Here is a 144,179-nt window from a genome sequence, read left to right as displayed (position 1 = left end):
TTCCCTCTGTCGCTGGAAACTGATATAGGCACTTCCAAAGAGTCAAGTATCTATTATAGTGCCTCATTAATATGCATGTTTTTGGCACTCGGTTTGGTTCAGCTGGTATGCTTTCCAGTATCTCATTCTTTATTTATATGAGACTGGGAGGTGTGACCTATGGAGCCAGTTGGCTGTCATGAATTGGAATATTCATTAAGCCTCATGAATTATGCATTAGACTGCTTATAATACTAAGATCCACATTTGATCTAGCCAGAACTCTCAACTGCTTCCCATTTGATGGAATGATCCACATTCTGGTCAAACTATACATGTGCTCCATACCGTGCAGAAGGAGTGAGTGTACATTTGCTACCCAGAAAGGCTTGAGATTTTTGCAGCTCACATCTGACTAAGTGGGTTTCATATTTTTGCATGTTGAAAGGGCACAAAAGACATGGTTCTCTAACAAACTAGATTAGAATAGCATTCTTCTCTAGCCTGAATCCTACTTCCATCCATTACTGCCCTTGCCTATAAAAGTCACCAGTGACTGGTAAGCAGCCAGAATTATAAATGGCATATAGCTATCTCCTGGTGATCCACACATAAAAGCAACACCAAATACAAAGGACATGGAAAAGGCTCTTAAGAACTTAAGAATGTAACATCGAAATCAAGGAAACATTTTTACTGATAGCCTTATTTGTTTTGTTACTTATGTATGGGTAAGAATATCCAGGCTACTAAGAAACCTAATTTTCAGATTTTGCTGATATTATAAAAAAGTAAAAAACAGTGTTTAAGTTATAAATAATTTCATTTTGAAGTATATGTATCAATATAAAATTCATATGATGTTTAAGCCCATACTTCTTAGAATAGAAAAAAAAGGAACTAAAAAAAATGAATCAGTAAACACCAGCAAATTTAAGAGCTAAAGGCAGGTCACTTTTACATTCTTAGTATAAGTTGTTCAAGTCAAACTCCATCCTCCCAATCTATTCTTGTTTTTAAAAAACTATGGTTGTATATGACCTCAATCTTAAATCGTTAATCATTTTCCACTTTGGAATATGTCTATTGTTTTTCCCAATATAGACAGGCCTTAGAAGACACTCTTATTCACGAATGTAATTATTACCACAATTAAAGCCTAAAACACAGTTTGAATGTGGTGAATTCCCTTCGCTCTATTCTGGAAATGTGGCCTAAAGAATCTATAGCCAGCTCTGTAAGAGGTCATGGGTGAGTCCTGGGTGAAATGGCATTGTTTACAGATTTTTAGTGAAGAGATTAGCTGTCATTTATTTTCACATACCTAACCGAGGCGCCTTAGTGGTTCCCAGCAAGAATGTGTTCTCTTCTCTTTCTTAGCCTGTCACATCCTTGTCAGTTTCAATAAAATTACTTACCTGAATTATGCAAATGACGCTTTGTTATGTCCAGCTCCCATCATTGTTCATCTCCACTACAGCTGAAAATTCTAGCAGACCCCTTGCTTACACTGTCTGATTCCAGGACTCCTAAGGTCAAGACCTTTGAACCTCAGAGCTTGACTTATGCCACAACCATTTGACAAATCGCCCAGACCCTCACAAAAGCTGGTTGAGCCCCAGAGTGGCTTCTCTCTCTATACACCACTGTTTCTCTGTTTTGACATTTCCTTCTCACTTTTCCTCTCAGTAATTAGACAAAGGGAGAAAAAGACATTTGTGTTTAAAGAATGCTTTCATTTAGGACTGTGATAAATGGCTCCCCTTTCCAAGAAGTGCAATCCCACTACAGGACAGAGGTTTCCTTCACAAGGGCCTGGAAAGTGAAGGCCTCCCACCAAAGTCTTCTCAGACTTTAGTGTTGCCTCTAAAGAGCCCACAGAGAGTGTCTACTGATTTGTTCTGTTCTCAGTAACACTGAACAATGGGAAAATGTAGCATGAACTTCCATGGTAAAACTGTCGTGGATTATAAAAACAAAAATATTGAGTTTATAATCTAAATCTAGCCACGCTGGATGTTGAAAAACAGTACTGTGAGTTTTAAAGAAATTTTGCTACCATTAAATGTCTTTCTGTTCCAATAATAAATTATGGATTGAACCATACCTCACTCTTCGATGTTTCATATATTATATTAAAACAAAGGATTAACATGACTATCAGAGATGAGATAAATTTGAAATATTTTTTAGAAAAGTTTCAGCATATGTGTTTTAAAATAAAATATGGGTCGACATTGTTGCAAAAGGAAAACCTGTCATGATGAAGGAAAATTTTAATAGAGCAGAACTTATGTTAACCATGTTTTCATATGCTTCTTTTAGAGCAATGAGTTAATGTTCATTGTTCCATAGAGAGAGAAAGATTGCCAAACATGACAACAAATTGAAACTGCATGTGAACCCAAAGTCTCCAGTTTGGGCGAGGAATTAACGTGTTGCCATTCATGCTATGGTTAATCTGTTGCTTGCACTCACCGTGATGCATTAATCAGAGTACCGTTTCCCAAACCAGGCAAATTACCTCAAGTCAACACATTTTAATTTATTATTAAACAAGAAAATTCATAGGATATGACTTTATTCCCAAATTAAAGAATAAAAAATACAAGAAAATGTGGGATTCAAAACAAAAAATAAAATAAAATAAAGGGAATACTCACCCAAGTGGCATGTGGCATTTATGTGACTCCTAAAAACCTTCCCTACATTGAGACTGGTTAAGTCAATAATGTGAAACGACAATGCTTTACATGTTTTCAAAAGAGCATTACTTTTATTTTACTTACTTTAAATCATCAGGTCGCATAGTTCCTAAAGGATTTACAATAATATCATTTAATAAAAATAAAACTAGAAGCTAAAGCTGATTCCTATAAACTATCTGTGATCCCTTCCTCTCTCCTCTTTACGTTTAGTTGGAAGAGCTAAAACTGCACAAATGAATAAACATGTCAGAGTTTCTATCCCCAGATCCAGACAAAGCCAAAGGAGGAATCAATTTCATTTGGAATCTTTCTGAGGGAATAAGGTCTTTATACGATTCCCATGAAAAAGGCCCTAGACCCAGCAGCCTGATAAACTTGAAATAATGTGCCCCCCAGGCCCAAGGGCCAGGAAGCATTCCACTTCAGAGAATGTTTCTAGCATGCAGGCGTGCATTTACTGAGAAAAGCAAACCATGGGAACCCGCTTGGTAAACTTTAACGGGTACAGTGTGTGCTTAGCTTATGGTTCCATTCATTCTGTAAATTGAACAGAACAGAAGTGAGCCTGCTGATGCATAATTGAAATGAGTATCAGTAAAACCTTATAGCTCCCAGGTACAAAAGGGAGCAGAGCTTAATGTAAAAGGGAGCTGCTGATCTTTGGCAAACCCAAAGTTATATTAACATGCAAGTTTTCATTTTGTGTTTTTAAGCCTATAACTCTAAATGTGTATAGCTCTTACTGAATATGTTCATGTGATAATATATGACTTTGCAAGATTCATGCAAGTTTTTTCTTTACAAGCCCTTGTGGGCTCCTATATCAATACACTCAGGTCTTCACACATGCTACTCTCTTTCCTTGTTTTAAGTAACAGTACGCTTCTATTTGTCTTTAGTCAGCCAAATGTGTCTTTATTTTAAGAGAAAAATATACGCTTTCCTTAGTGGATCATGATCAGATGATAACTCTCTCATCTACTCTCAGACAGTAGGAATATTTACTTAATATGAACTCCCTCCAACACAGGTCTTTTCTATCTAGGAAAGTCACAGATGAAATTTATTTACTTACTGACTTGTCGTTCCCTCAAAACAAAGCACTCATTTCTCAAGCCCTTCATCAACACTTAGTTAATATTTGATACAAGATTATTTTTATTAGTCATATATTAAATGCAACTCAATCCTGCTCTTGTGAAGTTTAAGGTATAACAAAAAGAAAAATAGGTCTGAGGGATGGCTCAGCAGATAAAGTGATTTCTGCATACGCATGAAGATCAAAGTTTGCAGGTGTACAGCTATATCCCTAATGCTGGACTGGAGTGAGACCAGCAGATTCAGGGGGGCATGCTCATTAGCCAGCCAAACTGAAACATTGAGCTCCAAGTTCAACAAAATACCCTGTCTCTAAATATAAAGTATAAACCCAGTGAGGAAGACATCCAAAGTTGATCTATGATCTCCACACAACTATACAAACAAATAATAATATATAAAACAATCATGAAACAAAGAAAAAACTCAAATCCAAAACTAGAAATACTGTAATAATTCCAGAAAACTGTGATAATGAACAATGATGGCTATTGAGAATATTTGTGAGAAGGAATTATACTATCATTGATGATGAAATATTGCATTCAAGTCATTCATTAGAAAAATAATTTTCTAGTATTTAGTGAATAGATGCTTTGGTAGGGTTTTAACTCATGTTTTATTAATTTTAACATATAAATAATATGAAATTTTATACAAGTAAGAAATATTTTAACCTACTTTCAAGATTATCTTCAGAAATAAACAGAACTTTTAATCTGTGGTTATTTTAATTGCCTATGTTCTTATTTTTTTTAACCAGGTCTTTCTGGTTATTGTCCAAAGAAAGGAATTGTTAGAACTGTCCAAACTCAATATGACATACCCTCTATTCAACAGTATGGTCTGAAATAAAAAAAGACTATTTGATTTTTGCCATGTAGTTATGATAATGGCTTCTCCTTTATGCTCCAAGATAAAGAAACTATATAGTTTAATTTATCAACATGCTGTTAATAACATCTGTCTATATTTGTATTACCCTATAGAGGATTTTAGAATAGTTTTCTCAAGACTTACTTTACTCTTAAAATATTTAAATAGATTATCTTTGGTCTTCCCTTGTCACTTTTCAGACATGGCTTACTCTTTCTTCCATACTTTACTTCTCAGCATGTGGCATTATCATATCTTCCTACATGAGTTCTTATAAACTAAATTTCCATGATTAAATTGCTACACCTTTTCTTTTATAGTTCCCTCACAAATGCATTAAGTACATTTTAATACTCCACATACACCTTGCGACTGCCTCACTCCAAACCCTCCTAAATTCCCACCTTCAGAAGCTTCTGAGCCTGCCTGTCTGCTCCTCACTTCCAACAATAATCTTCAATCTAAAATTCAAAGCCTAGTACACTAAAGCTCAGCATCCTTCAGTGGTGGTGTCCTTACAGACTTTAGAATCAAATGTAACTATCTTAGCAAGGCTGATGCCCGTCACTGCAGCATACCTAGTATGTTCCTGTACTGAGCCCTCATGATCCTCTTCCCATTTCTCTAATTAAATTACAGTCTACAACCCACAAGCTCTGGTGTTCATACCATCGGTGTCACCAGAACTTTCATTCTACCTGGAGTCTGATTCAAATGAATTCCTGCATTCTTGGTGCCCTGTTGATTCATTTATCACAGAACTTATCTGTTATCTGTTTACACTGTAGAGCTGTGAGATCTCCTAAAGTAGGAAAATTACTTCATTCTCTTTCAATTGCCTAGAATTCATTTAGCTTTTGTTTAATAATCATAAAATTGAGAGTTAGCCAAAGCAGAGGAATTTGGTCTTATGAAGTCTCTAATGAGTAAGCATGTTCTCTCTAATCTGGGAAAGAGAGAAAGAAATAGAAAAAGTTATAGCAGTAGGTCCAGCAAGTGTTACTGAGGCTAAACATTACATATAGGAGGGGGAAAAACATTTTTTAAACACAGGATTCCAGTTTCAGCTCCAATATATAAAGAGCTTAGGAGTAATTGACATTGTAATTGACATTCATTGAACAGGAAAAAGCCAGCTTACCCAAAAATCCAAGACTTTTCTGGAAACTGACATGGTGAAAACTGCCATCTTAAGACCTGGGAAACATACAACAATTCAGATTTGGCTTATAAAGCAGAAGCTGCTGGGATTTAATCTGGTAGGAACATTTGTAGGACAACTTTGGTTAATGCAATATTAATTGCAGAAGACTAAAAACCTCCTAGGGATGCCAGTTTCCAGAAGCACAATTTCCTGATCTTTACTTCCAGAAAAAGACACCAGGTTCTCACTATGGAGATCTAGAGTATACCTACATAAGCAAGTATGGAAGAATAATCATTGTGAAACTCGGTCAGATTTTCCTGGGCCAGAAATGCCTGACTCAATGGGAGAAAGTCGATCAAAGGAGACACTTGGAAAACACAACCTTACCCAGGTTACAAATAAGATATGTATTATATTCTAGTGCCAGTTGACACCCTACTTTATTTGAGGGGTAGGGGAGAGGTATTCTAAAGAATCATGGCTTCCAAGAAACAGCCTTGAAATTCTGCTGTCTGGAAAAGAATATAGGAAGGAGGTATACTGACAGACATTCAGACCTTCTACAACAGCAAGGTTTTATCAGTAGACAACTGTAATTTTCATCTTCCCCAAATTTTATCACCATAGTATAACAGTGAACTGAAGCCGGGGTGCAAGATATAGACAGAGGGGTGTCACAAAGAGTCAAAGGCCAAAAGGAAGCAAGCAGGAAGGGAAGAAAAAAGGAAGAAAAGAAGGGAGGGAGGGAAAAAGGAAGGAAGGAAGGAAGGAAGGAAGGAAGGAAGGAAGGAAGGAAGGAAGGAAGGAAGGAAGGAAGGAAGGAAGGGAGGGGGAGGGAGAGAAAGAGACTCATCTCCCTTCAATTTTCTGAGAATAAGTGACTGTGAGGGTACATCCATAAATGGGACATCTATATCAACCCTTCACCTCCAAGGCTCAGGAAACATCTAGAAAGAAGAGACAAAGATTGTAAGAGAAAAAGGATGAGGAAAGTGCCATCCTTCAGACACTTATGCTGCACATCTAGACTCACAGGAGCTGTGGTTGTGTCCTTTATAAGACCTGGGCTAGATCGAGCCAGTTAAACCTCCAGCATGGAGTTTGGTAGGGGCTCCTAAAGCATGCTGCTACCTCGGGAGTCATCGGCAATTAATGGCTGAAAGTAAAGAAAGAGCCACTTTTGGGGGTGGCCACTCGTGGATTCATCATGCCACACTCATGAACATATGGGAAGCACTAATTGGATTCAGTGCATTAATTAATTACTTGGTTAATTAATTATAAAGGAGATGAGATAGGGAGCATGTGGGAGGAGTTGGAGGGGGAGAGTGAGGGATGGTAAAGATATATTGTATTTATCTATGAATTTTCAAATAATGCATATTAATATACAAAAAGATCTTTTTTCTTTTTTATTAAGAAATTTTCTATTCATTTTACATATCCACCACAGATCCCCTCCCCTCCTTCCTCCCCTCCCAGTCTTCCCCCCATCCCGACTCCCATTCCCACCTCCTCCAAGGCAAGGCCTCCACGGGGAGCCAGCAGAGCCTGATGTCACTCAGCTGAGGCAGGTCCAAGCCCCTCCTCCTAAACCAGGGCTGGATGAAGGATCTGTGATGACAGTTAGGGTACTCACTAATCTGATATCCGGGGTAGGCTAGTTCAGGCATCCTCTGTGATACAGCTAGTAGTCTGAGGTGGTATCAGACTTCTGGGTTTCCAGGAACTTCCCTGGCACCCAGTTTCTCCCTATCCCCATGGTGTCTCCTTTTCTCTTGGTATCTCTTTCATTGCTCTTCCATTCTGTCCCTGTTCTAGGTCAACCATCTTGTTCCCTTATGTCTCATTCCCCATCCCCTACCCGCCATTGGCCCCCTCACACCCAGTCTACTCATGGAGATTTCATCCATTTCCACTTCCCAGAGTGATCCATGCATCCCTCTTAGGGTCCTCCTTGTTAGCTAGCCTCTCTGGAGCTGTGGGTTGTAGTCTGGTTATCCTTTGCCTTTCATCTAGTATCCACTTATGAGTGAGTACATATCATGTTTGTCCTTCTGAGTCTGGGTTACCTGAAATAAATTAGAGAAAAAGATAACTTACTTATAGCAGAATAAGCATAAAATAAAATAAAACAAAAATAAATATAGGGATCTTCTCATAAGAAACCATGCAATCCAGAAAACATTAGAGGTACATTTGCAACTTTAAAAAGTCAAAATTATACAATCTATATCCACCATAAAAGAATTAATCAGCAGGGCTGTGGTGATGTATACCTTTAATCCCAGCACTCAGGAGACAGAGGCAGGTGGATCTCTGAGTTTGAGGCCAGCCTGATCTACAGAGTGAGTTCCAGGACAGGCACCAAAACTATGCAGAGAAACCCTGCCTTGAAAAATGAGAGAAAGAAAGAAAGAAAGAAAGAAAGAAAGAAAGAAAGAAAGAAAGAAAGAAAGAAAGGAAGGAAGGAAGGAAGGAAGGAAGGAAGGAAGGAAGGAAGGAAGGAAGGAAGGAAGGAAGAAAAGAAGGAGAGAGAAAAGGGGAGAGAGAGAAAGGGAGAGAGAAAGAAAAAAATTACTCAAACTGAAATAACAGAAATGCCAGAAAAATTAATGGAAATACCAATGTATCTGTGGAATTACAAAAAAAAAAACAACATATTTATTTAAATAACCAAAGTGTATCAAGAGAAATTTCGAGTCATTACCTGTGTATGTGCTTCCTCCTGTTTTCTTTTTCTTTTTTCATTTTTCTACTTCTGTTTGTTTTATTCTATTATGCTTTGTTTGGTTGTTTTAATTGGCCTGTTTTTTTTTTTCCTAAAAAGAGCGAGAAGGAAGGTTGGGAGTTGGAAATGTGGGGAGGTAGGGAGGATCTGGGAGGAGATGAGACAGGAAAAACTGAGATCAGAATATATTGTATGAAAAAAATCTATTTTAAAGTTAAAATAAAAGAAAAAGAAAAAAAGGGTACAATATTACGTATATACCCAGGAATCTACAAGGATAACCGCACCTAAGACTCCTAGCAATAGTGGAGAGGTTGCCTAAACTGGCCTGTAATCAGATTGGTGACTACCCTGTCATCATAGAACCTTCATCCAGCAAGTGGTGGAAGCAGATGCAGAGATCCACAGCCAAGCACTGGGTCAAGCTCTAGGAGTCCAGTAGAAGAGAGGGGAAGGGCACTATATAAGCAAGGGGGGGGGTCAAGATCATGATGGGGAAACCTACAGAGACAGATGAACCAAGCTCATGGGAGCTCACAAGCTCTGGACCAACAGCCAGGGAGCCTGCATGGGACTGACCTAGGCCCTCTGCATGTGGGTGACAGTTGTGTAGCTTGGTCTGTTTGTGGGGCCCCTAACAGTGGGACCAGGATCTGTCCCTGGTGCACAAGCTGGGTCTTTGGAACCCATTCCCTGTGGTGGGATGTCTTATTCAGTCTTGATGCAGTGGGGAAAAGCTTGGTCTTGCCTCAACTTACATGCTGTATTTTGTTGATTTCCATGGGAGGCCTTACCCTTTCTGAGGCATGGATGGGGGTAGATAGAAAGGAGGTTGTGGGAGGAAACAGGAGGAGAGGAAGGAAGGAAAATTGGTTGGTATGTAAAATAATTTTTAAAAATTAATAATAATACATAAATAAAACAAAAAACAACAAAAGTTTAAAAAAGAATAAAGTCTATATTACATGTGTAATTACATATACATCTATATGCATATTCTTGGGATATGTCTGTATTTGCTTTGATAAATATATATGTCTACGGTGGGATGTTCTGTATGCTCAGAATGTGTTGCTATGATTGGTTAATAAATAAAGTGCTGATTGGCCAGTAGCCAGGCAGGAAGTACAGGTGGGACAAAGAGAGAGGAGAGGTCTGGGAGGTGGAAAGCTGAGTCAGGAGTCACCAGACAGACACAGAGGAAGTGAGATGTAAAAGTACCAGTAAGCCACAAGCCATGTGGCAACTTATAGATTAATAGAAATGGGTTAATTTGAAATGTAAGAGCTAGTCAATAGTTAGCCTGAGCTAATGGCCAAGCAATTTTAATTAATATGAGCTTCTGAGTGATTATTTTATAAGTGGGCTATGGAACTGCAGGGGCCCTAGTGGGACTAGAGAAAACTCCAGCTACATATGTCTGCACTGTATATATTATATTATTGCTTTGAATATATATATATATATATATATATATATATATATATATATATATATATACAGAATTTTCCAGTGCCCTCTAAAGGAAGTAATTTAAAAAAAAATAATAAAAAGACCCCAAAGTACCAAAACTTACTCCAAAATAATTGCACTCTAAATAGCCTTAAACCTATTAATGAACAAGCATCATCTCCAGATTGATTCTCTGATGAATGCTACCAAATATTGAAGAAATAAAATCAAGTCTTATCATTCCTTCCTGGAAATAGAAGTAGAGCTGAAAGTTATTAACATATGTTATGATGTCATAACTACCCTAACCTTAAATCACACAAGATATTATCAAAGAAATTATGATACAACACATATCAGCTAGAAATGTGATAAACCAAATGATAATCCCTTGCTAATACTTAATCTTGTAATTGTGCTAACATATACGGTAAAAGAGATTGTGGATGATGTGACTAAGAATCTTGAGATAGGAATTTGTCTGTCCTTTATGATCCAGTAGACCCACTTTAACCACTGATGACCCTGCAAAACGAAAGTGTACATAAGCAACGACTTTCTGAGAAGGATACTAATAACTAAGGAAATAATACCAGTAATTAGCAAATGGGATTCCACAGAATAGAAATCTTTTGTACAACCAGGGCAACAATTATTTGTGTGGAGAGACATCCTATGGAATGTCTATAGAAATCCTATAGAAAACCTTTGGTAGCTATACATCTGGTTAAAGAGTAATATCTAAAATCTATAAAGAACTAAAAAAAATCTAGGTATCATAAAGATAAAAAATAAATTTAAAAAGCCGGGCGTGGTGGCGCATGCCTTTAATCCCAGCACTCGGGAGGCAGAGCCAGGCGGATCTTTGTGAGTTCGAGGCCAGCCTGGGCTACCAAGTGAGCTCCAGGAAAGGCGCAAAGCTACGCAGAGAAACCCTGTCTTGAAAAACCAAAAAAAAAAAAAAAAAAAAAAAAAAAAAAAAAAAAAAAAATTTAAAAAACCCCCCAAAAAAGTTCTAATGAAATAGACAGTCAGTTCTAAAAGATAAAGTACAAGTGACCAAGAATTCTGAAAACTACTATTTGACATCTTTACTCTGTAGTGTTAAGAAGGTCCCTCCCAGCCCCGCAGACCCACTGACACTTATAAAATAATCACTCAGAAGCTTATATTATGAACTGGCTCAAGCTTCTTGCTAACTAGCTCTTATAACTTAACCCATTTCTATTAATCTATAAGTTGTCATGTGGCTGTGGCATTACTGATCTGCTGGCATCTTGCTGCTCCTTGGGCAGTGGCTGGCATCTCTCTCTACTCTCCTTTCTTGTCACCATATTTCTGCTTGGATTTCCCACTTGCCTCTAAGCTGCCTTGCCAGAGGCCAAAACAGCTTTATTTATTAGCCAATGGGAGCAACACGTGTTCACAGCATACAGAAAGACATCCCATAGTGAAATTCAAACTAAAACTTCATTAGAATTCCATCTCACCACAGTTGTAGTAAACATCATTGAGGAACCAAATACAAATAACAACAAATGCTAGTGAGGATGTAGGAAAGCACCTGTCTTAGTTAACGTTACTATTGCTGTGATGAAATACCACGGCCAAAAGCAACTGTCTTGGTCATTGTTCTATCACTGTGAGGAGACACCATGACCACATCAACTCTTATAAAGAAAAACATTGAATTGGGCCTTGCTTACAGTTTCAGAGGTTCAGTCCATTATATCAGCATGGTGGGAAGCATCATGGCATGAAGGCAGACATGGGGGTAGAGAAGAGCTGAGAGTTATACATCTGGATCCACAGAAAGCAAAAAGAGATAGAATCACTAGGCCTAGCTGAGGCATTGAAACCTCAAAGCCCACTCCCAGGAACAAACTTGCTCCCACAAGGCTACACCCACTCCAACAGTGCCACACATCTTAATAATACCACTCCCTAGTTACCAAGCATTCAAACTGGTGAACCTATGGAAACTAATCTTATCCAAACCATCACAACAATCTAAAGAGGAAACTGTTTGTTTGGCTTACACATTCTGAGTCACAGTCTATTGAAGGAAGCTAACACAGGAACTCAAACCAGACAGGAACATAAGACAGGAGCCAGTGCATAGGCCATGGAGAGTGCTGCCCACTGGCTTGCTCCTTACTGCTTGTTGAACCCGCTTCTTTTATATAACAGAACCATCAACTCAGGTATGGCCCCACTCACAATGGTCTGGGCCCTCCCACAACAATCACTAATTTAAAAAGGAATAAAAAAAAGCTTTATAGGCTTACCTACCTACAGTTTAAACTTATGAAGACATTTTTTTTCAGCTGAGCTTCCCTCCTCAGTGAAATATATATAAATCTATTTAGTAGGAATTAGCTACCTAGTCTATAGTTTGAAGAGTAAGGGCTACATTTCTATAGTAAACATTGTAAAAATAAAGAGGAAGACAAAAGAAAAAGAGGAGGAGGACAAGAACAAAGAAGAAATGAAGATAAGGATGAGGAAAATAAAGTCTAAGGAGTTTTGATCTGGAAGTAGGATTTAACATATTTCTATAGAAATGAAAACTGAATGGTATTGGCAAAAAACTAGACACATGGGGTAGTAGAATAAACATAGCCCAGAAACAACGGCATGCAATATAGTCAACTGATCTTTGACAACTGTGAAATTTGCAGATAAGTACAGCTCTCACTCTTCATCAAAGATTTATTTTTGCTGCAGATAGGAGGTCCTATAGAGATTTGCAACTGGTCCAAATGCAGAAAATAAGTGACTACAAGGGCCCCACCCCAGCTGGTATATCTATGATTTAACCACCACATGCAATCATCAGGAACCACCACAGAAGAGGGAGCAGAAAGACTAGACGCTCCAGAGGATGGGAACCAGGATACCTGTGGCTAGAAAATGTCTTCTAGACATGGCAAGCATACTGCCCTCTTGAATTCTCAACAGCATGGCTGCCTAAACAAGATCTGCATAACAACACTAGCTGATATGTCAAAATAGATAAGGGATATTTCACAAGGCTCCACCCCTAGAGGAAGAGCTACAGGCAATCAATGATGCTAAGAGAAGGAGAATCATTCTTCTCCAGACATGAACTCTCTGGTAGGTTACCTAGTCCCAAATGATATACATGCATGTAAGAGTAGCACTAAATGGACTCAATAGGCAGTCTATTATTCTCTGTACTTTGGCCACTTGTGATTCTTTGTGTTAATCACTGTACACTGCAAATAGAAGCTTCTCAGATGAGGGAAGAGAGATGCACTGACCCATGGTTATAACAACAAGTCATTAGGAGGCAGTTTAATAATATATACATCTAGCAGAATGATGCCAAAAGGTTCTGTCCTGTGGCCATTGTCTGTTTAATAATAGGTTCTTGGCATGATAATGGTCCCAGGAATAGGAAACAGTTCACAGCATTTACAAAACCTATGTAGTCCAAGACAGACCAAATTGCAGCATTTAGAGGGGAGCTGGTCACACAATCCCACCCCTAGATATGGTGCAAATGGCAATGGCAATGTTAGCTTCTAGAAGGAGAGACAGTTTTCCTCTGATATGGTCACTAGGCTCTAGTAGAAGACCACACATCTATGAATATTTGAGCAGGAAAAAAACTGAGATTGAAGGGTTTTTTTAAAAGAAAATTTTGGATGGGTAGGAAAGAGGGTACATATGATCACAGCACATTATATAAACCTCAAATCTTTCAAATAACTAATAAAAATATAGTAGGAAAAAATAGAATACAATTTAAGTTCAGAAAGGACAGTCTTTCAGCAGATGGTATTTTAACAGGATTTTCTTCAGCATGTTAAGTTTTGAGAACGAGCCACATTTCTTACACTTTCACCATCATTGGCTCAGAGTGGATTACTGATTTAAGTGGAAAATACAGGCATAGCTATGAAGCAACAGGAAAATAGTGTAGAGGAATATCCAAGTTATCTAAAATTTGGTGGTAACATTTTGGGTACCACAAAATATAACCTATGAAGGAAAAGATTAATGAATTGATTTTATTAAAATTTTAAAAAATTGAAGGACACTATTGGGAATATGAGAAAAAAGTCACATCTTAAACAAATATTTGCAGAATATTTTCAATGGAAAAACTGTCGCAGAATTTGTTTAGAAGTCTTATGGTTCGAGGACTGGGAGAAAAGGTGCCCCACTGGAGGACAACAGATGCAATATATAAGTAGATGCCTCAAGAGAGAGGAGGGAACAGCCAAACAAGAATGCAAGGTTGGTCCACATCATGAGTTATTAGAAACATGCAAATCTCAATAGCAGGATACTACCACATGCAAATCATAATCACAGTGAAGTCTAGGAGAGCCAGAATACCTATTAAAGATGAGAATATTGAAAAAAAAAGAGCTCAGAGCCATCCTAGGGAAAAATTCAAAACTGTTCCTTTACAGGACAGTTTGACAGTTTCTCACAAAAGTAGCAGGGGCTGTGTATGCTATTGTGGCCTATAATGTTACACAGTGAATCTGAAAGCATGCACTCAAACAAAAGCTTGCACTTAGATGACTATCAGATTCATCATTATTGACTGAATAAGAGAGTCAGCTAAAAATCTTTCAATAAATGAATGGATAAGCAAATTTTAATGCATCTATTTGGTGAAGAATAAAAAAGAATGAGCTACAAAGACACAACAAGACATGAATGAATTTTAATTAAATATTGACAAGTTTGTGAGCTCAGTGTCAAAGACTACATTATGTGCAATTCCATCTCTATGATACCCTGGAAAAGAAAACATCAATGAGACAGTGTGATCAGAGCAGTGATTGAAGAGTTCAAAATGAAGAGGAAAATGTTTGAAGATGGAGACTAGATAGTTTTTAGAAGCTCAGAGTACAAACATTAATATATGCAATTCTTTAAAAACAGATTTAGGAGGGTTAGTGTACAAGGAGGAAATGAACAATAAGAGTAAAAAAATACAACATACAATCAGAATCACTGAAGAAGTTTAAGGAGAAAGAATGTGTGGTCTATGTAACTTTGGAAAGAGTTAATCTTTAAGTCCAGTGACATAAAACAAAACAAAAAGAAAATATGTCTGTGAAGAGTTATTCAGCTTGATGAAGTGACTCCTCTTGGAATCATGGGTCAATGACTCTTCTGTTCTTTCAGCATTGTGTCCTGGTCACACCCATTGCTTCCTTCCCCATTTCCCATCTTCCCCTGCTAGTTGCCTTTCCTATTTAAAATCACCCACTATATACTTGCTGTGTGTTTGTTTTAATATCCCATTAAATTTAACCAAGGCTGTCTGAGTGCTCATGAGTTTGTAAATAATTATGAAAGCCTAGTTATAGTGATATATAACTATATCACTATATTTTATTTGTACTGAAATGTGATTTGTATGTTAATAAATAAAGTTGCCTGGGGGTCAGAGCTAATAGCAAGCCATCGCAGAAGGCAGTAGTGGCTCATGCCTTTAATCCCAGCACTTGGTAGGCAGAGCTAGGTAGATCTCTGTGTGTTCAAGGATACAGCCAGCATTGGAGACACACGCCTTTAATCTCAATACCAACCATAGAAGACCTGGAGGTCTGTACAGACAGGCAGTGACGAGGCAGTCATGGGGTTGGGTTTACAACCAATGAGAAGGCAGAACAGAAAGTCTATAAAGACAGACACACAGGAAGTAGGTCTCTTTCAGAGAGGTAGGACCACTGTGACAGTGAAGGGTAAGGTTTTTAGCTCTTAGCTATTGCTCTGACCTCTTGGCTTTCATCTCTGCATTGGCTTTGTGTTTCTTATTTAATAAGATAGTTGGTTACATCTACATTTGATGCCCAACGTGGGGCAAGAGTTTCTACCTAAAACCTGAGTAAAAAGATTCTAAAACGGAGCTCAAAACAGTTCCTAGTTGTCTCTTTTAAGCTAGTGGCAGCCTGTGTGTTTGAGATACTATGGCAGGTTCATGGCGGGTTCCTGGCATGTGTGCTCCACCTGCCATATGGTGCCTCTGCAAGTGGCACATTAAGTTGTGTGGTGGATTTAGCCTTGGCTAGTACAAAACAAAAAGAGGTTTCTAGGCTACATGCTACTTTGATAGAAGCATAGACCCACTATTTCTGAGAGTTGATGGCTCCCAGAACTGGCAGAAAACAACCAAACGCCATGTTGGGAAGCTAAAGTAGGCAGAGCCAGCAGCCACAGCGCCAGCTCCATTTCAGGCTTAAAAGGCTGCAGTTTAAAGCAATAGGCTCAAGGTAATATAAAAAATAAGCCACATAAAGATGGCTACCACACAGAGAATCTAGATTATGTTCTCTTTGATATCTGTAACTGAAGAGAAACATTTGATTGCAAAAGCTGTTGACTTGTGCTAAAATGTTTATTTTATAGGTACCTTGACTTCAAAATTAGGATGTAAGGATATGTTGCTTTGGAAAGGAGGCTCTGCTTTTGTTTCCACAGAAAGCCAGAGGCTATGGATTTGTTCCAGATTAAGACACATCAGGTTTGATCAGCCAAGACCCCCTGAAAGGTCTCCAATGACACCATGGCCCAGATGATCCAATATCCAGAACCATTTCAAGGCAACTGGCTCAGACGATACACCCTCACGAACTACTCCCTAATCCTAAAATTTTCTTTGTGTCCCCATAAGATACAGTGCCCCCCTCCAGCAGGAAGCAGTAAGAGAAGCTACGCCCAAATTCCCAAATATACCAAGCTGGCTTTGGAGATAAGTAAAAGTTAAAACCTTCCTCTTTAAAAAAAGAAAAAGAAAGAAAGAAAGAAAAAGAAAAGGGGAAGTGCTGTGGGATGGTCTGTATGTCAAATTGCTCTGATTGGTCAATAAATAAAACACTGATTGGCCAGTAGCCAGGCAGGAAGTATAGGCGGGACTAACAGAGAGGAGAATAGAGAAAACAGGAAGGTGAAGGAAGTCACTGCCAGCCGCCACCATGACAAGCAGCATGTGAAGGCACCGGTAAGCCACGAGCCATGTAGCCAGGTTTAGATTTATGGAAATGGATTAATTTGAGCTATAAGAACAGTTAGCAAGAAGCCTGCCACAGCCATATATTTTGTAAGCAATATAAGTCTCTGTGTTTACTTGGTTGGGTCTGAGCGGCTATGGGACTGGCAGGTAACAGAGATTTGTCCTGACTGTGGGCAAGGCAGGAAAACTCTAGCTACAAATGGCACCCAATGTGGTTTTAGAAACTCCAGGCTTTAGAAGAGCTGGTAGAAGAACAGTTAAATGCTCAGCATATTTGAAGAATCAACCAGCCCTTGGAATTCTCCTGTATTTGTTATTAAAAAGAAATCTGGTAAATGGAGAATGATAACAGACCTTAGAGCAATTAACAAAGTAATTCAGCCAATGGGCTCTCTACAATCTGGAATTCCTTTGCCTACTCTGTTACCAAAAGGATGACCTCTCATAGTTATTGATTTAAAAGACTGTTTCTTTTCAATACCCTTACAAGAAAAAGACAGAGAAAGATTTGCTTTCACAGTTCCTACTTATAATAATTCTCAACCAGTTAAAAGATTTCAATGGAGGGTCCTCCCACAGGGAATGTTGAATAGCCCAACTCTGTGCCAATATTTTGTACAATGGCCATTGGAAGTGATACATAAAAAATTTTCTAAATCTATAATTTATCATTATATGGATGATATTTTACTAGCTGACTCAAATGCATATACTTTAGAAAGAATGTTTGAAGAAGTAAAAAAAAAATTGCCTTGCTGGGGATTACAAATTGCTCCTGAAAAGATACAAAGAGGAGATTCTATTAATTATTTAGAATATAAAATAGAGCTACAAAAATTAGACCCCAAAAGGTGCAAATTAGGAGAGATCAACTATAGACTCTTAATGACTTTCAAAGATTATTTGGAAACATTTCTCATCTAAGAACTACTGTTGGGGTTAAAAAAATGATGAACTGAATAATTTGTTCAAAACCTTAGAAAGTGACAAGGACTTAAATAGTCCAAGAGAATTATCATCTGAAGCTGAGAAAGAATTGGCCTTGGTAGAAAAGAAAGTACATGAAGGGCACGTGGAACGTATTGATCCAAAGCTGGATTGCATTTTGGTTATTTTAACTTATAGGCATTCTCCTACAGGAATATTAATGCAGAGGGAAGATATTATATTGGAATGGATATTTTTACCAAATAAACCAAATAAAAAATTAAAAACTTATGTGGAAAAAAAATCTCTGACTTGATTTGGAAAGGAAAATTGAGACTTCATCAATTAGCAGGAATAGACCCAGCAGAAATTGTCGTACCTTTAACTAAGGAGGACATTGAAAAATTATGGACAGAAAGTGAACCTTGGCAAAGAGCTTGCAGTAATTTTTAGGGAGAAATTAACAGCAAATATCCCAAAAGCTATAGAATTGATCTTATAAAGAGAGCTGATTGGATCTTGCCTTGAATTGTACGGAAAAAAAACCATATCTGGAGTTGGTACCTTTTATACAGATGCCAACAAACAAGGAAAGGCAGGTTACAAATCAGAAAATTTAAGTAAAGTGGTTCAAAGTCCTTATAATTAAGTTCAAAAATCAGAATTGTATGCTATTCTGTTGGTATTAATGGATTTTTCAGAACCTCTCAACATAGTAACTGACTCTCAGTATGCTGAAAGAGTGGTATTACATATTGAGACTGCAGAATTTATCCCTGATGCTTCAGAATTAACTTCACTATGTATCCAATTACAAGATACAATCAGGAAAAGGAGTCATCCTATATAACTCACATTCGATCCCATACTGGTCTGCCAGGCCCTCTAGCACAAGGCAATGATGAGACTGATAAATTATTGATAGGAAATGTGCTGGAGGCCTCAGAATTTCATAAAAAACATCATGTCAATAGTAAAGTTTTAAAAAAGGATTTTTCCATAACCTGGCAACAAGCCAAAGAAATAGTAAAGAAATGTCCTACTTGTTTCTTCTACAATTAAATGCCATTACCAGCAGGATATAACCCAAAGGGTACTCAGAGGAATTAAATCTGGCAGATGGATGTGTTTCACTTTGAAGAATTTGGAAAACTGAAATATGTACACCATACCATTGATACTTATTCAGGATTTCAATGGGCAACTGCTTTGAGTTCTGAAAAAGCTGATTCTGTAATCACTCATTTGCTAGAAGTTATGGCCATCATGGGTATACCTGCACAAATCAAAACTGACAATGCTCCATCATATGTCTCTGTTAAAATGAAACAGTTTTTTGCTTATTACAATATAAAGCATATTACAGGCATACCACATAATTCTACAGGTCAAGCAGTTATAGAAAGATCAAACAGAACTCTAAAGGATATGCTAAATAAACAGAAAGGGGTAACAAAAACCCCCAGAAATAGACTGCATAATGCTCTATTAACTTTGAATTTTCTGAATGCCAATGAGAAAGGAACAACAGCTGCAGAGAGACATTGGATAATAGAAAAAACTACAGAATTAAATCAGCCTATATACTTTAAGGATGTGCTGACCTCAGAATTGAAACCAGGATATGTGTTACATTCGGGATGAGGTTTTGCTTTTGTTTCTACAGGAGAAGATAAGGTGTGGGTACCATCAAAATTGATAAAAGTTCAATTTGAACAAGAGAGACCTCTTAATTAGAGGAGGTGATAGTTCATCAACCAGCATGAACATCCAAATTAAACTAACTTATACCAGTAACAAATGCCTTTTCATTTAATCAGATAATAACTTGCCAAAAAGGAACATCCCAAAATTAGTCTTGGGAAAAGGTTTTTGTTTTTGTCTTTTAGAAGAATGAAGGCTAAGGAACCTGAAGAACACTGGACAAATGAGACAACTGAAGAAAAGGGACAAATCATCTATCCCAGGAAACAGAGTGAAATAGCGTATGGGTATATCATCTATAAAATTTTATAAGTCTTCCTAAATGTTTGTTTCTGCTCTTCTCTAAAGAAATTTAACACTATTGGTCTTCTAATAGTCTCAGTTCAATTAAAATTTAAAGCTGACTTTGGAGTTGCAGAATGGCTCTCTCCTTCTTTAAACTCAAGCATGTAGTTAAAAGGAAAATGCAAACTCCCTGTATCATGCCAGAAGGAAAGAACCATCTTCTGCTATGGGACAGGAGAAAAACCAAATTAATTAAGGGACTATTCTGTTACTAATCTCAACTCTTTGATTCTATTCTGATTCTTTAAACTTCTTAAACTATGAATTTTATATCGAAATTTACAAGATTTATATATATTTTAAACTTTGTTAAGATATGAATGGTCATATAGAGTACTAACTAATTCTAGAAAAGAGGCTTTAATTAGCTGCATATATATGTCTTCGTGTTCGAGTCTCTTATCAATTTTCTGCAGGAAATCACGGCCAGGCCTAACATCAACTGAAGTCTCCAGGAAGAAGATGGGGCCCCACAACAACAATTCCATGTGGATAATAATAACATCATTAAGCTGACAAACATCATGTACAGTTCAGGTTTAGACTACAAAGTGCTCAGAGCAATTTTGAGAGGGCTAGCTGAAATGATCCAGTCTCAAAGACTACATGAATAAGAACTTGAGATAAACCCTGAACTTTGGCATTATACACAGACTGGATAACGAAGGACATAGTTACCTTTCCTAGAATTTGACAATTAACCTAAGATTTTTCTTTTCAGGATAAAGATACCTTCGCCCATACCCGGCAGGAGGCAATTTTAAGAAAAGGACGCCCACATTCCCAAAGAGGTGGTGTGGGGAGGGTGGTTTTGGGTCTTTTAATGGGTTTTGGGTCTGGGATAATTTTCATTGTTTAGGAGGGCTGGTTACAAGTTGTTGTCAAGGGTTATGAAAAGGGGTAAGCAAAGGAGGTTAGATTTAAGGTTCTTGTTAAAAAAGAAAGAAAAGAAAAAGAAAAAGGCAATTACTAGCTTTAAATACTTTACATTGGATTGGATTGTACAAATTATATATATTGAAATTGATATTGTTAGAAAATGCTATATGTATATTTTTAATTGTACTTATACCATTCATTTAACAATGTAATGCAATTTTCTGATCCTTTAATGTTATTATTACCAACTATTAGGATATAAAGAAATGAAAGTTAGTAGTTAGACATTATAATAGAACTTGTAGTAATATTAGTATGTTTTCAAAATTGAGCAGATATATTTTAGATAGACAGGTTATCTTCAAACCCTTCAGAGGTCTACAGAATATGGCATTTAAAATGTTTTAATAACTTAGAAATTTTTCTGTTTTGTTATGACTTTGAGACATGTCGGCTCCTGGCAATACCAATCTATTTCAGAGAAAATATGGGCATTGAAGAAACTGCATATGGAGTTAACTTTCATTGTGGCAAAAGTTAGCCACTGGACAACAAAGTATCCTCGAATCAACTGCTGACAAACTGGGCAGACAGGACATGAAACAAAGGACTACTGATTCTTGCCAAGACAAGTGTGGTTATGGCTTTATCAAAAGGAATTTCTGAGGCCAGGACAATATGGCACCATCCCTGAAGTGGCCTTCGCAATCCGGAAAAGGTACAGTGCCCTTTTCTTCGAAGGCAGCTGAACAGGCAGTGGGCAGAGATGGCTTCTGATGTGCAGTGGAACGACAGCTGAAACAATTATTATTGAAGAGTAACTAAACTCACACCTCTCAATAGTAGACTGGCACTTAGTAGAAGGATATGGAGAAGAACAGGATGCTGAGATGAAGCCACACAAATAGCCAAGAAGAATAGACAGCTGAACTAAAAAAAAAAAAAAAAAAAAAAACATTAACAATTTCCAGAATTTAAAATCCTGAATCATGACAGGACACTAGTGAAATTCAGGTGTTTCTGGTACATGGACTGCTCTCACCCAATGTGGTTGAACTGTTGACATTGTCTACATCCTACTTCACAAATGAGTCTGTCAGATATGCTAAGCCTATAGGCTGAAGATGATGCCCCAACACTTTGGAGAAACCTCAGGTGATTGTCCAGGCAGCTGGCTGTTTCTGTCAACTCACAATTTTTTGAAAGTTGCTTGCATGTACTTCCTGTTTTTATTTTTGTTAGCTAATATTATTTTCTTCTTGGGTCTCTGAGGGAGTTGAAGATTAATTAGTTATAGCTGAAGATTAGTTAGGATGAAAAGTGAATTAGGTACATTTTGGACTTAACAAAATAGGATAGATAATGGAATTTTTTTCTCTGAATTTGTCAAATAAAAATGGACTAGACATTGTTTAGGTATTTATTACTTGTATATATTGTATATAGTTATTGTACTTTTGTATATAGTTTTTCTTTTGTTAGTTATAACCTTTTGCCTTTTTTCTTTTTATTAAAATGGAAAAGGGGAAATATAGTGATATTTTATTTGTACTGAAATGTGATTTGTATATTAATAAATAAAGTTGCCTGTGGGTCAGAGCTAATAGCAAGCCATCGCAGAAACTGGGCAGTAGTGGTGCATGCCTTTAATCTCAGCACTTGGTAGGCAGAGCTAGTTAGATCTCTATGTGTTCAAGGATACAGCCAGCATGGAGACACATGCCTTTAATCTCAATACCAATCAATAGAAGACCTGGAGGTCTGTACAGACAGGCAGTGACGAGGCAGTCATGGGGTTGGGTTTACAACCAATGAGAAGGCAGAACAGAAAGTCTTTATAAAGACAGACACAAAGGAAGTAAGTCTCTTTCAGAGAGGTAGGACCACTGTGACAGTGAAGGGTAAGGTTTTTAGCTCTTAGCTATTGCTCTGACCTCTTGGCTTTCATCTCTGTATTGGCTTTGTGTTTCTTATTTAATAAGATGGTTGGTTACTTCTACACCTAGTCAGCTCACCAGTGAGTACATAACTGGGTACTATGCCCCCACTACTCCAAGAATCTATTGGTTGCTAACAGGTCAACAACAAGTTTTAGAGGTCTGGGAGTCCTATCCCTTATATGAGTTGGGCCAGAGTTCTCTAAAATGAGGGTCAGTATAGACAACTACTATGAGTTCATGGTTGATATATTTGTGTTGTGCTTAGAAGACTGTTTTACAATTCTTCTCATCCTTGAGCTCTTACATTCTTTCTGCCTTCCTTTCTGCAATGTTTTCTAAGCCTTCATGAGATAGTGTAGATGTCTTTCTGAATCCTCAACTACCCTTTATTCTCAACATCTTGTGTAATCATGGGTCTTTGAATTTACCTCCATTACATGCAAGGAGAACCTTCTCTCTTGGGGGCTGAGAGTAGCTTTTGTTTGTAAATATAAACATGGATGGTGGTGGCTTGATGATATGTCAGTTCAGCTAAGCAGCTATCTTAACTCTAAGGCCCACTCAGTCAAGGGATTTTGACCAGTTTCACAGTTTTAGGCATGGATTTCCTCTCATAAAGCAAGCCCCAAATCCAAGTGAGAATCATTTCTTTTTCCCCATAATAGCCATACCCTCTGTCTTAGTTAGGGTTTCTATTGCTATAATAAGACACCATGACCAAAAAGCAAGTTGTAGAAGAAAGCAATTTTTTTGGCTTATGCTTCCATATCCATAGTCTATTACTGAAGGGAGTTGGGATAGGAACTCATAGAGGGTGGGAACATGGAGGCAGGAACTGAAGCAGAGACTCATAACTTGCTCAGCCTGCTTTCTCATAGAACCCAGGACCACCATCCCACAGATGGTACCATTTACAATGGTCTGGGCCCTCCCCATGAACCACTGCTTAAGAAAATGTCCTCTAGCCAGATCTTATGGAGGCATTTTCTCAATTGAGCTTCTTTCCTTTTAGATAACTCTAGTTTGTGTCAAGTTGACATAAAACTAGCCAGTATACCCTCAGTGAACCACTGGGCATATCTTGCCTGTCACATTAATAATATTATCAGTTCATAACTGGTATGGACCATCAGTACCTTTACCTAGCAGCACCCTTCACAGCACTGCTGTGGATGATTGACAAATAAAATGCTGATGGGCCAGTAGCTAGGCAGGAAGTATAGGCGGGACAAAGAGAGATGAGAAGTCTGGGAAGTGGGATGCTGAGGAGAGAGACGCTTCCAGCCGCCGTGATGAGGAACAGGATGTAAAGTACCAGTAAGCCACAAGCCACGTGGCAAGATATAGATAAATGAAAATGGGTTAATTTAAGATTTAAAAAAACTAGATAGCAAGAAGCCTGAGCCATTAGGCCAAACAGTTTAAATAATAAAAGCGTCTGTGTGTTTATTTTATAAATGGGCTGCAGAACTGCCGGGGCTTGGCAGGACCCGGAGAGAAACTCACCAGGTACATAGCACTACTCAGCAACATGAGAGGAAGCCATGAGGGAGGAATCTTACAGGCCAGTTTCAGTTTGATTTCTCTATAGCTTACATCCAAGTTCTATGTGTCTACATCAGAAGGGTCTTTTAAACTTGTTTCTATGGGTAACTAGTAGAAATGGCACTGTTTGGTGGACATCAGAGACTCTTATGCTGTGTTTTGTGTTTGTTGTGTTTGTGTGTGTGTGTGTGTGTGTGTGTGTGTGTGTGAGTGTGCACATGTGCATGCATGTTAAACAACTAAATTAATAGTGAATGGAAAGAGTTGTGTGAAATAGTACATGTAGCAATGAATAATGTTAGTTGGAGACATCTATAGTAAATGTTTAGCTGTTGTATAAACAAATGATTACATGTAGCAATGTGTATAAACATACATTTAGTTTAGCCCCATGTATTTCATTGCTTTGTCAACTGAGAATGCTTAGGAATGATATTCAAATAGCATTAAGTATACTTCGTGTCCAGATTTTCGATCCTAGATACTAATGCTATTCACTAATAGAAGAATCCAGGTCTCCATAAAGAAATGTATAATTTTAGGCTTCAACATTTTGTGTCGCCAGAAAGCAGGAATTTTAAACAACTCATAGTGTTGGGTATATATCACAGAAGCCAAGTGAGAGATCTTCCAGTGCCCCAAACTGGAACAATTTGTGGAACAATGACCCGAAGTGTAATAGTCTATGGAACAAAGCACAGTACTATTTGGTTGTACCTCAAATTATAAATAACTATGTAGCTGTACTGATCTGCAAATGATCACTTAAACAAGTGGAAGAGAACAAAAGGGACTCTGAATAAATGGTGTAGCTAATCCAACCTCGGGAGCAGAAGCACATTTCTCTCCTGGAGCACTGGCTGTAACTTTCTTCCAAAATATACATGCATGATGGACAGAGCAAATGAGTCACTTCAGAGCCGGTAAGCCGGTGAAACACAACCTCAGTAACCGAGCTCAGCATCAACAGTGATTTGACTCATTTGGATGGTATTCACCTGGACGTAATGTAAGGAGACCTTAACTATGCCTGTGTACAATCTTCCTCCCCAAAGCCCATATTCTCAGCACAACACGAGACCATTAGAAAAAAATGTAATTGAGGAATATTTTGTAAAACATCCAACTGGCATGCCTCAAAATTGTCAATTCATCAAAAGCAAATAAAGCCTAAGAAACCATCACAGGAAGAAGAGCCCCAGGAGATCAGAATAAATGTCATGTGGTCTCCTGAATTGGTTCATGGAACAAAAGGAAGGAATTCTACATTTAAAAAATGAATCTGAATAAAATATCACCTTAGTTGATAATACTACAGTGTTGGTATATTACTTAATGACACTATCATGGTAATATACAATAATAATAGAAAAATTAAGTCTAGAGCATGTGACAACAAATTGTACTGGCTTTGCTATTCTCCAAGCAATCTGAAACTATCCTAAAATAAACTTTTTATTTTAAAAGTTTTGTGATGAATAGACATATGTGTGTACATGGACAAAGGGAACTTTCAAAGTCACTTTCACCCCTGTGTATGTGGCCTATTTTTAAACATAATCATTTTAACATATACTGTAATTCATGATTCAGTTAGCAAATGCTCCAAAGCTCCTCAACAATTCCTAGCATACAGCTTGACCTTTAAGATTTTCATACATTTTGCCATAAGAAAAAAATGTTCCCATGTAATGAGCTTGATCTTCTGCCATACAGTCTCTGAGTGTGCCTAACAAGGGCTGACAAAGAGGCTTTTTCTGTCTCTGCCTTGCCTCCCTCTTCCCAACACCTGTCCACCCCAGCCAGTTGACATATCTTACCCACTCCTCAATCTCCTGAGACTTGGGTTGATATAGTACATGTAAGCTCAGAAAGAAAAAAAAATCATGGTAGAAAGCCAGGGATAAGGATATTGTCCTAGAATCCTTGTATCTGTCCTGTGTTCTTGAGAAAACATGTCTGTAGCTGCCAGCATGGATAATTGTGACTTTAGGTTTCAGTAAGGAAACTCTTGGGAGAAAAAAATTAGATAAGTTATCACTGAATGTATCCAGTCCTCAGTTTTCCCATTTGTTAAATGATAAACTTGAAATCATGCTTCACTTCATCTCCTAATGAGAAAAAACCCTAAGGTAGGGCCCAGGTAGGGTGTTCATCACAGACCTCACTCAGCAAGGTCAGTGTGATCCAGGTGCTAAATGACTCCCGTGAGAGGCGGGTGCTGAACCACCCCCAGTGTGACAGGCTCCCGGAGCTAAATGTCCTAAGCCATATTCATACTCTCTCTTCTGTCTCTCAACAGGGACAAAGCGAGGTCAGAATAGGCCCCTGGAGGGCAACAGTGGGGGAAAGACGTGTGCAGCCTTTCTTTGGCAGACAAATATTCATTTTTATGAGTTGGAAGCCTCCGGCTCCCTCCCTTGCATCAGAAAATGCATCAGCTTGGGCTGCTGCAGGATGTATTTGTCTTGCCCTGCACATTATTATTTTATTGTTATTACTCTCATTCCATCCTAACTGTGAACCAATGAGCAGAATTATTTTTATTTACTCTGATTTTTTGGATGCTTGAATATATTACTTCAATATAGTTTATAATCCCTATAATAGCATATAATGGTTATACTTTAGACATTTAAAAGCAATTGGGCACATTCAATATGTTCACAACATATAACTTTGCAATATCCCTTCTTTCTGTATTAAACGTTTCATGTTAATAAATTCTAGCCTGTTTTGTATGTTTCATATTTGTATGCATAAACTCATAAAAATCATAATAAATGGCATGGATTTTTCTGGTAAACTTATATGTGAGAATGTAATTGAGAATAGCTGATTCCAGAGTTAAAGCTCTACTACTGTGGAAATCACACAGAGCATAAAGATGTCTTAACATCCAACTTCATTAAGATTCTGCCCGGATCCAAAAAGAACGTCTTGACAATCCATTTGAATAAAATCTTTCCTAGCATCAAGCGAGCAATACAGGCCACAACCAAGAGGGCTGCGTGGAGATGAATCATCTTTGTCTGACCCAGACTCCTGACAAAGAACAATTTTCATTGTAAACTAATTTTTATAATGTCCTGGTTTCAATGTCATCTGTGTCACTAACACATTTTTCCACAATGCTGGCTCTGGCTTATAAAAGCTCTGTAGCCCCTCTTTGACAAGTCGGAAGAGGGGGATTAATAACCAGATATGATGGAGCATGATGACATGACATCATCCTTAAAGGTGACCCAGGGCCAGACCAGAGTTTGCATCCCAGCTCCCATTTTTGTGGACTGTTGCAGCCACCCCTCTTGTCCTGTGAGACATAAGGGCAGGGTGACGGGGGGAACATGTGCTGGTGGCCACAAGAAGGGGCTAACCATCCTTGGGGGTGGAGAGGAGTAAGACAGGTTTCTGGGTTTTGTTGCTGTTGTTGTTGTTTGTTTGTTTATTTTTTGGGGGGTGTTCTTTTTCTTTTGAAGAGATGCATGTTTCACTGTACTCATGTAAGAAAAGCAAAGTGTGAAACTAAGGAGAAAGGAAGGCAACTTACAGCTGCCAGCAGGGTTTCAGGAATTTAATACGCATAATTCCAGTAGCTTTTGGTTTAATCCCTTGTGCCTGCACAGATCCTTTATTTCTGTGCTGGAAGATATTTAGCAGCTTTTATTTCTAGTCCCTCATTATTTATATCCTTTCCATAACAACTTTCCTCTGCTGTAAAGCTAGGCTGATTTATAAGGAAGAAAAAAAAATCTGCTACCAGCTTCCTCTGTAGGTAACAGCTACCTTTAGTCTAAAATGATGAACTCATTTCTTATTTTGTATGCTCTCTCTGGCAGAATAACTCTATTAGTTCTCATTTTTCACTTTTATTTATGTGTAAATTGTATAGTACCATGTTCAAGAAAATGTCCATCAATTGATATTATACCAATTGCTGATTTTGAAATAGTGATAAAAACACTAGTTAACTTTCATTTGCCCTTGAAAATGTCTATTTAGTTAACAGAAATTTAATTGTCGACAAGTGAATGTGATTTAGCTGGACTTCTCAAAGTACTATAGCTGAAGGCTTCTTGTTTAAAAAAGAAGCCAGAGTTAAACTCTTATTGAACTTTAATGGCAAATCTGCAGTGCATCATCAATTACTTTAATGAAACCCTAAAGATTCATGTTTACTTTTCTTTTCCTGATGAAATACAAGGCCAAAGTCCACTGCTTCGGAGGCATTCATGCCAAAGCTTAAATACAGGGGAATGCTGCTGAAGAAAGGCAGTCATTTTTAAACTAGGTTATTTTCAACTGAGTTTTAAACTTGGTTTGCACACTCCAAATAAATTAATTAAGAAATCATTGAAACTTTGAAGTCATGATGTGAAACAAGAAATAATTTGAAGATATATATTTCCCTCACAAATAATTTTATCATTTCAGAGAACAACCACTTACTTTTTATAATATCCACTTCTTTGTGATTTTAATAAATTTGGGAATTCTTTCTACTTAACACATTTCAATAAAATGTATACAATTACACATGTATAGATGCAAATTTTTGAAATTAGGAAATAAAAGCAATATTTTACAAACTTTAAAAATTTAAATTTAGGTGACATGGTATCACAGTAGAACAATACCAGATTTAATTCAAAATGCAAATGTAATCCTAACTCATTCCCTCTGTTTGCAATCTGGGGAGAGCTACTGAGTAACTTGGATTCAATTTAATTCTTATAATTAATCAAAACATCTAAATTCTCTTTTGCTCAGCAACATTCATTGGATTGTGTATTACTCTGTTGTGGCAGTGGTACCTTTTGCATCAAGTTGCCAATGAGAATGGCAGTCCTCATTGTCTGCAGTCTCCATCTCTCTGATTGCTCAGTGTCTATTTATAATAAATTGATGTCTAGACTATATTGGTAAACATTTTGTATGTTGACTTAAACATTAATCATGCACTTTTACTCAAATCTATATTTTTAAATATACCTAACCTCTGCAAGCTTTGCTAGTGACTTTCTGAATGGGACTTTAATAATTAGCAAGGGTTGACAACTAGATTACATCAAGTTAAGCAAACAACAACAACAAAAAAACTTGTGTAGCTCCATATCTGGTAGGGAATTAGTATCTAGATGTATAGCTATCTCAAAGGAATAAACAGCAATTAGGGAGATAGCTCCGTTGGTAAAGTGCTTGTCATGAAGCTTGGAAAATTGAGCTCAATCTGAGACTGAACAAAACAATGAGTTTATAATCCCAGCAGTGTGGAGGCAGAGACAGGAGAATCCATAGTTTGTTGTCAAGTAACCCTTGCCTTTTTGGCAAGCTCTGGGCCAGAGAGCCTATCTCACAAAACAAAATGGTACCTCAAGTGGTTCTTTTATTATTCAGGTTTTTGTTTTTGTTTTGTTACGAAATACAAGATTTTCTTTTCAATTTCTGTGTAGAATTGTGTTGGAATTTTGATGGAGATTACATTTAATCTGCAGATTCTTTGGAGTAGATTGGCAAATTTCACATTATTAATTGTACCAAATTATGAATATGGCAAGTCTTTCTGTTTTCTAGTTATCTTTGATTTGTTGCTTCAGAGCCTTAAACTTTTTATCAAACAAGTCCTTCACCTCCCTACTTAGCTTTATTCCAAGTTTTTTAAGCTATTATGAATGTAATTGTTTCTCAGATTACTTTCTCAGGATATTTGTTGTTTATCTATAGAAATGTCACTGATTTTTCTGTTAATTTTGTATCTTGTCACTTTGATAAATGTATTTATAAGCAACAGGGGGTTTCTGGTGGTGTCTTCAAGGTCTTTTGTATATTGAATCATATCATCAGCAAGTAAGGAATATTTTGACTTTTTCCTCTTCTATTTGGATCCCCTTCATTTCCTTCACTTGTCTTATTTCTATACCTGAGACGTCAGGTACTATATTGAACAGGAAGGAGGAGAGTGTATATCTTGTCCTACTAGTTCTACTGGAAATTTTTTTCTCCATTTTGTGTGATGTTGGCCATAGGCTTGTTGTATATTGCCATTATTGGGTTGTCATATGTACCCTTTACCCATAGATTCTATAAGAATTTATCATAAAGATATATTGGATTTTGTCAATGGCCTTTTCTGCATCTAATGAGATAATTATGTCGTTTCTGTCTTTGAGTCTGTTTATGTAGTGCATTACATTTACTGTTTTAAAAATTTAAAAATGATCAAACCATCTTTGCATCTCATAAATGAAGATGACTTGATCATGGTTGATAATCTTTTTTAGGTGTTCTTGAATTCATTTTGCAAAAATTTTATTGAGAAATTTTGGATCTATGTTTATCAGTGAGATTGGAGTAGAAATTTCTTTCTTTTTCTTTTTTTCTTTCTTTCTTTTTTTTTCTTTTTTGTTGGAATCTTTGTTGGGTTTTGGCATCAGCATCATACTGACTTAATAAAAGTCATTTGGAAACTTGTTCTTTCATTTTCTATTTTGTGAAATAATTTGAGGATAAAGGCAACCACCAATCTTATCCAGCTGTGAACCTTGTGAACTATAGTAATCATGGATCTGACAAGATAGTCACACTGGTGAGATAGTACACAAAGATTATGAGATTAACCAAACATTTTCTGATTGGATTTAAAGCTCACTCCATGAGAAAGAACCCATACCTGGCATTGTAAATGGAAATAAGAATTGGTCTTACTCCTGTAATTCTGCTAAATAGACCTAATATTAAAATAATCCCTAATAATTTGTTGCTATACCCTCTATGGAGTGTATACATTGCTATACTCTCAAGTCCCATCAGAGATGCTTCTTTCAGAAGATGATAATAAAGACAGAGACCCATAAGTAGTCAATATACAAAGAATAAGACACTGCAGAGTACTCAGCCATGAATGGGATATCTACAACCCACCGCTTACCCAAAGAGTCTGGGCTCTTTGTGAAAGAATGTGTAGAAAGATTTTAAGAGCTATTGGTGGTGGATAACTTCAAAGATAAATCATTTTCCTGCACAAAACAGTGCAATTACCTGTGCAAACAACAGTGGTTCAGACAACAAACACAAGATCTGTGCAAGCTCAAGCCAGACAAAATCTTAGTGTGAAATGTGTAGGTAGGCATGATGTCTCATCTCCAGTTGAGAGTCTCTTGACAAGTGAGAGCTGCTGGGAGAGGGAGAATCGGTTTTCTTTAATGATGTGGCCCTTATGTGGTTGATTGTATCCCAGAGCAGGCCACACACCCAAGAGTAATTGGGCAATACAAATTGTTTAAACAGAGAGAGAGAGAGAGAGAGAGAGAGAGAGAGAGAGAGAGAGAGAGAGAGGAGAGAGAGAGAGAAGGGAGGGAGGGAAGGGAGGGAGGGAAATCAGAAATTCAGGGAATAGGGAGGTAGAGGTAAATCTGAGAGGAATTCAAGGAGATTGGATGTGATCAAAATATATTGTAGGAAACATTGAAAGATTTAATAAAATATTACAATCAGGGTTCAGTATTGGAGTTAAGCCCTGACCTATCTAAGGGTAGTTGAAGAGGGGAGTGAGCAATTGAAAAATTCTACATAGAAATATAGATGAAGAAAAAGACAGAGGCACAGGACAGTTTCAGGAGGGCCCTGAGTCAATACCCAGTAGGCTTGAGTTTATTTCTAATGGACTTTTATACACTAGTAAGAGGTAATGAAGGATATAGTTACCTTTCCTAGAATTTGACAATTAACCTAAAATTTTTCTTTCAGGATAAAGATAACTTTGTCCATACCCAGCAGGAAGCAATTTTAAGAATATGACGCGCCACACCACCTCTTTGGGAATGTGGGGAGGTAGGAGCACTGCAGGAGGTAAGATTTTAGCTCTGAGCTCTGATCTCTCGGCTTTCTCTTTTACATTGGTTCTGTGTTTCTTATTTTAATAAGACGGTTGGTTACATCTACAAAGAGGAGAGGAAAAAAACTTTCCCCTTTCAAGATCAAAGCACAATGTACAACCAAGTGTAGTCCCTTCAAAACACCTGGTAACCATACCTTTTGCCAAATCATCATATTATGCAGCCCTGTTGAGTAAAGCAAGCTCAGACTTTGTGACCTTGAGTAAATCCTTACCAGGGAGCCTCTGTGGGCCACCACAAATTCCTCCATCTTAATATATTTTTAAAAGGTCCCCTGACCTCTCAGATAACTATGTACTACCTGGAAAATCTCAAGTGAAGGTGCAGAGCTTAGCTCCTTAGGGTTGCAATACCTCCTAATAAAAGAGTAGAGGATGACCTTTTAAAACTGGTCCAGGATGTCTACAGCAGTTTTAGCTGCATCAAGCTTTTTTAAAATCAGTCATTGTAAATAGAAGAGTCTATACATATCCAGTTATATTCATAATGGCATTTCAAATGAACTCCCATTTTTAACCAAGGAAATTAGGGCATGGCAATTATCAACCCAGTTATTTTGCAATGTCTACTCAAGGCCTTATGAATTACTTGGCAGAAATTTAACTTATCATCATACCATGGTTCATTAACATTAGCAGGTTAACAGCATAATTCTAGCATGAATATTAACAATAGACACAATTACAATTCTCACAAACTTACATCCAAAAGTAAACTCTTAATAGAACTATACATTTCTTAAACTTTAGCAAACACACACAAAACAGTTCCATAAACAGTTACATTACTACACAAAACAGTTCATGAGTCACCACAGTTGACACGTATATATGTGTAGGTGAAATCAAAATTGTCCCATTTCTGAAATCTGAAAAATTCAAAAGTCAGTTCTGATATCAGTCTTAATATTTCACTGAAAGCTCAAGATCAGGGCCTGGCTTGCCCATTGCCTCGAAGTCTTTTTATGGCTGTCCAAGTCATAATAAATCTGAAGCAAAAAGCTCCAAATTTTCTTGCATGCAACAACCCAGTTCAAACAAGAGTCTCAAACCTCACTCTCAGCTATAATGCTACTTTCTTGCCAGTAACCTTACCCTAGGAAATCTGCTCCAGGGCAAAGGCTGTTGTCACTGTATCTGACCTGGTGCAGACCTCTGGAACAAGCTCTCTGTGCAGTCAACATGAACGAGGAAGCTGTCTCTTAAAGAAGCCATGTATCTGTGTGCTACAACAAACGGAAGCTGTGCAGCTTTGGCTGCTGGCTCTGTCCCGTTTGGCTTTTACAGTCCTCGTCCATCTGCTAGAGATCCTGGTATCATACGGTCTGGGGCTCTCAACTACTTCCCCGCTCAAGGTGCCTCCCCACCCCCACTGCTATGAGTGGCAGCTTCTTTTTGGCATGCCTGGTCCCCGTTACCTGCTCTGCCAGTGGCCTTCCTCTGTGCAATGCATTGCTTGAACAGCCAAATGCCAACTTCAGGGCAGCTCCATGGCTCTGCCTCATCCTGCCACTGGGAGCTCAGGCTGGCCTGGGTTCCAGTGCATCTTCACTGTTCAGCCTGAAGCTGGGCTCTGCCTCACCTCAGCAGTTCCTGGGCTGCCACTGCACTCTCCACATTATCTCCACAAATCCTGGGGCACATTTTGCCTTGGTGTCCTGTCAACCAGCAGTCTTCTTCAGGTCCACAGCACTGCCTCTGCCACTGTTAACTCTTTGCCTCTCCTCCAGCATCTCTGCTTGGCTTATCAAGGTTGTGGAGCTTAGTCTCCAGACATGTCAGTCTGGTTCTGACAAGCACCCTGGCTGACTGTGTTCCCCTCACCTCGACTCCTATATAGAAAACTTCACAGTAGAAAACTTGAAGATCTTTACTGCTCACTCTGGCTTTCTCAGTGTCTGCTGCCTATGATGTGATGATGCCTCATGGATCTCAGTCACCAATGTCAAGCCTGGGCAGCCACTGCTCTGCTGCTGCCTGTTACTGCTGCTGCTGTTGGTGGCTTCTGGAGAGGCTTCTCATTCTCAGACTGCTGAGTTCCCAGTGGGTGCTCAGTCCCAGATGCTGCTTTCCTATTCTCCTCCGTGTGTGTGTGTCCAAGGTCCTGCACTCGGGAAAACCTGCTTTGACCCTAAGTTACTTTCCATTAAGCCTTCCCAATATCCCTATAACTAAAGCCTATACTTCTCAAACTTCACCAAAACTTTTATGACTTGTTTACAACTTTAGACCTAACTTAGTAGATAGATAGATGATAGATAGATAGATAGATAGATAGATAGATAGATAGATAGATGATAGATAGATAAATGGATAGATAGATAGAGATAGATAGATAGATAGATAGATAGATAGATAGATAGATAGATAGATGATAGACAAAGAGAGAGATACTTACTGCTGCCTAGCTTTAGCTCCTCTAGCTATATTTAAAATATCATTTTACTATTACTCTACTTCATATTTACATTTTACTCCTGAAAATAAATCACCACACCCACTTAATATCCAAGCATGCTCATGGCAACCTGAGGTGTTCCTTCATTTTATCCCCCATATTCAAGGTTGTCTGGGGTGCCCTTTGCTAGAGGACCTCCCATATTCAATGTCGCACATTGGGTGTCATATGTTGGGGTTCAGCCCTGACATATCTAAGGGTTCCTTGAAGAGGGGAATGAGAAATTAGAAATACTAGACAGAAATATAGATGAAGAAAAAGGCAGAGACACAGGATCGCTTTGGGAGGGCCCTGGGTCAACACCCAGAAGGCTTGTGTTTATTCTAACGGGCATTTTATACACTAGCAAGAGGAGAAGAAAAAGACCTTTCCCTTTCAATATCAAAGCACAATGTACAACCAAGTGTAGATCCTTCAAAACACCTGGTAACCAAAATCTTCCTCTTATGCAGCCCTGCTGAGTAAAGAAAGCACAGACTTTCTGACCTTGAGTAAGGCCTTGCTAGGGAGCCTCTGTGCGCCCCCACATGTTACTAAAAAAGGAAAACAAGGAGGATGGTACCTAAGGAATGATACTTGAGTTTGTCTTTTGGCCACCATGTGCCTACACATATATATGCATGTATACAGGTGATCATGTGAACAGTGGGTGTGTGCACACATACACACAAAAGAATAAACAAAACAAAAAAGTTAACAATGAATTCAATAAATAAGTGGGAAAATAAACTGACAATTTCCCAAAGAAGAAGTGTCAATGACAAATAAAAACATTTTTTAAAATGGTTTTTAACCATCAGGGAAATAAATTAAAACAACACTGAGATTCCAGTTTCTCCCAATCAGAATGGCAGCTATCAAGAACATAAACTCCAAGTTGGGCATGCTGCCTAATTTCTGCAATCCTAGAATTGAATATTGAGTGTACAAGTTATATACTAAACTGAACAGAACTTTTTAAAACATGAAAGCAAGAAAGGGCTGGGCGGTGGTGGCACACGCTTTTTTAATCCTAGCACTCGGGAGGCAGAGCCAGGCAGATCTCTCTGAGTGCGAGGCCAGCCTGGTCTACAGAGTGAGATCCAGGACAGGCACCAAAACTACACAGACCTACAGAAACCCTATCTCAGAAAAAAAAAAAAAAAGAAAGGAAAAAGGAAGGAAGGAGGAAACGAAGGAGGGAGAGAAGGAAAGGAAGAAAGGAAGGGAGGGAAGGAAGAATCAATGAAAGGGAGGGAGGGGGGAGGGAGGGAGGGAGAGAAAGATGCATAGTGATGAGAAGGGGGTAGGAACAATTGTATGCCATTGATAGAAAGATTAATGAATCTAGCCACAGCAGAAACTACAAAGTATCCTCAAAATCCTGATGCTAAGACTATACAATCCTACTATATTACCACTGAACTTATACACAAAGAAATCAAATACAACACAACAAAGACATCTAACATCCATAGATAGTTACTGCAGCACTATTCAAAATAGTAGTTTAGAATCAGTCTACATGCATGTTGCACATACACAGTGGTGTATTGTTCAACAATAAGAAGAAAATCATATAACATGACGGACAAATGGATGGAAGTAGAGATCATTATGAAAAGTAACACTGCCGAGCTCAGCATCACTCAGGGATTCACTGGACTAGGATGATGACGGAGTGAGGAAATGCCACACACAGAGACACATGTACAGAAAATTTGGGATCAGATGGTTTGGGCTCTTCAATAGAAGTTCAGCTTGTTTATTATATACACCTGAACAGAAAAGTCTGTTATTGTATACAGCTGAACAAGGAGACAGAAGCATTTTATACACCTGAACAAAGAGACAAGTTTAGCTGGCTCAGTAGAAGTAACCTCTGTAGGGTCTTCAAGCAGTGAAATTAGGGGCTGGGGAAGCAATAGTTCTGCACACACTGTCAGCATCCCATCCAGGGACCAAAGGAAGGCTTTGCCATCCCTCTAAGACGCACCTGACGAAGTCATTGCTATTCTTCTGGGGCTGAGGCTGTGCCTATGTCAAATAATGCACATTCACTCAGGAACCAACTCACTCCTTGTATAAAGCCCAAATCAGAAATATAGACACTGCATGTTTTCTAAATTGAAAGAATAAAGGATTGAACGTTGAATGAGTATTTGGGACATGGAAGAAGACTAGGAGGGATGGAATATGAAAACAAGGGAGGATAACAGGGTCAATATGATTAAAACATGTTATAAAATGTATGAAAATGTTATGATAAAGTTCATTGTTTTGAAAAATTAATTTATGCTACTAAAATGTGCATGCACATATATATATAAATCCTCCTGACAGAATTTATCCAGAAGTTTACAAACTGAATGTAATTATCTCCTTTCACTTTCACGTTAATATTTAGCACAAATAGGATTTTCTTTTGACATTATGGCCAATATACATTTGTTAGTTTTGTGTCAGTTCTACTTGTATAATTCCCACTCTTTATGTGGCTGATTTTTTTATTACTAAAATTGACTATTTTAAAATTTATCTAAAAGTTCTTGTTTATTAATACAGTCTCTCTTTCTGAAATTATCTTTATGCTATCCTTGCTGTGAGATTATAAAATGTAAAGCTTTTGGTTGCTTTAAATTGTGGGTAATATTTGTAAACTGATTAGCATTTAGAGGTATACAATTCTCTACAGAGCATAAAATAATAATAATTCTTTTCCTAAGGTTTTTAGAGACAGAAATTAATTTGCTTTTTACACACTTGTCACTCATTGCACTAATCTGTCTTCTCTATTTCCTTGTGAGATTTCTGCTTGTATTTTAGGTTGTGCAGTTTCAACACTCTAGATCTTCCTATGAACTTCCCTCTATTTACCATGACTCAGATTCACTGTATGGAGACATGGGCCATTATGAGTGTGAGTGTTCTTTCCATTAAGGGAAATTTTCAATAATTAATTTATTTTATTTTTATTGCTTTGAATTATATTTTATTAAGTATACAGAATGTTGTTTTATTTTTTACTGAATTATGTGTCCAAATTTACCTGTTACTACTCTTTCCATCCCTCGTAGCCTTCTCTTGCTGTTTCTATGTTCACCTCTTTCTTTCTGCTTTCAAGTCTCTCTCTCTCTGTCTCTCTGTCTCTCTCTCTCTCTCTCTCTCTCTCTCTCTCTCTCTCTCTCTCACACACACACACACACACACACACACATGCATGAGCTTGAACACACACATACATACACACGTGCTCCTGTGCATATATAGAAACACAGCATATAAAAAGAAATAAGCAATAATTTGTCTTTCTTCTCTCCATTATCATATTTGTTCCTCCTTTCCCTGCACTTCAGACTTCTTCCTCTTCCCTCTCAGTTATTGTAGTTTTGTGTTCTGTAGGTGTATAAATACATTTATATTCAAATATAGATTCTGCAGACAAGAGAAAATGTAACATGTAATAATTATCTTTTTGAGCCTGGCTTGATTCACTTAACCTAGTGATGCACAGTTTCATGAATTTTTCTGAAAATGGCCTAATTTCATTTGTATTTATAGTTCAACATAATTTCACAACTCCATTGCATTGATATATATTTTCTAAATATTTCCTTATCGATTCATCTGCTAATGGCCATCAAGGCTTTTTTATATATCTTAATGACTGTGAATAGTGAACATAGAAACATAAATGTGTAAATATCTCTGTGCTGTGTAATGCTGACTGTAAGTACCCAAATGTGGTGGGGTTTGATCATATGGAAGTTGCATTTTTAGGTTTTTGAGAAATTTTCATACTAATTTTATATTGTCTATACAAGGTTACATTCCCATCAACATGTGTATTGCTTCTCCCTTCTCCATCTCTTTTCCAGAATTCTTTCTCATTTGTTGTTTTTATCAGAGATGTTCTGACTGGCATGACATAGAATATCAAAAGTTTCAATCTGCATTTCCCTAATGGCTAAGAATCATGAGCATGTTCTCAAATATTTGTTGACCATTTATATTTAAGAGATTGTTGATCAGGTCATTTTCCCCATTGATGAAATTATAGTTTTGTTAGATGTTAATTATTTTTTTGTTCTTCATATATTCTGGAAACTTGGAGGAGGCAGTTTCTCTTATTTCTTTTTGTTCTCCTTTTCTTCCTATTTCTTCAGCTCCTCAGCTGGAGAAGTCCTCCCCATCACTGTCTACATCTCTTCATTCTGTTGGTTGTTTCCTTTGTTATCAAAAAAAAGCTTTAATTTGATTTACTTCACTTCTTGACTATTGGAATTAGTCACTGTGTTATTGGAGACATTTTCTGAAAATTTCCTAGCCTGTACTTATACCTTGAAGTATATTCCTATGTTTTGTTCCTGCAGTTTCAGACTCCAGGTCCTACATAAATATGTATTTCTTATCGATATCCCCCTCCTCTCTCACTCTCTCTTTCTCCTCTCTCCTCTCTCTCTCTCTCTCTCTCTCTCTCTCTCTCTCTCTCTCTCTCTCTCTCTCTCTCTCTCTCATTGTGTGCGTGGGTGTGGCAAACAATACCAATTTATACATTTTTCTTCTTCATGTGGACATACTCTTTCCTGAACACCATTTGTTGATGAGGCTTTCCTTCTACAATGCACATTTTTAACACTTTGACAAAAATCAGGAGCTTTATTTAGTTTATTTTTATTATTCTGTTAGTTTATTTTTCCCTCTATTATGCTCAATTAATCTGTTTGTCTGTTTTTGTGGCGGTATGCCTTGATGTTGTCATATCTCCGTGGGGTCATTTAATAGCAGTTTTGAAGTTTCCAGCATTGCCTTTTCTGCTTACAGTTATTTGGGATGCTAGGGTTTTTCTTGTTTGCTTTTATATGAATCTTAGTTGTATTAGTGTTTTGTTTTGTTTTTTCCTGTAAAAAGGGTCATTAGAATTTTAATAAAGATTCCATCAAATCTGTATATACCCTTCAGTAAAATCACTATTTTCAAAATATTAGTTCTGTCCATGTACGAGCATTTTAAAAGTCTTTCATTTCTTTAATTAGGTTTATTCCTAAGTATTCGTTTAGCATATATTATTGACAATTCTTCCTAATTTATTCATCAAAAAGTTTGCTGTTATTAAACAGAAAAGCTGAAGTAGAGTGTGCTATGAAATTTCAAATTGTTTAGGTTAAATATAAAAATGCTAATTGAGATAAAGGAAGAGGGCAGTTAAAGAGGAAAAAAGCAAAAAAGCAAAGTCATATAACAGAAAGGTTAAAAAAGAATGGAACAGTATATTATGCAGAAGAGAAAGGAGCAAGAGGCTAGAAAATAATAAATAAAGGCTCACAATGAAAAATTAATAAGCAAAATTACAGAAATGTAAACACTGAATAAAAGTAGAATGCATAATTCTTTGCTCAAGAGCTTTTTGGAAACAAAAATGTTACTAAACATATAACAGCAAAAAGGTAGGAAGAAAAAGAGAACAAAAAGAAATAAGAAGAAAGAGTGTCTATCAGTGAAAAACTGCCCTTGTTTGCTCCACTTTGTGGCTTGCGTTCCAGGACTCTGCTGCTAACCTGCTGGCCCTCCACGTTTTCCAGCTCTCCCATGGCTGCCTTTGTGAACCTCCCAAGCTTCCTCTCTTTTTCCCTGTTTTGAATGGGGCCTTTTTCTTTCCCATTCTGATTCTTTTCCTTTAATGTGTCAGACAAGGGTAGTCTTTAATCACCTATCAAACTGACCATCTTCAGGACTCATTATCCTAAGTATTTTCTCTCCTATTTCCTTTTCTTTATATGTTGTAAAATATATCTGAACATCTGGTTGGTCTTCTCATTACATAATGCACATCTCTTTGGTTATCTGGTTATCTGTCATTTTTAGTTACATATGTTTTTTAATTTTTCTTTTATATGTTTGGGTCCCTGCATACACCTGGTGCCCACAGAGGCCAGAAGGTGACATCTTATCCCCTGGAACTGGAATTACAGATGGTTGTTAGTTGCCATGTTGATGCTATGAACCAAACCCAGGTCTTCTGGAAGAGTTACTAATGTTCTTAACTGCTGAGCCATCTCTTCAGCTCTGTGGTTTTCTGTTTTTGATAAACATTTGTATAATTTTCTCAAAAATATCTTCTGAGTCATGGACTTTGTCTTTAAGTATTTCCGCACAAATCAATACAACTTTATGCTTCATTTTTAAGTTATTAATATTTGTCCCATTTATTCATTTTTCTTATTTATCTGTCTTTTTATATACATTTTGGGATAGGAAGTCCATTGTTGTGCTATAACCACATCTCATCTTTCAATAGGTTTATCAATAATAATGCCACCATTTTAATCTATTATCTTACTCCTAAATTAAGCCTGGATGTTTTTCTGCATTAAAATACATTAATATCTGGAAAAACTGAATAATACAGATGTCTCAAACTTAACTTCCTGCAGAAATGACCAGCAAAACCTAGGCCTAGCCAGTGGGAACTATATCAGACTTCAGCAGAATTTCCAGTACTGTGAGAATGGTTACTATTTAGTTGTAACCAATTGGCTGGGACCAAGGAGAATGTAGATCTGCCAGATTCTCTGATTTGTCAAGAGAATACAAAAGTCTCTACTTTCTGTGAAATCTTTCAAAATCTACATGTTGTAAGCAGATATATTTTTGGAAGTTATGTTGTCCATAAATGTATCTGTTAATAAATTTGCAATCATGGATTTTGGAATTAAGCAGATATTGGTTGTTATTTCAGCTTTAGGACGTCAATATACTTCTCTAGGCATTAATCTGCATATGTGTAAAACAGAGAACAGTAATTGTTAGATATTTAGATGAGAATAGATAGGTAATAAGCTTTAAATAGCACATAATATGTAATGGTATTGAACAAGATCTAGAGAATATTCTCCTTGTGGATTATGAATACATAATATTATCACCAGTATACAATCTTGTATGGTACCTTTAAACACTCTTTAACAATTCAACTATTAATTAAATAAATGATGAATTTTAGTTTGATGCATTTTAGCTTATAATGGCCATATTTCACATATGATAGGATAGTAGCTGTGTTCATAAAGTTTATGTAGTTGATATAAAGCATTAACTAAATTATTCACTAAATTTATTAAGCTGTTCCCAAATAGAACATTAGACAAAACTAAGCATTGCAGAAAAATCTTTCAAATCTCAGGAGGGCTACAAATAATATGCATTCGTACAAGTGAATCTTTTCAATTACATGTATGTTAAATAGTTGAATATATAAAGACATCAGGAACATGGATTTTGGACAGGGAGGATAGACAGAAGCAAACGTGACATTGTTGACATTTTCTTGGTCCACAGGGACTAATAGTTTAGAGGATGGAAAACACTACACACATAATGAAAGGGGGAATAGAAAGTGTGTGTAGTGAGATAATAAGATTATTTATAATACAGATTGTATTAAACAGATGTTTACAGGTTCTTAAATGATGCTTTGGATTTCCAAAATGTGTCCTTTATAAAACACCAGATACACGTTTGTGGGCACCATGCATAAGCTTCCTCAGTGCTGAAAATCAGTTGATGGGACAGGAGAGCAGGGATAATCTTTACACCCTATCTTTGTTGCATACCTGAAGGCTTTAGGTTACATAAGTTTAAAAGTTTAGAGTATATTGAGGCTCATTCACTATCTTAGCTTGGTGGTGTTGTGATTAATTTTTGTTTGTATGACAGGGAAGAAGTACATTTTGTGTGTAAATTAAACATCTCAGTGGCAAGCTCTACAATTTCTTCAGTGTGCTTTAAGTCCATATATGCATGAATTCATAAATACAATGACTGTGGGATTCCTTAAGACTCAGCTCTTGTGATACCTTTGTCTCAGAACTAAGGCACTCAGTTTCTTCAGACAGGAGGCTTTAATGAATCCTCTGAGAGGAATTCAGAATTATCAGCATGCTATTCTAATTTAAAGACATAAAATTAATGAAGTTTACATCATGGAGTACCTATAAGATTTTCTTAATTTTTGGAAACTAATTTTATTTTTGCTCAAAATTTGAACCAAAAATGTACACAACTGACAAAAATTTTATAATATACACCACTAACTGAAAAAAAGAAATAAGTATCTTTTATGAAGCCCATAGCTCTTCTGTGAGTCTTGATTCCATCTGTTTGTCTTTTGTTTTTGTTTATGTGAAGCTTTACATTTCAACACCAATATGTTATGCTGTGTCAACTTGTAAGCTGAGATATGGAGATAATAAATTAGACACATTCATCAACATTTGAGTTGACTGGCTAGTAAAATCTGATTTGAAAATTTGGATGGAAATGTGGTGAGATTTTAGTAAGAATCTATGTTAAACAAATGTCCAGATGAAAGGTGTTGGTAATGTCTTAGATGACGAAGATTGACAGTAGTGTCTTCATACCTCAAGTGAGAAGTGAGTCCTTGTGTAACAGAAGTCTAGCCTCCAGAAAATATATGTTTCCAGAGTTGCCTTTCATTCCTTCCTTTATGGAAAATGCCTTCAACTAAAGATGTGAATGAAATTAAGGATTTGCCATGTTTTTATTTTAATATAGACCATAAGAAGAATGGTTTTATATTAAATTTGTAATAAGCAAACAATGAAGCTTTATGCATAAGTAGATTGACATAGAGATACACATGGAACAGTAATTCTATACATCGATATTGTTTTATAGTAAAAATAGTGTGTGTATTAATTGTTACATTGCTAAAGAGACATCTTTCTCTATCATCATGCATTTATTCTGTTGGTAATAACAATAGCTTTGTTTGTAAGTATGGGCCAATTTAAAGTCTGACTGCATACACTAATTCTTCTGTAGCCAGGAGACAGTATTATTATGTAATGACAGAACTTGAGTGCTCCAACACCCAATGGCCTCACCTGTAACCTAGGCTGGGTTCTTCAACCTTTCTTAGCATTCCGTATTTTTTTCTATGCTATCCTCCAGTTTTGTGAGATGTTTTAATGCTAAATATTCTGTATTTATGAATATCTATATGTATTCTTTTTATTCACAATCATATGCTAAATCACTTTCAATGATACTGATCTGTACTAAGCTATTATAATTCCAGCCAGTGTAATTTTAGTTAGCAATCTAACATATGCCAAATTTTATATGATTGTAAATATCGATATGTATGTGTATCATATATACTAAAATAAGTTTGTGAACCATGTTTTGTAGATCCCTTAGGGATGTTCATTCCAAGTTGTTTTACAACAAATTCAGATTCACAGGAAACCAAAGTATGTATACCAACCATACATCTGTTAACAGAGAAAATCTGCAAAAAGGAACAACACTGAAGGCAATATTAATGACTTAGATTCAGAAACAACATGTGCACAATGCTAATATCAACAAAAATCTATGGGTATTATAAAAATAACAAGTGAGCCCAAATTGGTAATGATTTTTCAAACATTTTGCAATAATCCAATGTAAAAGGCTAGGAAAGATTGGTCTCATGAAGATCAGCTAATATGATCTGATACTTGCAACTTATGTACAGAAAGCAGCTTGGATATTATTTTTCACTGAGGAAATAAACACTTATCTTCGGATGAGATTCCATGTGGCAGGACCAGAGCAAGCATTTATTACTATTCTGCAGCTCTTTGAAAAATCAATCCAGATGAGAAATCCAGTAGAAGCCCCATCCCTCCCTGTTTTACTGATACTCTACACTTCCACGCTGTGAACATGAACAAAACTAGCAGGTGGGGGGGGGGGTGGAGAAGAAGACAAAAGACACACAGAGAAGCAAAGAGGAATGATGGAGAAAGCAAGACCTCCGCTTCTCCTGTCAAGTCAGAGAGCACTGCTCTTGTCCCGGAATTCTCTGAGAGTTATGCAGGACAAGAATCTGGTCGCTGAGATCAAAGCCAGGAAGAACAAAGAAAGTCAGAGTGATAAACAGCTCACTGGGAAGAAATCTCAAACAAACACTGACAGTTTGTGGAGTGACTGGGATAAAAATCAGCTGTTCAGCCTAATCTCTCATTTCCTCCATCACAGGGAAGATAGAACATGCGATGTGCCAGACAAAGGCCTGGGCACCCTGGGCATGAATACTTACAGTAAATGTCATTTTTCAGCTCATTTATTCTCTTACTCAAACCAGGTCTTTCTTGCTTCCCCGCCCAGGGATTATTGTGTAATGAGAAGCTACGTCTACACTCATTGTGGACTCCTGAATCTATCAGTGGGTCAAGAATTTTACACAGCATGAATCCTACTAATTGCTCCTTGATCAGAAGGCTTTTCTATACACAGCAGATAAACACAATGTTAATGAAAACAGCCCCCTCAGGTTGCCCAATTTACCAATTATCTGCACAAAGTTAAAAATACTTAAGAACAAGATCTCAGATATTTCACATCCTAATGTCAAAAAGACTATTTTTCTGTAACTGATGCAAATTTAAAAATTCTCCTTTCTTCCGAGTAATAGAGCTATAGCTAAAATGACTACAATTTTGTCCAATCAAAGAGCCTTAGTCCAGCCTCCTCATGTGGTAGCTTTTATGGGCAGCCACATCTCTGCCTAGACAAATCACTGAAGCTTGTTTCCTCTTGCAAGCCCCACCCCCATCCTCGATTCTCTCAGATGCTCATGGTCAGTACAAGAAGCATAGCCATGTGGCCCTGAGCAGGGGTGAGGGGAAGAGGGGCTTTTCAGTGCATGGCTTTGTTTTGGAAGCTTTATTTTTTTTTTCCTCTGAATTCTTGCAAGGTTCCAAGGTTCTTGCTAAAGAATTTCACTCAAGATCCTATCATAGCAGATTGCAGAAAGTTCTTATGTAAGAATTAGAGGGGCTTTCCAATGTGCATATTTGAATATTTGTGTCAGGGGATGCCAAAGAAATAACCTGGGGCTCAATGACAAAGATATTATCACATTAACTGGGGAAACCTTGTTATGAAAGAAACAATTTCAATGATTATTTAACTCCTTTTCTTAGAAAAGTTCTGACATATATACTACAAACTATATGATCATCTTCTCTGTTCCTAAATGGGGACACTGTGTGTGTGGGTGAGTGTGTGTGTAAGAGAGAGAGGGTGGGGAAGAGTGCATCATTTATTGTTGGAATGGATTTTCAGCCTCAAGCCCATATGGACTAAATTTTCATTCCTCTATGTTCATCCAGGAACCTTAGGGTAAACAGGTCAGAAACATGCTTAAAGAAAATAGGTAATAGTAAAATGATGTTTTGGACATAATTTTGTAGATAGAGAAATTAAACTGTACAATTACAAAGTTGTTTCAAAGGCACAGAAAACAAATCCAATTATCTTCCTTCTTGTTGCCTTCAATTATGAATGTGATAAGATGATGAGCAATCTCTTTGAAAGATAATCCTAGTGTCACCCATGAAGTCATGAGCAAATCTTTTCTGAGACAGTCTAAAGCATCAGTATTAACCAACCATGACTACTGGAGAACAACAGTTCTGGAGACTCTCGACACCACACAATCCACAGGGGAAAACTTGTTTGATATCTTGTGAACAGCTGGGCAACCAAGCAGTAGCATCACTGAATAAACAACTAACACCTTTACGTGACCATTAGTGTTAGACAATTCTTCTATTTGTCAAAGATAGCAAAATTAGTAGAACTTGATACTCTCTGAAGTTTAGTACATCATGACTACTCTTAGCTAGCTTAGGAAAAAGTTATTATTTAAGAAAACTATATAGGACTTTGAAAACAATACATTTTGTTAATAGTTTTTTTTTCTTGCTGCTGTCTCCAATCTTTGCTATTTCTGTGTCTCAGAAGCATATCTGGTGTGAGTTAGGTTTCCGAGCGGGTTGATAGAGGGAGGCCACCCACACTTTTGCACCTTCTGCTCTCGGTCTTTCCCCTTTTCACTTCTCTGCTATGTTGTGATGTGGGAAAAGGTTTCCTCCTGGTGCCACTTTCTCTAGAATTTAAAATCATAGATGTTATCCTCGCTCTTTTTTATTGCATACTTAATTACAACATCAAGCTTTTTAAAAAATTAATTTGTATTTATTTTCAGTATTTTTTGTTGTTCATGGGATACTTATTGGAAAGCATGTTCTTACCTTAATTATTTTTGGTGACCTTCAAACAAACTGTGTCAGGATGTCTATCCATTAGTGAAAGAATAACATCTCAAATTACACAAACACAGTCAATCACAACTAAAAAAATACTTCCTATCATTACATTTCTTAGATCACTAAAAACCTCTCATCACAGACCATCGCTTGTTATCTGCTGTACGCATGAGTACAAAACTTAGATGCCAGTGCTGGCTCTGACACAGGAACATTTACTGTAAATTCTACTTTCTCTTGTTAAACTCTCCATTTTATTTGGTCATCAAAGCACTGGTTGTGTAGAGATCTTGAACTCCACTTACCTATGGTCTTATATGATCTTTCTCATTTCTTTTCATCATCTAAAGAAATTGATCTAGAAATCTTCAGATATAATCATTGTGTGGTGATATATTGTATACTTTAATAAAATTTGCCTGGAGATCAGAGAACAGAACAAGCAACTAGATTAAACATAGATGCCAGAGTAGTGGCACACACTTTTAAACCTGGCACTTGGGAGGCAGAGATCCATCTGGATCTCCCCGCCCTGGATTACATGAGATTGATTCAATCTACGAGAGAAACGGATGTAGGCAGTGGTGGCACATACCTTTAATCCCAGCACTTGAGATCTCACACGCATTTAATCCCAGTATTTGGGAAGCACACAGACCATTAATCCCAGCACTAGGAAAGAAGCGATGGCAGGGCAGAGAAAGATAAATAAGGCATGAGGAGACAGGAATGGAAATCTTCTCAGGCTGAGATGTCCTAGAGACAAGGTGTGGCAGTGGTTTGTTCTGTTGTCTCTCTGATCTTTCAGCGTTTACCCCAATATCCAGGTTTTTATGACAAGGCCTTTGGAAACTTGTATTACATCACAGTAATTAGTTTCAGTGTTTCACTGAACATAGTCTCTCCTGTGTTCACTATCATCCTCATTCCTGAGGAAATGTACATTTACTCTTTTGAACTGATGCATTATTTTCAAACATAAATGCCAATAACATTTACTACTTTCAACAGTCTGGACTAAGATGTCATTACAGATTAGCTTGAGAATTAAATATTTGGGAAGAAAGAGCAATAATGGAATTTTTTAGCTTGTCAGTATAGGAGTCATGAAACTTCCTTTTAAAAGTGAAAGTAGTGAAATAAGTGAAGGTCCTGTTTATGGTTAAATCTAATAGCTATGTTTCAAACCATATACCTCTACTTTCATATCAAAGATAAAGATGTGCTGGGTGAAAGTGGAGCAGAACTTGTGAAAGTGGACAACCAATGACTGGTCCAGCCTGATACCTGGGCCAGGAGAGGGAGCCCACGCCTGACACTGCCTGGAGTGCCAGGAACCAGAAACTGGATGGCTCAGAGACCAAGGATAGAACCAAACACAACAGGCAAAAAAATAAAAAAATAAAGTCAATGAAATGATTCCTAATGACACTCATGAACCAGAGCCTAGCGTTATCATCATCAGAGAGGCTTCATTCAGCAACTGGTGGGAGCAGATGCAGAGAACCACAACCAAACAATAGATGGAGCTCTGGGAACCCAGGCAAAAGAGGAGGGGAAGGATTGCAGGAACCAGAGAGGTCAAGGGTAACACAAGAAAATGGTCAACAGAATTAACTAACCAAGACTCATAGGGGCTCACAGAGACTGAGCCAAAAATCAGGGAGCCTGCATGGGTCTGACCTAGGTCCTCTGCAGGTATGTTATGGTTGTATAGCTTGGTATTCTGATGAGATTCCTAACAGTGGGAGCGAGGGCTGTCTCTGAATCTTTTTTCTGCTTTTGGGACCTTTTCCTATTGTTTACCTCCTCCAGCCTAAATGTGAGGGGATGTGGCTAGTCTTACTGTAATTTGATATGCCATATTTGATTGATATCCTTGGGAGGCCTGCCCTTTTCTGAAGCAAAACAGAGGAGGAGTGGATCTGGGGGAGAAGGGAGGTATAGGAGTGCTGGGAGGAGAGGATGGAGGGGATACTGCAGTTGGGATGTGACATATGAGAGAAGAACAAATCAAATGGCTTTTTGGAACACATTCCCTAGGGTGGAATGCCTTGCTCAGCCTTGACCCGGGGTGGGGAGGCGGAGGAGGGGCTTAGTCCTGCCTCAACTTAGTAAGCCAGACTTTATTGACTCTTCAAGGGAGGCCTTACCCTCTCTGAAAAGTAGATGGGAGATGGGACTGGGGGAAGTGGAGAAGGGAAAGGAGGGGGGAATGGGATTGGTATGTAAAATGGAAAAAAAAAATTTTTAAAAATAAATAAATTTAAAGGACACCAATAAGAATACCAATAAGACTGAAATAAAGAAAATATGAATTTCAAAAAATATTTTTAAAATAATAATAAAGTTTTAAAAAACTGTCTGAATCAATGTGTCTGGAGAGAAACAGTACACATAAAGATAACTGAAGAGAAGACTATACCAGAAGAGTTAGGAGGAAATAACTTGGTTTTAAAAAGAAGATAAACACCATAATGAACCTAATTTAGAATTGAAAAACATAGGCATTACCTTCTGTTCTTTTTGGCTTTTCTTATACACATTCAATCATACTTTGAACTTCTCACAGTTAACTAAATATTCTTGTCAAGCCTTCAAATTTGTTATCATTCTATACATTTCAAAAATATAGTTTATAGCCGGGCGTTGGTGGCGCACGCCTTTAATCCCAGCACTTGGGAGGCAGAGTCAGGCGGATCTCTGTGAGTTCGAGGCCAGCCTGGGCTACCAAGTGAGCTCCAGGAAAGGCGCAAAGCTACACAGAGAAACCCTGTCTCGAAAAACCAAAAAAAAAAAAAAAAAAAAAAAAAAAAAAAAAATATAGTTTATTAAATAAAATTACTACTTTGTGCAGTTTTCATGCTATGTTTTGGCCAATAGAAGCCACATTTAAGAAAAATACTTAGTAGGTTGGGTCCTAGATCTAGAAACCTATGTCCTTAGTAGAAGAGACCTGACACAGAAACATATATCCACTGAGAATCACTCTGTGACAAAGGAGACTGTGGTTAGGATAATGCCTTTGCACGCCCGGAAACCCCGAGCACAAGCCACCACACGGGAGAAGCTGGGACAAGTCATTTCTAAATGGTCAGAGGAAAGTGGCTGATCCAATAGTGAGATTTGTTTAATTCTAGTTTCCAGAACTGGGAAAGAATCGCTTCTGTCATATAGAGACACAGCAGATTATTTTAAATTGCTTTGAGGGTGGAAGAAATTGCAATGCCCTTTGTTATAAAATAAATCAGACAAAGGTATTTTGCAACATCATTTGAGTATCATTTTTTTTGCATAAGTCAATCTCAACACCTTCAGTTTTATCCTTTTACAAGTTCAAAAAAAAAGGTGATAATAAACAAATCAAATCAAAGGGGGGAATTTATAGTGCCTGTGGGATGCAGTAAATCAACCCATGATCAGATTCCCTTTCCTCTACTCTAGTCCCACACCCCACCCCTGCCTCAAGGAAGGAGTGAAGTCCATAAAGGTCATAGACCACATGTGACTCAATCTCATGTCAGAGCTGTCATTTATGTTACTCTCCATTGAAATGTACTAACCTGCACTCTGGTGAACTTCCCTTGGAAATAGTTCAAAGTAAATAGTTTAAGATGGACTAAGGAAAGAAGGACCCTTGAAAGGACATGTACTCTTTTGTTCTCATTCTAGAGGCCATAGCTGAGTGCGAGCCATGGGTAGTGGCCTGGGCTTATAATGAGCAGCAGGGCAGGAGAATCACAAGTTGAAAGCTGGCCTGGGCCTTGTAGTGATACATTATCTAAAAAATAAACAAGTGAAAATGGTAAAGACCCAATGGTTTTTTTTGTGCAATACAGGTGACTAGAACAGCTTGAGCCTAGATCTCGACACTTCCCTGATCCTACATCCTTTCTCATTCCAGCTTTCATATGGAAAGTCTAATTTTGACTGGCAACGAGCAGATTTTGTTCCCCACTTCTCTTGTTAAAATGAGTAATCACATGTGTTTTGCTTAATATTATTTTTATTAAAACATCAATTTAGGAGAGTACTCCAATTACACTTTCAATATGCTAAGATATACTTATAGATATGCAATAAGTTTAATATAGTGACTCTCACTATTCTTAAGAGAATGGTCATGATTTGACAAATGCTAGATTGACTGATTTGAAGACTTACTTTTATATACCTTCTAGACTTTGCATTTCACAAAATTAGATGAAATAATTTTTTATGCTTATCCCCAAAAATTCTTAATATGTGTATGAATTGAGAATTATTTTAAATATATACCAAAGTTAGTTGCAATCCATGTCTATATTCAGCAGAGATGTTGTAACATGCACAAACAATATGTAGATATCCCTCCAAGTATATAAATAAACGAAAGAAGCAAAACTGCCTTGAGAAGCTAAGAAATCCACCACAAAATTGAAGTTGTATTCAGTGGCCAAGTGCTGGGCCCACTTCATGCCAAGAAGAAAATAATGGCTAAGTGAATACAGTGAATCACTCTATTTACGTAACTATCATTTTCCTATGTAAAGAGCTACCCTGGTGAGTGTTACAGCACTTGTCAATTAGTTCTAATTAGTATTTCTGGCTCTAAATGCTTGACTCCACTTTCAATTACAATTGCTTGTCTACAGTCACAGTTACTGTAGTAGATATGCTGGCATGGAGCCAGGTACGTTTTCAGCTTAAACTATCCAGCCACACAGTTCTACTCAGGTAAGCAATGCCATGCTGCTTTCTGTATGGGGGCCACATTGTTTTAGGTTTGATGTGGGCATTTTATGGGTAATTCAGTTCCTTGTTGCCTTTAGGAAGATAAATAAGTATTTTTCCAAGATAGGACCAAATATCTGAAAGCTTTGTTGCAATACTTTTGCTACAACTCAGTCTTTGGCTTTGTTATAGCTTGGGACATCTACAAACGACTTTGAGAAGAGAAGCATAAAGGCCTGATGGAATAAAAGCTGTAGAAAGCAGAACCACAGATAATGTGGGATGCCGTTCCTCCTACATGAGTAAGTTGCACTCACCGGTGAGTAGACTTGTCAACACTGTACTTCATATGCTCTCAAGGTGTTCTTTACTAACAGATTTCAAAGTAGAATAGAAACAAATTTGAGAAAAAAATTGAAATTATGAATGTTTATACATACCTTCTGTTCCTTCTGTTATAAGATGTGTAAGAAAACAGTCAAATTATTCATAATGTCTTGAACTGCAGTCAATAGTAATCTCCTTGTGGTGTTATGTTTCTTCTATTAAAATGTACCTGTGCCTATGCATGCTGCTCCATTAGTCTGGCAGATGTTCATAAGACAGAGGGGCAAATATGAGGTGGAGAATGCCCCATGCCTTCTCTCAAGCTTGGAGTAACAGTTCAACATCTGAGTAGACCGTCGCTTCTTGGAAGCTACATTTACTTCCAGCCCCAGGTCCATGGCTGACAACAAAGCATCAGTACACATTTACAACACAGAATGGAAAACAATCCCTCTGATGATTTCAGAAGTTCATCAACCATTCTTGCTCCAAGGAAACAAACTAAAATGTTTTCATTAAATATTTCTTGTAATAAAAACAATACCAAGATTCAATGTTCTTAATCATTAGAAACAAAAAAAATATATGTAGGAACATATTTCTTCAATTTTTTATTGTGACTACAGAACTATTCTTAAATTCAAACAATGAAGTTAGACACGTAAGAACTCCTAGGATCTAGTTCTTTAAAAATTATCTCAATAAGAGATGACTTATGAAAACACAGGTAGAAAGTTTATATTTTTATAAGAACATCTTTTATTTCCTAGACCAGTTTAGCACTCTTATGTCAAACTAAGAAATTGTGTAGAATGTAGTAGCTATAATCTTGAAGTCAAAATGTAATGACAAGTTGGTATTGATGAGGAAACTGAATCAACGAAGAATCAAATTATCAAAATCAAAATGCATGAAAAAGTTGATTTCAGCTACAGTGGAAACATTCTTGAACTCAGCATGCACAGTATGCATCAGGGTTCTTACAATATTTTTTGGTCTTTATAACTCAACAGATGAATAAATATTATAAGTGAGAGTTCAAAGAACCATCAGTAAAAACCTTTCTAGGTATCTTACTGATATCTTGACATTTTAACATTGATTTCATAAAATTATAGTTAGAATTAACTAATTATAAGACTACTTCCAAATATTTTGTGAACGTTCAGCAAAATACTGTTTTATCTATGCTGAAGATATGTGCTCACATATGCTAGCTCTGAAAAAAATAATTCAGTGTTCTTTGAAGAAGAATTGTACTAAATTATGTTTTAGATTATAGATTAAAGTAATAAAATTAGTAAATTGGTTTGTCCTCTTTGTAGGAAAAGTTGCAACTTCTATTAAACATTTTTAATAACTAACATGCCCATAGCATGATAAGAACTGTTGTAAGCATGTATAGTCACTCATAACAAATCCATAGGGTAGCAATAATATATTTTCTTTTCTTAAAAAAAATGATCAGCTGTGAGAAGTTCTAGTACATATCTCTACAAACTTGAGAAGAAACCATTATGCATTATTCTGTGTTTACCCAATGAGGTCCTTTACATATTAATCACAAATCAGTCTTTTTCTTATACAAAATCAAATGAGTACCTAAGCCAGTTGATAAAAATTTGCTATAGATTAATTGTTTAACATGTTGAACTCTAATGTCTGGTGTGATAGTATTTAGATATGGGGGTTCCTTTATATAGAAGGGACATATCTCTCTTAAATACGATTAAAGATTTAAAAGAAATCTTTAATAAACAAGACATCAGAAAAATAATTTGATCTTCCTCCTTGCAGTGTAAGACACAGAAGGAAGACCTCAAGGGACCCAGCCTCCTTGAGACATTAACTCTGTTGGTGCTTTGATCTTGGATTTCTGAAATAAAAAATTATGGGAAGTGTATATAGTAGTGGATTATAGAAACATTAACAAAATAAAACATTTTATATTTGGATCCTTTTAAACACTTTTAAACCACAGTTAACAATATTTGGAGTTTTGTTTGTTTTGTCAAAAATAATATCCAGCATTCTACTATTATTACTGACCAGATTGGGGAGACTGCTCATTTGTTAAGCTGCTTATTGCACAAGTATGAGAATCTGAGTTCAGTCAACAGCAGCTACACAAGAAGCCCTATAGTGGTGTACACCTACAGCCCTAATGCTGGAAAGGTGGAGACAGGAAGAACCCTGCAAATGACTGACCAGCAGCTCTGCCTAATCAATGCACCCCAGGTCCCACTGAGAGATGATGCCTCACAAGCCAAGGTGAGGACTGGCAACCAGGCTCAGCAGATATAAAGACACTTGTCACCAAGACTGACGACTTGAGTTCAATCTGAGACCCATGTGGTAGAAGGAGAGAACCAAATTCCACAAGTTGTCCTCTGACTTAAACACACATACCATGGCATACAAATGTACACACACACACACACACACACACACACACACACACACACACGCACAATAAATAAGTAAAGGTAAAACAAATGTTTAAAAAGAAAAACAGCTCTCAGAAATGAGAGCATAAATTGAACTTTGGTCTCTCTGTGTAGGCAGAAGTTTCTGTCCCTCCTGGTCCCACAGCCCTTTGGTCCTAATATTACACAGAGGCGGATATTAATTATATTGCTCAGGTTTATAATTAACTAGCTCTCATGCTTAAATCAACCCATAATTCTTGTCTATGTTTAGTCACGTGACTTGGTACCTTTTCTCAGTCCAGCACTGCCATCTTACTTCCTCTGTGGCTGGCTGGTGACTCCATCCCTGCCTTTTTTCTTCCCAGAATTCTCCTAGTCTGGTCTCCTGGCCAACACTTCCTGCCTGGTTACTGGCCAATCAGTGTTTTATTAAGCCAATAGGAGTGACAAATCTTTACAGTATACAAGGACTTTATCCCACGGCATCTGTGCATGTGCACTCACACATAAAAACACATTCACGCATCCCTTCACACAAATATGCACATGGTACTCAAATACCCACAGCTGCACATATACCCCAAGTTCAGATGGTTAGTCACACCGTCATTGATTTACAAAATTTCATGTCATTTAAAGAGGAGATCCAAGAACAGAGAGGGAGAACAAGGAAAGAGAGACCATGATAAATGAAGACCCCATGCAAATAGGAAGAAGCAAAGTGATGCTAGAGAAGTCCCCAGAAATCCACAAAGATACCCCCACAATTGACTACTGGCAATGGTTGAGAGAAAGCCCGAACTGACCTACTCTGGTGATCGAATATTCAAACACCCTAACTGTCATGCTAGAACTCTCATACAATGACTGATGGAAGCAGATGCAGAGATCCAAGGCCAAGGCCCAGGTGGAGCTCCAGGAGTCCAATTGTTGAGAAAGAGGAGGGATTGTATGAGCGAGAATTGTTGAGACCATGATTGGAAAAAGGACAGGGACACATAGCCAAACTAGTGGAAACACATGAACTATGAACCAATAGCTGAGGAGCCCCCAACTGGATCAGGCCCTCTGGATAAGTGAGACAGTTGATTAGGTTGAACTGTTTGGGAGGCCCTCAGGCAGTGGGACCGGGACCTGTCCTTAGTGCATGAGCTGGCTTTTTGGAGCCTGGGGCCTATGCTGGGACACTTTGCTCAGCCTGGGTGAAGGGAGGAGGGGACTGGACCTGCGTGGACTGAATCTACCAGGCTGAGCTGAATCCCCAGGAGAGTCCTTGCCCTGGAGGAGATGAGAATGGGGGCTGGATTTGGAGGGGGGGCAGGAGGAGGGAAGACAGGGAAATCTGTGACTGATATGTAAAATTAAATTATAAAATTAAAAAAAATAAAAAGGAGATCCATGCATTTGAAATACACATTCAACCAGTTTTGTTGCACACGCATGTTTTTGTCTTTCCTGTTGCTTAAATGAAGATATCAAAAGGCAGAGTTTGAACAACAGCCTATATATATACTTGTGTTTAGAGGCCATTATACGTCTTGTTTAAGAGTTATAGGAATGTAGCTATGAAATTAGTATTAGCAACTGAGTGAACATATGTAAGAGCTTTGATATCTACAGCACACTTTTCTCTAAAGAGGAATAGTTGTAAAAATGGTGTCAATGGGGAGTTGGATTCCAATTACATAAATGGTGATATGTATGGATAATATACCAGCTCTTCCTTATCTATGGTATGGATTTCTGGGATTTTAGTAAACGATAGTCACTATGATCTGAAATATTAAATGGAAAATTACAGAAATGTACAATGCATTCATTATAAATTGCATGTATTTCAAGTGAATGGCACAGAACATGAATCATCCTTTCATTCAGTTTTTAAGCTGCCCATGTTGCTCATTGCTTAGTCACTTAATGGGCATCTCAGAAATTAGATCTACTAATACAATTTTGCAGTGTCTGTTACCTGACTTAATAAGGGTTCAGGGGTCAATAGTAGTGAGACTGGCAAACGGACTTACAAAGAATATGCATACAGTGTTTTCTTTAACAAAAGGGGGAGGACGGGGTGAAAGTTCATGACTTAATGAAGAAATAATTTCGAAAATGTTAACCTACAGTAAGAATAAATCTTATATATGTGAATTAATAAAAAGTAATGAAAATACTAATTTTCTGTTAGACTTTAAAATGAAAAGGTTAAGGGCTTGGTGAAGATATAAAAGACGATAAATTTGTATATATAGGTACATTTACAAAAAACATTATATGTGTGTGTGTGTGTGTGTGTGTGTGTATATTTGGATTAGTATTAGTATTGAAATTCATCATCTATTCATAATGAGGAATAGTGTAAGTAAAGTACACAAAAAGGAAGAAGTGACAGATCCGCTCTATACAGAGGGCTGTAGTCAGATCTGCACAGATAAATTCATAAGGATCTATTTATAAGGACAGGTGGTTTAACCCATTGGGTCTTTAGTTAACTTAGCCATGAAATGGGCATAATTCCACATTTAAGACTGCCATTATTTTGAGAATTAAATGGTAATAAAGCATCTACTTCTAAGTTTTTAATTTATAGAAATATTTATAATTATTCATAGTAAGACTAGAAATATAGATATGAATAAATTTTTATGAGTGAAATTTGTTCTTAGGTAATTTCATATATATATGTATGTACATATATATATATATGTATGTATGTATACACACACACACATACACACACACAATGTGTATGGGCCACTCTTAGCCTTCCACTTCCATTCTTGCGTCTTCCCTTCCACCCCTGTCCATGACCCCTGCAACCCTTGACTCTCTCCCTTCATGTCTATTTTGTTTGTTTTGTGACCTACTGAGTTTAATTAAGAGCATGTATACATTGGAACTATACATTGAGAACTGGCAGGCTCAGCAGTGAGTGTACAACAACAGACAATGATCCTGCACCTCCTTACCAAGAATCTATCAGTAGCCAAGAGTTCATCGGTAAAGAGAGGGCTTCCTAAGCCCCTCCCTCTTATGTAACTGATTGCTGACAGGTCCTGTCTTGTGTGGGCCCACTGCAGATAACCACAGCTGTTGTGAGTTAATAATTACAATGGATGTATCAAGTCTACGGGATGGCATTTCACAAACAATTACCCTGTCTTCTGACTATTATATACTACCTTCCCACTCTTCTGCAATGTTCTCTGACCCTCAAATGAATGGAGTAAAGGTATTATTTGGGAAAATCAGTTATTCTCAGCATCTTGGGCAGGCAGTGGTTCCCTGCATTCTTTATTATTTATTGTAAGGAAGAACTTCTCTGATTGAGGCTTGGAGCAGATTTTGTTTATGGGTAAAAGCATTGATATTTAGAAAAGAGTTTGATGTTTAGTCAATTTAATTAAATCAGTAATAAGTTCCACACATGGACCTGTGGCCTCTCTAGACCTGGGTGGTTAGCTAGGCTTTCAGAACCAGGCTTCTCCTCACCCCCATCGGATGCTTCAAATTCAATAAAGAAGCAGTTGGTTACCCCACAGAATTAAGTCACTATTCTACAGGTGGTCCATAGGTGTTCATGCGGTGCCTTTTCTCCTGCAGCAGCCTGCTTTGCCCCTTCCAGGGGTCTGAATGCTAGCCAGCTAAGAACAAGTTTCCACAGCATATTTTTAAATTTGATAATACAAAATACTCTCTCTCTCTCTCTCTCTCTCTCTCTCTCTCTCTCTCTCTCTCTCTCTCTCTCCCACTCTCATTCTCTACACACACACACACACACACACACACACACACACACACACACACACACCAGTGATCTTCCTATAATGACAAGCTTATTGAAAAAGAAGTCAAGAAAACAGTCTCTTCTACAATTGCCACAATAAAATATAATTGAATAAAACACACAGGAAGCAACCTGATCAAAGCAGTGAAATACCTCTACAGTAGGACACTGAAGAAAGAAATTGAGGAAGACACTACAGGATGGAGAGGCCTCCTGTGACCATAGGTAACAGTTAGTATTGCAGAAACAGCCACTCTACCAAAAGAAATCCACAGATTCAATGCAATTCCAATTCAAATTCCCGAACAGGATGGCAGCCGGTACCACCACACCTCATTTCAAGTTAAACTACAGATCCATAAGAGCACTGTGAGAATGGTTTTTAATGTTAAAAATGTATACATTTCAAATTTTCATCAATATATTAGTTTTTAAAATTAAGGTCCATGCAAGCATCATAATTATAAGTAAACTTTTAAAATGATGAAATGTATATTGGCACTTTTGACTTGTAAATTAAGTAAACTTAAGAGATAAACTTAAGTGTGCCAGCAGAAAGTTAGGGGAGTAAAGGGCAGTAAGCAGATCTGAGGACTAACTTGCCTGGCATTTTATCAAAAATATAGTGTATTAGGTAAAAACTTATTTCCCTGCCAGTCAAGATGGATTGTAAACATGTAGAGAGCTTTCAACATCTCTGATGTTCCTTACTTGTTCTCCACGTTCTTTCTCTCACTTTGGACCTGAATATGCAGTTTCCTATCCCACCACTAATCACTTGTCTATAGCGGGTTCCCCCAGTTTCCTAATTGGAGCAAGTCATACTGAATAAACGAGACTCATTTTTGAGCTCATGAGTGAAATGCAAATTCAAAGAGCTGCTGCTAATCACTTGCATACAAGAGGCTGGAGAAACTGCTCCCCTTTTCTTAGAATCCTGCCTTTTCCATGTTCAGACCAAGTGGCAGATCTAGACATACAGGGATTTGATTTATGAACACTCTCTGCAGAGACAAGCCACAGACTCCATCATTAAAAACACATTGCAATTTTTACATGATTTTTCAAACCATTTACTTTCAAGGCAACAAATTTCATGGTATAGGGAAAACAGAAGAGATGGAAACCAACAAATGAACAAAGAGGGAGATGAGGAAGTATATTATCCTAACAAAAAGTTTTTATTCTCATTTCAGATTAATTTCTGCAATGTTTTGCAGATTGGAACTAAAGACTAAGAACAAAGAGAGATTAGCTTACAATGACCCACAATGAGCGGCATTCTCTCATCTTTACTGAAGCATTTTGACTATTAGCTTGTGAAAGGTGTTCACCCTTAAAGCTGCAACAAGCACTTATATGCAGGTTTCTGGTTGACATAACGATTCCCTTAAAAACTGACGTCACTGAGTTTTTGATAGGAGACAAGGCATGGTGCTTAATATTTACTGTCAACTTGACAGGATCTAGAGTCACCTAGGAGACAAATGTCTGGCCATGTCTGTGAGAGAGTTTCAAGATTGAGTTAATGGAGGTGGGCAACCTGTGTTCAATATGAGTACTGCTGTTGTATGGATCAGGATCACAGGATGCATAAAAAGGTCAAGTGACGTGAGTACCAGCATCTCAGTGTAACCATTGTCCCTCGCTTCTGAAGTCATCTCTTGTCATGAGGGGAATGTACCATCAAACTGCAAGCCAAAATGAATCTTAATCCCCATAAGCAATGTTTGTCAGGTGTTTTGGAGAAACTGGTATCAGGAGTAGGATTGTTGTTCTGATATACCTGAAGATGTGATTAGTGAACTTTTGGAACTATGAGAGGAGTGTAGAAGAATTTGTGTCTAATGTCTACAGAATCTCTAGAATTATATAAGTAGAACTTAACAGTACAGCATTCTTGTGGGTATTTAGAAAATTAGAATTCTGAGAGAAATGTAGACAAGTGGAAATCTGGCTTATGAAGTTTCAGAGAACAAAATGAACTCTGTTAGGAACTGGACTTTAGACTACTCTAGTGTTAGTTTGGCAAATATAGTTACATTATGATCAGAAACAGGAATGTGTCTGAGGTTGAATTAAAAAGGTAATCTATTGAGTGGAAAGATTTCAAGGCAGAATGGCGCTGATAGTTCCTGTTCACCACTCACCGCTCTTACCCAGGTCTACTGTGAGAGATCAACAAGTGGAGCAAACGGGTAGAAAAGTGTGAAGTCAGCATGGAAAGGAGTGTAAGAAACCAGGAGTTACAGGAACAGTACAGAGGACAGGCTTACATTTGTTAAACGATGTTAACACTATTATAGAGAAGTGCCATGCTTTTCACTGGGCTGATGGAAAGGCTCTGAGTGTAAGTCCTCATCCACTGAAAAAAAAAGGAGGGGGGGTTGTCTAGGAAAGTGACTCACCAGGGTCAGCAGACAGAGGCCAATGCAACTGTAGTCCCAAGAGGCTTGGTACATCTCATATGGGTCGCAGAACTTGGCAGCAGCATTTCATAGCATGTGTTAGTGGTTTTACAGCCATGAAAATTAAAGGAGTACAGGGGACATACAGGCTTACACTACATGTTCAAAAGCTGGTCAGGCCAGGAAATTGAGTGACAGGATCAGAGTCCAGCAAGGAGGATTCACAAGGGCACAAAGTGAAGTTGGAAGGCTGAATAGAAATACAATAGAGACTCCAGGATGTTGGTAATGAAAGAGCCATGTGATGTTTGACATGAAAAGGAACAGGGATGGGGTTGATATAGCCCAAGAGAGAAACTATGCATTATGCAGGCAGTATAGGTATGACACAATTCCTTTGGAACCCAGATAATGACATCTTTAATTACAAATGCTTAATACGGAGCAGCAGCATTTGGTGTTTGCTCTGATGGATCACTATCATTGGATGGTTGACCGTGGTTACTGTCTTCATAAGGTCTAGAGTCACCTAGAGGAAGATTTACAGGCATGTGTGTGAGAGTTCCTAGATTAGGTTAACTGAAAAAAAAAATACTCGCCCTAAATGTGGGAAGTACCCTCTCATGAGCTAGGGTCCCTGACTAAATTAGAATTAGAAACTAGCCTGAACATTTGCATTTAGCTCCCTCAGATTCCTGAGTTTGAAAGCAACTTGACCAGCTTCTTCAGTCTCTGCCTACCAGGTTTTTCCAAATTTGATCCACTGAATAAAAAGAAATTCACCCCTGGTGCATGAGCAAGCTTTTTGGAGCCCGCTACCTATGATGGGATACCTTGCACATCCTTGAGGCAGAGGGAGGGTCTTGGACCTGCCTCTACTAAAGGTACCTTATTATGGGAGGCTTGGGAATGGGAGTGGGGAGGTGGGGGGAGGGAGAGGCTGGAGGGGTGGGAGGAGGGAAGAGGGGGATGTTTGATTGGTATGTAAAATGAATAAAAATTTTCTTAATAATTTTTTTTAAAAAGAAAGAAATCCTTCCATCTTTAAGCAGCTTTAGTCAGGTGTCTAGTCTGTACACGGGTATAAGGATATACTGATAAACCCGCTGACTAGGGAGAAAAATGAAAATTCTAATTTGCATCACTTGTGAATTAGCATAATAGAAATACTATATCATGGCCAATTTTAAACTACCAAGGTTTTAGCAATAAGTGGGGAAAATCCCTGAATGACTCCCAGTTGGCTGGATCCAGCATGTCTGTGTCTGTTTACTTGTTGCTATGGCAAAATGTCTGACAAAGGCATTGTAGAAGGAGGAACACTTTACTTGAGCTCACAGTTTCAGAGCTCGGTCCAGGACTGCTTGTTCTCATGCACTTGAGCTCAGAATGGCAGAGGGATCACAGCACTTTTCTCAACATCGTGGTAAAACAGGAAAGAGCACAAGACGAAATGCAGCTTCAGGGACACGCCTACAGTGTACTACTTCCGGCAAAGAGAACCTGCCTCTTACAGTTCACCACTTTCAACATGCCACTGTTTTAATTTTCTGGTGGGCTAAGCCACTGATCAACATCTAGCCTTTGTGGTCTAATTGTTTTCAGAAACATCATTATAAAGGTTTATTTTATCCATTTCCTACGCATTTCAGATTCTATTGAATTGATGAGCAAAATTTGCATCATAATCTCATAACATTCTATCTATGAAAAAGAGGTCATTTTAATATGAACTATTGTCCTCTTTTACAGTTTATTTGTCTAAGGCCACAGTATTAGTTTGGGGGGTGAGTGTTTTGCGTTTTGCATTTTGCTTTATATCATTAGAGGTTACATGTGCACCGTGATTGTAATCTCCAAACAAACTAAAGTTCAAATCAGCAGCCAAGCATAGACTGAATAAACAAAAAGAAAATTCAAAGCCACAATTTCTTCTTCTGTGTTGTTTGCCTAGAAAATATCTACCTCAATGATGGAGTCAAAAGGAGAACATAACATAGTAATAAAATATAAAAATATACCCTCTGGTCCAGGGTAGAAAAACAGCTCAATGATTAAGAGAATTTGCTGCTGTTGCAGCAGGTCAGAGTTTTGTTCCTAATAGCCATGTTGAGTCCCTCAAAACCACCTGTAACTCCAGTTCCTGGGAAACCAACTCCCTCTTCTGGCTTCTGCTAGCACACAGAAGTCATACACACACACACACACACACACACACACACACACACACACTCATACATGAATGCATGTACATCTACATAAATATAAAGAGAAAAAAGCAGGGCGGTGTGTGGTGCATATGTTTAGTCCCAGCACTCAGGAGGCAGAGCAGGTGGATCTCTGTGAGTTCGAGGCCAGCCTGGGCTACAGATTGAATTCCAGGACAGGCTCCAAAACTACACAGAGAAACCCTGTCTCGGAAAAAAAAAGGGAAGAAAGAAAAAAAAAGAAAGAAGCCTTCTTGCTTGAAGAAAGAACTAACCAAAATGTCATATTTAATATACATCAGTGTTTAAAAAGAAATTACAGTTAGCAGTTACATAATTAAATGTCTAAAATTAAAGTGTCCATGATTTTGTGATATTTCATGTGTTAATGGGGAAAATTGAGTCCCTCTTCTATACAGAGGAGTCATCAATGACAAATATGCTGCAGTATTGTAACATTTCTATCAGAATGAAGAGTGACTTCTTGAAGATGGGACAAGGAAGTGAAGCCAGATTTACAAAGAACTGTCTGAATGATTTTCCTATATGAACTATGAAGTGGCCCTTCTAAGCACTTCAGTGAAATATATCTATTTCAGGAGATATTTAATGGAGTAGGGTAAAGAATACTGTAATTCACTGGGCACCAAAACCCAAGTTTGAATACCAGTATTTCTAGCTATGATCTTTATTAGCTAATTAACTTGTCTAGAATTTTTCTGAACAAAAGTAATATTTTAATTAATTTTAAAATTTTTATTTTTTAATTTTTTAAATTTTTTTATTTAATTTATTTAATTTTTTTCCTAGGTTAAAATTTGATGATGATAACTATGATTAGCTGAGCAACTTGTGTGTGCCAAGAAATGTGCTAAGTGATTTAGATGTATAAGCTCAATGAGGATGACGGAAGTTACTCTCCAAATTTACTGACAGGAATCTGCTTCCCTTAGACAATAGCTATTAACTGGTATTCAAATCTTGTCTTCCCTTCTACACTTTGTATACAGGATAATGAGAATGAATAAACACTTGAAAGTTGGGGTGACCTCATTTGAAAGACTTAAGGTCTGGAACTGGGCTGTACCTTTGTATATATGTGACACACCTGTACCAGCAGCATGGTGAGCATTTTGAGTTAGTAAGTGTGGGACTAATGATGAGTGGGAAGCTTCCATACTGAGCTTGGAACACTATCTCAAACACCTGTGGAACCTGTTAAATGATTGCAAAAACTTTCTGAGTTCCAATGAATTAGGTTGAAATGCTACTTTGGTAAGATAGTCAAACATATTTGACATTTAATTCAATATGTCATTGTATATGTGGTTCATCAAGAACCATATTCTCTTGATTAATAAATGAAAGACCTCTGCTTTGAATACTTTATTATGTATTTCTTTATAATATCTTTCTCTTCCAATTTTCAAATAACTTGTAAAATTTTAACTCATTCTAATTGTCTATGGGTATTTACAATGACAAAGAATCACACTGAGGCATGTGATAGAAGCAAGAATATTTATTATACTTTTCCCAAATCAATACAAATGGTCAAAGGAGCATTCTCAGTGAATTTTGCTTAGTTTCATTTCTTCTTTTGATTTCTTCCTCATCTAGAATGGAGTTTCATTATTTTGAGCTGATGAGGCCAACATTGCTAGGATGATCTCTACTTAGAACAGTTAATATTTCTATCCCACAGTTACACCCCACATCTATGAAACCTTGTGTTCTATTTCACAATGGAGATGAATACAATCCATTAACTTATACAAACAGAAACAAAAGCCAGCAAACAACACATGTCCTGCTATGATAGATTAGACTAGACTAGCAAGCATCTTGTTCATAGTATATAAATGAAACTTCCCACATTATGAACTGTTCAAAGCTTTTGAAGGTATTTTTCTTAAACTGTTACAGAATTGATGAAAACTTCCTATAATGGATTCCACCTCCATTATGTTTATGATCAATGATTTGTCAACTCTTCATATTTAAGCTGCTTCTCATGCATTCCAATATTTTTCTTTTATAAGTTCCATATCACTTTTCCTCATTTTACCCCTTGGACTTCTTTCCTATGAGTTGGCCTATGGTAAGTACGCTCAATACCTTACTGCTAAATGTTAAATAGTGTGTTCTCTGACCTCACTATCTTCTGATACTGATGAAAAAGATAGACAAAGTGTTAGAACAGGAAAGGAATAGTTTTGTGTCGTGCTCCTCACTTTCTCCTCTTAACATTTTTTTAGCACCAGCCAGAGCACTATCAGATATAAAACCCACAGTTAAGTCAGTGAGTCTTTAAGAGATATTTTGAAATGATAGAATGCTAATTTGCTTCATGCTGATAATTGCTTTTTTTAATTCTCTAATACTATGCAGAATACCCCAAATACTTTAAAATGCATTTTTAATGGGAAGGATAGATGTAAAGGATATATTTCTTCCTTCAGTAACTACAAAGCATAATTTGTGAATGAAGAGGGGATAAGTTAAGACAATTCATAAAATTTTTATTTTTGTATAACCAGGGACATAGAAACTCCCCTTTCCTCCAGCTTTACTCTATGAGTATGTTAACACAAAAGGGTAAAAAATGCTTTCTCAGCCTTCTTATACTTCTCCTTACATACAAATTGGGGAAGTTTGTGCCACATGGTGCTCATGTTCAGTAAAGCAGATCATGAGCAGTCTCCTCATAAAATTTCTTCACAGTTGACACATCTACTATATTGGTCCTAACTGAACAAAAAACATGAGGTTCTATTATATTTCTATTATTCATAATCTGGACACTCTCACAGGAAAAAAATCTCACATTTAGTTGAGTGAAACCAAGAATAACATACTGCAATATCTTATTTTAATGTAACTGTAGTGTACTGGATTAAAAATTCTGAAATTTGCTTTCCCGTAGGACTTACTCCCCAAAGATTTAAAGCAGTTTCAGTAACGCAAAGACCATCTAGGAAAGGGAGGAGCACCAACAGGACTTCTTTATACAGTCATTTGGCAACAGAGTAAATGAGGTAGTAATCAAGTGGAGAGCAATTGGGGCATTTTACATCCCTGAAAAGTTTCTCTAACTAGGAGGGAGCTTGTCTGGAAAGGAATTCAAAGTTGAGAATGAGACAGTGGGGTCCTCCTCACTCACTTAAAATAGCTACTCCACAGAGCAGACCACTAGGGCATGCTGAAAAGGAATAGGTACCCATTTTAAGAATCTCTGACTTTGAGTAAAGCTTGCATAGTGGGCTAAAGTTGCAATCTGATGAGAGACTTGAGAAACTTGGTCAGTTTTGTAAAACTTGACCTACTTGGTCTGCTTTGTAAAAGATCATAAAATATCTCTGTAAAGAAAAGATCCCAATTAGCGAGATGAATCTTATCCTTTATAATGTCTCATTTCAAGACAGAATTAACAAAATTGAAAGGATATAAAATGGTGGAAGGAGCTAGTCAAAGAAAACCAAGAAGTAACTTAAAAGAAGACCACAGAGTTTAAAGCTCCCACTGAGTTCTACCTGGAGGAGTTTCAACAGAAGAAGACAGCAAATACATTTCCTTCAATAACTCTCATCAGACTGTAAATGGTAATGGAACCACAAAGCAATCAAACTTCATAGCATTGGCACAAAGAAGTAATGGTCTGAATGTCAGTGGAATCCCTATTTCAGTCTATTCATTGACTTGTAAAGAAACATTGTGCACCTTGTAGTGTGTGAAACTGACTAGAAAGCTCTGTAAATGGCATATATATTATAAAACAGCATGGAGTGAGTAAACAAATAAAAATACAGGTAACAGTGCTAGAGCTGGCAGAGAGTACGACTGCCTGGAGTCCTTAGAGAAGAACTTGTGAAGTAGAATTTGAGCTATCCTCAATAAATGGACAGAAATAAAGAAGAGACAACATTTCTAAAGCATGGTAAGGTGTGATGATGGAGAATGGAAAGCTAGGTGTAGGATTGCATAAGGTTTGTTTAAAGTATATATGTAAGTGGGAAAAGGGTGTATATAATAAGAGACATAATGAGATACATAAATGCATATATACATTTGTATATTCTATTTTATTTCCACTTCGTTGGCTGTTGGCATCACTACTAGTTTTATAATCTTGGGTAAATAATTTATCATCTCCTACTTACGGTTTTCTTAATTTCAAAATGAAAAAAGTAAACGTTCCTAATTTACTGTCCTATTGCACAACTGAAAACAAATGGAAATAGTCTTAAAATAACAACCTTTTTTTTTAAAATCCGTACTTCTAAGCTGTGATCTTTGTATTTAGAAACAAGGCCTCACTATGTAACCTATTTGAATCCTAGTTTGGCTTCAAACTCTTTATGATGTAGGCCAGGCTGACCTTGAACTCATAATCCTCCTGCCTCTCCCGAGAGTGCAATGATTACAGGCATGAGTCATGGGTTCTGGTTTCCTTCATCCTTCTTTTTCTTTCATTGTACTTTGGGCTTTCTAAAGGGCAGAGACTTGTCTTCTTCATACTCAGCCTTCATCATCTAGCACAATGCCTGTTGTGCAATCGACACCCACAAACGTTTCTTCAGTGCTGCACTGGCCCCTGGCATATCCTCACTTCTCTGTCATACAGACTCCAGCTTCACAAGATCAGATTGCCAGAACTTTTCTTACCAGCCTTCTCTGGGGTCTCTCCGTTCCCAGTCCTACGAGGATTGTTTCTTCATTGTAGTGATTTATTAATTCCTAGTGGTCAATGTTATTTCGCCCATAGAAATTTAGAGCAAGTAGAAATACTAATATGTAATCAGCAACCCAATGTTCTGGCTTCTGACCTTCTAGCTTTCATATAATATTAGGACTACTGAAATGTGAACCTTAAATATAGCTACAACTATAGCAAAGGGATATAGGTTGATAGATAGGTAGATGATAGATAGATGATAGATAGATAGATAGATAGATAGATAGATAGATAGATAGATAGATAGATAGATACCCCTGTTAAATGCCTGCAGGTTCTACTCTCAGTAATTTACATTTCTACACAAAAGCAATTTATTTCCTATAGAATCTAAAATACCTGCTTATATATTGGCATGTGTCTTTTTAATATTCACATATTCTGGAGGTTGAAGGTTAAACTAAAAGTTTATTACCACCCTAGCAACTTAGATCACCATAAAAAGGTAGCCATGTAAAATTCTTTGCCTTTTCTGACTTTAAAAAGTTGACTGCTTGCTACCTTTTTTTATCTGAAGCATGTAGGCAGATCCTAATTTGGCCCTGCAAAAAAATCTGTTTGGCCCTGGGCTGAGGGAAGATGTTAATTTTCATGACTGTTTTAGAACACATCAAAATTCAGTATGCATTTTTTTCAGGATTTCAAAGCAATATGCTTAAAACATGCAATTTAGAGCTAGAACATATAGAGCATTTAAAAATATTCAAGTTTTACCAAGAATCCATCCGGTCTATTATTACAATAAGTAGGATACAAAGACATCTTTATCTGATTGTGAATGAAACATTCTACATCGAAAAAGAGTTCAAGGCAAAATTATAGGTCTTTTAGTTCCAGAGCTCTTTTCTGGCTTTGGCATTAGAAATTTAATATAGTCCAAAAGGGAATTACATAATTGGATTGCATTAAGTATGGCTCAAAGAGGTCATTTTAGAAAACAATGATGTCCAGCTTCAATTATTTGACTTTAATATATCTTATGCAACATTCTTAGTTTGATCAATAAATGTAACTAATATTGACCAGTGTATGGATAAGTCCACCATGAAGAGCTGTTGAGATCAAACAGTTGAACATGTTCACAGGCTCCATCCCCAGAATGTGGGTTCTCTTATGTAAATGAAAGAAATGGTGATGGCTTCTGGAGACTAGTAGTAAGAAGCAGTTTTTCAAATGTCCTAATGGGAACGAGTTTGTAGTTTTCCACCATACAGACAGGCACACTTTCAGGGGCTGGAGTTCGGAGCTACTGATACTGTTAATTTTACTACACCCACATGTAAGCTGGTGCAATCCATGCAATTGCTTTCTGTCTCTCTTTCTCCAAGTCATTCTATGACTTGGAATCAAAAGAAATGTCAAACAGGCTCTCATTCATGTAAAGATATTAGAGAACTCAGTTTTTTTTAAAGGGTCAGGACTGGAGAAGTGAGTCAGTGGATAATTACCTATATTATTCTTTCATAGGACCTGGGTTTACTTCCCAGTCCCCACATCAGGCAGCCCACAACCACCTGTAATTCCAGCTCCAGAGATCCAACAACCTTTTCTGGACTTTGAAGGCATCTGCACTCACATCTGCACAGACTCACACACAGACACACGCAGATATTCATATTTTTTAAAGTGAGTAATAAATGTGGAATGGTTGTTTTCTGAGCTACTTTCTGAGGTAGAAACCAGACATTCATGGTTTGGACCTAACTTGGGCAGAGATAAGAAATTCATCTCCATGTTAGGTCTTAAACCAAGCAACAAGTCTGAGCTGTTCAGAGGCAGCTGCATTTCCATCAAGTTGATTCCATTTCCTTGTGGTAGTAGGGATTTAGTGTATGGTCTCCAGCATAGTGGGATAGGCCTCTACCACGACACTATAACCCCAGCACACACTTCACTTTTTATTTTTAGAATGGGTTTCTCTAAGTTTCTCAGACTGACCTTAAACTCATTAGGGAGCCCTAGCTAACAGGCCTTGAACTTGACATTCTCACGTCTCAGTCTTTCAAGCAGCTGAGAGTACAAGACTGGGTTAAAGTCAAGCCTTCTATTACATAATTTCTGTATTAAAAATCACCTCTTGCTGTAGCATGTTGTTACTTCTTGGAAACACATCCTTCATGGTTATAATTACTTACATGCCCTGATGCTGATGGTCTTATATGTAGCACACACTCTCCTGATGGCCTAATAATACATGTCACACTCTCTCCTGATGGTCTGGTATGTGCCACACTCTCTCCTGATGGCCTAATATGTGGTACACTCTCTCCTGATGGCCTAGTATGTACCAAACACTCAGATAACAGCTTTGCACATTTAATATTTTTTAGTCTCACCATGACCATTTCAATGTTGATACCATTGAAACCTCTGATTTAAAAAGAATGAAGCTGAGGTTCTTAGAGTTAATAATCAAATGGCCCACAGGCAGTAATAGATAATGCTGAGATTTCAACACAGACGACTTCACATCAAAGTCTTCATTGAGACACCATATAGTATTTGCTGGAACACCTACCTCCTGTCATACTGATTCAACTGGCAACCAGAGAAAAAATAAAATGTTGGAATGATAGAACCAAATCTAGAGGTGAAATTTGAACAGATAGAGATATGTGAACACAGAAACTAACCAAAGAGGGGGAGGAAGGAAGCTCAGCAGGAGCCTGCACACAGGAGTCAGCGGAACCTCAGGTGAAGTACACCTGCACACAGGAGTCAGCGGAACCTCAGGTGAAGTACACCTGCACACAGGAGTCAGCGGAACCTCAGGTGAAGTACACCTGCACACAGGAGTCAGCGGAACCTCAGGTGAAGTACACCTGCACACAGGAGTCAGCGGAACCTCAGGTGAAGTACACCTGCACACAGGAGTCAGCGGAACCTCAGGTGAAGTACACCCAAATGGGGACTGGGTCAGCCAAAGGAATGCTAAGATATTTAGAAAATCAACCAAACAAAGCAACAAAAAAGAAAGAACAAAGGAATGAAAGGAAGGAAGGAGGAGAGAAAAAGAGACAAAAAGGAAGGAAGGAAGGAAGGAAGGAAGGAAGGAAGGAAGGAAGGAAGGAAGGAAGGAAGGAAGGAGAAAAGAAAGAGAGACAAAAAGAAAGGAAGGAAGGAAGGAAGGAAGGAAGGAAGGAAGGAAGGAAGGAGGGAGAGAGAGAGGGAGGGAGGAAGGAAGGAAGGAAGGAAGAAGAAAAGAAAGAGAGAGAGAAAGAGAGACAAAAAGGAAGGAAGGAAGGAAGGAAGGAAGGAAGGAAGGAAGGAGGGAGGGAGGGAGGGAGGAAGGAAGGAAGGAGAAAAGAAAGAGAGAGAGAAAGAAAGAAAGAAAGAGAGAGACAAAAAGGAAGGAAGAAAGGAAGGAGGGAGGGAGGGAGGGAGGGAGGGAGGGAGGGAGGGAGGGAGGGAGGGAGGGAGGGAGGGAAGGAGGGAAGGAAGGAAGGAAGGAAGGAAGGAAGGAAGGAAGGAAGGAAGGAAGGAAGGAAGGAAGGAAGGAAGGAAAGTAAAAGGGGGTGGTGATGCCATAAATCTGTGAATCCTGAGGAACATGGCCACAGCAGGGGATGCAGCAAGACAGCTAACAGAGAAAACAGGACAGTGAGGAGGAGGAGGAGGAGGCCCGGAGCGCCTGCCAGAAGTTACAAGAGCTCCAGGCTGTGGGAGGTCATATATCCATATGCCCATGGGCTTGACACTCATCTGAAAGACTCCAGACCTTTTTGGTGTTTCCTTTGGAGAGCAGCTTTCAAGATTTCCGCCAGAAAGTCACCATTCCTTGAAAATGCATTTCAGTCCTCAGAAACAACAAATTTCAGAAATAGTAGGGAACATGTCTGAACAGTGCAGTAAAAGGTGGTTTCCTTGGGAGCCTATTTAACTATGAAGATGAGTCCCAAAACATTTTCAGCATTAGTTTTGTTGTTAGAATAAGCAAAGGCCTTCATAGGTGAGAGTTACAAAAATAACTTACTGAAAGATCTAAATTCCAGTGCATTTATTGAAGAACTCATTTATTTTCCTATGCCATGTGCCAAATTATCCCGAGTCTAAAGTTGTTTATTAAGAGAATTTTTAAAATCTCTTGTTTGACTTAGGCTTTTGAAAATAAAATTAAAATGGGTGCATTTTAGTGTTTCCAGTTACATACGTTTGCCAAGGCTGCCATGACAATATACCACATACTTGGTGGCTGAGACAAGGGTGGTTTATTTTCTCACAGAGGTACAGGCTAAAAGGCCAGACTAGTTTCCCCCTTGCCAGTCAGGTCAGAAAATGGCAAGCTGAGTTATCCAGGGGGACAATCTTGTACCTTTCATGTGAGCTCATGTAGTGCTTCCCTTGTGTGCATCTAAGATGTCTTCTCGGCACCTGCTAGAATCCTCTTCTTAGAAGGATGCGAATCAGAATGGATGGGGGCAACTTACCAACCTCGTTTAAGTTGAACTCTTCACACACACTGTCTCTAGGTACAGTCCAAGTCAAAGGCACCAGATGTTTGTTGGGTTTTAGTGTCAGTAGATGAGCACACTTTATAGCAACAAGCATCACCAAACCAAATAATGTGCTCTTGATTCTTTTTAAATTTGTTCAGCTTGCCCAAGAATCCAGAAGTATCACAGAGGCTTGCACTATTAACTATTTATAAATAAAAATAAATATGAAAGAAATAGAATTGAAATCTGTTTTAATCAATCAAATAATCCTCCAGTGAGTATTACATTTTCACAATACCACGTTTTTAATTCTTTGTTTACTCTACTGTACACAGCATTGTTATAAGATATATTCTGATTAAAAGACAAACTCATTGAGTAGATTTCTGAAATAGTACAGATTATGTTTATATGATTTAAGAAAGTGACTCTTGTCATAGAAAACATGTTCTGGGTGAAAGGACCAAGCAGATGCCATAGCAGACTGCTCAGTCTTCTCTCAGATACCATGACTCAATTTTAGTTTTCTAAGATTGAGCAAGCAGTTTCTGGGAGGGCCATGAACAAAAGACAATTAATCATTGATGCCCCTGTCAGCAGGGACAGGGAGATAGGTTGCATTAAGCCTGGTCCACTGAGCCAGCCCCCACAATCAGAACATGCTAGGCCAGCCAGTCTCCTCAGCAGCTCAAGGACAAATCCTGAGACTTGTCCAGGCCTGCCCCCAAATGGATAACTAGCCCTAGCTAATTAAGAGTTACTAACATGATTGTCACTGGCATAAATCAATCCTCAGTCTGTTCTTATGTAGTCTGTAGACCCCCAAGACCCTCCCAACACCTTTTTTTACTCCCTATAAATACCCTGGCCCTTGCTACTCAGGGTCTCTCCTGCTCTGCTGCTTTATCAAATGGACAAAGAGGCCTGGGTTAACTCGAAACAGTCAAAAGACTCTTTGCTTTTGTATCAGATTTGGTCTCTTGATGGTCTTTGGGGAACTCTGGGGACTAATGATAGACTTTTAAATACACTGCTTCATGTAATCCTTAAAGCTCTATGAGACATGAATTATCCCTTTTCACTAATGGAAAACACAAAGACTACAAAATTTAAGTAATCTGCCCCAAATCAACTGGTAGTACATATCTGCTCATCCCAAGTTATCAATAATTTTAACTGTGTCCCCAGGGTCCAATACTGTGATTCACACCTAACAATGCTCAGTTCTCACAAATATTTCTAGAACTGGGTAAAAATATCAGAGTAAAGCTTGCAGTGCAATTATCTAATCCATTTTTACTTACAGATTATATAAACTGTGTGATACATTAGGATGGCTCTGAGGTTAAGATGAAGGACAGCCCACAATCCTTCAAGAAATCTAATAATCTGGCTATGAAAACATACACATACAAACTGCAATGATGAAGTCCTTATGCAAGAAGTCCTTAAATTTTTGTCTGATCAGTAAGTCTGCTAAGGCATTATTTAATAAAGGTACAAGGAATCTTTTAGATTGTAAAATACATTTGTCCTGGACAGCAGATCTTTCATGAACGCATGTGAATGTCAATTTAAAAGAAAAACACTTCAACAAATGGCATAAAATCATGCATGTGTATTTCTAATGCACACTTCTATCACATTTAGTTTCAATAAATTTCAACAAGGATTCAGTAAAACTGTTTGATTTAACTTTTACTATAACATTTTTACAAACAGCGCTTTCTGATCAATGATGCTTTGGCGATGGAGATGGAACTAAGTACCAGGTAACACTTATCCTTCTGTACTCTGAGATCTAGTTTTCTGTTTACCAACCATAAAGGCAAATGCCAGTTAAACTACTTTTAATTCCATCTTTCTTGTGCTCAAGTGTGGGAACAAGTATCTCCATCAATTTAATGGCCTAATCCGAAGCAGTGCCACTGTCTAGGCAATAGTCCTGTTAACATGCTGTTAATTCTCACACATATAGGCAGAAATGTAGTAGACAGTTGCTGGAAGGCACAGCAGCACATTTCCCCAAGGTAAAATCCTATTTGCAGTCTCTGGTCTACCGTCATTGATAACAAGGAAATTAGAACCATTTTGAAGTTGTGCTCAGTGAGTGAAGCTTGCACATGCTTTAAAATTCATGGAGGAGAATGAAGCTTCCCAAGCTCCTGCAGCTCCCCGAGTAACGCTGTGGCACACTGAATCCAGCCAAACATATCAGGAGCCAACCTACCATCTTTATTTTGGTCCATTTCTGATTCAATACTATAAGGAGTCATTATTAGACAATGAAAGTATTGCCCAGATATTTGAAATTTAGACCATTGGATCTCAAAGTCTTTTTTTGTAAAATATGAGATGCGATTATCAGTACAAGTTAAGTCATAAAAAAATGTAATGAAATATAAATCTCTTTTCCATCTGCAACATGAATACAGAGAACTTTGTACAGGTATTGAAATAATTTGGTAGCCTAAGTTGTTTCACTGAGAAGATCTCAGTATAGTTAGTGCCCTTCACTTTCCTGACCAAAAACTAAGAGAGGAATAGGGGAGGGTGTATACAAGAAAAGATGTTAGGGAAATCATTCTCTGGGAGAAGAACTAACAAGAAGTGAGGAAGGTCATTCAACAGAGCCAAGAGCAAGAGTAACAGCAGAAGACACAAAAGACCTGCATCCATTTATTCATAGATTAAATAAAGTCTTGGATGCTGCACTAGAGAATTAAGCCTGTGTTGCCTTTCTCATGACCTCACATTTTGCCTTCACAATTATATAGCCACTTTCAACTCAAATGATTGCTTTTTCAACCACATTCAGTTGTGATTTCTGTTGGATAATTTCAGCAACTTTCCCTCTTGAGTGTGGCATGTGATTTTCTCCCTTTTCTGTTATTTCACTTTCTGTAGTTTCAGTTCCTTTACCTAAACATATTAGGTGAAAATTTCTAGAAACTATTCATTGTTTTAAATTGCATGCAATTCTGAATAATGTGAAAAAGAATCTGATGGCTATTAGGTCATCCTGCTGAGGATGTGAATCATCCCTGACTCTAATTGTCATAGTAGCAGCCCTTATATTCAAGGAGCCTTGATTTACTAAATGACAATGGCAAAGAACTAATGCTAACAATTCCTCCACGACAAAGAGAAGCTAAGCAAATGTCACCTTCACTTCAGAGGTGAAAATCACTAGCTGAAGAAAATAATGCATGGTGAATTCTCTGGAATATATGTTAAGAATGCATTCATCCATGGAATTAAAAAGAATGAAAGAAATGTGCATTGGGTGACCTGTCATACATAGACCTATGAAGTACAGGAGCTGATTCTAATTAAGATAGAAGAGGCGTTATGCTTTATCATAGAGATGTATATATAGGACAAATATAGCATTTGTAGAGCAATGTGGTCCTAATACTCTGATGAGTAAAAAGATCTCACATGAATGCCCCCCCCCAGTTAATGTTGCAGATGAATCCAGATCCAATCAAGTTAACAGCCAAAGTCAGTCATCACAACTACCAAACATTCAGCTAACACTGTAAAAGAAATCTTAAATATACTTTTCCCAACCAACAGGGGAGTTCATGTTGCCTGCCTAAAATAAGAGCAAGAAATTGTCATCAGTTTGGGACTTTGACTCAATTATGTGACCTTTCTACATATTTGACTAGAAAGAACTTTGTGTCTTACACAGTTCCCTGTTTTCTTGTAAGGAAAAACGTGGAATGTCACCGAAAGAATATTTCTTGTTCCTTTGCCAAATGCAGTACTTAAGTACTATGTTTATATAACCATCTGTCATGTTTACATAGCAGAACTCAAAGGCAGAAATCTCTAATTTGTCAGAAGCATGGCCTTGTGCATTAGCCTATCTATTATATAAATTATTTTGGAATATATTAGAACCTTCATAAATGTTCACTAACTAAACCATGGTTGAACCTAATACAAAAAAACCTTGCCTTCCTCCTGGTGCCCTTCATCTAGATTGTTTATTACCTAGTAATTTTCCCAGGATGCAATCACCCAAATGATACTCTTGCCCATGTGTTTTCCTTTTTTCATTCAACAAGTATTTGTCCAGGACATACCACGTGTTACATAGTTACACAGCCTGGGTCGATACTCAGTGAAACTGAGATTATTAGCTTACATTCTGACACAGAAGAGAGAACACAAATAGTAAATATTAGTAAAACTACATAGATTAGAAGACAGTGTGGCTCTGAAGAAAACAGAAGTAAAACTTCATGAGTTGTTGAAACAGTATGTAGAAAGAGGACTGTGCACCCATATTGCAATGGTCAAAACAGCTCTAACTAAACAGTGTGTTCTGAGTGAGTATGCCGGCAGGAGGGGAATTCCAAGGAGTAAGAGGCCCAGCTCCTGTTATTCTAAGAATAAAATGTTTGGTGTATTTGAGAGCCCACAAAGAAGCCAGTGTGGCTTAAAAAGAGTGACCAACCAAAAGGGAAAGAAAAAGAGGAGAAAAAAGAAGAACAGTCAAGGGAAGTGAGCACGTCTGAAAGCTATTAGGAAGTCTAGCTATTCGTCTAATTAAATATCATCTCCAAAGTTCAGTATTTTAAGCTTCAAAGTGGAGGAACTTTGGGGAATGATACTTAAGTAGATGAACAAGTAGACTTCATTTATTCATTCATTTGAAAGTTTTCATTCATTCAGCAAATATTTATGAAGGGTGTACAGCTGATAAGGCAAAGAATATACTGGAAAAGAAAACATATGTGAGTCCTGTCTGTATAGAGTTCTCACTGCACTGAGGAAGACTGATAAATCTGAGAGCTGTACAAGTGCTCTGAAGCCAAGGATATGGCTTGTGTGTGTGGACACAGCCATGTATGTATGACTCTTTCAGAGGCTGCAATAGGAAAGTTGGAATTCACCATGGTCAGGAGCCTAGTGGAGCAATTAGTGTGAAGGGAACGATACACAGCACCAAGTGAGTAGAGAAAAGAGCTTCAGAAGACCAGGGTTGCACATGTGAGGTCCTGCTGCAGGGTGACCTGCAGGAAACTCAGAGAAAGAGGACTGGCTGTGGCTGTGGCTGTGGAGGGCCCCATACAAGTCTGAAGAGGCAGGAACGAGTGAGCTGGGGCTCTGAGGCTGCATTAAACAGTTTGTCTTTATCCCCTGCCCACTGGGAAGCTGCTGAAAGATTTTAAGTCAGGTAGTGATCTAATCAGATTTAAGTTTTAGAGATCACTAATCCATATTGAATATGTATTAATGAGTTTGCATGTCTATCCCTTAGATAATTTGTTTGCATTTTAAAGGAGGCCTGCAAGAAGTAATCCTGAACTCAAGGAGGTCCTGGTGGGAATTTTAAATATTGTAGCAAAAGGATGAGAGAAAATAAGTTGGATAGGAGATTATTGAGTAGTCCATCAATTAAGTCAGAGAACAAAGTCAGATTCTATGTGGTAATCCTTTAAAGTATGGTTTTTGTTTATGCATGAAGATATTTGTAAAGAACAAAATAGTATTTTAGTATGTGTGTGTATTCCCTTTAGCTGTTTGGATGTTGATATCAGTTCTTCCAGCTTAAGTTGTATTTAAAAAAGTGTAATAGGCAAATTAAGACTCAAGTTGAAAAATGAAAAATGTGGATGCCTTAAAAAGGAACGCATAACCCTTCTTTACTCCTAAAACTTTATGGAAAACTCATATTACTACAACATTAATAATCGTGCTGTGCTTTGGCTTTTCGTGAATCAGATCCATAGTTTCACCTGCAATATCTTCCTCACAATTGTATTGAGTCCTTTAAAATTAGCAATCAGAAAGCTGCATGATGTATAATCATCATTACTGAACATATATTTAATGCAATCTATAAAAATTTATAAAGATCCACTATGTACCACAATCTGATGAGGTCAGAAGAACTGGAGAATTTCTCCAAAAACTTAAGCTAATGGGGGTAATGATCACATAAATGAATAATTGCAAACAATGTTACACCTTCTCCTTAGAGCTGGACACCTAGTTCTGTGAGCCAAACTGTGGCTCAGAAGGAGACACTACCTAAGAGAAATAACTAAGCAACCAGTTCTGATGAACCTTGAAGAGGCTTTTCATCAGATACAAGGAGCTGATTCCAGAACACATGATTGTGTGTGCAGCTTCTTCGATCCTCATAGATAACTTCAGAGGAAATATATACATATAGACGTGTGTGTGTGGTTGTATATATTTCATATGAAATACATAAATATATAAAAATAAGAAAGGCTTATGCTCAAAAGTCACCAGGATGATGGGACTGGGAAGATCGCTCACCTGTTAAGAATAATTGTTGTTCTTGCAGAAGAACTGTGTTCAGTTCCCAGTTCCCACTAATTCCCAGTACCCATATGGTGTGGTACATAGCCAATCTGAACTTCAGTTTCAGAAGATCTGATAACCTCTTCTGACCTCTGAGGGAACCAGGCATGTACATGGTACTCACACATGCAATCAGGCAAAACATCCGTGTGTATAAAAGAAAAATAAATCTAAGGAAAACAAAATAATTGTATATCTACACAGAGACAGACAGACAGACACCCACACTGAGAGAGAGAGAGATGGATTTTATTGTGTTAGAGTTCAGCCTGGTCTACAGGGGGAGTTTCAGGATAATAGAAATATTTATTCTAAACCCACCCCCCAAAAAAACCATAAAGGATTATCATATGAGAGGGAAGGAATCACAAGGTCTACCCCTAGCTGAGGGCCTATTGGCAGTTAGCTGTGGTTGAACGAGGAAAGTCATCTCTCTTCAGTGGAGAAACCACTGGTAATTACCCATGTTCCAGTAAATAACTCCACCGCCATGAGCATGCAAGTGACCCTAATTAAACTCAAGGTGTCATTTAAGAAACAATATGAAAGTAGGCAATGGACTTACTAGCTGAAAGGGAGTTTGGAGGGAGTGAGAGAGCAATAGAGTAGGTGATAAGAGATGAATATGATCAAAATAAATTAGGTACATGTATGAAATTCACAATGAAATTAGAAGATTACGAAACCAAAATAGAATATCATATGAAGCACTGTGGATGCAGCTAAGTGGTAGAGCATTCGCAGAGCACATGCAAGACCCTGGAGTTGGTCTTCAGCAACAGAAAACATTTCCATGTGAAAGGACCCATGCAGGATGCAGAGAGTTAGGATTGCATGCTGTTTCTGATATTCATGTTCTTACATGTATCAGCAGTGCCTGGGTTCCATGCTTTCACTGAGTAGCCAAACACAATGGCTGGACTCCGACTTGCCCATTCGTCTGCTCATAGCAAGGGGGGAGGTTATTTCAGCTTGGAGCAGAAAAGGACTGGAGCTGCCATAAACATTCACACAGGCATTGCGTCCGTGTGCTGTTTCATTACCATCTAGTAACCACGATTAGTCGTGCATGTGTGAAGGAGATGTGCCATTACTCTTTCCTCCAGCACTGAGCCCATAGTGTTACTTGTTCCACATTCTTGTGAACACTCCACATTGTCAGCCTTGTTTCTTTAGCATTCTAGTAGGTATGTGGAAGTGCCTCACAAAGGCTTTAATTGGCATGTCCTATGGATTTTAATCTGGTTGTGTAACACATACTCACTGTCTTTGATAATTTTGATTCTATTTCCTGCCCAATTGTTTCCACCTTTTGGTGAATGTCTTCAAATTTATGATCTCAAGCTCTATGTTTCTCTTTGGATTTGAGAAACTGTAAGACAGTGTGGGAAAACATCATATGAGTCCATGAGTTAAATTTAAGAATCATGAAAATGTAGCATTTAATTTTTTATTATTTCTTTCCTTTTTCATGAATGACTTTTGGCAGTCTATGATATATATTGGATTTTTTTCCTTATTTCTATGTCTGATTTTTCTAAACTCTGCAATGGAATTTGTAAAAAGGCACTAAATCACTGAAAGAAGACAAAAATAATATTTTCAACAAAGAACACCATGGAATTTTTCTTTTGAAATGCTATTATATTGTTTTAGTGTATATTTGGCATTGCCAATTGTATTCTATAATTCCTGTTCACTGCCAGCTCAAAAGAGAGAAAAAGAGAGATACAGCCAAATAACTGTGGGTTTTTTTTTTAAATCTACTTGTCATCAAAAAGTTAGCAAAATGTCCCTTAAGCATTACAACAATTAAAAAAATTAAAATAACCATACATTTACAACAGTGTAAGGCAAGCATGGTGTTTAACTGGCTGGATGGGTATTAAACCCAATGCTCAGTTGTATATTAAAATCAATGTTATTATAAGCATAAATCTTTAGGAAGATGAGATTATTATAAAGGAATTGTTTTATGCTCTCAATGATTACCAGAATTTTATGGTAAAATATGTTTCAATCAATGTTGATTTGAAAACACAGATATAAGCAACAAAACTGAATGAATACTACATCACATAAACCAAAACTGTGCCTGTTGTCTCTAGGGAATGTGAGGTAAATACTCTGCCAGTTTATGACTAGAGATCATGACTCTTGAAACACATTAAATTAAAAAAAAAACTAGTTTTGTGACTAAGTTTATAAATATAAATATCTGAAAAGTAGATTTAGTAACGTAGATATCTACATGAGCATTACTAGCTTCTAGGATTAGGAATACCTGATCCTGGAAGAATGAGGATGTACTGACTGCTGCCTTCCTCTCTACAAAGTGGTTAAGATGCATCTGGAACCAACCTGCCATTCCCTGGCATTTCAGAATCAATGAGATGGGCTTCTGGGTCCTCGACCTGTTCGCTGGACTTCTTTAGCAACAAGCAGGAAAGCTGAGAACAGAGAGGAGCAAAAGAGAAAGATAGGAGACAAAGGAATGTAGGCTGATTAACTGGGAAGGGAGGGTATGAAAAGGAAGAAAAATGTTAAAAGCAAAGAAAAGAAAGTAGGTTAAATAAAACTCAAGCTTAAGAAATATATGTGGAATAAATGAATGAATGAAAAATGAATGAGTGGAAATAAATTATTTGAAGAAAGTATCCTATTTATGTGAATGGACTTTAAGTATAAATGATGAGTGTTATATTCTCTCATTCTAGGTAAGTTATAAACTATCAGAGAGGTGAGTAATCCGAGAAAACACTGTTTCTTAATGTGTACAGACAGTACTAGAGGAAAGCACTAGAGATGTCATAATTGTGCAGTCAGTCCTGTTATTTTTTATCTGAAAAACAGCAACATGTTCATGAACACAGTTTCTAAAGACGGATTTCCTGGCTTACAATAACAACACTAACCAGTATTTTTCCAGGCTTTATGATATTTGTGCGTGAGTTTCCTCATCTGTCAACAGAAATAGTAGTGATACCCATCATTACTGCTATTTTGAGAATTAAGAGTGGTGGTAAAGCATAGTGAAGCCTTAATATTTATATTTATTTGAATGTTATTTAATATTACTGGTATTTAAAACCCAGTAAAAAAGTGTATCACTGATTGGGTTACTTAGAGAAATAATGAAGTCATCTTCTGTGTATTCTGGGCTCTCGAAGTGTTGAACTGAATATATTAATAGAGATATTTGCATTGTAATTATTGGTTTTGCAGAGAAAATTGGCCTCCTATTTGAGCACTTTTTTCTTTTGTTAGTCACAGTTTCCCCAAGGTAAGTTAACTATGAAGTCCTAGTTAAGAAATACGAAAGAGGAAAAATTACTCTTAATTTGCAAAGGGCAATCCTCCAACTCATCTTGGTGCCCTGTAGCTGTTAACTAAAACCAACTGCTGGACGTAGGAGTAAGCAACTTGGTATGTCTCAGGTCCAGAGTACAATTATCAATCATTTATTGCTAGTTAAGCCTCAAAGGAGAGATTCTGTCTCTGTCTCTGCCTCCATCCCTCCCTCCCCTTCTCTCTCCTGTCTATAAATTTGTATTATATTCTGAAAGAACAGTGTCATGTTGCTCATGTTGTTAGCGATACAATCTGGCTACTATATCTAAAGATAACATGCTTGAGATGACAAAAGTCAGTGGTGATAATAGGAAATTGACACCATAGTCATACACTTTAATTGTAACCCAAAAGGGGAAAGAAAATCTCAACTGAGCTGACAAGATAAGCAATTGAAGATTCTACTCTTCCAGATATTTGTTAGTATAGGTTTTGAAAAATATGATAGAAGAATCCCACAAACTGAATAGTCAATGATTAAGGAAAAGTCCAGGAGGTTTAGTCCATGCAAAATGGGGAGGTTTGTATTCTCCAACGAAAGCTGCTCTATGTACTAAATTCTTTATTCATTACCGACTAACATATTTTCAATATTAATCTGTTTGGGTTTTTGAACAAGGTCATCCATGAATCAATCAACAGTACCAAGGGCAAAAGACAAAAACAAAAGTGTTCATTGACCACTGCAAGAGCTTTCAAAAGTACCAATTAATCAATACTGATCGTTGTGAGAGTGAACTTCCACTCCTTCAGGGATTTGCTTCACCACAGACTTTCTCTGGAACGACTTCTGTAATGCAGCCTCCCTTTGGATCTTCAGTCACCTCATTAATGGCTGCCCTGTGCTCCTTGTCTACTTGTAATTCCTTCTAGTAATAGAAAATACTTCATAATGGAAGATTTAATTAACTGAGTTTCCAAAAAGCTATTTACAGTGAACTGGGAACATTAGCTTTGATTTTTATTGTCCAAGAATGAGGAGACTCTTTCCACAACAGAGTCAATGCAGCAGGAAAACAGCATTTTAGCAGCCCTGAAGTGTGAGAAGCCAGTGGCAGAAGTGAGTTCTGCCGCTGAGAGGACAGAGGTGATGGCATATATGAGGGGATGCTTATTGCCTGAAGCCCCTTGTCCTTTGCCTGACTTTCACCAAGTGACCCCACACAGGCTTTGTAACCACAGAATCGCTAACCTGGTGACAGAGACGTGGTCCACCACTAGGAACAAGGCATTAGAAAACTGTACGTTGAAGTTTTTTTTTTTTTCTCTGTTCCCCCCAAAGCAGAATCTTAAATAAGTTTTTTAATACTGTTAAGAAATTTTTTCTAGGTGTATCATTGGACAGTGTTAATGAGAGGAGAATTAAAAATTAATGTGGTCTTGACAGAACAGAGAGAGCTAGAGGTAAGTACTTTGTCTGGGGGGGGGGGCGGTTAACATGCCCTGTAAGATTGACTCACTTGTTATACAGAAAATGATTGGTTATTATGTCCCTGACAATCCAGTAGGGCATACAGTGGGTTACCCCAATCTTGCTTTTGCAAACATGTGTTTGGAGTCTGGGTATCCTCATTTAAACTGTCTTGAACCCTTTATGGAAATTAGCTGTTATTGCAGACTAGCAATTTTTCAAAGTGAATATATTTCACAATTTTACCTTTTTCTCTCACTTAGTAAATTAAATTAGACCACATTATAGACTAATACCTTGTGAATTGCATTTATTAGATCACAGCCCATTTGAATTATGGAGGCACATGCACCCAGAAGCACCGACTGCCCTGTGAAAAGGTGGAGCGGGGCTTAAAGGTTTACAGCAGTAGTAGATTCTCATCCATAAAAGACCTGGACTCCTTTTTTTTTGCTTTCAAACTGAGTAAAACTGACATTCATGTCTGTTCCATGACTCAGATCCTCATTGTGGTCTGCTAGGGATGCAAAAGCTGAACAAAGAAAGGCAGCCACGTTTTGCACATTTCCGTTAAAGTGATATTCATGATCTGTTTCTAGCTCCATTACATGCAGATTAGGGGGAGAAATCTAATTTTTTAAGACTTCCCATTTATTCTTTGGTTTAGGCAAAATTATTTTTATCTCTATAATGCCAAAAAACAAAGCAAAAAAAACCAAACATGATAATACATCAATGACATAAACTCACACAATCAAGTTCCCAGAACAAACCAAATCACAAATCTTTTGGGGGGAGTGTCTTATGTAGGGAAACTTTTATTACCATCTGCACTCTGAAGCAACTCATTTGCGAGTTATCTTTTGAAGAAGTGAAATGCATCCCCAAATAATTCATTACTGGTGCTTATTCTGCCTTTGCCATGAATCAAAGTTTGAGAGTGCTTCATTTGGTGCATTTGTGTGGTTTAAATAAATCTGAAAACACTAACCCTGTCACATTCAGAGGTCGAGTGTGGGAATGAATCTCTAGACACAGAGGGTAAAATACTTCAAGCCGTATTCCCAAGAGATTTCAACTGGACAATCAGAATTTACTTTCCAAGAGCAGAGTGTCCCTGTGCATGTGAGCCCTTGGTGTGTTTGAAAGTCTCCTTAACCTGTCTCCACAAATCGCATAAATCACAGCAATAAAGTCTTCCTATTCAGCATGTCCAGGCTTGGGGCAGCTGACCAGCTGCTGACCTTTGATTCTGGGCCCCCGCTGACCCTAACTTCGAAGTTCAGGCGGTCAATTGCAGGTCACTGAGGGCAGTCTCCCAGTCTTTTCAATTCCCCTTGGACTACAAGGTTAAATGTATGTAGCACAGGTATTTTCCTAAGTTTCCTGAATGTGTAGCTCACAAAATCCACACCTATATGGCCAAAAATGACAAGATCACAAAGGAAAGAGAGAAGGGGTAAGAAAAAGCCAACAACAAATTTTATGCCGGTAGCCTCCAAACCAGCTCTGCATTGGTATCCACCAGGATGGTCGTTTATCAGTATAATGGATCTACAGACAGTCTTAAACAATTGTCAAACATTCTTTTAAAAGCCATTACTTTTTCAACTAATATATATCTGGTTTGTGCATTTGTTGAGTCCTTCACTTGTCTCTGAGAACTGGCCTGTTAAACTAAGCAGAGGCCTGATCAGTTTTCAGTGAGCGTTGAGCCTCCGGGTTCACCTGGGTCATCCGCAAGATTTATGAGGCTGGGTGCCAGTATCTGATTGGGACTGTTCGTGCTAAGGAAAGTTGACACTTCCTCCCGTTCCCTCCTCAAGCCTGACACACAAAGTCCACTGACTTAACTTGTACATTCCCACTAGCTGCCTAAGAGGCAGCAAAATTGATGACCTGTACAGACACCAAAGTGGACATCAATAAAAAAAGATGGATGTGAACAAGTGGAGTGACATGCCTCAGTGCTGAGGGGACTGAGAGAGAGGGGAGAGAAAGGTTAACAAAACACTGGAAAGTTATTTATACAAGCTTCAAGGACAAGGGTTTTGTCACCACTTGCCTAAGGATTTACACTTATGCTGTTCTTTCGTATGTTTTCTATCCTTATTGCTTGGCAAAAAGTCTGGGGAACTTCTGGCAATTTCCAGTTATTTTAACTTGTTAGTTTAGTGTAGAAATTTTTATTAATCTTTTGTCACAAACAAACGATACCCCAGGATGAACTGAAAAACTGTTACAACAGATGAAAGAAAAGGACAGGACACTGTGAATAGGACCCAGATGTGCTTTGTAACTGATGTAGGTGGTTAAAACCTTGAACAGATGACATTTTACACAGAGTGGGTACAAATGCTCTGGAATATGCTGACCATGGAGCACTTCCCAGGAAACTGCATTTGTATACTAGGAATCACATTCACGATGATTAGGTGGTTCATGGAGCAGGCACCTGGTGACATTAAAGTCACTCTCCATTTTATTCCAGGTGTGATCCCATTCTAAAGTGCTTGTGAGAAAAGCCACTTGATAGTTTAGCTAGCAGAACAAAATAGGTCACAAAAATGAAACAAAAAATGAAAAAAAAGAATTTTTGTAGTTTCTTTTGTTTCATTCTTAATGTGTTTATTTACCTTCTGAGAAGATTTCTCTGTGTTTATACATTATATAAATGAAACCAAAAATAAAAATGTCATCAGTGCAGCGGGAAATTATTTATACATGGTGATCTCAAAAGAAATGGCAGAAACCACAAATGATAGTGTTTTCAAGTATTTTTTCACACTCACTCTGCCTTGATATTTATGTTACCCTTAGTTAATGTTAAATGGTGATCTATTTTCATATGGCACGAAAAAACCACTTTGAAGCATAGGAAACTTGTTTTCAATAATTTCAGGTGCCATGGGTAATAGCAACACATAAACACAACTCCTTTTTAGGTTTAAAATCAAAATAACAACAATGCTGTCACAGTGTTCTAATTGTATAAATACTGAACTTGACACCCACTATAGCTGAAGTTAAATTCTGTACTATTTCAACAATGCTAAAACAAAAGCAGCTTTAAAGCTCCAGCCTATGGGCCGGGCGGTGGTGGTGCACGCCTTTAATCCCAGCACTCGGGAGGCAGAGGCAGGCGGATCTCTGTGAGTTCGAGGTCAGCCTGGACTACCAAGTTAGTCCCAGGAAAGGCGCAAAGCTACACAGAGAAACCCTGTCTCGAAAAACCAAAAAAAAAAAAAAAAAAAAAAACCTCCAGCCTATGGTCCTTCATTGTTCTGACCACCACAGCAAAACTGACAAAAGACTAGGCTTTGCGCTTGTGTTACCACAAAACCTGCGACAAGTAGGAACAACATTATCTTCTTTGGCACTTCTCACTGGTTTGGAATAGGGTGGCTACCAAAATCCCCAGTGATGTGTCTGCTAAGTCCATGTTTTTATCTTAGAATAATGTCAAGAAGTGTGATGTTGCAACCTGTCAAGGAGGTGGCTTCCAACCCTGCAACTTTGGTACAATTCACTGAGAGTGAGGCTAAACCAACCTTTCCCATTTGTACAAATGAGACTTCAAATCTTTGCTTTGGGGATTCTCCTAAACTTCCAACATACAATAATAACTGATATTTCTCCAGGGACAATAAGTTACCCCATGTTACTACCAAATGAGTCAAGTCTTCAGAAAAGAGGATCTTTTATGGTATATCACAAGAAATGTCTTACATAAGGAGTCTCAACCTCAGAATAAGACCAAAGTATCTGCCAGCAGGAAGGCAATAGAAATTTATAGAACTTAATCTGATGGTATGCTGAGGAAGGCTTTAAAGGGATGGATGAGATTTGTCTTTATTTCTTAACTTAGTACATGAATTTATTCACTAGAATAACTGTTGTAACAATACATTGCTAGTTTCTGCCTTAGATTTTTTTTTCTTATTTTTCTTCATAGCATGGACTTTGTGGAGGTGTAAGGGTTACCTAGCATAGTGTTTGGCATCATATCGATTTTTAATTCATTTAGATGTACCTATTCAGATCCGTTGTACCTGGGGATCACTACTCTGGAGCATGAACTTACAGAGGACTTTAGCCAAAGTACATATGGCTTAGTATTTTGACTGCAGTTTAGGAAGAAAAGAAAACTCAAGTAATAGCCATCATTTTCTCCAGAATATATAAAAGAAATCTCTGAAGTATCCCTTTGTGATCTTAATTCTGTTCATTTTTTATTTAAATGTTCACATATCCTTGAAGACTTTGTAAAAACATTGTTCAAAAATTGTGTTTCCCTTCTGTTTTTTCCTTCTATTGAAAACAGTTTTTGTTTCTCACATAATATATCTTGATTACCGTTTCCCTGTTGTTGGTGGTTTTTACTCCTTACTCTCTAGGGGGTCTACCACCCAGCTCCCAAATAAATCACATGAGTCTTATGCTTTCTTATGAACGCCTGGCCTTAGCTTGGGTTGTTTCTAGTCAGCTTTTCTTAACTTAAATTATCCTTTCTACCTTTTGCCTCTTGGATTTTCTCTTTCTCTATTTTATATACCTGTCTTTACTTCTTACTCCATGGCTGACTGTGTAGCTGGGTGCTGGCCCCTGGAGTCCTCCTCTCCTTTTCCTTTTGCTCCTCGATCTCTCTTTTTCTCCTTCCATTTATTCTCTCTGCCTGACAGTCCCACCTATTCTTTCTCCTGCCTTGCTATTGGCCACTCAACTCTTTATTAGATCAATCAGGTGTTTTAGACAAGCACAGTAACACAGCTTCAAGAGTTAAACAAAAGCGATATAAAAGAATGCAACACATCTTTGCATCATTAAGCATATGTTCCACAGCATAAACAAATGTAGCACAACTTTAATATTCCACAATATGTCCCCTCCCTCCACTCCTTGCAGTTTCTACCCACATTTCATCCTATCCATAGCGACCCCCTTTCTGTCTCTTATTAGAAAACAAATAGGCTTCCAAGGGATAATAATAAAATACAATACAATGTGGTAAGATTCAGTAAAGGCTATGTGTTTCCATTCTTTAAGTGTTTCACCGTCCATGAGACTAAGTTGAGATCTGCAAATGACACATCTAACAATCTTAGTCTCATCTGGATGAAGGAGCTTGAGGCTTAGATACTCATGTTAACTCTCGCTTTCAAGAGATGGTTGGATGTCCTTCTTTCTTCAACACTTCTAATGTGCCCTTGGCAAACTGACAGCATGGACCATCATTTAGCCTCAGGCAGCCATATTTGCCAAGCTTCCTCAGCCTATTCAACATCAAGGTGAGAGGGCTCTTTTCTAGATACTGGACACACTCCATCTCTGGGATCCAAGGAAATGCCAGTCAGATTTACCTGATTAATAGTGAAGACTTTTTAAGTTCCTAAGTCATTTTCTGTGGTGTAAGATTCTCAGATTCTCATTTGCAGAATGACTGGGACCCATGATTCAAACAGGTGGAGTAGGTCTGAGAATGGCCTTGGCCTTCTCTCAGCTGGGAGTAGATGTAGAGGGGCAAGTTCCTTTTTCCATTACCATGGAAAGTGACCCACAGAGTTTCCTCCACTTGAGGAAACTAGTTGCTTATTTATGTATGATTGATCTAGAAGAAATAAATTTACATTCTCCTTGGTGTCCCTTTATGCAATATAAAAGTTTCCTGGAGTTTAAAATTTATTATTCTTAAAAATAATGGAATTTCCCAAAGAACGAATGTGCTTAGAAAACAATAAATAGTTTAGAACAACTTACAGATAAACACAAGAAGATTGCCAACTATCAGATTGTCCTCACTGGTAGTTTTATCAGGAAGAAGATAGTAAAATAAATTGAATTACCTTTCTTTTTCTGTTTTTGATATTTAATGTTATTTTAGTAAAAAAATAAAATACAATAACAAAATACATCAAATAAATGTCTAAAATGTAGCAAAAATAGACAATAAGTTGATACCATTAGCTTAGTGCAATCATGTCAACTGAATTCTCTTGACCTTGGTGCAAGTGTTGACATCTCAGTTGAAAGGTCAAGTATAGCTTAATGCACAACTATACAGTACAGGAAAATATGACCACATACTTACAGTTTCCTTTCTAATGTAAATTGACTAATGCCAATAGCAATACAGTGCCAGATTCTTATCTACCAACCTCATCACAGGAACAAGGTGTTTCAGAAGTCTTCATCATTTAACACATGGACTATATCATATAAGTTCCCTCTGAATTAAAATATCAAAAGCCGTGCTTTCAAACATTTTTTTTTAGAAAATAAGTATGTACATTTTAATTATTAACAAAAAGATTTTAATGGATTAGAAAGAATATTTTTAGTATTTGTTTACTTCTTTTGGAACTCCATATATGCTTGGTTTCTACTAATGGACATTCCTAGCATGTAAGAGCATGTCATAGGGATTGGAATCAGTTGTCAGCAACCATGAGCTGGTCATTGTGCTTTCACAGCAAAACAATCTTTCACTAAAATGATCAAAATCTTTATTTCTACTGAAAACATGTCTTAATGAAGCAAACATTTGCCTTCCAAATTTCTTCTTAAGTTTTTTCAACTCTACCAAGTAAAATATTTATTTGGCTAGTGACTATTTTATGTGGAAAATGTTCTCCAAAGTAGATGCAGCTAAAGATACAGTGCTTATTTTTTAATGGAATTTTTCCAGATACATAAAATTATCTATTATTACTTCATTGTTGTTATCATTATTACAATTATAAAAATGAGAAAGGAAGAAGGAAGAAAGAAAGGAAGGAAGGAAGGAGTTGCCTTTTACCACCATCTGCTCAGGGTACTGTAACATGACACCTTAGACTAGGAGTAGGGCACATATGCACTCAGTGCTGGAGGCTGGAAGATCAAGAGCAGACACTCATCTTGGGCAGGCTCTGGTGTGGGTTCCTTGATGGATAAATGTCAAATCTGTTTCAGAGACTTACATAGTAGGAAGAGCCAGCTAGCTAGCGCTCTGGACTCATAAGGCACCAATCTAATTAATGAGGGCCGCACCTTCATGACCTAATTACCTCCCAAAGAGGCTTTTCACAAAAAGTACCACATGCTGGAGTAAATTTTCCTATGTAGATTTAAGCATATACACTGTTTGGTCTTTAATGGGGAAAACAGGAAAGATTGCCTGTTTGCTAGAAAGTCATTGCAATTTGCATTTAGACTCTTTCTCTAATTCTTTAGCTAGTTCTTTTCAAACCATTTGTTGATAATTTTGGACAAATAGGACTAAATGAAATATGAAAGTGGTGATTGTAATTCAAAGACTTACTAGTCCAACCTAAAAAAGTGTAGTGAACAAATTTACTAGAACAATAGAGTGCATTCTGTTCACATAATCTACACAACTGTCTTCATGACTCCTGTAGACCATCCCTCCTAAATGTGATGCTCAGCCACTCATGCTCATCAAGACCTCTGGTGGTTACAGCACTCGTCTTTACCATGCTGGTATCCAGTTTCTGTTTTCCCTCCAGACATAGTCAACATCCAAGAGCATAGGAATCTCTCTTTTTAAAAATATTACTTTCTACTATTTATTCTATTCTGCTGCAATAAAAAAAATCTATATTGCAAACTGTGAATAATGCTTTGCTTCCTCTAATCCCATGACAACTTTTAAAACTATGTTGTGGTTCCCAGTTGTGCTGATACTCATTTGACAAATAAAACTTACACCTCAATAAACAGCAAGTCTGCATATTAGATGAGAAAAAGGATATGCAGTAAAAAACACAGTTTATACCAAATGAAAAAGGGAGAAAAATCTGCCTGCAGTGCATACTGGGAAATGGGAATTTGCCCTGTTCTAAAGGGTTACTTCTGTCAGTCAGTTATTTCTCATATCCATGAATTGTTTTTTCAATTAAGATCTGCTGAGAAAATAAAAGCGCAGTGCAGAGTAAAGCTTGTTGGAGATCAGAGAGGGTTCCTTGTTAATGACATCAAAGAAAAGCAATATCTCATGTTTTAATTTCTGTAACACAAGAGGAAAATTCTAAGCAAGGCTATATTTTATCCTATGTGAACATTTTGCTATTTTTAACATTTTTTTATGGTGGTTACTGCTGGCACATTTCTAAGGGATATTCCTTGAAAGGAGAAAGTTCGAAGTTAAGTTTTTTTTTTTTTTCACTTTAAATCATTTTTAAAGACAAATGTCCTTAAACCACATCTTCTGATCATTAAAAAAGAAATTTTCAACTAAATGGATTAAGGTGCAATAATAAATAAGGGAGTTACTTCAGCCCAAAAATTTCCAGTAAAAATAAAGAAGTTAAATCTATTAATTTATGGCAAATTTTTTATGAAAATTAACCAGGGATAGGTAATTTTGTACAGTAAATAGGTAAGTAACAGCTTTCATATTTTGTCATCCAAAAAGTTACCTTGAAAATTTATGATAATCTAAAACTAATAAGTTGGTGAACATTCAGATACATAGAAGTATCTATATAAATGAGTGTAAATGAAGTATAATGTATGAAATGTGTACATGTTCAATAATATATCAAGTTCTAAGCAGATGACTCAAATCTGTCCCATCATACAGCAGCTTAGTGGGTGTATTTTATGCACAGTAATCAAATTCTTCACCTCCTAGGTGAAATGGTTTAATTGTTTCTAATTTTGACAGTAATAATTATGCTGTAAAGAACACTTTTGTTTTTCATGTTTTGATGCCATTTTTGAGATATTTTGCTGAGAGAAATATATATATATATATATATATATATATATATATATTCTAAGTATTTTGTGCCATGCTACAAGTCTGAGATGCACTGTATATTTTCTCTGTATTTTATAATTTCTCATTTGTTTAAAACATGCCAGACTGAGCCGCTCAGTGGGGGAGCATAATCACTTCTTTTGTTTGTATAAAACTGATGCCTTTGGATCATATCAAAACTTATTTCCTTTTTTAGGTATTTTACATATTATGGCATTCATTAATTCCTATATGACTTACAAATGTCACATATATTTATATAAATGCCTTACTTATCTATTTGTCACATACAAGGTGATTATTTTTCCATATTATGGTTTCAAAATTTACTATGGTGAATTTACATCACTAGGTATTTTTTATGTTAAGCAGTCAGATGCTCCTTTACAGAGTTTTCAACAAATGATGTGTAACAAACGTTCCACATGCATTCTTCTAAAATTCTGTACCTTTTTCTTTGACATTAGAATCCATACGTTGTTTCCCAGGAAGTTTCCTTCTCATGGCAAACTCATCTAATGAATATTTTAGCGGCTTTCAAAGTAGATAGCAATTCCAATATGAGAAAGAATTTAAAGTTATTGTTGCCCAATTGAATATATATATTTTAAAGACTTCTAATTAAAATGTTATTTTGTACCACAAAAATGTATTTAGATTCTGCTTTTTAAATTCCAAGGAATTTGATATCAGACCCTTGAACATATCAGACAACTCAAATAACAAAGTAGTCAAAATTTGCTTAAAATACAGAAGAAATTTCAGATTGTATTTCCTTTTATGCTTTTATATACGGGTCATTTTCCTGAATAATCAAAGAAATTAAATATTTTTGTCATGTATCAATATATATATATATATATATATATAAGTGTGTGTGTGTGTATCACTCTTATACTAATAAGACTTTAGAAACCTATGATATTAAAAATTTAAAATGCATATTTTATTATTTTATAGATATTTTCAAAAAGAACTTTCAAATAAATAAAAGTCACAGAGAAAAATTAAGCAGACCCCTAATCTATACAATGCAGAGACCTTCCGCATAGTTTGAATAGGCACTCTGAACAGAAAGTTAACTTCAGGTTAACCTTTATAGTTTTGGGTTGAATTTATTTTATGCATTATGAAAGACCAACACTGAAAATACTGTGACAGAATTAGAACCAGAAAAACAATTAGTTTTCTAAAAGCCTCTTTTATAACTGGTGTCCACGGCCAGTATCGTCCTTCCTCCTGCCCTTTGTTCAGCTTTTGCTGCTTCTTTTCTTCATTGTATTTTACCGTCATGGACACTCGTTTATATATATTTACACAAAGTGTTAGTTATCCACTTATCTACTGATGGACAGATAAATTGTTCCCAATTCTTTGCTATAGTTAACATGGCAGAAAGAAATATAAGAAAGAAATATCTCTGTGGTTGGTATGAAGTTCTCAGGGTGTATTCACAGAAGTATTTATAGGATTCAAAAAACAAAGATCATGGAGTTAGACAAAACCATTTCATGAAGTTTCTATATCATATTTTTTCACATATATTTTTGAGTGTTATTTACTTTTATTTTTATGTGTATTATCATTTCATCTGCATTTGTGTAAGTCCACCATGTGTATGCAATGCCCATGGAACCAAGAAGAAAGCATCAGATAGCCCTGGGACTGAAGTGGCAACAGGTTATGAGCCACTGTGTAAATGCTGGAAACGGAACTGGGGTCCTTTGCATAAGAAGCAAGTGATATTAACCACTGGGCTATCTCTCCAGCTCCTCCATATCATATTTTAATGTTAAAGATTAAATAGCTCCAAATTCAGTTTCTTATTCTATCAAACTGCTAAGCTGATGCATTATTTGAAGTGTTCAATGTCATATTTTTTAATTTTTCTAACTTTATGTTGTCTGTTTTATGTGACAAAGACCAGAGGACTTTCTCTTCCCGTGTCTTTAATGCAGTACATAACTTCTGTTTAAGAGTCTAGCGTGACAACAGTAATGGACAATTTACAACCTCCAGGCTTCTGGATTGAACAACACGGTTCCGAAAACCAACAGGCTTCTTTCGACTTCGGTGAAAGCACAAGTGATTTGTTTATTGCCCTTTACCAGTTCCTCAATTACAATTGATCTCTACTTAGAGTGCTGCTAATTGTTGGGGAAGAGAGGAATAACTTAATCCTCATAGTAGCTCTTAGCCTGTGATTTCCCCTTATAATGTAAAGCCGTCATCTCACCTAGGACCAGATAAATGGAATCCACACACCTAATCATAACAAGTGCTTTTACATTTAGTTTATAAATAATCAAAGTTGAATAAGCTGCATTGGAAACAGCAAAACATAATGACTGATTGTGTCTGATACCGAGCCAGTGACAGACGAACATGAGCCTTTGATTAGGGCACTTGTCATGTTGGATCACTACTCCACTGAAAGGCATTTAATCAGTACTCAATCTTCTTATCATGTTTAGGGTGTTGATCAACTTTAAGTACTTAATACAGAATCGCTATCAGCATTTCCACTTAAAACCAGAGGCAGAGTAGTCAGTTGTCTTCTTACCACATTTTTCCATTAAAAGTGTGAAAAGAAACAGTGTCGTCATTAACAAAACATCTCCTAATTTAGTCTTTTAAACTTCTGAATGGCCTGTTTTAGAAAAGTTTAAAAAATACACTTACATGCAGGTTTATAGTTTTCTCTAATTTAGCATTAAAGTTTGAAATTAATATTTTAGAAAGATAATATTAGTGTAAGCCCTTATTTTCTTGATTCAACATACTAGTAAATGCAGCTATACATGCACATATATAAGTGCTTATTCAGCACATAGTCTAAATTCTGGCTCTCAGTTTTAGTACAGTCAACAGAATGCCCAATCAGATAAGAGGTTAGCACACAAAGCAACAAGACCGCTTGAAACATTTCTATGTTACAGATAAACACAGCTACAACCTATCTTGACTTAGGGGCATTCCACATTCTACATTCAGGTTTTCTCCTTAGTTGTTACAGCAGCCTGATGCAAGAGAGCAAGCATAGTTCCTACACAGCGCTGGGAGTTAAAGCTACCTACTTACGATGCCTAAGAACTCAGTGCTCATTTTTTTCTAACCTTGTGTTCACATTTCCACAACAGGCTGAGATTATTTGTTGTTTTAAAGAAATAAAATTGATGACTATGATAATAAAGGCCACACAAAATAGACATTTTTGCATATAGAAATGATCAATCATTTCTTTTATATCTTGTGTTTAACATATTAATACTTTTATTAGTATTTCAGTTCTTTCCCATCTTTGTACAATTTGAAAGTAGCATAATCACAAAGCAACACATAATGCATCATTTTCTATTATAAGGTATGTAGAAGACACATGAGGAAAGGTATTTTACTATCTCGGCAAAAGCCTCTAAACATTATAGTGCTTCATATGTTTCAGAAAGAGAGACACATTGTTAGTTGTTCCTTTAGCACCAAATGCATTAAACCTGAGAAAATTAAGTATATTGTAAATAAAACTAGTCCTTCTAAAATTATTACAGGTATTATTAAAGGTATTTTGGAGTCTATTTTAATAATGTAATATAAGTAGATACATGAAGAAACACTTGATTTATGTGGATGATGCTCTACCAATCTGGGAATTACTGATAGGATTCATTACTTTTAAATTGGGAACAACCATGCATCTCGAGCAGTCGGCAATATTGAGCTAAGTAACAATGTTGGCTAAATCGCACTGAGGCATAAACAGAGGAAAATAAGATAAAAGTCTATTATTTCTTGACTGTGAATGCTTTCTAAAGTAACTCAGATGCTTCCATTTTATTTGAATATTGCTTTTTGTTTCCACTATTAAGTAGTGCTTAAAAACCACAACTTCAGTCAATCAGTAAACAAGATCATTATTTCTAAGTGTTTCAGATTTTAAATCAAGGGTTTCATTTAATTTTCCAAGCAGAATAATGCATATAAATGAGGATGTCAAATTGCAAATAACCTGTATTAGAATAGCATTTACAGTGCTTATGGTAAGTAATCAACATTATTGACTTAGCGCAGGGATTTAAAATGCTGAAAAACACTAACAGGATAAATTGATTGGAAGAATAGAGAAGTATATCACCATGTTAAAGATTTGAAATGAAAGTGAAATGCATTATATGATTTTATAGTTTAAAAGGACATGTACATACAATACATGTATATAGATAGATATGCACATAGATGGATAATGTGGACATTATTGATTTAAATTCCCTATTGGGATTAAAGAGAGAATGCCTGGTTTCACTTCAATGGTAATGTTGGCATTCATTATCAATATGATAAAATACAAATTGGTGCCCTGTAATACAGATTTAATGCCCCTGCTGAACTTTTTTCCATTAGTAACTAATGGTGACTTCTGTTTATCTCCTATGACTACAAATGTTCATTCCATCTTTTCTCTATGATCATCACAGTTACATAGGAAACGGTTTTTCTGAAAATGAAAAGTCTACCTATTTTAGAATACGATAAAATTTGCATCTATAAACATGACTTTAATCTCTGCCTTCTATGATGTGTCAGCATTCTCAAAGAGAATTTTATCCTGAGTTTATAAATAGAAGTGAAAATTTCCATAATTGGGGAGAGTAAGAAAAAATCTTGTTGCATTGATTAAAGTGAAGCGTTTTTTTCTCAGCATAGCTTATAGTTTTATCATACACACATAAGGTGAGTATTTCATTCCATAATTAAAAAACTTTTAATCACAATAAACAAATCTGCCCCTTGAATTGCCTTCCCTTTCCACATAGCAGTGTCTTATTTTTAGAATAGCTTTCAACTACTAAGTTGGATTTATCTTAAAGAAAGAGAATACAAAATCTCTTATTAATTTATTTTAATTAAATCCATTACAATAATCCCTGGGGAGAAAACAATTAAATGCTGAGTAGGAGACAATAAAAAACCAAGTTCATTTCCTCTCTGCTTTTCAGTTCCCTTAGTCATCTCTTTTTCTCAATATAAAGCCTTGAAGTTTGGTAGATTTTTTTAGTGAAATAGCATAATTTCAAATGAGGTTATAATACTAATACTCAAAATCATCACACATCCGCTGCATATCACATGCTATTCCAAGCAGTTAATGTGCTTACTTAATTCTCCCTAAGAAGCTTATGGGGTACAAGTTCATTGTTATTCTCTTTTTACACTAAGGAAGTTCCAAAGAATTTCATCAATTAGGTGAAAGACAACCCACTGAACAGAAAAAAAAATTGCAAATCACATATAAATGAAAATTAAAACTACAGCGAGTTATTACTTCACAGTTACAATTACGGCTCAACAAAAACCAAGAAGTAAGAAAAATCAGAATCTAATACTTGGCAAGGCAAAATTAATATTAATTAATTAAAATTAAAACAAAAACAAACAAAAAAAGCTACATACAGGGGGAAAAGGGGTTATTAAAAGTATGAATAAAAGCACCCTGTGTATAGAGCCAACCCTGTTGGCAGAGGTGTGGGTGAACCAGCCCAAAGTTGTGAGCTTGGGAAAGAGCTTTCTCCACTCCTGTGTGTCTTGAGGCAGTGTGGTGGGGGAGAGATGTCCCCCTTACCCTTTGCCCTACCGGCTGCAACAGACAAAAGAGCTGACTCTCCCCCTTAACAGCTGCCACACTCAGGAAAGCAGGCTCTGCTCCTCCCCTGGGCAACAAGGCAGAGCTGGCCTGGTCTTCAGAGGTGAGGGTGACTCAGCCCCAATGTTGTGAGCAAGGGAGAACTGTCCCTACCAGTCATCTGACAAGTGGCAGTGTGGGCAGAGGAGAGATGTGCTCCCTCAACCCCCCACCCATCAATACCTGAGACGGGGAAGAGCTGCCCCTGGTGTCTTAAGAGCTAGAGTGCTATCCTGGCCATTCACCAGCTGCAGCGCTTGAGAAAGTGGCCCTGTCCCTTTCCTGGGCAACACAATAGAGTTGACCTTGGTAGTGTAGGTGTGAGACAGCCACCCCTGGGGGTGTGAAAACAGGAGAACTGGTCCACCCCTCCTCATTGCTGCAAGAGGTGAATTAGCCCCCCCCGGGGGGGGCGGGGGGATCAATGCTGGAGAGCTCAACCACCTGGTCTATGATCTACTCAAGTACATGAAGGGGCCCGACCCAGAGACCCAAAGCTGCAGGATCTCCACAACACAGGGCAACAGCAGGATAGCCAAGGAGAGTCCCAGTGAGGGCCGAGCATCCATACTGTAGTAGAAACCAGAGGCCTCGAACCAAACCAATGACTCTTTGCAGTGAACACTTGCAAGTAAAGATGTATGGAGAAAGGGGTTCAATGTGTGACTCACTGTGTCACATTGCAACTTCCATGATGAAAGTTTTAATTTCCCCCTTTTTGTTTGAGTTTCCTTTTTGTCTTAATTCTTGTTTTATTCTTTTGGGATGTGTGTGTGCAGGGGCAGAGGGTAGATGCAAAAAGATGGGGAAATGATGGGATTAAGATACATAATGTAAAAGACACACAGAATAAATAAAAAGAAAGTAAAAACGAAAAAAAAAGTACCCTGTGTGTGGCTAAAACTTTTCCTAGGAGCCATACGTTGTTAAAAATGAAAAACCCAGCATCAGGCTTGTTAGCCTGTAAGCTGCTAGCCAGGGAGAGCCTAAGGTTCCTCCCACAAAAATACAGGCAATCGTCACTACTTTTGCTTGCCCGCCAGAACTAGTCGATATCCCTGAAAATGTCACAAGTATCTGGATGTAGAGAAATAAAGCTGGGACTTACCTGGAAGCTTGCTCCCTGCTGGCTAGCTCTGGTAGTTCTAGAGCAATATTTCTCAACCTATGTGTCAGGACTCCTTTGGGATCAAAAGATCCTACCACAGAGGTCACCTAAGAAGACCACTGGAAAATACAGAAATTCGCATTACAATTCACAACAGTAGAAAAAATAAAGATAGGAAGAAGCAGTGAAAATAATTTTATGGTTGGGGTCTCCACAACATGAGGAACTGTATTAAAGGGTCACAGCATTAAGAAGGTTGAGAACCAATGTCTAGAGGATTATTCAGGCTTCTGGGTTCAGGCTTCAGTCTTGCTCGGTTGTACATTCTGTGTGCAACTATATCAATCACCCACACAAGATCAGCCCATTGGTGTAGTGAGGGCACCAGTACTGGGGTTAAACCATTTCTTTCTGATTGGGTTTGATTTCCATTTCACAGGGAGAAAATTCAGACCTAGTCAAAACCCCATGGCTGTGGAGATCAAGACCTTAGTTGGGATGGCATTGTTAGTGTTGGCTAAATGAACATGGAGTGCCTACAAAAGTATCTTCTAATAGTTATTTTGGCACATAAAACATGGCTACTCTCAGCTTCGGTTAAAGAAGCTCCGTTGGTGACTGCAGATTCATAACTGGATTAAGAGAAGAAATGACTGTTAATAAGCATAAACCCCCATTCCCTAACCCAGAAGCTATCTCTTAACTAGCAACTGCTTGCAAAGGAAAATTTAGTTTTCTCCAATGGAGTCTTAGTGGGTGTACAAACCACTCTTAAGGGTAGGCCCCATGCCCAGCAGTACACGCCCAACACAAAACAAAAGTAAAATTAAATTAAAAAAGGGAAAATTTTTTTCAATAAATCAACAAATTTGCAAAGTACAGGACACATTCACTTGCTCCAGTAAAATAGCTCCATAGATACCTAGAATTTACAGTTTTGCTGCCAAGTCATTCTCTACAGCATGGACAATTCCACAATAGGAGGCACTGAATGTTGATGTCTTTGTAAGTGTGTACAAGTCTTCTGAATGAGATCTATTTAGTTCCCCAGCACTCCTCTGCCTTGAATGACTTGATTCTTCCCAACCTGGCACTCTGTCAAATGTCCAACCCCTCCCCTGGAGAGTCTGCCCCAAAATCAGAGATCCTGGAGTCAATTATGAACCCTACCTTATAATTGGTTTTGCTCTGCCTCAATTTCAAAGGTAATTAGCTAAAGTCAACATTGGCCATGCTATAGCATATATACTAATTATATGTGACTGATCATATATTTTATTAACTTGGAGTTGTTCTATTGACTTGAAGTTGTTCTTGCAGGTTTACTTTTTTACTCTTTTAAGGTAATTATATACTTCCTTTAAGAAAGCTTCTAAACTTCATTGGTTTGTCATTTAAATTTTACTAGAAAAATTATCCCAAGGTACATGAACATGAACAAAAACAAATCATTTTATCTTTTGCCTCCTTTTTGTGTCTACCATGTGCTCTACCTCCAAGGGTGGCTTTCCTGGGCTCTTCTGTTCCTAATTTGACATCAGGCTACTGATCCTCTGCTTCAGGCGATTGGTCATGGTCATTTTGGACAAAAACTCCTATTGACCTAAAATGAGATTTTACTATGTTATAAGTTATTTTAATAAATTAATGGCAGTTGTATCATTACTCTTCTCCTTTGAGGAATGCAATGCATCCATTTACATATTGATAATGATGGTAAAGATTTTACACACTTACTAAACATGATCCATAAATCTTAGGTTCATGACAATAATTCTCTCTTTTAAATGATTAAAGAATCTGGATTGTAACAGCATTTACTTCTTCATGAGACATGTGAGTATGTGAGGAGGGGTTTGTGTACCACAGCACGCATTTATTTGTGTGAAAATCAGAAAGCAGCCTCACATGTCAGTCCTTGCCATCCATCTTCTTTAATGTAGGGTTTCTTGCTCACCACTGTGTGTACCAGGCTTGCTGGCTCAAGTTTCCAGGGATTCTCTAGTCTTACAATAAGATTACTGGGACCATGTAGATACGCTATAGTGTTCTGCTTTTCCTGTGATCTGGGGATTGACATTAAGGTTCTCTTGTTTGCACTACAAGCATTTTATCCACTGAGCAATCTTCTCAGCCTCAGACAGTCATACACATTCATATTTTTGTAAGTCTATTTATTCTTTGGGAATTCCATACAATATATGTTATCGTATTCTGAGTATAATTCAGAAATCTAACTCCTATGCTGTATATCTATAATGGAAATACAGCTTTTTCCCTATTTGATTTTTATTCATTTTAGTCTTAAGAGTATTAGGATTCCATTTATTTCTCTTGAGATAAAAAGGATTCTCCTGCTGCAGACTGGACCAGGGATAAGCTCTGTGAAGCAACAACTCTTGTCTATTTCTCATCACATTCAGTGTTACTGTTACAGAAGTTCAAATGAACCACATGGTGGGTATCTTTTGCCTGTAATTATAGGTAGGCACTGAACAGGGATTATTACCCCAGTCTAAAGAGGTTCACTTTCTGCACAACCTGCAGGGTTCTCTGGTTTGTACAAGGTTACTGGACTAGGCCTCCTAATCATGACAGCTTCATCTACTGTGTCCATAGGCAGGAAGCGCCACATAAATCCTGCTCAGATGTGTCACATGCTACAATGACAGTTTGGTCTCTCTATTCATTTTCTAATGTTTTGCTAAGCATCTTTAAATATCATAATTCTAATCTGAAAAGCTTGTCTATTGCATAGAATTATATTATACTTGATTAGGATTAAGGACATACATACACACACGCTCTCACACACACACACACACATACACACACACACACACACACACACACACACACACACTTCTTAGGACATAGCTGTGACTGTAATTATATTTATAACAAGAAAGATTGTATGTTACTTTCCCAAAAGTAAATTAAGGAAAAAGAAAAGAGGTATTAGATAGATCTTCTTGCCTCCAGGAAGTTTTAATATTGCTTCACTGAAGTACAAACTTTTATACAAAAGTATAAAGTATGAAAATGCATTTATAGGTTCATCCCTTGATTCTTTGCATCAGACTACATTAGAAATGAATTTTATCAGTTCTTTACAAGATCACATTACTCAATCCACAATTCTAACAACCAAAGAGATTGAAAAACTAAAAATTTTCAAAAAGTAAACATCAAAATCACAAAATGGCAAAAACTCACTCGAATTAATGTGTCGTCATTTATCTACTTCATGTGAATGTTCATATATTTTACTGCATAAGTAATTATGATATTTCAGACATTTTGTTGCTGATGACATATAATACATGCCATATGTACACTGCAGTACATTCCTTGTTGATAAAAGTTCTAAATTTTGGAAATTCATTTGGCCAAAAAAATTAAGTCAATAGAGAGACTTGTGTCTGAATGTTAGTGCTGACTCAGGACATATGCACAAAGTAGACAGAGGCATACAATGAACAAGCCCACACAACTGAGATAAGACAAAAATCAAAGGAAAAACTAATAAAGCATTAAACTTCAGGCTGTATTCATCACTATGGTGTTTAGAATAAAATTGAAAGTATCATGAATAAGCAAAATGTGACTCTGGATATGTTTAGGTAATCTATAAAAGGGAAGTAGGCAATCACTCAAATGCTACTGCTATAGATTAGTGAAAAAAAGTGTTAAGTTCATTGTTCACAGAAATGAAGATTATTAACTTGAATGAGATAAAATTTACATAAGCTTAAATAGAAATAAATTAATATGCACAAACATATAATAAATGAATGATTGTTTCCTGGTGATGATCTTCCCCATGGCTTTTTACTTTAGCACTTTGACTTTTTTTAGGTCTCTCTTTAATTTTAATTTTTTTTGTATGTGTGTGTGTATATGTAAGCATGTGCACATGCCTGTGTGTTTATGTATGTGTATGTGCATGTTTGGAGGAAAATGCATATATGTGTGTCTGTATGCATGTGGAGGCCAGAGGTCACTATCAAGTGTCACTCATAAGCTGTCAGTTAGCTCTTGGAAACAGTCTCTCACTGGCCTGGAGTTCACCAGTAGACTGGGCTGGCAGTTGTGTGGTATTCTGCTTGTGTTCTGACATATATGTATATATAAAGCTTGCCTGGAGATCAGAGGGTGGTACTAGCCACTAGTTAACCATAGAGGCTGGGTGGTGGTGGCTCACACCTTTAATCTCAGCACTCAGGAGGTGGAGACAGGCCCTCAGCCCTTTCAGTCAGAGGATCTGGAGAGGTAAGAAGTCACTGGTGGCTGCTCCTCTGCTTCTCTGATCTTTCAGGTTATTATCCCAATATCTGACTCCTGGTTTTTATTGGTAAGATTAATTAGATTTATGCTTCATATGGTGAAGGATTTCTATATTAGAAATATAAAGGGCAGGATTTCTATATTAGACCTAAAAAAACTTTAGAAAGGATTCTAACCACAAAAACAGAGTCAAGCACAGCTTTGTGGTAACTGTCTTTTCTCTGGTGGGCTGTTTGTGAGCCATGGCAGAAGCACAGCTCCTTTAAGAGATGGCTTCCTGACTCACTACCAGTGGCAAAACCAGGTAACTCTTTTAAGAGGCCCTGCTGCCAAACATTTATATGCTGTCTGTGAGTGGTGAGCAGTATGCTACTCAGTGGTGGACTGGACCTAGAAACTTCCCAGAGCTGGTGGTAAACATGGCTCCCAGAGCTGGTGGTAAACATACCTGCACCATAGACTAGACTCTAAGGAAACAAGGAGTAGGGTGGACCAGCTGTTTTAGTCCTAGCCAAGCTGCTTAGCAGTTTAAAGGCTCACATGGTCAGAAAAAGACAGAGATATGCAATAAAGATTAGATTTAGATGAAAGAAACTCTCTGAACCAGTTTACAATATGTTAAAAAATACATATGTAGATTTTGGAGAGAAAAAGAAAATGGATAGAAAAAGTCATTTAAAAAGGAATAGAGTAATAAAAAATATAATTCATATAATGATGGAAAATATCCAGAGTGTCTGAATTATGTATATATTGTGTTGTCTTTAAATTTTTTGGCTGCCAAGAAACTTTGCATTATGGAAACTGCTATATTAAACTAACCTATATGTTTTAAAATTATCTTGACTTCAAAATTTAAGTCAAAAGATGTGTTACTTTGGAGGAAAGGTTATGCTTTTATTTCCATAGGAAATGAGAGACTGTGGATTCATTGTGGGTTAAGAAAAATAAAATTTGATTGAGGAAGACCCCCTGAAAAATCTCCAATGGGGATGGATGGCCCAGATGATCCAACATTTCAGAGTGCATCTATTGCAGTTTCCTCTGAGTTCTGCATCCAGAAAGGCTTCAAGGCCGCTGGCTAAGATGATCCAGCCTCACAGAATTCTCCAGTCAGGATTTGACCATAATCCTGAATTTTCTCAGGGCCCCCCACAGATTATCAGTGCCCACAATCAACAGGAAGTAATCTAGAAAACTACACCCACATCCCCCCCAAATGGGCTATGTATATTTATTATCATTTTAGGGAGACTAGTTACAAGTTGTTATGAATAATGGTTAGGAAAAACAGCTAAAAAACAGAGGTTAGATTCAGGGATCTTTTCCTGAAAAGAAAAAAGGGGATATAGAATCTACTTTAATCCAAAAAACAACTATTAATCTTACGTATTTTACAGTGATATAGATTTTAGTTTATTGATACAAATTTAAAGTTAATTTTGTTATACATATATATATGTTATATATATATATATATATATTTCTACTCTTGCTTAAGATATTATGTTTATGCAACCTATTTTAAAATGTAATGTATAATTTAGAAATACAGATTAGTAGTCATCTATAATAGTCAAAGTTATAGTCATGTTAGTTAGGTTTTCTAGGTATACAGAGACATAGTTCAGATAGATAGGTAATCTTCAAACACTTTAGAGACCTACAGAATACGGCATTTAAGATGTTTTAATAACATAAGGGTTCTTTTTCTATGACAATGAGACATTTCTGCTCCTCGCAGCACCAGTCTACTTCAGAGAAGATGATGGGCATTGATGAAACTCCATATGGAGTTTACTTTCTCTGTGGCAAAAGTTAGCCACTGGGAAAGAAACTATCTCTGCCTCAACTACTAACAGTATACTGTTCAAATTGGACAAGCAGGACCCAAAAGAAAGTGACTGCCAAACATTGCCAAGGCAAGGTGGGACAGTCTTCAAAAATTCTGCTTCACAGAAAAGTCTGTCAGATATTCAAGTTCTGTAGGCCAAAGATGGATGTCCCAATGTTGCAGAGGAACCTTGGGAGACTGTCCAGGCATCCAGCATTTTCTGTCATTTCTTAATTTTGGAAGTTGTTTGCTCTGCACTTCCTTTATACTCCAGTAATATATCCCTCTCAGGTCTCTGGTGAAGTTGAAGATTAGATAGTTATAGTTATAGTTTTCAGTGTTACCAGACTCAGAAATAAAACTCACTAAAGAGGTATAAAGTGCATAAGGTTGAGAGATATAAAAAGATAGTTTGGGGTTGGTAATGCAAGTTAGGATAGAAAGTGTACTAGGTACAACACTTTGGACTCACCAAGATAGATAATGGAGTATTTTCTCTGAATTGTCAAATGCTAATGGTTAGACATTGTTAATGTAATTATTTCCCAGATCTATTTGTATATAGTTATTGTACTTATTGTATATAATTTTTCTATGTTAGTTTAAACCTTCAATTTTTATCTAGACAAAAAAGAGGAAATGTTGTGTGGTATTTTGTTTGTGTTCTGACAAATAAAGCTTGTCTAGAGATCAGAGTATGGTACTAGCCACTAGTTAACCATAGAAGCTGGATGGTGGTGGTGCACACCTTAATTCCAGCACTCAGGAGGCAGAGACAGAACGTGATAAGGTGAAACAGAGACAGGATCTCGGCCCTTTCAGTCAGAGGCTCTGGAGAGGTAAGAAATCACTCATGGCCACTCCTGTGCTTCTCTGATCTTTCAAGTTATTACCTCGATATCTGACTCCTGGTTTTTATTGATAAGATTAATTCAATTTACACTTCAGCTGGCTGGCTAGTGAACCCCAAGGATCCATCTATCTCTGCCTCCCCAGAGGTAGGACTATAAGGACTCTGCCATGCCTGGGTTTTCACATAAATGCTAAGTATCAAACTTGGATCTTTGTGCTTAGAAGCCAAGTGAGTTACCAACTGAGCTGTTTCCTTCATCCTACTTCTGTGTGTTCTGGGCACTTGTTTTATTTGTTACAAAAGCCTATAGGAAAATTTAAAAAATCTAAAGAGAGCTTTGAAAGTAAAATAAACAGTAACTGATCTTCCTATGTTGTGCCCTTCTGCTGTGAGCAACAAGAACTGGTGGGCATCTTTTGCTCTGAAGAGCAGAGTTGATTTTATGAAATAAGAATTGCGAAGACAGCCGGGCGGTGGTGGTGCATGCCTTTAATCCCAGCACTTGGGAGGCAGAACCAGGTGGGTCTCTGTGAGTTCGAGGCCAGCCTGGTCTACAAAGTGAGTTCCAGGAAAGGCACAAAGCTACACAGAGAAACCCTGTCTCGAAAAACAAAAACAAAAACAAAAGAATTGCATAGACAAATGTTAGTATTTATGAACTGTATACAAGTTAGATGTTATGGACTTTGACATTGAAGAAACTTCAGTATTTCTTCATGGCTACAATTACCAAATCAAGGAAATGAACCAGACATTATGGTTTCATCAACATGACAGTTTAGAACAAAGTGCTGTGACTGCACTTGTGTGTTTCGCTGGTTCCTATTGCATGCAGTGAAGCAATAATTAGCACTTCAAAATTATATACACTCATTATATATGCAGTATTTTAAACAAAGGAGTATTTTAAACACCCTGTATATGACACCATTTTGCCACTATATATTTTAATAAATATATATTTGACTAATGTTTTACATAAAAATTGTATTTTCACAATGAGGTTTAACACTTACCTTGGAGTTTTAGAGATTTCATGTAATCAAAGTTTGCATGCAATATAAATATTAATCTAAATTGCCATACCAATCCCCAGGTCTCTAAGTCACTTAATTCAAGATAATCCCTTTTAGATATAAGCTCTACAGTAAATGGTGTAAGTATTGTGCTAATTTATCACCAAATTAAATACATACAGTTTCTCTCTCACTGTTTTGTTGAGTCCAGAACCAACACTTTGCCTAGACCTTGGAAAACTTACAATCTACCTGAAAGAAACAAAATAGATGGAAGTTAAGCAATACACAAAAATTCAAAATGAAGTATGTCAAAAGATGTTATTATGTTGCACACAATTAAATGCCAACTATTTGCAAATATTTTAAATGAAGAGTACTGTGGTTTTCTGGTGTCCTAGAGATGTACTGTACGGATTTGTGAGGCATGAGGCTGAGAGATAACCAGTGTTTCACACATGCCTAGAAGCAGAAAGGTATAAGGAATGATTCAGACAGAACAAGAACAATATAAGTATAAGAGCTAAGATTTTTTTGTAGCAAAGAGTCAATATGTGTCACATACTATATGCCATAAAACCCTTATAGGATTGTTATAAATATAAACCTGTTCACAACTACCCTGATTCATGTCATCTCCCTAAAGTTCCTATTCTTTGTGTTTCTATCACACTGGTCTGATTATTTTGTTTATGAAACTTTCATTACCCAAAATTGCATTATTGCTAATTTACTTAATTGTTAATATAAGCCCTAAGAAAGTCAGGACAAGTGTAGGTCTATTATTCCTGGTATCTGAAATGATTATTGGAAAACAATCATCACTGTACATATTCATAAATAACAACTCACAGTTTGACAAATGAATGTCTGAGTGTGGTGACAATCTAAGGGCCTACCTTGAAGCCACACAGTGTGGATTTCAGGACTCTCCTTTATTCCAGGATAACATGTCACACTCTTGGGAGCATAGTACAAAGGTCTTGTGCCCACAGATCTCCAGAGAAAATAGGAATATTAAGCACACAGGATTATCTTTCCAAGGGGAAAGAGGAATAAACCTGTTCTTCCATCAAAAAAGCTGAGACTTAGAAGTGGTTAAAAGCCTGGTGGTCTGCATTATCTGTTGGTCCAGCCACACAGCCAGAAACGGAGTAAAAAGTAAAGAAAGACATATAGAATAGAGAAAGGCAAGAGCCCAGATGGGATAATTTAAGAAAAGCTGACTAGTAATAATCCAAGCAAAGGTTGGGCATTCAAAAGTGAGAATAAGTCTCTGTGTATTTATTTGGAGCTGTGTGGTAGGCCCCCAAAGAGCAAAGAATAAAAACAAAATAAAAAAAAAAACCTACAAAGATTGGCAAATGGACATGATATTCAAAGATGTTTACAGGTCTGGAGGGTGCCAGGAGTGGAGGTTAGATATAAACAGGATACATTGCATATAAATATGAAGTTTACATTAAAAATTTTAAGATTACAACTGAATGGGAGGGAACCCACCAGCCTGCCTCAGGCTACTTGCCCCAGGCAGCTGCAAGTAGAAAACACTGGCCTGGGCTGCCACCAAGGTCTTTGCCTGGGTCCGTGGCCCTGATGCAGTGTTGGTCTGTGTTGATCCTCGGTCTGACTTGGTCCATGGCTCCTGTTACCACCAAAGGTCGAGAGGATAGGACTGCACAGCACTGGCCTGGGCTCACTGGCTGCAACACTAGAGAGAACTGATCCTGCCCCTCACCAGGTGAGAGGGTCCTACACCTCACCTGGGGAGCAAAATAGAGCTGATCCATTTGACAGGAGCGCAGGTGAGCCAACCCCAAGAATGTGAGCATGGGAGATCTGGCCCCACCCTTTACCTGCCATAAGTGATGCCACACTCTGCCCCCACCACCTGTGACAGGTGGGAGAGTTGGCCTTGAGGTCATAACTGGAGAGCCTTGTCCCTCACCAGCTGCAGCACTCAGGAGAGTGGCCCCTGTACCTTGCCTGGGCAACACAGTAGAGCTGGCCCTGGTGGTGTAGGTGTGAGAGAGCCAGTCTTGAGGGCATGAAAGCAGGAAAAATAGCCAGCCCCTAGCTCCTTCCTGCACAGGATGAATGCTGGAAATGCTGGTGAGGGGAGGGGAGAGCTGGCAGGCTGACCAACCCTGCCCAGGCCCAGAACCAAAGCTACTGATTTGGTCAACCTTAACATCCACCCCATCTATATTCTGATGGAGCAAGTGAAGAGGCTGGTACTACAAATCCAAAGCAGTAGGATATCCAACCCTACTGGGCAACAACAGGATATCCAAGATGAGTCCCAGTGAGGGCTCAGTATCAATAGTGTGTCCAAGAACAGAGGTCAGACCAATGATTCTTTGCAATGAACACTTGCAAGTAAATTTATATGGACTAAAGAATTTACTGTGTGACTCACTGTGTCACACTACAACTTCCACAATAAGATTTTTCTTTTCTCTTTCTTTCTCTCTTTTTTTTTCTTTTCTCTTAAATTTTACTTTAATTTGGAGGAAGGTTACAAGAGCAGAGGGCAGGTACGAAGGGACAGGAGATGAATGGGATATAGATGTATGATGTATAAGCCACAAAGAATAAATAAAAAGTTAATAACTAAGTAAGTAAATAAAAATACATTTAAAATATTATGTAAAAACTGTTGAAGTGGTAGAATTCAAGAATTATGCACATAGAAAAGAAAGTCAAAGGTGTGAGAGCAGCTATAGCTCCCATTCATAACACCCATAACAAGAAGCCACAGAACTAATAATTCAGCCATGGAACAGGTGCAGGCAGAGTAGTCATGTGCATGAAGATATAGAAGGACATTGCTATCAGGACAGAGGTTAAATAACATTTCTGTTGGGTCAAATATCACCTATTTACCAAGTTTATACAGAATAGACTGATTCAATAAAAATTGTGTACACTTCAGTAATTTCTCTTTGTTATCATTAACTATACACATTATTTTTAAATTATTTCATTAAATATTAGAGTCAACAGAATACAATTCGCCAGGAAGGTATAATATAGGCATTAAAACTATTTCTAAACTATCATCTAAGATGATGTATAAAGCATTTCACATAATAGCAGATTAAGTATCATAAAAGATTAGTCAAGTACTAACATAGTCATTAATATTCCTCTTTAACAAAAGGCAATTTCACAGCCTCATTTACCAACTGGAACATCCCAAGCCTACTTAATAATTATTCTTTTTATTCAGCTCTATAAATTCCATTTAGTGCTTTTTTTTTTAACAATTTCTTAGCATTGGTTCCCTGGATGTTATTAAACTGAATTAATAGCATTATATGTAATATATTACTTGTATATATTTAACTATAGGTGATTTGACTTGTATTGTGGCAATCAATTTTTAATACCCTATTATGTTTAGAATTTATTTTATTGCAGCTAATTTTAGCCTCAATATTTTGCAACATCTCTTTATGATGTTAGTTTTATAAATAGAAAATATGGAGAACTGAGATATGTGGTCAGTTCCAGCTCTCACACTGTTTTGGCCAGAGGCAGGCCTGAGGAAAGAAACACTTCAGGTGAATTAGAACCCAGTTAAATAATCATAAAAGTCTTGCTACAGTATCCCCTTATTAAAATATATATTTACAATTTTTGCAATGTGATACAATGTCAAAATAAATTCATTAAGCATATCTTGAAGAAAGTACATTTGGATGGAAATATAATAATCCTTCTACATGAAACCTTTTAAATTTAAGGATAATCTATCAACTAACTGAGCCTAAAATTTTGTCTGAATTAACAGCTGTGTGGATGGACTTTGGAATTATAGTCTTGGAAAGTCTTAAAGGGTCACACAATCCTTTTTCCCTCACTTATACAATTAAATTGAACTGAAATGGAATGGAAGAATGATGGGAGAGACAGATTTATTTCATACAAACCCTGGTATAAAGGTGCATAAGTTAAGGCCCCTATTTCAAAGAGTTCATGAACTTACTTGGATTGTAAGCATATAAACAAACAAATGAAATACCATGTGTCTACTTTTGGGAGAGTTCTTAGAACAAAAGTGATTGGTAAATGCAAATTCCTATTCTAGGTCTTACTAAAATGTTCACCAAGTAAGAGAAGTCATAAAGTTGATACATAGTAGTCCAAGTAAAACAAGCTCACATTTTTGTCTACCAGGTTTTAAAAAAAATGTTTGTACTAATTTATCCATTCTCTCCTGAAAAATCATTATTGCCATGTAATTTCTAATAGCTTTTGGCTATATTTGCAGTGATATATGAAAGGCAAGCTTTATTTCTGTATTATACCTCAAGTTTGATCCCTTCAACACTTGGACTATAATATATGTCTTTCAAGACTTGGTCTCTGCATCCTGAGCTGGTTAACAAGTAGATTCCACATTACAGAAAACCACAACCCAGATATCTTCCAAGGAAAATTTTCTCACCTCCTAGTAGTTTTGTGTTGTCTACTATATTTTCTAGAGGGAAACATTAGCTCATAAATATTTCTTAAATGCCTTTGAGTGATAGAACTATAACCTGTATGGCATAATTGAATGCATTGGCACAGGAGACAACTTCCTAAATATAACATCAGTAGCACAGACACTGAGAGCAACAATTAATAAATGGGACGTCCTGAAACTGAGAAGCTTCTGTAAGGTGAAGGACACTGTCAATAAGACAAAAAGGCAGCCTATAGAATGGAAAAAGATCTTCACCAGCCCCACATCTGACAGAGGGCTGAACTCCAAAACATATAAAGACCTGTGAAACTAGACATCAAAATACCTAATAATCCAATTTAAAAATGGGGTACAGATCCAAGCAGAGAATTCTCAGCAGAAGAATCTCAAATGACTGAAAGTCATTTAAGGAATTGCTCAACATTCTTAGTCATCAGAGAAATGCAAATCAAAATGACACTGACATACCATCTTACACCTGCCAGAATGGCTAAGATCAAAAACACTGATGACAGCTTATGTTGGAGAGGATGTAGAGCAAGGGGAACACTCCCTTTCTGCTAGTAAGAGTGCAAACTTGTACAACCACTTTTGAAATCAGTATGGCGGTTTCTCAGAAAACTAGGATTCAATCTACCTCAAGCTCCAGCAATACCACTCTTGGGCATATACCTAAGAAATGCTCAATCATACCACAAGGACACTTGATCAACTATGTTCATCACAGCACTATTAATAATAGCCAGAACCTAGAAACAACCGAGATTCTCAACTGAACTCTCAACAATTCTCAACTGAAGAATGAATAAAGAAAATGTGGTATATTTTTTACACAATGGAGTATTGCTCAGTGGTAAAAAGCAATGAACTTTTCAGGCAAATGGATGGAACTAGAAAAAATCATCTTGAGTGAAGTAACTCAGACCCAGAAAGACAAACATGGTATGTACTCACTCATAAGTGGATATTAGATGTAAAGCAAAAGATAATTAGGCCTCAATCCATAGCCCCGGAGAAGCAAGGTAACAAGAAGGACCCTAAGAGGGGCACACATGGATCCTAGGAATCCACTCTATTCCCCTAGGAAGGGGAAATTGATAAGATCTCCTGGGTTAACTGGTGGTGAGAAGGAACAGGGGAGGAAATGGGGGATGAGAACATGTGGGAACTGGATGGTTGAGTTTGGGGGAGGAATGGAGAGGGAGAGCAAGGAAAGAGATATCTTGATAGAGGGAGCCATTATGGGGTTAGGGAGAAACCTAGTGATAGGGATATTCCCAGGAATCCACAAGGATGACTCCAGGTTAGACTCCTAGCATTAGTAGAGAGGGTGCCTGAATTGGTCTTCTCCTGTAATCAGATTGGTGACTACCCTAATTGTCATCAGAGAACCTTCATCTAGTAACTGATGGAAGCAGATGCAGAGATCCACAGCCAAGCTCTAGGCTGAGCTCCTGGAGTGCAGTCAAAGAGAGGGAGGAGGGATTCTATGAGCAAGGGGGGTCAAGATCATGATGGGGAAACCCATAGAGGCAGCTGACCTGAGCTAATGGGAGCTCATGGACTCTTGACTGACAGCTGGGGAGCCTGCATGGGACCGAACTAGACCCACTGAATGTGAGTGACAGTTGTGTGGCTTAGTCTGTTTGTGGGGTCCCTGGCAGTGGGACTAGGACTTATCCCTGGTACACGAACTGGCTTTTTGGAGCCCATTCCCTAGGGTGGGACACCTTGCTCAGCCTTGCTGCAGGGAGGAGGGGCTTTTTCCAGTCTCAACTTGCCATGCCAAACTTTGATGACTCCACATGGGAGGCCTTAACCTCTCTGAAAAGTGGATGGGGAGTGGGGGGGGTAGGGGGGTGCAGGAGGGGGGAGGAAGGGGAAACTGTGGATGGTATGTAAAATGAAAAAATTAAAATAAAAAGAAAACAAAAAATAAAAATTATTTTTCTATTTCTTTATGTTATCTTTTTTATTATTTGTCTATCTTCAAGTTAGCAATTTTACTTCTTATGTGATTTCATTCTCCTTAAGATAAGCACTGAAACCAGCGTGATTTCTTCTGACCACTGAACTCACTGAATCTTGCATACATAAATGATTATGAGGTTCTCAATAACACTATTTTAGAAATTCTATAGTTTATTTGTGTCCTTTTGTACAAGAGTTACTGTTGCTTAATAGCAGATTTGAAGTGAAAGATTTTTCTTATGATTTTGTTATAAGCCAGAATTTTATGACACTATGTCAGCAAATTCTATTTATGTTATTTGAAACTAATGGGATTTATTATTATTTCTCTTTTGTATGATAATATGTGCCAATGTTCTAAGCACACTGACAAAGAGTACTTGGTCAGAAAGATGTTGATGACATATTAGATCTCTCAGTTCTGAATGAGTTCTTATTTGATTTTTTTAGAGTGCATCTCAATGTTGGTTTTGTTTTCATTGTGTCTTTTAATTCCTAATACTAGCTAAACTCACATAGTTTTATGGATGTTGGTAAATACACAAGGTTCCTGGATTAGAGATAAAGAACTATTAGGGCATTAGCAATAGAACACAGTGTTTTACCAGCCCCAGTAATTACAGTACATGTATTTTTCAAGGCATGATCTCCAAAGAGCAAAGCAAAGATGGTCGCAGGATAGATGGATGTCAAGTGGATTGAATTACTGAAGAGAATCCTGAGTTTTGTCAACTTAAATCTCTAAGGGGTATTGTATGTCAGTTCTTTGTTCCACATAACACCTCTTCACTTCCACAATTGTTTTCCATGCAAAGACCCTTGAAAATATAGCCTGGAACAAATAATTGCTTAAGTGAAAGTGATTCGGTTTTATCACTGTGTAATCGATGTGTTTTTATTTTCTACTTGATTCCTATTTTATTTTTTAAAGAATAGTTCTCTTGTTAATTTCAAAGTGAGACACTAATGCTAAGCACTGTATTTAAGAAGTAATAGTTCTCATAGCCATTAGTCCTTCCCCCTCAAAAAAAAATATATATATACTCCCAAATGCTCAAAAGGCCCAGCCACACATTTTAAAATGGTGAATCTTCATTGCCAACTTGATTAGATTGAGAAGAGCCTAGAATATCAGCAGGACCCACCTTTGGGTATGTCTGTGAGTATTATAACATCTAAAAATCATGAGCCAAACAATTTTTTTCTTCCTGTAGTGTTTGTAGTCAATAATTTATCACAGCAACAAAAACTAGCACACATTGGAAGACACCTAGAAATCTTGCCATTCCTTCTTGTTCTTAGTCATTCTCAGTGCAGTGGCCCACCTGCCTGTGTCACAAGCAGTACACTAGACCTTGTTCTTAGTTTGGTCTGTCAGACCCATGAGGAGCCTAGCCCCATAGCTGGGCTCAGTGGATCCATTGTTAACTCTACTTCCAGCTCACGGATAGAGTATTACAGCAAGCCGGGTCAGCAAGCTGGGACAGACACCGGGTGTGGTGATATTGTGTTCCCCAAAATATTGTGCACCCTAATAAACTTATCTGGGGTCAGAGAACAGAACAGCCACTAGATATAGAGGCCAGAAAACTATGGCACACACGCCTTTAATCCTAGTGATCTCTGCCTTGGGAATGTAAGTTCAAAGCCACACTGGAAACAGCCAGGCATGGTAATGCACACCTTTAATCCCAGGAAGTGATGGCAGAAAGCAGAAAGGTATATAAGGTGTGAAGACCAGAAACTAGAAGCTTTTGGCTGGTTAAGCTTTTAGACTTTTGAGCAGGAGTTCAGCTGAGATCCATTCGGATGAGGACACAGAAGCTTCCAGTCTGAGGAAACAGGATCAGCTGAAGAATTGGTGAGGTGAGGAAGCTGTGGCTTGTTTTGCTTCTCTGATCTTCTAGCATTCACCCTAATACCTGGCTCCAGGTTTGTTTTTATTAAGACCTTTTAAGATTCCTGCTACAGGCGGGACAGCAGAGTCTCTTTCTATTGCATTTTTGGGAACATGAGTGATTAAGCTCTAAGAATGATACCAAACATCTCTGGAATAAGCAAGTAGGAAAATAATTTCATCTAATTCTTTAGTGAATATATACATCTAAAGAAATTTAAACTTTTTTAAAAGCAAAAATAAATAAATAAATTAGGAGAAACAAACAAACAAACAAAACCCCACTAAATGAAAGTAGAGAGCACACTTTCAGAAAAAGCATAGTGTCTAATTTCCACATATGTCAGATGATCTCCACTTCTCAAAAAATTATCTTGTGGGATTTTCCCCTACTTATCACCCTACAGATTCCCAGCATCCTTGATATGATTTTGAGTAACCACAAATGTTTCTCAAGACACCATTTTATGACCTCATTTAATGGTAATTCAGGTTACAAAGCATTGATCGGCTGCCTTGATTGTTTGCAGGTGACTCCAACTATTGTGAGGTCATGAGTGAAATGGGTGTGTTGTGTCCCTTAGACAGCCTTTCACAGCACTCCTCCCCATCTTCCTGAGCTGGTCGATATGTTCTAAGCCTTAGCCGTTACCAAGGACCGATTTTCAATTAATAGCTATCAGTAAAGTTAGAATAATTCTTTTTTGAGGTTTTGGCCACTGGTACGCTTCCATGCACCAATTAGTGGCCTAACACTTTTGTGCCCATATGAGTATCACTAACTAGATTTAGTAGTTGATCAACAAAATTAAAAAGAAGACACTATAAAATTGGAGCAGGACATGTTGGGCTATTGCAAGGGAAGTTGGAGGGGGAAATTGGGGGTTGATATTCTCAAATGATAAAATTATAAGAAAAACAAGGGAGACTAGAAAATTCATGAAGCAAACCCAAGTTCTGTGTAAGAACACAATGCACTGTTAAACTTTAGACAATCTTACACCACAATCATGTCCTTAAGAATCTTATGACTGGAATATCTACCTTGTGTCCAGAGTATTTCAGAGAAATGCTTCTCCTTAGAGCAAATGGAAACCTTCACAGAAAACCGTGCAATGTGGAGAACTGAGATAACCAGGTCATGGGTACCCAGCCCAGCTCATAAGGTGGTTGACCATAAAGCCTCATAAACCCAAATTAGTCCCTGAAACTCACTTGGCAAAAGGAGAGAAAGAATTCCTGTTTATTTCCTCTGACCTCTTCATGCATGCCAAAGCATGTGTATATATATATATATATATATATATATATATATATATATATATATATATAAACATATACATACAGAAAGAAATAAGGATTAATAAAAAATAACTGAGGTAAATAAGACCAAAAAGGATTTCTTTTCAAAGCAAGGATTGGAAGGAGTTGGGAGGAGGGGAAGGAATATGATCAAAACACATTGTATGAAAAAAAGTAAATAAAAGGAGCAACACTAAATGAAAATATTGTTACTCTAGAAAAAATACATGATTTTGAACTGTCAAAATTGGGAAGAGTATTAAATAACTGAATGGGTTAAATTATGCTTAAAGATAAGCCTAGAAATCTCTGAAAATCCTATATTCTAATTGTCTGAAGTCATTTATACAATACAAAAATAAGAGGTATTGATTTGAAGTATAGCCTTTAATTCACTATAGTGCTTGAAGTCTTAGCTAGAGTAACAAAGCAAGAATAACAAATAAAGGGATACAAACAGGAAAGCAAGACAGTTTAATTCTTGATCCAACAAACACTAATTCACCACTTCCTCTGTGAAAGCCGCTATGGTGGGTTGAGTGAGGATGGAACCCGTAGGCTCCTATGTTTGAATACTTGGACCCCAGTTGGTGGGATTCTTTGGGAAGGATTAGGAGGTGTGGCCTTGTTGAAGGAGGTGAATCACTCTAGGTGGGATTTGTGGCTTCAAAAGACACATTCCATTCCCAGTGTGCCCCATGCCTTCTACTTGGTTTAAAATGTGAATTTTCAGTTGTTCCTATCACCATGCTTCCACTTAGCCATCATGAATTATAAACTCTTTGAAACCATAAACCTAATTAAATGCTTTCTTTTATAACTTGTTTGATTATAGTGTTTTATTACAACAATACAAAAGTAATTAATACTGTAACTGTATTATATGTTGCACTAGACACTTTGAGAGTATGCAACAACAAACAAATCATTTATTGGCTTCATCTCTCAAATAACATTTAATATAGTGAATAAAATGTCACATGTCCCAAAATTTAATAATAATAGCAATAGCAATAATAATAATAATGTCTAGAGATTACTAAGGGTTATATATTAAATTCTTTATCCATATTAATGTGTCTAATTTCCATCATAACTTCACTGTTCATAGATAATGAAGGAAACCAAAACAAACCAGGTAAATGAACTGTCTAAAACCCATAAAACTCTCAGGGGAAAACAAAGACTGAGCCTAGGCAGTTCCTCCCAAGACTGCAAAGTGGATTGCTTTGCCTCCCTTGTCTTCCATACAAAAGTGTACACTGTATATGCCAAGGGTTAAACAGAACAATGAGATCCAGGAATACTAATAATTAAGAGCTCATAAGAATCAACATTTATTATCATGATTGGCTTAGTTCTGCTGTGATAGGAGTTTGTCTGGGCCACCAGAATTTGCTTTTCCTCATTGTCTTGGTTATGGAGTTATAACTTGATTAACTCAGTAATTGCAATAATAACATACAAAGCAGGAATTCTTATCTTTGCTTATACCTAAAGAGATGAGTTCTCAGGAATAAAATGGTGAGAATTCTAAAAGATATTGACTTGAACCTTAAAAGTATAGTGGTATTCCAGGGTATTAAAATGTAGTGGAATTTTAGTCCAAGGTTAGATAAAACACAGGTCTTGGATCTTGAACAAAAAGTGGAAAAGATGCAGGAGAAAATAGCAGTCTACTTGGGCTGGAGCTCAGGAGTCATACAGTAGATTAAAGATTGGTTTTACTCTTATAGATGTTTACTTCATGATGTTGGCCATGATATCAAAGAGGTGGGAATCCAACAAGCATCAGGAAATAGGACACTGATACAGGAGAAATGTTGTTCACAGTAGGATTGAAAGTCATTGTGTGGGTATGGCAATGCACACTGTAAGGACCAACCAAATATTATTACTTTGAAAGGAAAGCAGAGCTAGGGTATAAGGAAAAGCAAAACAACCTGAAGACATCTTCATAATAGAAAAATGAAGAAAAAATATTGGTTAAACACAGCAGAAACTCAACAGTGACAGAAAATAGAGTAAGATAAGAGTGCTCTTGGAAAGCAAATGAGCACATGAACGGTAGGGTGGCCAAACTGTGAAATAATTTTTGTTTTATCATGCATAAAAAAACAGTGTGTTATTTTTAACAACTACAAATGAAAATACATATCTACATCAATTCTTTTAAATGCCAGGTAGTTATTGTCATAGAACCTGCCAGGGGACTCCACAAAACATCAAAAAATATATAATAACTTTCAACTGTCACCTTCGAGAAAAAAAGTTAACATATGTTTGTATTCACAAAAATATTGTTGAAACTTATGAGAATACTAACTTTCTTTTCTCTAAAACATATCTAATAATTTAAAGAGAAAATCAACATTTCCTTTAAAGCATTGAAACAAGGGTCTTTGTAACTCCAAGCCAGCTTCCAACTTCCAATTCTATTGTCTCAGCTTTCTGAATTCGAGAATTATAGGTAATGTCACTGTGCTCAGCTAACATGTCATTATTATAGTATGCCATATGACATAGCCACTTGTCTGTCAAATCATAGCTTTAATGCACATGTAACTATATGCATTTTCTAGAGTTATATGTGTGAATGATTTTTCTATAGTGAACCAAAATTACTTTAGATAGGAGAACTGCACCCATGCCTATCAAAGATCTTTTCAGCAAATGAGCACCTAACACTTCTTCCTAAAAAAAAAAAAAGTCTGATTTCTCTCCAATTCACACATACCTACACATCTCATCACCTCAATAATTCAACTTCCCAAAGCCTTAGAAAATCTAACACACATAACCATACATCAGATGATAAAATTATACTTCCCAAGTGTGGTAGAATGTACCAAAGGAATAATTGAAATACTAATTATACATTAAAAGTAAAATATATTTGATATTTTAATTAAGATTTTACTCTTTTCTCTGTGAAAACAGAAATGATTCTCATAAAAGAGGGTCCCCTTTTTATTTCTCCTGGTTAACATTCCTCATTTCTCTTCTTTTTTCTATCTTTTTTTTTTCATTAGCTCTTTTGCATGTATACATCAGTTGCTTTCTCCTGCTAATAATAACAGCAAACCTCCACAAGAGCTTCTTCCTAACTTGCTTCACCGGAGGCAGTGTTAGGTAAATTGCAAATTAGAATTCTGTGCCAATCTGCATGGATTCTTTCTCATCTCACCCCTAGGCCTCTGTGGCATGGAATTTGTGTATCTTTCTGATGTTCAGTGATAAGGCACAGGAGATTAGTTGAGTTCTGAACTGTATTTGTGTTCTCTCTTTTTAGTTGCCTAGGAGAATGAAGAAATATTTTTTAAAAATATAGAAAAAAAACTCTTCTGAATTGGTATGTAGTGCAGTTCTCTCTCTCTCTCTCTCTCTCTCTCTCTTTCACAAGGTGACAGTGTTGTAAGATGTAAAGATGAGATGAATTTGCTCAGGCAATTACCCCCGTTGACAGCAGATTATTTCCTTTGGCAAACTCGAAAATAACTTGTTGGTGTATAAGTTACTGCTCTTTTGGAGTGTATTAATTTACTCCCTGCCTTTTTTTTTGAGCACATTTATTTTAATCAGTACTGCTCAGAATCTCTTTTTTTTCACCTTTTTCATCATTCTCTTTTGGAGTTATGCATCTTCTAACATACAATGAAGAAGGTCCTTTGCATATGCAGGAGAAAAGAGGCATGATATATCCCTGGAAACAAATGGTCTTTGCAAAAGAAATCATATTCTAGGGTCTTTCTTTTTAACATGCTAAAAGGATAACATTTATTTTCTACAACTCTAGTCCTAGCACAAATTATTTTTCTGGAACAATAACCTGAATAAAACGTTCTCATCTAGCAGCGTAATTCAGTACCCTCCTCCATTGTGGGGACTGATATCATAGAACAGCTGTAGTTTGAAGGAGAACATGAAAGAAATCAGGTTAGAGAAGTCTCAACCTTTAAGAACTATGCCAAGTTATACATCTTGTGGCATGTCTGTAAGATGAATGCTAGCTGAGAGTTTTAGTACCTTTTCCGTTTTGTAGAAAAAAAGGTAAACGATCAGGAAAAGCAAAATGTTTCCCATGAAGTCCAGGCCAGGAAAGTGGGACCTTCAAAGGAGAGGCTGAACTGGGACTCTTAGTTTCTCTTTCTAACGCATTGGTCACCACCTCACAGAGAGCTTGCTAATTATGGAGGGAAAATAGAAAGAAAATTGGATTTTCTAATATTTTTCTCTGGCCAGCTAAGTCTACATAAATCTATACCCTTTACTTATGATGAAAGTACAATACATGATTTTTAAAATGCATTGTTATTCTTCTCTGGTCTTCTCTAGAGAAGGGAAAGTTTTAGCTTACATAGTACAAATGCCAAAAGCTGAGTTTGTGTCTGTGTTATCGATTCAACCTGCTTCTAAAAAGACACACACACACACACACACACACACACACACACACACACACACACACACACACACATACACATGCACACCTGCACTTCATTTTCATAAAGCAGTAAGTATTTGTTTTCTTCATATCATGAGGATTATTAATAAAACAAAACTAGATGAGGGGGATAAAAGCATTTGCCTTTCTTAACAAAAGAAAGCATTACTTTTGAAAAATTGTTTTCTTGTGTTTCTCCACAGAAAGTTTTTGTTCAGGAGAAAAACAGGATATCAAAAAATAATCTTTGTGTTAAGAAAGAAAAATGGACAAGCCAGAAAAATCCAAATCTCATGCTATTTTATAGTTCTGGGTTGTTTTCTTTGGGGAATTATCAGGACAAGTAGGTTGAATGAAATTGCCTATGCTAATTAGGTTTTTAAACTGAAACAGAATTACACTACTTGCCCTTTCCCCTCCCTCACCCTTCCCAGTTACCCAGCTGAATCCCTCCCCTGCCTTCACACATTGATAGCCTCTTTACTGTTGATTATATTTGTTACATATGTATGTATGTGTTTACACAAACATAGACAAATAGAACCTGCTCAGTCTGTTTTTGTTGGTCGTGTGTATCTGGCTTCAAGGCTGACCACTCTGAGATTATAACAGAAAACCACAGCTGGACACAATGCAAACATCAACAGATAGTTGAGATCCCAGCCCCAGCTCAGAGAACATATTGCAGAAAAGGAGGCTGAAAGGTTGTAGTAGTCAGAATACCAGGAACTCTGCTGAGAAACTCTCACCCATTCTATATAAAGCCAACTCACCATATATTCACACCAGTAATCACATCGTCACATGAGTCTAGGTACTAAATTATTAAAATTTGAACACAATAGCAGAAAATATTTTCAAATGTTTTGTTTTGTGGTTGATACTATTAAATAATTAAGTAGAAATTCTCTTGTTTTCTTAACAGTAAACTTGTTTCCATGTCAAAGATTTACCCAAATCTATACTGAATCTATAGTGAAGCAAGAATGTAGACTATTTTTAACAGTATAGAAGTAGGGAATCTGCAAACTTCTTCACCTTAGCAAAGTCATGTAATGCTTAAATGTATAATAAAGAGGTGCTCTGTCTGCTTATGTCATAATACGAAGCCTCTGACAATAAAAAGTAGAGAATTATTTTATGTATTTGTGATTTGTTTGTTTAATGAACTAATGTTGACTATTAGGCAGTTTGCCTCATGCAACCTTGTCCTCTCAATTTCAATGAATATAAATAATTTAAATTTTAATATAAACATACCTTTTCATCATTTTAGTGACCTTAAAAAGTAATGAAACTAGTGACAATCATTTGATTCTGATGGTCTAATGTTAAACATGTTGTTGGTTAAAAGCTCCACACAAACCTGCAATTGAAAATGGCTAAAGGACTTAATGGAGAAACTTCAGGGTCTTAACATTCGGAGGTTTGTATTGTGTATTCATGAACAAATTTAGTTGAGAAAAGCAAAATTAATCAGGCACAAACAAAAATAGAAGTTCTTCATAGCGATTCAGAGAAAAAACTGATGGATAAAAGGAAAGAGGCACAAGCACTGGCAATTTTATAAGGGAGACATTACCATACCTAGTTTACTTTAAAGGACAGTATGAATAACATCATCACCTCTGTAGGAATGTTTTCTTTTACTTAGGGATCGTCTATGACATCATTACTTTGAGCAGTTTGTCAAGTGAAGACTGATTTCTCAAGTGCCTGTTGAATCATTTTAAATTCAATCCAATTGTCTAGGCCATAACTATCATTAATAAGTGGAGAATGATACACATGCACACATAACTGGTTGTTAATTCAATCAAAGAAGAGTGAAATTATGTCATTTGCAGAAAAATCAATAAAAGTATAGATTACCATGTTAAATGGCCACACCAAGGACAACTATCTTGTGTTTTATATTCAGAATCAGATTTATTTATAAGTATGTGTGTGACTGTGTTTATATGTGTAATCACATAGTATTGAATATATATATATATCACATAGTATATATATCTAATATTACATATAATGGCATGTTATATAAGACATAATAAGTTTGTGTGAAAGTGTGTGTGTGTGTGTGTATAGCTGTGTGTGTGTGCATGCACACATAAGAGAGAAAATAGGGAGGGAAGGGAGGGACAGAGGAGAAAGAGAGATTAGAAGGGTAACTGTTTAGGAAAAGGAAAGGGACCAGAAGTATGGGGAAGAGGGTTAGACAAACAATGAAGAGAATGTCATGATGAAATCCATCACTTTGTAAAATGAGTATACGCTAACAATATGTTTTAAAAGCCAAATGCAGACTGACATGGGAGAAAGCCTCAAGAGTCTTACTCAGTGCTAGACCTTGCACACTGCAATACTGGCCTCCTAGTAATTGTGCCCACTGGTGCCACAGTAACATGGTGGTTATGGAGGTGACAAATAACTTTATAATTGGGTTTGTGGCCTGCTCCAAAGGAGGGTTTTCATAACTGGTACTGTAAACATGGCCCAAAGCCCAAGACTGGAGAGATTACGGGCCCTAAAGGGAACCTATTATTGTTACTTTGCTAAATGTTCATGCAGTTCAAACTGCATTCTAAATAATATTCCTATCCATAGATTTTGTTGCCACAAATTTTTGTTAGAGAGGCTTTCTTTTGCAGTGGGTAGTGATTAATGCAGACTCACAACTGAAAATGTGCCTAGTATAAATGATTCTGAGAGCTCAGCTATGGGTGGTCACCAGTATCAACCTCCCCTCATCCAAAGCTCAGAGGACCTCCCAGAAAAGGAGACAGAAAGAATGGATAAGCAGGTAGGTGGGGAGGAGAGCTGTGAAATGCTGAGTTCTTGTGACGACTTGGTTGCTGAAGGCATCAGCTCACAGCAGCTATATCCACCTATACAAAGCCTACACAAGATCAAGGCAGTCAAAACTCCAGCACTGATTGGGGAGGGGCCTTGCAGTCCCACCACATTGGAAGAGCTATTGACACTTGATAGCTGTGGAGAGAAAAGAATGTCTGTCTCTCCTCTAGTGGCATGGCTACAGGTAGGTGGCTCACACCCCAGAGAAAGGCCGAACACTTGTGAGTGTAGGGCAGCACTGATTGGACTGTGTGGGCTACTATTAACAATTAAAATGAAAAGGAGACATGAGGTTGAGAAGGTGATGGCGTAGTGACCACTAGAGGAAGTTGAAAGGAGATTAGTAATAGATGGGTATGATCAATATCATTACATAAATGTATAAAACTTTGAAAGAATGAAAACTGTTATTTTTTAAAAGCTAAATATCATTACTAATAAACTGTTCAATGAGATAATTTTCTACAGAATTTTATATTTAGCACATCAACCTTCTTATGGGAAATATCTATCCACAAGAATTAAAGTTATATAAGTTTGATAGATGTCACTTAAGCTCTATGAAAATATAAACTTTATAGATGCTTCTATGTGGCACAATGGTGGAATTCCTGATATTAGTTGTGCAAGTGTGGTATTAGATACTATTGGCAATCTCATGAACTGTTGAAAAACCAGGTAAGCTTGGGATAGGGTTAGGACAAGAATCGGGTGACTTGATTACACTTCTTCAGTCAAAATGTGACATGCAGCAGCAGTGGTGGCTGGGAGGCCTGGATTATGAGTCCTCAGAATGAGAGGCAGGGTGGGGAAAACTGGCTACAGCGTTGATGTTTGCTCTTCTTCCTCCGGTTGTCTTTGAGTGAAGCTGCTGGCGGGAACTGGAATCAGCCTCAGAACAAACTCCGTCTGCAAAAAAAGAAATGCCTTCTACTTAGTAATAAAAGGAATTACTGGCTCTCTTTATTAGAACCCCAGGGCCAGCCTTCACCAGATGGTGAGTTTGGGCAACTTATGGAAAAATCTAGGCTTTATTATCTTGCCCATGGAAGAAATTGAAAAAGGAGGAACAGAAAGAGGGAGTTTTAGGAAAAACAGTTCCCACTCCTACAAGGAGAGTTAATTTCATTTGAAGAAAAAAATGAATTATTAAACATAAGATGCTTAGAAAAATGCATGACAGATTCTCCAGTAGAGTTTTAGCTAACATAAAAAGGTCTAGAAAAATAAATTATGGCGCCAACAATAGGAATCTCCCATTTTCAGAGACTATGATATGTTTAGTGGAAGGCAAGTTGATATTTTTCAATGAATTATTAGATTAGGGTATAATAGACTGTGTTTCATATGGCATCTGCTTATGTATGTATGTGTGTGTCACTACAAGTTCTTGTGGGAAGGCCAGTGAGGAAGGAACGCCTAAGAAGGAACGAATGACTGCTCTGTCTTTGAAGAGGGCAACGTTGTGTGATGGAAACTGCCTGGATACACTGGCTTTCCATCCATCCTGGTCCAGCCACCTCCTTGATGCATGGCCTCCAGGAAGTTGCTTTGCACTTCCTTGTTATCATCTAGAATCTGAGGAATTTCCATTCGGTTCCAGGCACTCTTAAAACTCTGAATGCTCATTTGACTCTGGTCTGGAGGAAAGAACACTTTAAAAGTGTTTTTAAATTTTTTAAAAATGTTTTAAAGAAAACTTTAAAGGCTGTGGGTAAGGACGACCCTGTGCTGTTCGTTTCTGTTTTTTAAAGAATTCAGACAGAAACCAGAAACATGTGGAAGTTGCTACTTTCAAATGAAAAAAGAATTATGACATCAAATGAAAATCCACTTGATACCTAAGATCTCAGAACTGCATGTGTATACATATGTTCATTGTACTTCAAATTCCACATGTGAAAAAATGGTATGCCTTTATGTAGGAGCTCTCTGTCCTCCTACCACATAGTAGATTTTTAAATTGAGACATTTCCCTTTCATTATAATGTGTAAATTGTTACTTTATACTCGACTGCCCAGAGGTAAATTGAAGATGTGTATACAAAGTGAAACTATTCCCCTAATAAAACCACTGACATGTTAAGAGGCTCCCATTTAAGTTATTTATGCTGTTTTCTTTCATTTTTAAAGATGACAATACCCTTTATTACATATTCTAAATGTGTACATTATACTTATACAACATATTTTCCTACCATGACCCATTAAAGTAGCATAATGCTTTCTGTAGCCATGCATCTCGTAGCACACAACCTATGGCTTTAAATATTTTTACATTCTTTCTCAGTGGGGAAAAAGTGGCTTTGTAGTGAAGAAAAATCTTAGCCAATTATGTCATTTTTATCCCGTTTTCAGTTTCAACCTAGCATTATCTTACTTAGGCTTAGTAGCAACAAATGATAAAATGACAAAATCTGGCATTCCCTTCCTAATCTGCATTCTTGGCCATCTTCATTTTACCAGTCTCTTTAGAAACTTTTTTTTTGAAAAAGGATAGAAAAGAAAACCTCAAATATGACTGCCAATCTAACCCATTCCATTCTGTGTGTCATGCTGCCGAAGCAGCACTTGGAACCTAAGTCCCAAGTGCCACAACTGTGACTCATGGCACCAGATGACAAGAAAGCCTCTGTCCTTCGTCAGCACCGAAAACAGTGGAGGATCCGTGTGGGCGTTTATGGCTTATGAATAGATCTGGGGGAGGCAGGGGTCCAAGCCTCAGGCTTCCTGTATATACGACCATCCTGACAGATGGCATATTCTTGGCTGGAGTCCAAGGACCTTGGTCACCCAGTGAACTTTCCCTGACTCCATGCTGTTGATATCCCAGATGTCCAGGGACACAAGCCTTACTGATGAATCATTTGGAAGCTGTTTCTGTGTGTGTACTGAATGAATGTTCATAAAGGTATTGTTCCTAAAGCAAGTTATACTGTTTAGCACTTTGCCATGCAATTACCATTTCTATCAACACAACGTATGTTTTATAATTTAATTCTAATTAATTTTTGACTCATAAATCAATAAGCCTTTTTACAGACTGAATAATAATATTTGCTTCCTGAAAGTATGTTTGATATCAACAAGGTCACAGTTTACTGTCATTTTTAATAAGGAGAAAAAAAAACATACTCACGGAGCATTTAACATATTTTGACAAGGTGACCCACAATTATCCATTAACATTGTATTTATCTAAGCCTTGCTACATTGATATGCAGGGACCATGTAATAGTTCATTGATGTCCCTCTTGGGGAGTGGAGAATAAGGCAAGTGGGACCTTTCCAAGGTCTTTCATGTCCAGAATACATCTTGCTATTGCTATATTGATTAAACATTTGGATAGTTAATCAACACAGCTCAGCCCTTTTAGCCTGCCAATGCAGTATACAAAAGAAAGAAAGAAATGCCTATTATAGAAGCCATGAAGATATATTTTTCTTATATTCCAATTTGATATAAAAGTATCCACAAAACCTTCAATGTGGCACTGAATGGATGACATGCAGGCTTTTCTGGTATGTTTTTATATAACCTCATTTATCAATGTAAGTGGATTATAATCGCATGCTCTTTGGTAGGTTCAAGTTATATTCTTTCCACCCATATAAACTAGGTCCATGATTGTTTTCCTCTTCACATGCTCTATTCCTGAAATTCAAAATTGAAGCTTCCCATCTAGGGGTCATTATTTTATATCTACCCCCATATTTGCCCTCTGTAACACATGAACCATGCATCATAATTTCTACCTCATGTTTAATTTCAAACATGTTTCATTTCCTCAATATATAGTTAAATAGGAATCTATTCTCAACTTTTCTAATTTTCTGCACTAAAACTTTGTCCTCAAATGATTTTCAAAGTGAGTGACCCATTGTCATCCTCTATTGGGGAGTTCTCCAATCACTGCCCTTGTACCATTCAGCATTTACCAACTTGTACAAAGAACAGCCAGCACTTCACTGCTCATACTCTGTAGATCTGATCTGCACTCTGGTAGTCTCAATTCTAGATATATCCACAATTGTACATCAAGATTCATCAAGACACTTAAATCAGTTTCCAAAGATGAGACTGAAAACAATGTAGCTTAATGAACACCTGGAGAAGTTCTTAGAATCAGGAAGTCTAAGGTTCTGTTATTTAGTCTGTTCTTTATTCATTTATTCTCTGAGGTACTGGGGGTGTCTTTCTGCCTGCTGTGAATGTATGTTGCTCTGATTTGGTTGATAAATAAAATGCTGATTGGCCAGTAGCCAGGCAGGAAGTATAGTATAGGTGGGATAAGTAGAAGGAGAATTCTGGGAACAGGATGGCTGAATCGGGAATTGCCAGCCAGACACAGAGGAAGCAAGATGACAAGGCAGAACTGAGAAAAGGTACCAAGCCACATGGCTAAACATAAATAAGAATTATGGGTTAATTTAAGAGCTAATCAGTAATAAGCTTGAGCTAATGGCCATACAGTTTATAAATAATCGTAGCCTGTGTGTATTTACTTGGGTCTGAGCAGCTGCAGACCAGGCAGGACACAGGAAAACTTCTAGCTGCACTGAGGCTAAGTGTATAAGAACTGATTCTTCAAAATGCATCTGCAGTAAGATTTTATCCTGATTAAGTGTGGTTGTTGAACTTGGCCCACATATCTAATTTATACATATTGTTTCATGTGCATTGCTGCTAAATTCATCCTTTCTGTTTTTTTTTTTAATTGAGATATGTGTGTTCATATTTTTGTGATTGTATTATACAGATGTAATGTATGTTTTAAGGAAAGATTCTGTTTCTTTTTCTGGTTTTAATAAAGAGAATTTCTATGCTGTGAGTTGCTTCATTGTAAAGAGGAAGGTGGCATACTACCACAAACCAACAAGAGATGGAGATATGCAGCCTGCAGAGTGGAACACTGCCAGCACTCATATGAGCTCAGAAGACGACATTGGTTGAGAACACAGCCTAGTAAACACAATGATGAGAGTCTTGTGAGATCCTGAAGAAAAAACTCAGCAAAACTAACCAGATTCCTACCATAAACACTGTAAGATAATAAAAATGTTGTGGTCTTTTCTGTTTGTGGTAATATAACTATGCTTCATTAGATAAACTACACAAAATACTTTTGCTGTATGGTGATTGTTATTTCAGGTCCTGTTTCCTTTTGAGTCCCATTTGTTCATTGTCTTTTGAGTCCTATTTGCCCATTGTCACCTCAACTTATTGTCCTTTGTGCATTTATAAAACATCACATTTTGAACCATTAGTAAATACTTTATCTGCTCATGTCATAAACACAATATACATATATATTTCCCACCCATCCTTATTTTAAAAGGGACACTCATCATTCATCTACTAGAACAAAATAAATGAACTTCTTTTCAGAGGTTGGAGTCAGATATGATAAAGCAGATTCCCTCTTTACCAAATCAAAGACAATGGGTATTTCTTGCATACAAATTCAGGAAATGTCATGGCATATCTACACAGGGACTATGTTAACTTTAGGGTGCTTTTCTATAACTAATTTTCTATAACTAATTCTATCAGTTTCGTAGTTTCATCAAAGATCTCTAGGTGTATTCCAAACTCAATATGACCAATAGATACATATTTGTTTAAAAACAAAAACAAAAACAAACAAACAAAAAAAAACACTGGGACCAGAAAAATCTTCAGCTAGTAATCCAAGCATAAAGAAAAACCACTGACACACAAGGAAACAATGTCTCATCATTTCTGTGATAACTTTATCAACCACATCTGAGGTGGTGGGCACAGGAATGGGAGAAAAGTCATGAAACGCAAGCAGTGCAGCAAACGTAGGACCGCAATGGACAGGTTACTCCATCTGCTGAAAATAGAGGCCCTGTCGTGTAGCAATCATTTCCCTAAAGGCATGGAACAGGATGAGAATCTTGCTCAAAAATAGGTCACTATTAACTGGAAAATATGATTCTAGTCTTAAAAATAAGACTAGAAAATTAGTGGTGGGCATTAATCCCTTATTTATGAAAGTACTTTGGGAGCAGAGTCCCTTGAGTCTCTTTCCTTTTTATGGAAGCAGACACCATTATTCAATTTTGTACTATCTTTTTATTAATAGGCGTAAAACATCTCCAGGGAGTACCAAGGCCTCAGCAGAAGCCAGGAGTAATGTAATAGATCTAAACCTAGGAACTGGCTCACCTAGGATTCCCACCCCCACCCCTGCTCCCAAGGAAGAAGCCCAAGCAGAAGTTCAGGGCTGGCTCTGTCTTCTGAAGGAAAACTGTCTTGGACACATGGACATTTCACATTACCTCATTTTCTTCTTCTTTTTTATATTGAGTTAATAATGTCTGTTCAAGATACTTCTTTTAATAAATTCCTAAATTTAAATAATTTTAGGCACTTACCTTCAATGCTGAAAGTAGGATCAAAAGAAGGTAGTGGTTCACTGGGTGACAAAAGGAAGGTAAAATAATAAAAGACGAGGAAGGATACAGAAATTGCAGGTTCAAAGACCATAAAGAAATCTGTCTGCCTTCACTCTAGCTAAAGAGAAAACTGAAGATGTTTTTCACATCTAAGTGTAAGATTCTGTGGAGCTCAATTTTTTGAAGATGTTGGACTCTTTTTAAGTTTGTTTTATAGACAGAAAGTCTATATAACTATATAACTATATATATATATATATATATATATATATATATATATATATATAATCACCATGATATATTCTTGAGTGATTAAAGTCTCATATGCTACATTAATATTTTGATTGAAATATTTAATTAAAATTATTCCAACATAGCTGTGATACTAGTTTAAAGTATCTTGGAATTTGTGCCAAATAAACTGATTGATCTTATCAATAATTACATATTGTATTCTTCTCCCTTCGATGATGAATTCAAGCAAGATAAGCAAGCAGGGTATAACCTAGGATATTGAGCATGAGCAAATCACTTTACTAAGCCCATCAAAGTCCATTCAAGATGATAACAAGCTGGACTTTGTCACTGGAGATTACTCTAGATTTTGGTAGGCACCAGTCACCCTTCTCCTTCTAAAGGCAAAAAAAAAGCTAAAACAAATGGAAGGAAGAGGACAATGACATGGAAGGAGAAGTGCTTTTTTTTAAATATGAGGTGGAAAGAAAATAATCTAGGAGAAACACAAATGTTAAGACATTTTTCAATGATAAAATTTTAGTGAACAGTTATTGTATAGACTGTAGTGAATAAAGCATTATTCACATATCAAATACCTAACTTGAGATTTGAATCAAACAAGTTGTAGTCTACTTGTAATAGTTCAAGGCAGAGGGTAACCTTTAGTAGGAACTAAGGGGCACCACAAAGTCACACCATGCAACAGAGCTCACAGGGGAGGTTTATTGGGGGAGAAGGGTGCAGGGGCAGCTCTGAGAGAGAGCGGGAAGAAGAGTAAGCGCACACACATAGGCAGAGGGCTCTGCTCAGTGGTGGCAGTAGTCACAGTGTCACATCCTGGCTGCTGCTGATGACATGTCCTGCGAGGTCCCCGAAGGCAGGCCAGTGTAAATGCCTGAATGCTAACACTATTAATGTGTGCTGAACCTCTTAGCAGTTTTCAATAGGAAAAACCCATTGTGGTTGTGCCACACAGTAGTAGCAGAAAGAAGAGGCTTTGATGAATGTCGGCTGGCAGTGGGCACTTCATTCCATTCTGATCTCCAGGCTCTAGAGTTTTGACTGAAGTTGTCATTTCAAACTAACTTGTCCACAACAATTACTTATCCAGTGATTTCAGTTTAAGTGACTTTTAAAGTAGATTGATTTAAAATGTCTGGTAAAATCCAATAAATGAACAATACAGACTTGGCTTTGGGATTTATTTATTTAACATAACTGTGAGCACTGGGAAAAAAAACACACAAAACAGAGTATTAGCTTAGATATTAAGGAGGTAAACACCATGGTCTGTATAACATTAAGTGTTGTATTCCATTGGGGTTCTACACAGAGATTCTTCCCACATCATAACCTATCTCAGTTGATGGTAACAATATGGCCACAGGGTAGCATGGAGTGGTTGTTTCCACATTCCAACCTGTTCCATACTGTCCTCTCATTTCACAGCAAGAGAGAATACAAGCCATGAAGGACAACACAAATATCTGAGAGCTGAGTCAAAGTAAAAAAGGTTATCTCCAGTAACAGTCGGAGACAGCCAAGTGTGGGATCACACTCAGTTGACATTGGGCATCGAAGGTGGAAAGTAAAGTGACAAAAGGCGAAAAATTTATACGATCTGGAGAGAAATCTGCAGGTGTGTAACTAGGTCTTCTTGTGGAACTCCTAACAGTGGGAGCAGGACAGTCTCTGACTCTTTTGCCAGCTTTTAGGACCCTATTCCTCATGCTGGGTCATCTTGCACAGTCTTAATACAAGATAAGGTGCTTAGTCTTACTACAACTTGATAAGCCTTGTTTTGTTGATATCCATGGGGGGCCTGACCTTTTCTGAATAGAAATGGAAGAGGGGTGGGTGGGATGGGTACAGGGGAGGTACTGAGAGAGGGACTGGGAAGTGGGGGAACTGCAGTGGGATGTAAAATAAACAAACAAACAAACAAATGAAAGAGTGAAAGACTTTGTGGAAAACATCTAGAGGCAGAGAAAGAAGACAGGACCACTAAAAGCAGACACAAATGTGAGTACTGACATATGTTGTTCCTGGCTCTGCCAAATAGTGTAAGGCCCTTACCTGAGGAACTAGTAAAGCCAGCCTTGCTTTTCCATCCTTATTCCCAGGCACCAATCCAGACTCCTTAAAACTGAATCTCATGATCTCTTGAGATTGGAGCATAGGCAGCAGGATTTTTAAAAGCTGGTGAGGTGATTCTAATATGCAGTCAACTGCTGGTAGCAAGACACATCAGTGTAGATTACTTTTTTATTGGGAATTAGAAAACAATAATAAAAATCAAAAGTGTTTATGTAACTGTTTGAATTCACACTTCAAGAGTTCTCAGTAACTGGAGTTTGTGGTTCTTCTGCTACGGAGTTTAGTCACTACCTGAAACTGAAGATGTTTATTCCTCAAAGTGCATACAGATCCATTGCCTGTTATCTGGGTTCAGATTCTCGCTCTGTCATCCTTACACACTTTTATAAAGCAGAAGCAAATGTCGTATGTGGAAATGGAAATGGAAGTAAAAGTTGATGATTTGGAAGATGAAGAAGACGGAGGGAAGAGAGAGAAAGAGAGAAGAGGACGATGGAGGTGAATATAGTCAAGAGCACTTGAAGGACAGTGGACTTCCTGGCCCACCACTGCAAAACGAAGTGAGCAAATAAGTTAAAAACAGCAGTCTGTGGAAACCAGTCTTCTGATCAAAGGGGATTACCCAGTGTTGCCAAGAAAATATCTCATATACAGCTCTGTCAGCTGCAGCGAGCGAGACTTTTCTTCAGTGATTGTTCAGATCCTGACAGCAGCCAATCAGTATAGGATTAAGTCCTTCAAATGACTATACATGAATTCTACAACAAAATTAAAATCATTGCATGAATGTATCATAACTTCTAAATAAAAGGAAAATAGAAGAATAATCAAAAGAAAGACAATTGGGGAATCAGAAACTGAAGAAAATTATATATCTTTACTTTAACAAGAGATACTAGCAATTTAATTGCATATTGGGTGCCATTTAGTCTCAATTTCTCCCGAACCACAGGCATTCATTCCACTTTTCTTTTTATAGGTCTTTAGTTTGGGGCTTCATTGGATAGTTTCCAATTTGTTATGTTTCTTTTAAATTAACTAATAAAGCACTAGACACTTCATAATCCTCTATATCATATGAAATTCCAAGATCATCTGCATTTCTTCCCAGAGTAACTGCTATTTATCACATCATTTGTATTTATTACATTTCATCTTTGTATACTCAAATCTGTTCTCTCATTATCTAGTCATTTAAACCTCAATTTTAGGCTACACAGTGGCCATAATCCTGGTCGTTAATGACTCTGTCTCCGACTTTTCAAGGTCATCTTGAATTATAAGTATATCCTCTAGGATTCTTGTTATCTCTCTCAACTTAGTGGTCCTCCATGAAACTTTATGAGCATGTTCTATATTTTATCATCCAAGTCACTGATAAAATGTTAAATATCACCACCCTAGACAGACCCCTGTAGAACAGCATTTGGTGTGTCCTTTAGGTGAAACATTAATAACTTCTCACTGAATATGATCCTTGAACCAGTCTGCACCCAAGTAAGAGCCAGAACTGCATTTCCATAGATTGACAGTGTTATTTTAAATCTATGTGCTATGACTTAAGAGTGAGAAATTCTGTATTCTTTTAGCCTTTTAACCAAGATAGATTTTAATTTTATCAGCTTAAACCTGACTGGTCAACACATGCCAAACAATAACCCAGGATAATTTACCACTGTTCATAAATGTGATATTTTCAAAAAGCCATAAAAAGGACTCCCCATTAATAACGCTGACTGCAAAGGTTCATCACAGAGGACTATTCTCACCTCTTTGAACTTAATGACAACTTAAGTCAAGGCTCTGCTTTCTCCCTTTGTTGCAGCTGCTACAAGAGTGGGAAAGACTGCTGTTGGAAAAGACTGTTGTCCAGGCTCCAAGAAGTCCAGACAAGGTCTCCAGAGACTCTCTATTTTTCCTCCAGATCCTTTTACTGACATTAATGATGAAGCAGCTTTGTCTGTGTCGCTGCCTGGGTTAGCAATGCCTCAGTGACAGGGCAGCTCCAGATGCATTGGATCAGCAGCTGATGCCATCATGTGAATGTCTAACACTTACTTTAGGTAGGTGACACTTCTTAACATTCAGCCCTGTCTTCACAGTGTCGACTCACCCCACCATGCCGTGTGCTTTTTTGTTGTTATTATTATTGGGATTGTTAATATTTTCACTTGTGATTTCTCTAAAGGATGCTTAAAAAAATAACTATTTGTAACCTTTAATGCCAGGAGGGCAGTGCAGTATGCCTGAAGAATATGCACCACAGAGTTCTTGTTTAGAAATGGTAATTAATTTTACAGTCAACAGTAGTGTGACACACTGTCTCTGACTAGACGTCCACTGTGGCTTCCTGCCAGTCGTTTGGAAGAATATTAATTGACGTCCAGCACTCAGCAGCCTTTTTCCTGGGATTTTGAATGAAACAACATGCTTCACATTAAACAAATACATTCTACACTTGCATATTCAACATCAGGTTCTGAATCTTGAAAGCACCCAAATCCAGCTAGCTTCTATCTTTATTTTCCTCCTTTCTGCTTCCTTTTGTTCTCTCATGTTCCTGAGTCTCACAAAGCTCTTATTATTTCCCTTAATTTTTTTACCTCACTGCTTCTCTTACAAGTTTTTGCAAATCCGCTTGTGGAACACTTGCAACCACAATCACTAGTCCTGAAAACTTCATCCCTAGGTTACTGCACCTTTCTGTTTCCAAGGTTTCTAGAGTAAAAATATGTAACAGTTTTGATACTGGTACGGATGATATGCTCACATACTCTCCAAGAATGCCAGATTAATTAGGATGACTAGTATCATTTTTTTTTTAGATTAAAATTCAAAATGACCTTTGCAGGCTAGAAAACTGAGCACATAAATGGGATTTAAGTTAACAGAAGAAAGTACCAAATCATTCACACTGAGATAGTAAAAACAAATGGGAGGTAACAAGCAATGGCTAGCTCCAAGGTGTCCAGCAGGGAGAAAGCCTCTATAGGGCCAGGGACAGGGTGGTCAACTGGGTATGGAGAAGTCAGAATGCCGGTGTTTAGACATCACATGCTACGTAAAGGTTGTTAGTTTAAGAAAAACAGAGGTCACAGCTTGTATGATAAGGGCTTGGAAAAGTCAGAGAAAAATTATTTTTAAAATGAAGATTTATTACACAGGTATACTGTCCATGTTCCACAAAACACCAGGTAGGGAAGATCTCTGTCCTTTTCCTATTTTAAAGCAACCATAAAGTCATCGGAAAAGATACATAACTTCATTTAAAAAGAATTTGTGTGGATTAAATTATTATTATAGCCCCTTACTACACTATTCACACAATAAATGTAATTAGAGATTTGATGGCAAGTATCTATAGTTATGTCTTTCATTAAAAGTTCAAATATCTCTGTATTCAAAAGACAGATACTGGTACTGGTCTGGCATCCATTAATTACCTACAATCTTCCCCCATGAGGGGAAAGTTGATCAAAATTGAGGTCAAGAATAAAGACAAACTTCCCAAGGGTCAGAGATGTGCCTAGGACCCAGCTCTCTGGCCCAGGCACGCTCTTTATACTGTACTGCAGAAGAAGATGGCCTGTTGTGAGACACGCTTGTTTGCTGTGGATTTGTTTTACTCCCTTTCTTTCTCTTTACAGTTTTTAACTTTCATTTCCCATGTTCTCTCACTAATTTCCCAAAAGCCATTTGTTATGTAACAGATGCATATGTGTTCTTGTTTATCAATGTTCTACAGTAACTGAATAAAATATGTGGAAATGGGGGGCTGTTTCTAAAGACCCTAAGACCATGCAGTTGGAAATGTTGGGAGCCTACTCAGGTCTCCTGAGCAAAGGACTCCAAGGAGGGCAAGATGGGGATCCAGAATCTGGTCTTGGATGGTTGGATCCCATCCCATCTGTTCTCCTCTCCATTTTTACTCTTTCCAAAATTGGAATGTTTGGTGTGATTGAGAATCACCTGGGGAAAATCAGTAGGGCACTGTGTGTAACTTTGTGATGCTATTACAGTAAGCAAGAAGCTTAAAATCAAATTTATTACCAGGGAATTGAGTCCAGGGAACATGGATTCATTAAAAAGTATGACTTTATAAATAACTGCACATAAACAGACTGGTTTGCCTTAGAGACTAATATATTTCAAAATTATTATCTACTTAAAATATTTTACCTAAAAGAATTCATAATTAGCTTTCAATATTTAAACAGTACATTAGAAATGGAATGTGTATAAATATCAGAAATAAAAGCCACTTCATTACAGGATGAGCATTTGCTAACACACCACATACTGGCTTTTGAATTTAGTACTAATATGATTTACAATATCTGTTTTTTAAAAGTGAAATAAAGGTTTAGATAATAGCTACTATAAATATATGAAATGTCAAATTTAGAAAGTAGTGTTTAAACACTTGTCTTTGGGGGAGTATTGTTAAACTTAACTTTTATTAACTCAGGGAATCAACGCGAACTATAGTGACGCTAGTGAACCTTTGAGAATCCTTCATTTTATCACTTTTAATGCATGTTTAATATTTAACATTCATCTTATTACAGACAGGAATTGTGAAATGCTTGTGCTGTTTCTAAACAGTTTTAAAGTTCAATGCACAGTCACAATTCAGAGGGGAGATTTCACACATTTATGGAAAATAAGCCATTTTTGCAGTAAAGTTGCAAAGTGTGAAAGAATTCTTGTTTTATCTGCCTTACTTATCATGTTTATGAGTTATTTTGCCTGGAAGTAAATTGACAAGTTGTCAATGAACAATAGACAGTGCCCTAGCTAGGCTTTTCACAGGTTCAGATGCCTTTGGGCAAAAGGGCTAAATCCTCAGTTGCAACCTAACATATGGAGCACAGAAAAAAGTGGCAACAGGGTGAGAGACATTCCCTGCAAAATGCATGTGTTTGCTGCTATCTAAGCAATCTGCAGGGACCACTGGATGTTATAAATTCATGTACCATTGCCTTGACATCCAGGAGAAGGCCTGCTTGCTCTACCTAATAAGTTCTTTCTCTTTCATCTCAGTGTACTTTGGACCATTTTGACAATCTAAATTTTATTCCTCCAAAGTATTACTATCAAATACTGCCTTTGGTAATTAATATAAAAGTAACACCTCATTCAAGGTGATTCTTCATTTGAAGCTTCCCATGGAAGGAAAACAATCTTAGTATGATTGTCTGTGATTAACATTGGACCTTGGTTTCCACCATTGTTAGAATTAGGTCATTATGGTATCTCATGTCTTTTCTCCCTCCTTATCTTTTGAGAATGTCATTTTGAACCTACTTCATGATGATTCCTATGGTGGAATCAGTGAGTAAGGAGCAAAGACTCTTCAGTAGATGCACTCTGCCCTCAGTCCGCGCTCTGGAGTTCTGCCACTTCCTGTAAAGCCAGGTGTTCTATGAGGCTCTGCGTCTTCATCTGTCTTGTTCATCAAGACGTTAGAGGGTTGTTTGGGGTAGAAGCTATGGAGTTCTACCTCGGGAAAATGAGAGGTCACAATGCCTTTGGCAAACCTCTATCTCCAAAAATATTTACATTATGATTCATAACAGTAGCAAAATTACAGTTATGAAGTAGTGATAAAAATAATTTTATGGTTGTGGGTCACCATAACATGAGACACTGTGTTAAAGAGTCACAGCGATAGGAGGTTGGGAACCACTCTACTAGCTCTTCCCCAGATCCTAATCTCTATTCCACAATGACCCAATCCTCGTTTCCCCACAGACTCCGAAGTTCTCCATGTTGTCCTTAGTATTATCATTCACCACTCCTGCTATTGTTTATCTCAAAATGCATTCTTAACATGTTATCCAACACTTTAAACCCTGTGCTTTTGATTCCCACATCCATTTGCCTTTCTGAAGCTCAGGGTTAATAATTTTAATAACAATGTCATAAGAAAAACCCTTCAATTTGCTCCCTCTCTTAATGTACTCCTTAGCTTATGGTGAGGTTATACACTGATAAATCCATTATAAATTGAAAATACGTTTACTGCAACTATCCTACTAAACATCATAGCCTCCCAGCAATAAGACATTATAGAATATCAGTTGTTGACACCCATGACTACGTGTCTGATTGTAAGTTGTGTTTCACTGACATTGCAAAGTAGCTCCAGAAAATATCATACCACATTCTTATTGGCCGGGAGAAAAATATCAAAGGTCAAAGAATACAAGAATACAACGTTATGGAGAAACAGTGGTAGGAGGGGCAAGACTGGAACCACGTGATTAAACCGAAGGGGACATAGATGTGGGGTAAAGGAGAGGAAATGGAGAAACGACCAACAATGAGAGCCATCTGCAGAGTCATACAGAAACCTGCTGTAGTAGAAGCTTCTTAACACACAATCGAGTTAAAGAACTCTAAATGGAGTCACCAAATAATGGGGAGAAAAGCCCCACCCAAAAATTTCTCACCACCAACTGAAAACCCAAGTGCTGGGGATGGGTTACATTTATTGAGTAGGTAGCCAAAGGAGCCCCATGGAAACCCCTCCCCCCAACCCAGGCCCAAACACCTCAGGCTAGGGCTGAGGCTATTAATTGCTCTCCACAAACTGATGACAAGGGCCTATTGCTGAAAGCAACACTTGTGTATCGCATTGAACATGTAGAAGTCAATCTGGTGCCTATCTAGAGCCTTCATCCCTATTAACCAGTCTTCATGGGTTCATGGAACTAGAAGGAACTTAGCATATTATCAGAAGAGAACAGTAAGTAATCATCAGTGCAGCTCCCAACCCTGCTGTCTACAAGGATCACTTGCCTGAATAATATGCTCATGCAATGGTGGTACAAATGCTATAGGAGTAACCAACCACTGTTTGATTGTGTTTTAGGTCCACTCCACAAAATGGAACCCATGACTGACACTGCTCAGTTTGCCAAGAACCTGAGACTGGATAAGCCATGGGCCCAGCAGAAAATGAAGTACTGTTGTTCCACTAAAGGAACAAAGCAATAAAATGACTCCAAAGAACACTCTATTATACCCACACATCAGTGCCTCATGCAGCCACTATCAGAAAAGTTTCCTCTTGTGGTAGATGGAAACTGACGCAGAAGACCACAGCTGAACAATGTGTAAGAGACTGAGAAATTTTGAAATACTGATTTGTAAATGGGATATCTCCATCAAATCTCTCTTCAGGACACAAAGAAGAAGAATAGGAAAGGGTATAAGATCTAGTGGGGACAGAAGACACTGAAGAATTGATGCCTTCCAGGAACAACAGGACTGTCACACATGAACTTATGGAGACAATGGAAGCATGTACAGAGTCTACACAAGTCCAAACCAGATGGGACCCCAGCACTGAGCATGGAAGTGGACATGCTCTCCTAACCAAAAAGCTATTTTAAATAGATAACCACTCTCAAAATTAATTCAGTGGTATTGGGGGTGGGTGATTTGTCCTTCACATTTCATGATGTCATAGGCCACTCCTGCCAGAAATCCAAGCAGGCTGCCTGCTGCCCTTCTCCTCTCTCTTCCCCCAGTCTCATCAGGAGCTCCACAACAAAACACCAGCTGCAGCCTTCCATCACCCCTTTTCACCCCCCCCCATGGATCCCACAGGCCATCTCTTCCTAATCTCCCTCCCCCAGCAGGTTGCTTTGTACCAGACCCCCAAGCCAGCAGGCACCTCCTGCTAACCCAAGGGCTGCTCTTCCCAGGGCAACAAGTAGGTTGAAGTCAGACCCACAGCTCTCCTACTGCACCTGAGAACTGATCACCCTCTCCTTCCCAGCTCTGTTGCTGGAAAACTACTGTCTGTCTCCCTTTCCTCCCTGACAAACATCTTCTCCAGTTTTCCTCCCCCAACTCACTCTAGTCACCCAGCCTCCAACACCAGAAGGCATTCCCTGTAAACACATAGCTCAAGAGGCCAGTAAAACAGGCAACACAAAGCCGTCATAATATCCGAGAGACCCAGAAAGGCTCCCAGGGAAAATGCTGCAGCATAGGATGAATCTGCAGAGCTTGCAGTGTCTTTGGAACAACTAAACAAAGGCAGATCTTTGCGGGGGGGAAATGCTCTTAAAAAGTGGTCTCATGAAATTAGAGAAGAGATGGCAGATCAGAGCTGTTCAAGCTGCCTCGTGCCTGGGGTGGCCATATCACTGCTGAGTAGGGCTGGTCCTTGGTCTTCCCCAGATAGGTGGTCCAGCTGGCCCAGAGGAAGCATTGAGCTGCCCTACTGTGAGGAGTGTACAGGCTTGAGGCACTGCCTGTACCGGTGATTAGAGAGGATGCTGTGGACTGGAGCTCTCAGCTGAGCCTGACCCCAGGGACCCTGCCTATCTGCAACATCACCCTGACTCTGGGCAACAACAGGGTATCTAAGACAAGTCTCCGCCATAGTTGAGAATTTATGGTGCTTCAGAAGCCAGAAATCTTAAACAAGACCAATGCCTCCTTGCCATAAGTATTTGCGTGTAAATCTATTTGGGAAAAAAAAACTGGGTGACACAAAGTAGTTTGCAAGGCTGCATTGATGAATGAATGTGCAATGAAGAGGTGGGAACTAAAGACTCAGAGGCAAGAGCTGCAGGTGTGGAGAGCAGCTGGTGCTGGGGCAGTGATATCATTGTCAGAAGGATGGTGTGCACCAGCCCAGAGTTCTCCCAGACTCTGCCCCCAAATGCACTGCCCAGCCACAGGATTACCCTGGCTCTGAGCAACAGAAGGATGTCAGAGATGGAAAATGGTCCATTTTCTGGTTTGGGCCTCCTCAGAAGGAGGTCATGTGGATGTCTGTAGTCCACACTGCTGCCAGTGGCCAACTTGATGTCCATGGTTCCTGTTGCCTCCTGAGGCAATGTTGCTGTGTGTGGCCTGTGCTACAACCTGAGGCCATGTTGGTGTCCATGGTTCATGTTGCCAACTAGAGACCATGTTGATGTCTGTGATCCCTATTGTAGCAGGGCCCTTGTTGATGTACACGGTCCTTGCTACTACAAGACACCATACAGAAGTTGATGAACTGTGCTGCCAATGGCTGTTATGGAACAGGAAATTTTCTTGCAGTGGTATCTATAACTGGAAATTCAAAATTGAGAATGAGAGACGTTGAAGGCTTCCCTGACAACCTCATCCTCCCATTCTCACCCCCCAAAAAGGGAGTCTAGACAGAAGCCAGTTTAATTGTGATAAAGTTGCTGCAGAAAGTCTTTAATTGTGATAAAGTTGCTGAAGTATAGCTCTTCATAGATGATGGCTTCTGGTTGGGGGGGGCACTCAGTTATCTTTAAGGGCCTGTACACTGGGTGTTGGGCCATGCTCCAGTGAGTATATGGGCAACACGATGGGACATGGTATATTTTTCTTTTTCCTTTTTCCCCATCTTTCTTTGGTGCAAAAGGACCTGGAAGGAATGGGAAGCAAATGTGATCAGGGTGCATTGTATGAAATTCCCAAATAATCAATAAAAATGTTATATTGAGAGAAAGCAAAACAATAAATAAATAACCCCCCAAAAAAGCATCTTTTCATTAAATGCATAAAGCGCCTTTCAAAAAAATCCAACATCCTTTCATGAGGGTGTTGCACAAGAGACATACCTGAACATGATATAAGGCAGTTTATAGCAAACCTATGACCAACATAAAATTAAATGGAAAGAAATTCAAAGCAACCCACTAAAATCAGGAATAAGACAGGTTGTTCATTCTCTCCATATCTCTTCAATATAGTACTTGAATCCTTAGATAGAGCAATAAGACAACTGAAGGAGATCAAGGGAATACAAATTGGAAAGGAAGAAGTCAAAGTATCATTATTTTTAGATGATAATACACTATACCTGTGACCCTAAAAACTCCACCAGGGAACTCCTAGATAAACACTTTCAGCAACTGCCTAGAGACAAAATTAACTAAAAATATCTGTATTCCTCCTATATACAAATGACAAACAGACTGAGAAAGAAATCAGAGAAGCATCACTTTCACAACAGCCTCAAATAGTATAAAATATATTGGGGTAAACCTAACCAAGCAAGTAAAAGACTTGGAGGATAAAATCTTCAATTCTGTCTTAGTTAAGGTTTCTATTGTTGTGAAGGAACACCACGACCACAGTAACTCTTAGAAAGGAAAACACTTAATTGGGTCTGGCTTACAGTTTCAGAGGTTTAGTCCATTATCTTCATGGCTGTATGCAGGCAGACATGGTGCTAGAGAAGGAGCTGAGAGTTCTATATCTTGAACCACAAACAGCAGAAGCCACTGTGTCCCACAATGAGCATAGTTTGAGCATACAAGACTTCAAAGCCAACCCCCACAGTGACACACATCCCCCAACAAGGCCACACCTCCTAATAGCACCACTCCCTATGGGCCAAACATTCAAACGCATGAGTCTATGGAGGCCATGCCTGATCAAACCACCACAAAATCTTTGAAGAAAGAAATTGAAGAAGATATCACAGCATGGAACCATCTCCCATGCTCATGGATTGGTAGGATTAACACAGTGAAAATGGCCATTCTACTAAAAATTATCTACAGATTCAATGCAATCCCCATCAGAATTCCAACACAATGCCTTACAAAACTTGAGAGGACAATTCTTACCTTCATATGTGTCTTAATTAAGATTTCTATTGTTTTGAAGAGACACCATAACTATGGCAACTCTTACATAGGAAAACATTTAATTATGGTGGCTCACTAACAGTGCAGAGGTTCCATCCATTATCATCATGACAGGACATGGTGGCATGCAGGCAGACATGATGCTGGATAAGTAGCTGAGATTCCTACATCTTGCAGGCAACAGGAAGTGATCTGAGTATCACACTGAGCAAAGCTTGAGCAAAAGAAATCTCAAAGCCCAACCCACAGTGACACACTTCCTCTATTAGGGCCACACCTCCTAATAGTACCAATCTCTTTGGGGGTCATTTTCTTTCAAACCACCACAATATAAATGAACAAAAAAACCAGGATAGCTAAAACAATCCCAAATAATAAGAGAACTGCTAGAGGTACTACCATTCCCAATTTCAAGTTGTACTACAGAACTGCAATAATAAAAAAATCACAAGGTATTGGCATTAAAAAAAAAGAAGACAAGTTGACCAGTGGAATCAAATTGCAGACCCAGATATAACTTCATACATTATGAACACCTGATATTTGATAAAGAAGATAGAAATACACACTGGAAAAAAGGCAGCTTCAGCAAATGGTGCTGGTCAAGTTGGATGTCTGCAAGTAGAAGAAATAGATCCCTACCTATCACACTGCAAAAACACATGTCCCAGTGGATCACTGAACCTGACAGAAGAAAAAGTGGGAAGTAGCTTTGGACACATTAGTACAGGAAACAACTCTCTAACCAGAACACCAATAGCACAGGCACTAATTAGTAAATGGGACCTCATGAAACTGAAAAGTTTCTATAAGGCAAAGGACACTGTCAAGAGGACAAAGCAGCAGCCTACAGAATGGGAAAAGATTTTTACCGACTATACATCTGATAGAGGACTAATATACAAAACATATAAAGAACTCAAGAAACTAGATATCAAAAATCAAATAATCTAGTTAAAAAAATAGAGATCTAAATAGAGAATTCTCAACAGAGGAATCTCAAATAGCTGAGAAACACTTAAAGAAATGTTCAGCATCCTTAGCCATCAGGGAAATGCAAATCAAAACCACTTTGAGATTCCATCTTACACCTACCAGAATGGCTCAGATCAAAAACACAAGTGACAGCTCATGTTAGAGAGGATGTGGAGCAAGTGGGATACTCCTCCATTGCTGGTGGAAATGCAAACTTGTACAGCCACTATGGAGATCAATATAGCAGTTCTTCAGAAAGTTGGAAATCAGTCTGCATGAGGGCCCAGCTATAAACAGAAGCTTTTCTGTGCCACCTGGTCCCATAGCTGCTTTTAAAATAATCACTCAGAGGCTATTTGTGGCATACAGAGGGGTTATCTCACTGCACCCAGCT

The sequence above is a fragment of the Peromyscus maniculatus genome, chromosome 15 (genome assembly GCF_049852395.1).
Source record: "Peromyscus maniculatus bairdii isolate BWxNUB_F1_BW_parent chromosome 15, HU_Pman_BW_mat_3.1, whole genome shotgun sequence".
Taxonomy (NCBI): Eukaryota; Metazoa; Chordata; class Mammalia; order Rodentia; family Cricetidae; genus Peromyscus; species Peromyscus maniculatus.
The sequence above is the reverse complement of the archived record's forward strand: the minus strand, read 5'-3'. Positions refer to the sequence as shown.